General features: G+C 40.9%; 11 protein-coding genes and 1 long non-coding RNA gene across 20 annotated transcripts in view; 4 read left to right on the top strand and 8 right to left on the bottom strand.

Moving 5' to 3' along the window:
* LOC123473825 overlaps positions 1 to 8,248 on the bottom strand; it is a 26,333-nt gene extending 18,085 nt beyond the window's left edge. Inside the window, exon 1 of the long non-coding RNA XR_006648139.1 lies at positions 7,907 to 8,248. This is a non-coding gene — a long non-coding RNA (uncharacterized LOC123473825). The remainder of the gene's footprint in view (positions 1 to 7,906) is intronic.
* On the top strand, positions 1,038 to 13,878 carry LOC116925341 (fibrillin-1). The gene is made up of 31 exons (XM_045175247.1): positions 1,038 to 1,207; positions 1,329 to 1,525; positions 1,609 to 1,837; positions 2,503 to 2,675; positions 2,824 to 3,021; positions 3,835 to 3,957; positions 4,627 to 4,887; positions 5,013 to 5,774; positions 5,851 to 6,108; positions 6,193 to 6,456; positions 6,529 to 6,642; positions 6,723 to 6,833; positions 6,902 to 7,132; positions 7,208 to 7,318; positions 7,397 to 7,513; positions 8,353 to 8,463; positions 8,536 to 8,760; positions 9,001 to 9,106; positions 9,185 to 9,633; positions 9,707 to 9,907; positions 9,972 to 10,086; positions 10,175 to 10,311; positions 10,375 to 10,448; positions 10,531 to 10,596; positions 10,691 to 10,834; positions 10,940 to 11,008; positions 11,228 to 11,315; positions 11,522 to 11,800; positions 12,462 to 12,632; positions 12,830 to 13,052; positions 13,128 to 13,878. The coding sequence occupies exons 1-31, from the start codon at positions 1,053 to 1,055 to the stop codon at positions 13,210 to 13,212; spliced, it is 5,847 nt and encodes a 1,948-aa protein (XP_045031182.1). The 5' UTR covers positions 1,038 to 1,052; the 3' UTR covers positions 13,213 to 13,878.
* Positions 13,879 to 14,111: 233 nt separating this feature from the next.
* LOC116924251 (OCIA domain-containing protein 1) lies at positions 14,112 to 15,659 on the bottom strand. The gene is made up of 5 exons (XM_032930759.2): positions 15,533 to 15,659; positions 15,370 to 15,463; positions 15,184 to 15,301; positions 14,839 to 15,028; positions 14,112 to 14,659 (listed from the first exon to the last, which is right to left on the bottom strand). The coding sequence occupies exons 2-5, from the start codon at positions 15,430 to 15,432 to the stop codon at positions 14,248 to 14,250; spliced, it is 783 nt and encodes a 260-aa protein (XP_032786650.2). The 5' UTR covers positions 15,433 to 15,463; positions 15,533 to 15,659; the 3' UTR covers positions 14,112 to 14,247.
* A 19-nt stretch (positions 15,660 to 15,678) lies between these two features.
* Positions 15,679 to 19,801, top strand: LOC116924250 (protein SDA1 homolog). Its single transcript, XM_032930758.2, has 16 exons — positions 15,679 to 15,821; positions 15,908 to 16,012; positions 16,074 to 16,172; positions 16,236 to 16,418; positions 16,487 to 16,552; positions 16,617 to 16,709; positions 16,773 to 16,844; positions 16,910 to 17,011; positions 17,094 to 17,163; positions 17,233 to 17,394; positions 17,502 to 17,637; positions 17,709 to 17,883; positions 17,968 to 18,620; positions 19,086 to 19,170; positions 19,301 to 19,456; positions 19,530 to 19,801. The coding sequence occupies exons 1-16, from the start codon at positions 15,735 to 15,737 to the stop codon at positions 19,581 to 19,583; spliced, it is 2,298 nt and encodes a 765-aa protein (XP_032786649.2). The 5' UTR covers positions 15,679 to 15,734; the 3' UTR covers positions 19,584 to 19,801.
* An 18,277-nt stretch (positions 19,802 to 38,078) lies between these two features.
* Positions 38,079 to 96,913, top strand: LOC116924235 (ecdysone-induced protein 74EF). 7 transcript variants are annotated; one of them, XM_045175133.1, is made up of 14 exons: positions 38,756 to 39,236; positions 40,516 to 41,069; positions 57,222 to 57,304; positions 57,373 to 57,511; positions 57,675 to 57,863; positions 57,927 to 58,025; positions 58,090 to 58,549; positions 58,645 to 58,842; positions 85,404 to 85,940; positions 87,066 to 87,167; positions 87,463 to 87,696; positions 93,405 to 94,040; positions 94,158 to 94,353; positions 94,549 to 96,913. In XM_045175133.1, exons 4-14 carry the CDS (start codon positions 57,440 to 57,442, stop codon positions 94,655 to 94,657), a joined length of 2,832 nt encoding a protein of 943 aa, XP_045031068.1. In that variant the 5' UTR covers positions 38,756 to 39,236; positions 40,516 to 41,069; positions 57,222 to 57,304; positions 57,373 to 57,439; the 3' UTR covers positions 94,658 to 96,913. The 7 variants fall into 7 exon arrangements, with proteins under 7 accessions (XP_045031067.1, XP_045031066.1, XP_045031068.1 ...); XM_045175132.1 differs by lacking the exon at positions 38,756 to 39,236 and adding an exon at positions 38,079 to 38,237 and having other exon boundaries at positions 93,405 to 94,353; XM_045175131.1 differs by having other exon boundaries at positions 38,755 to 39,236; positions 93,405 to 94,353.
* Positions 48,954 to 57,091, bottom strand: LOC116924245 (U7 snRNA-associated Sm-like protein LSm11). Of its 2 annotated transcripts, XM_032930755.2 has the most exons (5): positions 56,844 to 57,091; positions 56,629 to 56,710; positions 54,834 to 54,955; positions 51,369 to 51,507; positions 48,954 to 49,313 (listed from the first exon to the last, which is right to left on the bottom strand). In XM_032930755.2, the coding sequence occupies exons 1-5, from the start codon at positions 57,012 to 57,014 to the stop codon at positions 49,081 to 49,083; spliced, it is 747 nt and encodes a 248-aa protein (XP_032786646.1). In that variant the 5' UTR covers positions 57,015 to 57,091; the 3' UTR covers positions 48,954 to 49,080. The 2 variants fall into 2 exon arrangements, with proteins under 2 accessions (XP_032786646.1, XP_045031078.1); XM_045175143.1 differs by lacking the exons at positions 56,629 to 56,710; positions 56,844 to 57,091 and adding an exon at positions 56,057 to 56,330.
* A 1,234-nt stretch (positions 96,914 to 98,147) lies between the features above and the next one.
* LOC116924238 (proton-coupled amino acid transporter 1) lies at positions 98,148 to 100,886 on the bottom strand. The gene is made up of 12 exons (XM_032930744.2): positions 100,516 to 100,886; positions 100,305 to 100,460; positions 100,106 to 100,242; positions 99,977 to 99,990; positions 99,780 to 99,901; positions 99,612 to 99,696; positions 99,306 to 99,544; positions 99,024 to 99,242; positions 98,922 to 98,946; positions 98,703 to 98,850; positions 98,549 to 98,622; positions 98,148 to 98,481 (listed from the first exon to the last, which is right to left on the bottom strand). Exons 1-12 carry the CDS (start codon positions 100,626 to 100,628, stop codon positions 98,320 to 98,322), a joined length of 1,494 nt encoding a protein of 497 aa, XP_032786635.1. The 5' UTR covers positions 100,629 to 100,886; the 3' UTR covers positions 98,148 to 98,319.
* LOC116924241 (proton-coupled amino acid transporter-like protein CG1139) lies at positions 100,648 to 103,677 on the bottom strand. Its single transcript, XM_032930749.2, has 12 exons — positions 103,244 to 103,677; positions 103,120 to 103,184; positions 102,970 to 103,041; positions 102,891 to 102,904; positions 102,675 to 102,799; positions 102,527 to 102,611; positions 102,073 to 102,469; positions 101,948 to 102,011; positions 101,808 to 101,864; positions 101,622 to 101,740; positions 101,475 to 101,548; positions 100,648 to 101,417 (listed from the first exon to the last, which is right to left on the bottom strand). Exons 1-12 carry the CDS (start codon positions 103,381 to 103,383, stop codon positions 101,259 to 101,261), a joined length of 1,371 nt encoding a protein of 456 aa, XP_032786640.2. The 5' UTR covers positions 103,384 to 103,677; the 3' UTR covers positions 100,648 to 101,258.
* Positions 103,678 to 103,806: 129 nt separating this feature from the next.
* Positions 103,807 to 106,153, bottom strand: LOC116924240 (proton-coupled amino acid transporter-like protein CG1139). The gene is made up of 11 exons (XM_032930748.2): positions 105,863 to 106,153; positions 105,650 to 105,786; positions 105,568 to 105,581; positions 105,381 to 105,502; positions 105,229 to 105,313; positions 104,775 to 105,168; positions 104,619 to 104,682; positions 104,496 to 104,552; positions 104,304 to 104,422; positions 104,172 to 104,245; positions 103,807 to 104,093 (listed from the first exon to the last, which is right to left on the bottom strand). The coding sequence occupies exons 1-11, from the start codon at positions 106,036 to 106,038 to the stop codon at positions 103,932 to 103,934; spliced, it is 1,404 nt and encodes a 467-aa protein (XP_032786639.2). The 5' UTR covers positions 106,039 to 106,153; the 3' UTR covers positions 103,807 to 103,931.
* Positions 106,154 to 106,255: 102 nt separating this feature from the next.
* Positions 106,256 to 108,611, bottom strand: LOC116924239 (proton-coupled amino acid transporter-like protein CG1139). 2 transcript variants are annotated; one of them, XM_045175138.1, is made up of 12 exons: positions 108,514 to 108,611; positions 108,276 to 108,456; positions 108,079 to 108,215; positions 108,000 to 108,013; positions 107,797 to 107,918; positions 107,641 to 107,725; positions 107,184 to 107,577; positions 107,046 to 107,109; positions 106,925 to 106,981; positions 106,740 to 106,858; positions 106,602 to 106,675; positions 106,256 to 106,537 (listed from the first exon to the last, which is right to left on the bottom strand). In XM_045175138.1, the coding sequence occupies exons 2-12, from the start codon at positions 108,452 to 108,454 to the stop codon at positions 106,370 to 106,372; spliced, it is 1,413 nt and encodes a 470-aa protein (XP_045031073.1). In that variant the 5' UTR covers positions 108,455 to 108,456; positions 108,514 to 108,611; the 3' UTR covers positions 106,256 to 106,369. The 2 variants fall into 2 exon arrangements, with proteins under 2 accessions (XP_045031073.1, XP_032786638.2); XM_032930747.2 differs by lacking the exon at positions 108,514 to 108,611 and having other exon boundaries at positions 108,276 to 108,507.
* A 465-nt stretch (positions 108,612 to 109,076) lies between these two features.
* On the top strand, positions 109,077 to 111,165 carry LOC116924244. The gene is made up of 4 exons (XM_045175142.1): positions 109,077 to 109,139; positions 109,874 to 109,916; positions 110,126 to 110,349; positions 110,413 to 111,165. The coding sequence occupies exons 3-4, from the start codon at positions 110,143 to 110,145 to the stop codon at positions 110,968 to 110,970; spliced, it is 765 nt and encodes a 254-aa protein (XP_045031077.1). The 5' UTR covers positions 109,077 to 109,139; positions 109,874 to 109,916; positions 110,126 to 110,142; the 3' UTR covers positions 110,971 to 111,165.
* On the bottom strand, positions 111,156 to 114,621 carry LOC116925340 (ATPase family protein 2 homolog). The gene is made up of 10 exons (XM_045175137.1): positions 113,795 to 114,621; positions 113,245 to 113,733; positions 113,009 to 113,192; positions 112,779 to 112,946; positions 112,450 to 112,703; positions 112,284 to 112,384; positions 111,992 to 112,201; positions 111,675 to 111,935; positions 111,450 to 111,614; positions 111,156 to 111,382 (listed from the first exon to the last, which is right to left on the bottom strand). The coding sequence occupies exons 1-10, from the start codon at positions 114,210 to 114,212 to the stop codon at positions 111,206 to 111,208; spliced, it is 2,427 nt and encodes an 808-aa protein (XP_045031072.1). The 5' UTR covers positions 114,213 to 114,621; the 3' UTR covers positions 111,156 to 111,205.
* Between the last annotated feature and the right edge of the window lie 1,271 nt (positions 114,622 to 115,892).

Below are 115,892 nucleotides of genomic sequence, written 5' to 3'. Positions count from 1 at the left end.
CTTTCTTTGCCTCTCATCACATCATCTGCCCTTTTTCTTTCTCCTCTTTTCTTACGTTGTCTGCGACTCGTCCAATTGAATGAAGGGACCCGCGTTGTGCGTAGAGACATGGCCGGCGTGAGCGGGACATTCGATTCATCATTGCACGAACACGAAGAGGCGACGCGGGCATCGAGCGAAAACGATACGTAACTCTTGTCTATTGTGTGGCATCGAGGGACACCCGTAGGGTTTTCGTTCTGCCCCAATGCCAAAGACTCTCGGGAAAAAAAAAAAACTTTTCGTCGTGGGAGGCAGCAAACATCCCTTTTCCATGCAAAACGGTTAATTAACACAAGTGAAAAGAAAAGAAAAAAAAAAAAAAAGTTTTCAACAGTTTGTTTGTCCATGAGATCCTTAATAGGAAAGAAGAAGAAGAAGTAGAAGAAAAAAAACTTGACTCATCACCTCTCGGCAGTTGAACACGTTTGTTTTTTAAGAGTTGATTAACGTCTTTTTTTTGTTGTTGTTGTTGTTGTGGTGCTAGCCGCATATTGTTCCTCCTGGCGATCAAAGAAGCTCATCTTCCTCAATTATTCCCATCAAAAAATGAAAGCCCCAAAAGGATGAAACTCAATCAGAATCTATTTGCACAACGGTACCAGCAGATGGGCAGACAAAATTTAAAAAAAGAGGCTTATTAATTCAAAAAATTTTTTTTTTAATCAAACCGAACAATAGCGAGATCTCACGGTCCATTTTTTCTTTCCAGATCGTTTCACGTGCCACAGTCCCGATAACGAAATTGAATGCGCTTTCCTTCCTTTCCCGTTATTAGATTTTGTTGTTGTTGTTGTTGTTGTCTAGGGTACAAACAGTCGCAACCAACTACGGCGGCCATTGAAGCATGAACGACTTGTGCGTACCATTTATTATTTATACGGCATATCCGTACGGAGTTCTCGAATAGAGTTGCCCACCGCTCAATGTAGCGTGAAAATTGATCGGCGCAAACCAGACCAGTAAACACAACAAAAGGAGAAAGAGACAGAGAGAGTTGACGCAGAAATAAAATGGTACTCAAATCGAATTGCTTTAACTTTTTCGTTTGTTTCCGTCTACCACGTAAAGATTCGTCGGAAGTGGCCGAGATGAGTGAAACGGTGGACGACGATCTAGACGGGATGGATGACGTCCAATTCAACGGAGCCAATCCGGCATTATCCATGTAAGATTTAACAGCGCAACTCCAAATAATTGTGACTGAATTATTAGTGGGAGATAAGAAACACATTGTGATGGATGACTGAATAACAATTGAGTGTCGCCTCCAAAAAAATACAAAACAGGATGGTGGCGGCAGACGAGGATCCCGTCAGTCGAGGCAAAAAGAAAAACGGAGGTGGCAATAAAGGCAACAAAAAGGACGACAAGAAAGAGGACAAGAAGAAAGCTGCCAAACAGTCGACTAAAGAGCCGAAAAAAGAGGACAAAAAGCCAAAGAATCCATCATCCAGCAATCCATCCGGAGAAAAGAAGAATAAAGGTTTGATTTTGTTTCGTTTGGCTTTCGTATTCTTCTAGTTTGTTTTTGTTTGTTTCAATTGAATTGTTTGGTTGTCGTTGCAGGGAAAAAAGGCAACGATAACAAACATTCGTCGGCTAAAGCAAGTACGCTGACAGAAGCGAGAAATGTCAACGAGGTGGAATCGACGGATGGAGCGGAAGAATCGAATCAAAACTCACCAGTGGATTTCGCCACACTCGATCAATCGTGCCTGGTCGATGCCGATAACAGCAACAGTCCAATCGTGCCCGCTCCAGCTATTCCTCACGGATCGGGAATCAAATACATACGGTGAGTCCAAATCCCCTCCCTAATCCCTTTTCCAAAATTGACGCGCAAACAAGTAAAATCAAATTTGCTACATTTTTAACATCTTTCCTTGGTGCTTTTGTTATTATTATTATTTTAAAATATGTATGTGAATCCCGATCCAATTTAGACAGTCAATTTCTATTTTTTTCTCTCAGAATTTTTCCTTTTCTTTTCTTTTTTTTTTAAATCTTTCAACGGCCAGAAACACTTGCTGGCCAGTGAGAACTCACAGAACGCCCAGGACAGTTTTCATCACATCCTTGATGGCTTGATTTCACGCTAACGTATTCTCCCTGAACTTGAGCATTTTCTCTTTTTCCCCACAGACCTTCTCTCTCTCTCTTTCTTTCTCTCGACAGGAAAAAAAAAAATAAATCCAAACAACAACACACGTGAAAGTCAATGAAATACTGTTGTCGTGACTGGACGACCGCACCCTCCAACTCTGATTTACAACCTCTGATGCTGTGATTTGATCTCTTTTATTTTATGGCACTAAGGGGATTGGTCCTTTCGTTTCTTTCGTTCGTTCGTTGTTGCATTTTCTCTCTCTCTCTCTCTCCGAGATAGGCCAACTTGTTACGGTATCTTGACATTAACAATAATGATTGTTTTATGTGTTTTTTTTTTTTCTCTCAAAATAGGAAACGAAACAAAGGGCCGGGTGGTGGAAATCGCTATGCTGCCGCCGTGTTCCAGTGCTCTGTCGGCTACCAGTTTGTCGTCCCGGACGCGGATCGCCTTTACTGCCGGCAAGGGCGTTGGGTGGGACCGAGCCCAATTTGCATCATCCCTAACACTGACCATCCCGATCAAGGTACAACTATCCCCTGTGTCCATCGTAACGAAACGAAAATAAAATAAGATAAAAAAATAAAAAAAATAAACTGATTTATGACGAGGAGACGTTTGGTAAAAGGAAAAAGTATCGCTAACGAGTTGCGTCGTATTCTTTGTAATCACAGACGCTAGTTCAGTGAGCAATAACGCGCTGACCGAAAGAGAGGAGGAGTCGTCCAATGCCGGCAGCTATGGCAATGAACGTTCAGAATGTGGAGACGATAAAGGAGGTTGCGAGCAGATCTGCGACGATACAAGCGGCACAGCCACTTGTTTATGCTACCGAGGATACGTCCTTGCCCAAGATGGAACCACCTGCACAGGTATGAAACATTTCCTTTCCTTCTTTTCTTATCAAAAAGGAGAAAAAGATTACAGTCACCCCCAATAGCTGTGGTGAATGCGTCCGTCGCGGTTTCACCGTAAAGAAAAGGAGAAGAAAATTCATCAACTCGTTCGGTTAGCTATGCTCAAAAAAGGGAAGAGCAAGCAACGAAAAGAAGAAGAGAACTTGTCGTGGCCGCATAACGGACGAGACGATAAAAATATCAACGACCTTGGGTCGGCACCCAAGCTTTTTATACAATCGTTTACATAATCAAAGGTTTTCCATGTCACTTTGATGTACACGCTTTTAATGGGCAAAGAGCGGAGATGGGGTTCTGCAAGAGACAATCTGTTGAACCCCCGACTGCGCGTTTCAATCGTCTACGCATCACGAAAGAAAGAGAGGCAAAAGAGGGGAAGACAAATCCTTATCTGATTGTATAATAAATTCGATTACAAAAAGAAACTGTTGCTTGCCAGCTCCTGCCGATTCGTTGCGTGGTCCACATGAAAAAGGGGGTAGCTCAAGTGAATTTTCCAATCCACTCGTGGAACGTGGAAAACACCCTCCTTGTAGTTGGGCCGTACATCATCAATCCAGCAGACAGTGTCTATACCACTCGAGATGGATTGAAGTTGACCCCAAAACTTATTGTTTTCTTCCGTTTTTTTCTTCAAATTCGATTTTTCTTTCCCGGGAAAATAAAAAATCGAAATTTAAAAAAAAATAAGAAAATTAAAATGAAAAATCTAATTTAAACTTGAATTTATATCTCTTTGTTTTTACAAAAAAATAAATAAATAAAAAGATGTGGATGAATGCACGATTGACAACGGTGGTTGCGAAGGAACTTGCGTCAACCGACAAGGATCCTATCAGTGCTTCTGCTCCTCGGGATTTCGTCTAGCTTCCAACGGCAAGAAATGCATAGGTACGTAGCCCACCGATGCCCCCATAGCTATGGATTATTGATTTCGTCTAAACGGATGGTAGACATGCACTTTATTTTTCCCCTTCGTTTCCTACCTTTATTGATACATCTGAAAATTCCCTCCCATCTATCTTTTACGAACAACAACACACACAAAAAAAAAAGTCTTAAAAAGGAGTTAAGCAAGAAGATAAAAAATGAATATAGGGGAGGATAGAAATAGTGCTATACAACAAAAACATGGTTGTATACACAATAAGCCTATCGCTCATATGCATCACACAAGAGGGAAACGGGGAAAGAAAAAAAAAACGCTACATGGAAATGTAGTAATGTACATAGAAGCTTTTTTTATACACTTGCCTATTTTGGACATGGTATAAAATTGGTTGGTCTCGACCTCTTTTTTCTTTTTTTCTTTTCAAAAATTTTTACGCCTGACCTTTGTGTCTTTTTCTTTCTTCTTCTTTTCAAGCAATTCAAATGTTAAACGCAAAAGTCTATCCCCAAAAATGGAGCATTATTCCCCCCCTTTATTTAAAAAAAGAAAAAAACCTGTCACTGTTCAATAGCGGGCGCTTTCTTTCTAGCGTCTGGCTTGTACGAAAAAGACAAAGAAAAAAAGAGGCGAAACAAATGAAATCATTGGGTTTTGTGAATTGCGATTAGATCACAACGAGTGTCTGCTGCGTAACGGTCACGGTCCGTGTCAAGGCACTTGCCGCAACACTCACGGCAGCTACGAGTGCAGCTGCGACGAACGTCCAGGCACCCAACTGGCGGCCGACGGACACACGTGCGAAGATCTGGACGAATGCAGTTTGGGAGATAATTTTGGCTGTTCGCACACCTGTCTCAACACGCTGGGCACCGCCTTTTGTACCTGTCCTGATGGCTACATGTTGGGCGACGATTGGAAAACATGCGAAGGTAACATGCACGAATAATTCTAGCAAAACAAGGGCGTGATTCGTCAAAATTTGAATGTACAACATAAACCAGTCCCTGGATTAAATCATTCAAACGCTATCAAAATTTAATCGGAATTCAAATAGACATGGACGAATGCGAGTTGGAGGACGTTGGACAGGCTTGCGCGGGCACGTGCATCAATACGATCGGATCGTTCCGGTGTTCGGAGGAGGACGGAGCTTCATCGCAAGAGGACGGAGAAAATGGCGAGAATGAAGACAATGAAGACAATGAAGACAATGAAGAAGAAGAAGCGGAAGCTATCCAGGAAGCCATTCCCTCAACTACCACTCCCAGTACGACAACGACAACAACGACAACAACTACTACCCCTACGCCAACCTCTACGACAGCCACTCCGACGACTACACCAGCCCCTACGACGACAATTGGTACGACAACTACCACATCAACGACAACGACAACGACCACTACCGAGACCCCTGTCATCGCCGACATCGTTCCGGTTGAAGAGGAAGACGAAGAGGAGGAAGACCCAGAGGAAGATGGGACTGAGGAAGAAGGAGAAGAGGGAGACGAAGAGGAACCGGAAGAACTGGAAGATAGAGCCAATAGAATCGATAATTCTCTAACTACTACAACAACCGTCGCCCCAGACATCAAAGAGGAAAAGAGTTTCGAACTGGATCAGACGTGCCCGGAAGGATTTCAACTAGCTGATCGGCTGGCCGAAGTTGAAGATGGATCGGCCTGTCTAGATGTCGATGAATGCGAGACGCAAGATAATTTCGGTTGCTCTCATCTGTGCATCAATACTCAAGGATCAGCTCATTGCGACTGCCCCAGCGGCTGGAACTTGAGCAATGACGGGAAAGCGTGTCTAGGTATGAACAACAACAGGAATGAGTGGCACTATTATCTCAAATGGCTTTTTCAAATTTAACAACTGGTTTCTTTTAGATTTAGACGAATGTTCAGACAACAATTTCGGGTGTTCGCATCGATGCATCAATACGGAAGGATCTGCCTACTGTGCCTGCCCTTCCGGCTACGCGTTGGATATTAGCAACAACAAGACGTGCAGCGACATTGACGAATGCTCTGATCAAGACCTGCCCAATTTCGGTTGTTCGCACCACTGCATCAATCTTCCAGGAAGCGCCGAATGCAAGTGCACGGCCGGATACAAACTTCGCGCTGATCAGAAAACTTGCAAAGGTAATTTCACTAATTTTTTTTAAATCAAATATTGCGATCAAGTACGAGCTGGCCATCATTGATTTTCCACCCTCTCTCGTCAAGATATCGATGAGTGCGCCAAAGAAAACGGAGGCTGCTCACACGAGTGCGTCAATCTCAAAGGTGGAATGAGGTGCGAATGTCCGGAAGGATATCGTCTAAGTGAAACGGACGCAAAGACGTGTCAAGACATTGACGAATGTGAATCGGTGGATCAAGAAGCTGGGCACTCGTGTCGTGCAACTGGCGGGACCTGCCGCAACACCCTCGGCTCTTACGAATGCATCTGCCCGGAAGGATTCCGCACCACTGGCACTGCTTGCGCAGGTAAGAATTGGATCTCAAGAGATAAAATTTTGGCAGACAAAAATTCGAAATGAAAATCAAAACAAAAATTAGATATTGACGAGTGTGCTGAATTGTCGCCTTGCTCGACGGCCTGTACCAATTTACAAGGATCGTACCGATGCGATTGCGACGATGGTTTTGAAAACATCAACGGAACATGCACAGGTTTTTTTTTTTATAAAACAAGAAAAAAAAAGCAGGAGATAAAATAAAAAAAGAGATGTAATAAAAATCTATTCTGATAGACATCGACGAATGTCCGAATGGAGTCTGCGATCAATTGTGTACCAATATCCCAGGATCTTACATCTGCGATTGTCACCCTGGATATCAATTGATTGGAGACATTTGTATAGGTCTGTGCCCCTACTTCCCGATTATGAAAAACAAAATTGAATTCTCTGAGATGATGTTGCATCGACAGATATCGACGAGTGCGCCACCACGAGCCCCTGTGACGGCATTTGCCGCAACACTGTCGGTTCCTTCGAATGCCTTTGCGCCGAAGGTTTCCAGATCAACAATAACGACCAGTGCGTCGATACCGATGAATGCCTCAACGAACCCTGCGAGGGCATTTGCATCAACACCCAAGGTTCTTACTCTTGCTCCTGTGAGCTTGGATATCAGCTCGGCGATAACGGAACGTGTTCAGGTAAAATCAGCTCAACAAAAATAAATGTCTTTAGAAGTACACGAAACGAAGCAAAATGAAAATGTAATTGTTTAGATATCGACGAATGCCTTAACAATCCGTGCCCAGTTGAATGCATTAACTCACCAGGTTCCTACACTTGCCTTTGCCCGTTTGGCTATGAGTTTGACGACAACGTTTGCAAAGGTTATCCCCTACTACTTTTTTTCAGATTGTTGTGCTTTTTCCCCCAGTCCTAAACTAGCGATTGTTTGCAACAAACAGACGTGGACGAGTGCCAAAAGCAGCCGTGTGGTAATTTAGCCAAATGCATCAACACAGAGGGATCATTTACGTGCCAGTGTGAACCTGGTTACATCCTGCGAGGCAACGACTGCGAAGGTAAAGTTAACTTCCACCATATGCACACTGAAGTGTAGAGATAACAAGAATAGAGCCACGCCATTGAGAACCGCCAGAAAAGCAAAACTTTTGCGAAGCAAAGCGCAAAAATAATAGGGTGAAGCTAAAAAAAAATAAAAAAGCAAGTCGATACAAACAAAAGAAAAGTTCAGAGGCCACTAGGAAACTTCAAGAAACAATCTTTACACTTGTATATTTCTATACCTTAACCTTTTTCCCGCCAATTCCTTTGTCTGAAACAAAGTATCCCCTTGATGCCTCATCTTTGCTCAGTTTCAGACGAAAAACAAAGATAACTTTAAAAAAAAGACAATTTTCACAATCCAACCAGCTGACCAAAAAATAATCAAATATATTTTCATGTTTTCCTACCTTATCAAGGCGCGAACTCGAATCTTGGTGTTCGTTGATGAAGAATAATGGCGGCTATCAGGGTACATCGGTCGATGCGACGTAGAAGGGGTGAAACACGTGCAAAGCGAGAAAAACTCGCCTTCCATTATTCAGGGTTCAGTCTAATCAGTTCAATTTCAGTAAAGAATGTTCATAAACTGGCACATGTTCAACACTAAAAAGTCGACAGTGATTGATTTGTGTAGCTGTCGGCAAAAATTCTTCGGAGCTCGAAATGTACGTGACGTCAGTCGCACGAGCCAGCGACAAATATATGCAAAAACGTGTTCGATATGATTCCTAGAATTGGCGCCTGACCTTGATGAGGGCAGCACTGCATTCCAACGTTGAATTTTGCCAATTATCAAAGTTATAAAAATTAATAATTAAAATTTTTACTTTTTTCTTTCGTATTTAAATTTTAGATGTGGACGAATGCAAAGAAAATCCCTGCAATGGCATATGCATTAATTTACCTGGATCATACAAATGCATTTGCGACCCCGGATACGAGCTTCGAAATGGTCGTTGTGAAGGTCAGACGACACAATGGAGCCTAATTGTAGTTGCCGCCATCTGATCTGGTTTTTTTTTGCAAATTATTTTAGATATTGACGAGTGTTTGAACTACAAGTGTGGAGGTCGATGCACAAACTTGCCAGGCACTTATCGCTGTGACTGTGAAAGTGGCTACAAACTTGAAGGGGAACGCTGTGTCGATATTGACGAGTGTCAGACTCTTAAACCCTGTAAGGGTAGCTGCGTAAATTTACCTGGAAGTTATCGCTGTGATTGCGAAGCTGGTTATCGAAGTGAAGGAAATGCATGCATTGGTAATTATAATTCTTGACATGAAAATTCTCTAGAACTGACAAAAAAGTGGGGGCCATTAGTGAAGGCCGATGTTATTTTAACCTGGGGGACATTTTCGTGTCGTGATACAATCACTCATGGTGAACATATTTGAAAGATAAACCATGTTGGTTTTGAACCAGGACAAGAAATGTCCTTGTTTCAATCATCAGTTAAACTAGATCTGTAAAAAGCATGTCTAATGATGTCGTTTTACATAGATATTGACGAATGTAGCCATCGTAACGGTGGCTGTTCTCACATTTGCGTCAACACGATTGGATCTTTCCGTTGCACGTGCAACTCGGGGTTCGATGTCAGCCACAAGTATGAATCGATCATATATTTTTCTCTTTAACACTTCACCGAACCCAATTTGAAATCCAATTTTCGTTCGTATTCCAGGAATCAGAGCAATTGCGTGGATGTCAATGAATGTCGTTCCAATAACGGTGGCTGCAGTCAAGATTGTATTAATACACGTGGAGCCTATCACTGTACTTGCAGCGACCAGTATTACTTGGAAACCGATGGACGAACGTGCACCGAACTACCGCCTAGATGCCCGAAAATGAAAGCGCCCGATCATGGCGAGATAGAGTGCATCCAGAATTTGAATCATACTCAACACAGGTCTCGGGAGCAAGAGGACGAAGCCCTGATCGCTGAGAACGGACGAGGCGATTTAGGTGCCAGTGGATGGTCAGCCAATCGTTCACCTAAATCTCGGTCCCTTTACAATTCCGGATCAACTTGCAATGTCCGGTGCAATAAAGGATACAAGCTGGTTGGAGATTCCACGGTTTCATGCGGTCGATCTGGACTTTGGCTAGGAGAACCTGCCACTTGCATACGTAAATTCACAAAAAATTTGGCAGTTTTTGTTTTATCTTATTTCCTTCATTCCAACTATAAATGACCAAACAGCTTTAGCATGCCCCAAACTGCTGGCGCCTGATAGTGGCGTTCTAATGCCACATACCTGCTCCACCGGAAAGACATTTGCTGGCCAACAATGTCAAGTAAGATGCCGTGCCGGATACAGACTCATTGGTGGAGGTATCTATCATTGCTTGCCATCTCAGCAATGGCGCAGCCCAGACGAACCAGCTCGCTGCGAACGCATCGGTATGAATGGGTTCTAGAAATAGTTCATGCTTATCTTGACGTTTATTATTTTGGTAAATTTTAGATAGTCCAGTTCCATTTATCCAGTGCCCTGGCAATATGGCAGTAAACCTGCCTGCACAACAGAAGCGAGCTTACGTCACTTTTTCGCAACCGAAATCAAACATGGACTGGTTCCGGTATGTATGCGTCAATCTGTCACGCATTTTTCTTTTCTTTGCTTCGCATAAAAATTTTGAATTCTATTTCTTTTATTTTACGATGAAGGTACGTGGATTCGGATCCTTTATGGGCAAAACAGCTGGGGGGGGAGTTGCCTGTCGGTTTGAATACCATCACTTTCCGTGTCCGATCACCCGTGTCTGATTTAACAGCCACGTGCAACTTCACCATCGAAATCTTTGGTATTTAATGATCCTTAAAAACCAAATCTGTTGGAGCTCGATTTCATTGCATTCTAAAAACAGATAAGGAAATACCACGTATGACTAACTGTCCAACGTCTTGGACCGTTTTCCTGGAACCGGGCCAATCTTCGCAGGTGAGTCCATAATCCGCATTTATCGTCTTAAATTTTACTGCAGGAATATTATACGGTTGTTGATTGTCATGTAAATTGCCAGATCGTGACATGGAACGAGCCTATTTTTACCGACAACATTGAAATCGTCCAGCTCAACAAATCCAGGGTTAGTTCAAAATTAACATTTTCTGGTTTTCTGATTCCTTTTGACGTTTTCGCGGACATCAATAACACATGCTATTGGCGGTAAAATAAAACAGGAACCTGGAGAGTTGTTCCAGGCTGGCTATCACGAAATCGCATACGTAGCACAGGATGGAGCGGGCAATCAGGCCAAGTGCCAGTTTACTATACACGTCACGAGTCAAACCGTTCACAGAGATACAAGTTCGCCCATCACTAAGGTACATAAGAGCAAGTTATGAATTCTTGATAAGCTCGATGCATCATCATTTTTTTTAAATTTTTCTTATCCACTTGCGCATCTCGTCGCCACTTGTCGCCCGCAGTTACCAAGAGGTCGAGTGCTGGTCCGATGCCCTGGCTCCAAGCCGGGCAAGTACGTCGAAATGTACACGGTAAGAGAGAGCTCATTTACATGCGATAGAGGCTACTTATCTCAAAACAACAGGCGGGCGCCTGCGTGCGAGCCAACAATGTCGATACGATGATGGGGAATAATAATCGGAATTTAAGAGCACGCGTCCTTCTACTTCTAAATTCCCATTACTCATTTCGTTTTTATACAGATAGTCTATACGATCTGATATTATATGTTTATGCATGTTTGTTTGCAGTACAAGGTCCCGGCTGGCTGCATCGTCATTAATAATCCGAGCGCTTACACACGAGCCACAGTCACGACATTGGCTCCACGTTATACAGGTATGAGAGGAAAAAACAAAACTAAAACGTCTTACTACTACTTCACCCACCCCTATTTAGAGAAACCTAGCAATCATGGAAACTTGCCCATGCCCTTCTTTTGTTTGTTTTTTTTGTTTTTTTTTGTTTTTTTGTTTTGTTTTTAACGTTGTGCTCATTAGAGATGCCGTGGTTTATTGTTATGGTATATTGCGTTTGTGTTGTAGTGTTTGATTGGAATTTCGGCGCTTCGAGCGACAGCGAGGGAGGCGACGGCCGGGATTCGGCCAATACTGGTCGGCATCCAGCATCTCACAACAAATTAGTGGATGGTGTCCCTCGGTTAAGAGACGCCGGGGCCCCTTCGTCTCCCGTCATTGTGCCCGGACCCGCCTTGATCCCATCAATGGGTAGCCAACCGGTGCGGCTTGGAAACGGTAACGGCCGTGCACGCAAATCGCGCATTAACGAGGCCGATCTCCAGCTGTTACCCAACGTTCCGTCAGGTTAGATTATAAAACTGTTGTTGCCACATCCCCCCTCCCCATACCCCTCCTCCGTAAAAACAAATCAAGCTTCGAATTATTGTCCATTTCATATCAGTCGTTTCTCTCATCTGATTTCTGAAACAAAACAAAAACATACAGAGCGTTTTATTCGCATCGACATCGAACCCTTCGAATCACCTTCCTACACTCTCGCGAATTACACTATACTCTTGCTATTACTCAGCGAACACTTCCCTTTACTTAGCAACTGCCATTCTAACTTTGTCTAAAGACTTGATATACAGTACTACTATGCTGATGACACAACTTGACGTTATTTTCCAAATTGGAGCCCATGATGCTAATAAACGGTCGGCGGAACCAAAGCTTTACTTTCTACTGATCGACTTGAAGCATTTGGGGTCGGTCCATTATTATTGGCTGATGGCTTTTCTTCCCCGGCTTGTATGGTGAACGGTTTGGGTGCTTCCATCTATATTTAGTGCATGACGCTTGTTTCAATTTCTCTTTCCGAGTATGTGTAGCAGTTCTTCCAAATTGTAGTTTTAGTTCATTTCAGTTTTGAGTCTGGAGGAGCATGACAAAATCATGGGTGAAATTCAGTCTACCCTGCATGTTGCGCAAGGTGTTTGTTGCTTACGTCTCATTTTGCAAGCAGGCCTCTGGCTGGCTTCTGACGTTGATGCCAGTGAAGCCGGGATGCGGCAGCTTCAACAGCTCAATCGTCCGTTGCCCTATTGGTGCTGCGGAATAAGAGGACCACAGCCAACTGGATCCCGGCAAACGCTATCGTCAGACACAGATAATAATATTCCTTGGTCTTGGGAAGGTGCGTCACTATAAAATAGCTATTTTGAAGTAGCATAACCTTACTTTCTACTCACCAAACTTCAACACGACGTGTCACTCACGATACACGAAGCTTTTCTCATTGGCAACGTTCCTTTCTGCACCTTGTTTTCTCTTCTCATATTTACCCTGATCGAATTCAACTGTTTTTTAAAAATCATCCAACGGCATCATTAGGTTCTAACGATCCCGTACACCAGCCGGGTAGAGGAAACAAAAACCGCAACCGTGACAAGAAACGAGGAGGAGTAGTAGATCTGCTACTTCCTTTTACGGCAAACGATGCTGTGCTGCAAAGCACAACCACTATACGATCCGGCAGGAAACGTCAACAGGGACCCAAGCATCAACCTAAACTTGTTCCAGGTCCCAGTTTCGTACCGGGGAAAGAACGCAACAGGTAGTAGATACAATCAAGGTAGTCCGCAATGAAAGAGTAACACAGCATATCTCACAACGGATTACTTACTTACAGGAAACAAAAAGAGAAGAAGGAAAAAAATGCTTCAGCTTCTGGTGCGACTCCAAACAATCGGAAAAACAAAACAACTACAAGCTAAAGCGTAGCTTCCAGGATGAAGAATCATCACCCTTCGATTTTCCCCCCTTTTTTTTTTTTACTCGGGCTGTCTTTTCGTAAAGGTTTTCTCCAAAAATGACACACTTGATACAACGGAATGGGGGACTGAACTCGGGTGTATAGTCTCCTGCGAGCCGAAAATCGGGAGAACAATTGACGATTAAATGTTGTATACTATTAAAACACTACTTATTTTCTGTTTTTTTTTTTTTATTATGAGAAAAGATAAGATTGGGAAAAGAATTATTGCAAGTGATTCTGTATAACATTAACTATTTTCAATTATCATTTTTAGCTTACGCTGTATAAAGTTTTGCTTAGTAATCCGTAACGTGCGCTATGTTACATCAGTTCTGTAAGGCCACGGAATTTACAGAACCCTCTACTCCAACGTCGTACTCGATCACTGCTGAAATTTTTCGACGACGAGTGAGCAAAATAAAACTGTTTATCTTATAAGAACAAGAAAGTATGAATACTCGATTGAACTATGGTGACAGGAATCACCAGGAGGATAATGAGATGAAATTTCGTGCTCGAGTGCCTTTTGAACTGTAAAATGCCAGAATCACTTCGTTCGATCATTTTGATTGTTCAATCTGTTTTGAACCAAGTGTTGGAATACATCGGACATGGTCTCACAAAATGATTGTTATTTCTGCTTCTAAATTTAAAGAACCAAACGATTTTGGTGTTTACTAAATCGTGTTGCTGTTGAAAGTAGCCTACAAATCCAAGAATGGAAATAAGGTGAGTATTACTTGCATGTTGCAAGATTTGTCTGAAATTTTAAATGCTTGGCATTTGCTACGTCCCTATTGTTAACTCGTGATAATGTCCTGAAACATTACCAAATATGGAAAAATCGAATGGTAAACATATGCTTGTAGACTCTATAATTTTAAGACTGAAATACCAAGAGGGTTCCGATTATGAGGAATACAAATTAAGCAAAAATATAGTGACGATTGAAGTGAAATTCTATACCCTACAGCTGATCCGATTTCAGTTCAGTTCACTCCTCCCAAACATCGCCATAAGAATTTTTCTTGTCTGAAGCGTGAGCTCGTGATGACACACCTGACGTGCCGTAACCCGGTGCGGTATGCGGTGCAACATTTGGATTTGTTTTGAATCCGTCCGTCTTCTTGTAAGCATCCAACCTCTTTTGTTCAAATTCTTCTCGATTTTGTCTACGAAGCTCATCGTATGACGAAGAGTGCTGGGTTGGAGAAGGCAGAGGCTGTTCCGACACAACAAAAGAGTCCATCGATGGTCGAAATGAATCATTGAGCCCAATAGCTGTCGGCGGAGCATCGTAAGATCGATCCTCACTTCTTAGCTCTTGTAGATAGTCTGAAGGATTTCCACTGTCTGCATCGGAAGACAGCGTGGATGGTCCAAGGTTTATAGGTTCAGAAGTAAACCTTAAAAAATAAAAAGGAACAAAGAAATGATAAATGGAGAATATCACTAAATTATAATATCACTACAGAACTATAAAATAGGAAATGATTCCAATATCAAGTAAATTCAACTACTTGGTCCAAAATCAATCAACATCTTTGGATACATCACATGATGATAGTAATAATATAACCCTTACACTTCTTGAAAACCTCCTTTGTTTCTTCCTCGTCTTTGACGTAGTGCCTCAGCCAGAGGACTATTTGGAAGGGTCATCAGCTTTTCAGCACATTTTGTTTGATAAGACAATTTCCCTGCAAAATATCCAAATGATGCACCTAACAGGATTTTAGGCCAAGGACCCCACTTGGTGCTACCCTTGAGGTATCCTGAAATCATATTAAAAGAATGCCAAATTCTCTAGCTTATTCCTAGTTAGTAATACATTATTAGTTTCCCAATTTAACTGTGCACATCATCAATTTTCAAAGATCTATGAATGTTTATGTAATCATGTGAATGAAACTAGCGGTTGATTACTCACCAGATTTGACTCCATAATAGGCAAGGGTCCCAAGTGCAGTGCCCATTGGCAAGCTCCTGAAGTAGAAACTCTCATAATTGCACTCTTTCAAAACTCTTAGTTCTTCTGGGCTAAATTTCTTTGGAAATCAAATTTACGGGTTAGAACACATTCAACAAAACGTGCATTTAGACAACTAATATTTACGTATAGTTCACGTCGGGTAAGTGGATCCTTTTCTACTGAGAGGGGCGTTTGTGACTCTGACATGCTGTATTTCGTCCCAGGGAACTTTAAAACACTGCATATGACAAAAAAAAATAGCTAAGAGATTAATATATATTGAAAAATTCAGTTAAATATTACATACATTTGACTCGACTACAGTTCAATGCAGACGAATGGACGATTAGCAGACGTCTTCCCGTTGGCATGGAAACGTGCTGTTTTCCACACGTGGTTCTCTACTGCAACAACGTAGGTTGCTGCAGCTCCACAATAAATTTGATTCAAGCTTTCAAAACTTGTAAAAATTATTTTTATTTCGTGTTGTGAATTTTTCATTCATTAAAATGGTGAGACACAATAATCAGCTTCCTACAAATCTACCACAGTTGCAAAATTTGCTGAAGCGAGATCCCGCATCTTACAAAGATGAGGTACAGTTGTCAACGACCATTTTATACTTTGGTCTGCCTTTTTCTTTACAAAACATGCACAAAATTACAACTGTTTGTATTCGCAGTTTATGCAACAGCATCGTCATTACAATTCAACAAGGATGGTCTTTGAAATGAAACCTGACCAGTACAATAAAGATCTTGATGACTTAGTAATGTTTCTGGCCCAGGTACCCAGCACTTCTTCCTGTTTGGTTCTTTAATTAGCACAATTTTTTTCTATCCATCTAGGTTTCACATTGTTTCCCTGAAGATTTGAAGGAATATCCACAGGAACTAATGGATATTTTACAGCGCCACCCAACAACTCTACATCCTGACATGAGAAAAGTAATAAATAAATTCCTACTAGACAAGCCAACCAGCTCATACACACCATTTTCTTTTTCCTAGACATTTTGCAGGGCTCTCATCTTGTTGCGTAACAAGAACCTGATTTCACCGACATCTTTATTGACCCTATTTTTTCAACTTCTTCGCTGCCCTGACAAAGAGCTAAGAGCCTTTCTAAAGAATCACATTATTACAGATATAAAAAATGTGAATTCAAAATCAAAGAACATAAAACTGAATAATGTAACTTACTTTTCTATAATAATTTTGATATTCTGGAACTAATGCTCATATTTGATATTTTGAAACAGGTCCTCCAGAATTTCATGTTTGCCATGCTGAAAGATTCAAACATCACTGCCGCAAAGATGTCTCTGGTATGTGACTTGTCAATTGAAATAGAAAGTTGACAGCTAGTTTTAACATACTTTTTTTTTTTAGGATGTAATGATTGACCTTTACAAGAAAAATATTTGGAATGACCAAAAGACTGTAAATGTAATAGCTACTGCATGTCTATCTAAAACTACAAAGGTAAGACTCGTTTGCATATTCAAAGTAAAAGCTTTCTTAATTGTATACTCCGATGATATCTAGGTTATGGTTACAGCTTTGCAATTTTTCATGGGTTCTGACGAAAAACAAGAGGATTCAGACAGTGAAGCCGAGGTAACCGATTTTATTTAAGTTCTCGTTGCCCGATCTTGAATGTTTCGCTCTTCTATTTAACACAGAATGAAAACGTCATCATCAGGGAAGTTGGTATGGCTGCTCGAGTAAATAAAAAATCTCGAAAACGCGAGAAACAAATGGAAAAAGTCAAAAAGACTTTAAAGGTAGGGGTTTACAGTTCGTGATTAGCATTGGTCGGCAAGACTAGATGGATAGTAAATTAATTGTATTTCCAACGTCTACCAGAAACGCAATAATTCAAAGAAGGCCCCGGTGTTTAATTTCTCTGCCATACACTTGATCCGGGATCCCCAAAGTAAATTCACCGTTTCTTGAATTAAAATCCCGTTCTAAGCCGGTAATGATTTCTTTGCTTTATTTCAAGGTTTTGCAGAGCAGTTGTTTAAACATGTCGAGGGAATGAACGAACGCTTTGAAGTCAAAGTCATGGCGTTAGATGTGATTTCTCGACTCATAGGCACCCACCAGTTATTCATCTTTAATTTCTACCCATACTTGAATCGTTTTCTACAGCCACACCAAAGAGGTGATGACTAACTTAATGCCGAACTGTCAGTGGTAGACTGTTGTGGGCAATAGAGTCTGTCTCGAATGGGGACATAAACATTTCTAATATCTTTTGGCGCTTGGCAGATGTGACCAAAATGTTGCTGTTTGCTGCACAGGCTTCTCACGAGCTCTTGCCACCTGATGTTTTAGAATCGGTAGTGAGTGCCATAGTCAGCAATTTCGTGACAGAACGGAATTCCGCTGAAGTAATGGCCGTGGGGTGAGGACTCTTTATTTCAGTACATGCATTTGCATCTTACTAATAATAGTAGTGTTTCAATTGTGACGCAGGCTAAACGCCATTAGAGAAATATGTGCCAGATGTCCACTAGTAATGAACGCCGAATTGCTACGCGAACTTATCGAATACCGTACCTCAAAACAAAAGAGTGTGATGATGGCATCGAGGTCTATACTACAGCTGTATCGCGTCATCAACCCGGAAATGTTGCCACGCAAAGAACGAGTATTTATGAGAGATTATTTTTCGTTTTGAAATGCGTCATGTTTCAGGCTCACTTGATTATTTATTTATTCTCTTCTTCACTAGGGTCGGCCCACAGAAGCTATGAGCGAGTTGACAATCAAAGCCTACGGAGCTGTGGATGCCAAAGATTATATTCCTGGAGCAGAGGCATTGAATCCGGATGATGAAAATGCCAACCCAGATGACGAAAAAGATGAATCAGCAGATGATGATGAAAGTGATGACGACGGTTGGGTCGATGTTTCTCACTCTGATGACGGTGAAGAGGTTGACACTGATTCTGAAGTTGAGGACAATGATGAAGACGACGAAGAAGTGGACAGTGGTGAAGAAGAAGGGAGTGATGAAGAAGACTCTGATGAAGAAGACTCTGATGACGAGGACGGCGATGAAGATTCAGATAGTGAAGAAGAATCAGAGGATGGTGATACGGTTGAAAAAAGAGTCAGACGTCCACTGACGAAACAAGAAAAGAAAAAACAAAAGAGAATCAATAAAGATTTGAAAAGAAGTCGGAAGAAAACTGTTGCTGCCGCCGAGGATCCCAGCGTCATTGAAGAAAGGAAAATAAAAGCGGCTGCAGTCAGTTTGAGTCGAATCCTTACGGACAAAGACTTTGCAAAGATCGATGCTGCCCAGGTAAAGAAGCAGTTGGATGCCTCTAAAGCCCGCCAAAAGAGAAAAATCGCTGATGACTTGGACGACACCATAAAGCGGTAATATGTCTTCCCTACACGTGCACGGCATTAGGCAACATTCTTAAGTCTTAGGGTCAAAGAGTCCATCTTTGCATGACTCACGTAGTCCGCTTCGTTTGCTGGCAAAAACAGTCGTTCTGGATTATCAGTCTGTGTGTGTGGTGTATTAAGCAAGATGGGATCACCCCATAACTCGTCTCAAATGTCTTGTATCCAAGCGCATCTTGATTGGACGCTGTAATCAAACGCGGAAGTCTCGTTCAGCCCATATGATATCACGTAGACAGTTGACTTTATTTTGTGTTCCAATCGGTGGCATGATTTTTTTTTATTTTTCTTTATCTCTTGGGCATAGAGATTTGTATCCTGTAACACTCATCTCTCCATGACATGATTTGAAATCCTACAAAATCAACGTGGACTTTGTCTCTTTAGCTTATAGACTCATCCTATTGTTTGTCTTGTTTTTTATTTTAATATTAGGGGTGAGTTAGTCCGACTGGACGACATTGAGAAAGTCTACAAGAAACGCCGCCACGATAAGGATTCTCGCCTCACAACAGTCTTGGTAAAGCACCTGTCCCACATAATTTCCATATATTTTCTTGTGTGTTGTAATGTTTGATTGCCTGTGTTTTTACCTGCCAACTGAGAGCTAGTTGTTAATGTCGATTACCAAAATGCTGTTATCGATATAGGAAGGGCGTGCTGACCGTGAAAAACCAACACGAAAGCCTAAACGTCAAAATCCTAACGCCAGCACTACAAATCGAGAAAAGAGCAAAAACAAGAACTTTATGATGTTGAAACAAAAAGCCAAGGGGAAACATAAGCGATCTTTCAAAGATAAGCAGGTAAATTGTCTTGACGACTGGCCAAAAAGAAACCACGTGGCAGTTTTGTACTTGTTTTCCTCTCTTTTTACAGATCGCCTTGCGCAATGCGCTGCTGAAACAGAAGAAGATGGGCTTGAGGAAATAAGCCGCGTAACGTCAAATAACCGGACGTCTAAGCAAATGTAACGAAAAAAAAAAATAAGTCTCGGATCGTCGTCTGGTGAATCCTATTGGATGACGGAAGGTGAACTCTTGCTTAGGTAAATTGATCGAATTTCTCGATCAACCGTAACAATCTGGAATGGTAAGAGCATTTTTTTTTTAAATCCGACAATTTGATCAATACAAACAATGCCGTTATCATTATCTTAAAGAAACAAAAGAAAAGGGCTGAATACGCAATCTTTTTTTAGAATCGGTCAGCTTAGTGATACAACTCGTATTGGCAAGCTGGCCCATTTTTAAGAGAAAATGCATACCAATGTCGACCAAAAAAAAAGAAGAAGTTGTAAATAATGCGTAGGAGAAAGAAGAGTAGCCGGTTTTCTGGTTGACCCTGCGGGTTGACTGATTTGACTACCTGAGTAGACCAACAGGTACAAGAGAAAAGGTAGGAAGAAAAGAGATCAATTTTGGTTAGCAGCAAGTTGTCGGCGAGGGGGTTTATTTATTGCTACCGACATAGTCTTTGCATGGCACTCTTTCGTGTTACCCATTCGGAATAATAGAAGAAGTGGGCGAAGCAGCACACGCTTAACGAGAATCCCCTCTCGTTTTTTCTTTTTTTTTTTCTACTTTTCTTTTTTAACGCCCATTTTTGTTTTCTCTCCCTATTTGAAAAAGGTGAAAGAATAAGCGGCTATAGTTGTTTTTCGAATTTATGAGCTTTTTTCTGTATGACGCAAGACTTGCGTTATTCAACGAAAAAGAACGATAATTGACGTGATGGGATTTTTGGTGTGTTTAGGGCAGTTGACTAATAATGGCTTGGCTATCGCTTCAATTCGTGTAATAAATTTGAAGCCGATTTTACTGTACGTTTGATTATCATTCGATAATAAGAAAAACGTCAGTCAGAAAAGCACTTTAATTTCTTGTTATTGTAACAAAACGCCATCTCATCCAACTCATTAAAAGTTTCCTTCATTTTTTGGTCTGCGTGTCTCAACAGCCTCTTTCTACTTGTAAATCGAGTTCAGGGAAGGAAAAAAAAAAATTTAATGTTTCTCACTTGCGTTAGCCCTCTCTTTTTAAGAATGTTTTCCGGGGGCTTTCATTGTGGTGGCTGGCCAAAGTCATTTCGGATTGTATCCGTAGTCGTCTGTGCAAAAAGAGGTTTTTCGGAAAGATAAGGAACAAAAAAAAAAAGCTTTTGCTCTTTTTCCTTTTGTCTCGTGGACAGACAAATTTGTGTTGCTACTCCTTCAGCTCGTTTGTACGTTTCCTTCACAAATAAAAGGTTCGGCAGCCCGTTGCAAAACCTTTAGTTGTAAAAGAGACAAAACAAGAAAGACGGAATAGGAAGAAAAGGAACACTAATACACCCCCCCCAAAAAAAAAAACAAGGTGAACGACCGTCATATTTTTCTCTGCAGAGTTGAGTGACAGGCGAGGCAAAGACGGTCTTTCCATGTCTGATGTCTATAACAAACACCCAACAAGCTTCGAAGTGAACTCAGCCAGCCGAAAAAGAAAAACTTATTTTTTTAAATTTTTCTTTTCGAGATAAATGAAGAATTTGAATAGGAATAGAAAAAAAGGGATATTACGATCATCATCTCGCCGTCTGGCTGACGGCATTCGAGTGATTGCCAAAAACTACACGTCCGTGCTGCTAGTTATACGAGATGAACGGTTGTGCGGGAGAGGGGGGGGGGTGGGCAGTTAGTTTTTTAAGCTACAAAAGAAATAAATGGTGTTGTTATTGCTTGTTATTATAGCCGGTTTTTATATTTTGGCAATACTAGTGTCGCTCAAGCGACACATTCTATACGACCGCTCACTCCTTAAAAATATGAGGAACGACACCATCAGCGTGACACGCTACAGTACGCATTGTCGTATCTCATCCCGGACGGGGGAAAAAAAAAGGGGGGCTGCTGGATGTAACAGTGACTAAGATATGGAACGACTGTAACGGAGTAGAGAAAAAAAAAACTAAATTGTGCACAGGTAAATCACCTAACAGACGGGACATTACGGACTTTTGGGGTATAGTTTAATGGACTCGTCCGTTCGCCTGTCTCTCTATATAGAACTTGATTGTTATATCTTTGTATATATGTTGCAGCTGCGGAGCGGAGAGCCTGTTCCATCGTTTCTCAATCGTGCGCTTCGACATTCCGTGCGATCATTGAAACGCAGGAATGTCACTCCCACGCCTCGATGGCGTTTTTCTTTTTGGCTTCTCGTCCATCTTCATTTTCTTCTTTTCTACACACTCGTTGTATAAATACGAACGTCGGAGGGAAAAAAACACCCCGAAAAGAACATATTTCGCTTTTCCCCCCCTCACTGCACCTTACCAGAAAAATATTCTCGAAAAGAATCTGGTGACTTGCGATGGAGGAATGAAATAAGGAATAGCACAGGCTCATTAGCATTTTTCTCTCGCACATATCCCGACAGCTACGTAGACGACGGAGGTAGGGTCTAGTTGTCTGGCTCCTGCTGCATACACTGTTGTCATACGCAGAATTTCGTTATTAGACAAACAGCATTTGATATAGATCGTATGACTTTGTTGGATGTTTTTGGTGGATGTCTGACACGGCCAATAACGGCGAAATTTGATGTTTCCGGTTCCGACATTCAAATGAGCCCTTCCTCGTTTGTTTTTTTTTTCTCCTGTGCTTTTATACGACTCACGGCTCGGAAAATCTTCAATGATGTAAGTTTTATTTCTTTTTCTTTTCTTATACAGTTTTGATGTCGAGGAGAGAGCCCCCCTCTCAACAGGACAAGAAAAGTAAGAGGGGGGTTACATTATTTACCTATTTGAACATAACTTTTGTAGCCGCTCTCTAAGAGCTTAAGGGCAAAAAAAAAAGGCCAATCTACTGACGGGCCAAAAAAGAAATGACTGTAAGAATCTAGGTAGAAAAGACACAAGAGGCAAATAGAAGAATAACACAAAAGTCATGTCACGGAAGAAAAGGCCGACATGGCCGTCTTCAGAGGCCTAGCAACGGCTCAAAATGTATTTTACTTTGAGGGGGGAGTTCTGTGGCTTTTTTTTGGAGGGCAATGAACTTGAACAACCTTTTCGGCATTAAAACGTGTAGACCCATCTTGATTTTACCTTCTCCCTTTTCGATGCAACGCCCGCAGTGCCAACACCTTCATCCCTTCGAAAAGTCTCTCTCTCTCCTCGTAGGCCTTTTAAAAAAGGAAAAGACGGTTTATTTAGGCTGAAAGCAAAAATGAAATGAAAAAGAGAGTTCCAAGTAGAAAGGCCTGAAAATGAGGGGTCCCTAAGAGAGAGAGAGGGGGGACTTAAATGTTCCAAAGTGTAGGCGAAAAAATAAAACAGAATGTATGAGGCTCTTAAGCTATTCAGGTCCATAAGTAATAGGTCTTTGGGCCTACACAAGTGCCACGTAGCAAAAACAGGGAGCTAATATAACAAAGAAGATTTTCTCTCTCTCTTTTTTTTAACTTTCATCTTCTATAATCACATAGAATGTGTCCGCCCAAACCATGTCGTCCAGTTTTCTTAGAAATACTTGTATCAACGATGAACCAACAGGAGCGGCAAATTCATCTTAAACACCAATGTAGCGTCTTTTTCAAGTCGGGGACATACGTCGGCCATCACTCTGAAGTTCCAAACTACTTTGCTTTTGTCTCTCTTTTTTTTTTTTTTTCGTTCTAGGAAAGTAACAGTTCCTTCGAAAGAAGTGTTGCTGCAACAGGATCCCTCAATCGCTTTTTCTTTTTTTTTTTCCCCTCTTCTATTTATCCACATAAATATCCATCGCGTAGCAGGAGCAAACAGCTGCACGTCTCCGGCGTGTGGGCCATCAGTTCTTGATGTCCCGCGACGAAACATTAAAAACCGCTGGGTGTGGCTTACAGGCAACAAGCGAAGAAAGAAAAAGAGTTGAAAGACTTTTGAAAGTTTTTTTTTTTTTTTTTTTACCAGACAGTTTGATTCGAATTGTCGTGTAAATAACAAAAGAAACACGTAAGTGTATAGCTCATTATTGCGTCATCAGATGCACGCAATAATGCAATATCAGACGGATCGTTCAGTCTCTTCATGACGTCATCAATTGCAATCGTGTGACGTAATCGACGAGGATATGCACATGCGATCACCGCTGTTTGGCAAATTTTAATCTAATCATATTTGAATTTGCTGTTTTTGTTGTTGTTGTAAGGTTGTCTCGATGTTCTACACGAATCGCCCTTGTCTTGTCAACTTGTTGATGAATTGATTCCAGCGGTTGCACCTTGATTATCGTTTTCGTCTAGTAATTTCAATTCCGTCCCATCTGTTTTTTGAAACGTGTCTCCGGGTCCCCGGGTAATTCTCTTGTTTCAAACCGCACAAGGACGCACCGTTCACATATAGAAAGGAATCAACCAAATGACTTGATTTTAACGCAGGATTAAAAAAAAAAAAAGGACCGTGAAACGTGTGCAAATAATTTCTAGCCAATTTTGGGCGGTTTGTTAAAAACGCAATGCCATGCACTGGGCTGTGGAAAAAAACAAAACACGCAGAAATCTGTTAGTTGAACATTCGTTTGATTCAGCCCCACAGGCTATAGGTGACCTACTTTGATGACTGTCGAAAAGGCGGGAGCTGCACGCAAAAAAAGAAAAAAACACGAGAAAAAACGAAGAGGAAAAAAAATAGTTGTTTGTTGCGCCCTTGACATTTTGACGATGGTCTGCATAGCAAATTAGTAGTTTTTCTCTGCTTCCCACATTCGTTATATTTGATACATCGGCAAGTCATCCATTCAAAAATCATCGAATTGACGGATTTTTTTTTTTCTTATAAAATTTCTCGGTTCGGTTGTTTACTCGTCTCCATTATTGTGTTGCATACTGAACAAAAACAGCTCATCATTAATGCAGTCTTTTTTTTTTTTTTTTTTCATTTGCGCAAGGCGCCCGGCCGATATTTTGTTGAATAATCAGAAACATGCACGAAACGCACAGCTGCCTGTAATATCGGAGCTTGTAGTCAATGACCCTCACCTACTTTTTTTTCACCGTTTCTCTCTCTCTCTCTCTCTTTTTTTAATACTTCACGGCCAATCATCTCAGGGTCAACATGACGATTGCGTCTGTCACTGATTTTTTTTTATGCGATCCGGTTTTGCCTAGCAAATATGAAATCTATGTAGTTGCGAGCGTCAAATTATTATAGTAGGTTAAACTTGAATGTAAATGGCACTTTGATTCTTTTGTTGTGGATGTCGGGTTTGACGTTGGCGAACAAAGGTCGATTTAGTCTGCCGTGTTGTTTGTCCCGCCGAGAGTGAATCAGTCCCAGAACTTAATTCCTTTTCTGCCCCTTTCATTTCTATCATATACGTACGTATGAATTTTTGTTTGTTTTTTGTCTCTTTCCTTATCAGATTCTTTTAAACGTCTGAATGCAACAAACAGAAGGGCAGACTGTTTTCGTCACGTTCGTAGAAACGTGAAATAATGCGCTATATTCATTCGATTGAAACCAATCGACTTGATCGCCATGCGGTTCAGCAGAAGTTAGACACCTGGTAGTTTCACGGCAGCAAGTCAGTCACTTTACACGCGGATCCATTCAAAATCTATCGCAAAACTTAAAATTGCTGACGTACCGCTATTCACAACAACAAAACAACCCTAAACAGAAGTTAGCAGCATATATTTATCCTCGGCCCCTTTGGAAAAAGGAGCAGAAGGGGTGGCAACAGGCCTAGCTCTTTGACAAGTTTAGGGGTGTATCGGGAGTGCATTTGGGCTGCAGAACAACTGCGTTATATACACGGGTGGAGACAAGCCAGCGTGAAACGTACAGGATATCACGTAACAAGTAGAATGGAGCGAAACTACACAATAAAACAGTTAAAGGAGAAAACAAAACAAACGACGCAGAGATGCTCTCAGAATTGGGAGTAGTAGGCAATGAAAGAAAAGTGTCCAGCAGCAGAGTGTGATTGGAAATGTTTTCCAGCCAAAAATTCCACGAAAGCTCGATGTATTATCTGTCGTCTCGTCCGTCTACACGGACGTCTGTTGTTCAACAAAACACAACAAAAGAACAACGGGGAGAAAAAGGCACCGATAAAAACAAACAAGAAGAGCATATATCCTACTATATATTCTAAAACCAGCACGCAGATGTGCTGTAATAATCGTTCTTTATATACTCCGAAACGTACGTAATTGCACACGTTTGTACAAATAGAGTAACAGGTGTGCGTGTAAGGTCAGTGCCGACAGAACAACACGGACGTGAGAACATTGCGGTTCAGACGCACACTCAAACAATCATTGCAAAATGCCTATATATGGTTCTCTATTCAATCGAGACTCGCGGCCGACCAGATTACGAGAGGTTAAAAAGTGAGGAACCATCGCGAGTTTTTTGTTTGTGTCATCAAAGTTAGGGGTTTTGTTTTTGTTTTACCATCATCGCACACCCGTATAGAGAAGGGAGAAAAAGCCGGGAGAAGGGGAGGACGATAACGACGACGATGTCACTGACACGACGGCCAGAATGTGACGGCCAAGAATCCGTGACACGCGGCCACGCAACCACAGAAAAACACGTTGGTGTGTGTGTGTGTGTGCGTGTGTGTGCGTGGGGGTGGAATATAGACGAAAGCAAAAATGAAACAACAAGAAGAGACTAGTGAGTGAAAAGACAGAAAAATCATCTGAATAAAAAGTCCGTTTTTTCTTCTTCTTGAAAACATTCCGGCTGCTGGGCTGTCTTATTTCCAGTTGCTTTTTCCTTTTTTTTTTGAGTGTGTGTGTGTGTGTTTTAAGTCAGTTGCGGGCATTCTAAGCGAGCCGATGTTTGCCTTGCAGTGAACGCTGAAAAATACGTCGCTGTTGCGCGCGATGAGAAGAAGAATGCGGCCAGAAAAGATGGACAGTTCCCTTCACAGCGGACACAGTTGACATCACATCTCACGACTCGTTAGCTTTACCCGACGCGCTGCTTCGACACGGCACATGATCCTGACATTTAAAAAAAACTTGAAGGATTTCTAACATAAACCGAAATCAATCAGTTTGCCGTTCTTTTTAATGGAAAATCGCGATATTCTTGTTGTTGCGGCGATTGTATTTTTACTTGAAGATGTAGGGCAAATTAAAAATTTGAATTCTAAAGAGAGGCAGAGTTTGAAAGTTATAACGATTGGCTGGCTCACGTGCCGTCATGTTCAGCACTGCAGGGGATCTGTCAATCCTACATTCTTTTTTTTTTTTCCTTTTCTAAACCATTCCTTCTTATTTTTAAACAACACTCTTTCCCTTTTTCTTTTCTTTTCTTGCTTTCAAGTTCAACCTACTCCGGTGTAGTGCTTCTCCCCCTCTTACTTTGTATCCCCTCCACTCTTCGAAAGGGGGCCCATTCCATGGCCAGTTTTCTTTTAGCCCCCTCTACGGTCCCACTATCTTATGTAATCATTCGTCATGAGACTTTTACGCAAAAGGCAATTTTGTTTTTTTAATTAAATAAGCAAAATCATGTAAATGATGCGTCTGGTCGAAATATGTTTTCCTTGAAAATTTGTGTTTCTCGTCGACTCATTTCAACCGTGTTTTGACTCGCACCGGTAGACGAGACCATATTGCGACTTTAAGAAACAGCTGCTTTTTTCTTTACGCTGGCCAAGCAGCAATTTTTTTTCCGAAAATATTTTTTAAAATTTTATATACATTTATTTTTGTACTATCTCATGCAGCAGCTCTTGATCGTTATAGAGAGAAACACGCTGATGTGTGTCGGGATGACAGATCATCGAACTCTCTTTTTCGCCTTGTGTTTCTTGTTGCTGGGACGTCCTAAAATGCGTACAATACGTATCATCGTATCATCGTTGTAGTACGTATATAAAAGCGAAAGGGAGAAAATGCAACATCTGTCCACATTTCCCATAAGCGGCAGCATGGAACAACAGCATTTTCGTTTTGAAAACAGTTATTATATACAATTTTTCCTGTTGTTTCTCTTTTCTTTTTCTATTTTCACCTGGTGCTGTACGTTTATGTAACTTAAGAAAATATGAAATGTCAAGGACAAAGGGCAATAATAATCTAAGAAAAAAAAAATCGTTCTTCATTTGTTGCATTTTCATAGGCCGCTACGGCAAATTTACGGAAAATTTGCAACGTTTTCCCACTTTTCATTAATTGTTTATTTAGACAGTTGACAGCAGTTGCTAGAAGATCCAGTATGGCGTAGCCGACGTGGTTCAATTTTTTACGCTGAATTGTCTTATGGTAAGTCACAATGTCATTTCAAATCGTCGTGCAAGTAGTTTACCTATTACCGAAAGGATTTAAATTCTGTATGGTGTGTGTAGTCTTGTCCTGCCACGTATATGGCTTACAGTACCTGCCATTGGCGCTATGTTCTTGTAAGTTCTATTCTTACGCCACAAGCTTGTTTTACATTTAGCTTTTGGGGAAAAATGTAACATGTTCAAATTTGAATAGCCTGTTTAACCTGTCAAGCGTAGAGAATTCCTGAATCTTATCGGGGTCACTTAAATTGAATGGCTGGTTTGTCTCTAAATGGATTCTGTTGTATTAGCGTTCAGCAACTGACCGGAAAAAATTGCGAAATCGCGTGGATAAAAAAAAAAGGTTTCAAACAATCGAGGAAATAGACCGCAATAGTTGAGGTTACACAGAGGTAGATTTAATCCACTATAGGATGGAGGCACAGCGAGGATTATCGTTAAGTTTTTTTGATTGGATTAGACTGACCAGTTGGCTCATTCATCAAGCCATACTCGTTTAGCTAATGAGTTTCTATGTATTGTCAACTGGACGTATGGAAAATTGCGTCAGCACGTGGACTTCAAACAAGACGAGGAACAGAAAACCGTCAAGTATCAACCCATTTCGTTGATTTATTGGATGAACTGGAGGAATTAGTAGTTGTGAGCAATTTTAACGGATATAATCAGAGTCATCGAGCATCAAATGACGTGCAAAAACAAGAGAAAAGGGAAAGGTTTTTTCAGTAAAAATGCCAATTTTGATTTGGTCGTTTAACTCGGTTGATTGGACAAGGAAACCTTAAAAGAATCGTTGCTCATTTCCTTATTTTGTTTGAAAATTATTAGCCCATTTGTGTTTTAGAAATTCACCGGCTGTCCCTTCAATCACGTGCTACGTCTCTTATTGATTTCCCAAATGAAGAATCCTTAAATGTTTTTCGCCAAGGAATTTATGCAATTGAATGATTTAAAATTAACGTCACTGATATAGTGTAAACTAAAAAAAAAAAAATTATTTTAAATAAATAATAGAGAATAAGTGGCTGTGAGAGTTTTCGGTTGATTCGTTCAACTAGGCAACGGGCAGTTTCGTTTTGCCATCCCGCGTGCATGATGCATCCGGATGAACGTTACGCGGCAATTTGTTTTATTCCGTAAATAAATAGAAAATGTGCAATTTTTTTTATTTTTGCAAACGGGGAATTGCATTTGCGTGTTGTCAACGTCAGTTAAAGTCAATGAAATAATTGGACGATTACCGTGCAAAGTTCAATTTCGTTTGTGAAAATCATCGGTTTTTCTTTCGTGAAATTGATGCAGATTAACTGGCCACTTGATCGAACCCCACCGTTTAGTACGAAATAAATTTTTTCGTTTTAAAAATGCAGTGAGGATAATGACGCTTGACGGAATTCCGAGGAAAAGAAAACTCTTTTTCGTATTATTCATTCCCGTTTGTGGGCAACGTTCACGGATGAAAGCGAAAGGAAGACTGCCATGCGCTAATGTGTAACTCTGATATTTAGAAAGGAGAAAAACGATTTGAAATAATTAAAGGTGCTCACAAGTTTTCCTCGAGAATCATCCGTTGGCGTTACACGTTTGCTACCATTATTATTACATTACTGTTATAACTATAGCGACTGTGCCTTTTTTTTCTATTATAAACACAACACGGTTTATCACTTACGATGTCGCTGTGAGAAATTTTGGTTCCATTTTCTCGTGGCTCAACATGTTGAGCTCGTCCTCCACCTAAAGACTTTTTTCTATTTTTTTCATTGCCTTTTCTCTCTCTCTCTCACAGAGTTCCTTCACCTTGACCCCCCACGCCTCCCCTTGCATAAATACCTTTCGCTTGCTTGCTCTCTACCATTTTTCTCTTTCGAGATTTATTGTAATATTCACTTTTGATTATTCTCATTTCCTTGTTTGACACTAGACGCTTCCGACATTTTTTTTTTTTTCCTTTTCTTCGTTGTCGAAACAATTACGAAAAAATTCAAGAGTTGTTAAATAGTTGGGCGTGGTTCCGGGTCATTTCAGGTCAAGTCAAACACGCCCTTTTTAATCCAGCCGACTCGGACGAGTGCCTCGCTTTGAAAAAAAAATGGAATCTCTTCTTGTTGGAAGGGAGAATTTTGCTGAAAAATTGACCTTTGCCATTAAAAATGGCTGCAAAGTCAAAAAGATTGTCATCGACAAGGAAAAAATCTTTTTGGCCGAGCGACTAACAGGGAGGCAGAAAAAGAAAGGTCAACGTTCTCTTGAAATATCTTCGTTTATGATCACGGTTCACTGTTCTCTTTGAGGGTTACAAATAAAGAAGCCGTTGCTGTCTATACCTTTTTCGTTTGCTGTATATATTTTATACAGCACGTGAACCTAGGTCATCCTTCCGAATTTCAGCCGTGTCATCGAGTCCGTCTGAATTTTGTTACTGACCTTGTTCTCCCTCTCTTTTACGTGCTTTTATTACTTAGCCGCTTTGTTATTGTTTTGCTTGTTTTTTTACAAGCAAAACATGGCGGTTCGATTACTAAACTTGGTCACATCAGTTCCCCCTAATCACCCGCTGTTTAATAACACAATGACTCGGGTGATTGCGGACGGGCAAAGAAAAAAAACAAACTAAACAAACCCGGTGTGTTTCCCCCACACACATCCATACGTGGTGTGTGTAAATAAATTAGAAGGCACGAGTTTTTAATTCCCGGTGCGCTGTGTGTGGCTGTCGAAATGTTTTAAACGACAACGATTTTATTAGCCGAGTTCAATCACCTGGATGCACGTCGGCCACACAACTGGTGTCTATTATAACCACACAGGTGCCCATAGGTGATTGTACGATGTGACGTCATTTTTCTTCAATGGCGCGTTTGGAAAGGGAAAAAAAAAATAAATAAATACTAGCGGGCTAAGTATTACGTGCTGTCTGATGAGCTTGCTGCTTGTATAGTTAGCGTGAAGGCGGCGTGTAGACAGCGTGACCACACGGAGGAGAGCGATGGAATCTTGCTGGCGTCGCGGTGGGAATGTAACAACAGACGTTGCCTTTTTTTTTTCTTTCTTTCTTTCTTTCTTGATTGTCTAATTTCTTCATTTTCACGACCGTGTGTTGTTATCCAGGTGCGGGGCGAAATCTTTTTCAGTGGCAAAAGAGAACTTGACGAAGACGATGAAAGTCCTGGTCGTTATTAATCGCCATAGATTTAGCGAGAGACAACACGAGAACAGATGACGCGGTTATTTTACGAATTTTTTTTCCGTTTTTCTTTCAGAACACGCCCTCTTTGAATCTCGCTCCGTTGAGAGTTGAATAAACTCTCGTCGTGCGTCTCTACATTTGTTCTGATTTTCAAACGAAATTTCAGCGGCGCGTATACAAACTTGGGTATATCCAATAAAAAGAGACCAATTTACCTTGTAAGAAAATGTATATCGATTTTCACGCAAGTGAGTGGTCCCATTAAACTGGAAATAGAATTTCATTTGTGCAGATCTTGCAGTCAATGTAATTGGAGACATCTCTGCACATGGCAATTAGAAATCCGTTATACATTAAGTGGCATCTCCGATAGGGCGTGTCACTGTGCTTCTATGTAGCACGGTTACAGGGTACGTTACGCATCCAACTTATTTATAATTCACTCTATCTTCGCCTGTTGATCTTTGACGTAGTTGCACACTTTCTACCTCTGTGGGCTTGACACTTGCAGCTCTGAAATAGTTAACTCATTTTTAACTTTGCCAAATTTAAAAGCCACTTTCAGACCGTTTTCAAGTGCATGTCTCCCCCCTTTTCTTACCTGAGATTCTTTTTAAAGGCTCGTTTTTACTGTCTGAGCCGGTCCTTCACCTCTGAAAAGAGAAGCTCGTCTATGCCATTCTAGAGGCTGTGTATGTGGTTGTCATGTGAGTATATTCCATTCTCCATAAGAAACAAAAAAATTGGCTAATTTAAAAGAAAACAGCCAATCTATTTGGAAAACTCCCCCTTTGCAAACAATCGAAATAGACGATGTAAATATAGTTTCTGCGGTTTTCTCGTGGTGTCGGTTTTGGTGGTTGGACGCCTCTTTTTTTCAACCCATTCATTCGTCCCATTTATCGGAGTCCAATCGTCGACGCTATGGAACTCTACAGTCAAATAAAAACGTAATACATGTCTACTTCGTATTTCGTTCTTAGTCGTTTAAAAAGTAGAAAGAAAACAAAATAACGGTGCCCAACGCGAGCAGGTTTTTTGTTTCTTATTGGACGTCGAGGAGGGACATACACGGAGATGGTCCAGGCAGATGGCCTCCAGCACGGCCAGTCAGTGTCCATAACCAGGAGCCAATCGTCTCTTATCTTTTTCCAGCTTAGAAAATGGGAAAGATGGAGTTTATATTTCGGGTAGATCTATCAGCCTCTCTTCTCTGCTGTATACACATCCAAAATATTTTGATTTTGTTGTCTTGGGTTTTCATGTAGACGACATTTTGTGTGTGTTGGATCGCAACAATTCAGATCGCAACAATTCAAATGACCAAGAAAAGGATTTGTTTGTTTTTTTTTCAAATCAGTTCTAGCCAAAACAAGATGTGAAGAGAACAGGTTGCGCCAAAAACGGACAAAATTTCATGCGTTTTCTTTTTTAGCAAAAGCTTTTTTGGCTCTTGTTTTTGCTCTCTGCCGGTTTTGTTTGTCTCCTTTTTCTCTCTCTCTCTCTCTCCATGTATCCGAGGTCCTTTTTAGTCCTTTACGAAAGAAAAAAAAAGGATGTTGCTCGATGTCGTCGTCTTTTTCTGGTTTGTTTTGTAGGTGAAGGTCTCCTCGAGGCAACAGCCGTGACCTTTGCTGCTACCCGACTGGGTGGTTTCTTTTTTTCCTATCTTTTTGGCTGGCAAACGGCCAGTAAAAACACAACTCGACGAGCAACGTTCGAGATGTTGATAAATGATGGCGAAGCATCACCCACCAGTGAAGAGTTGCATGGCAGAAAAAGATGAAATCCGACAGAGGAGGAAAAAAAAAACCAGTCCCGCCAGAACTGAACGACCTTTTCCCCCCAAATTCGATCGCTGTTACCAACTTGTAAATTGAATTTGCCTATTATTCGCATTAAATCTGCAAACATTTGGCCGTTGTAACGCAATTAGTTTTTTTGTTTTTGCCTTTACGAAAAGCATCACATCACCATTAAGAAAAAGATATTATCATATCAATGTCTTGTTATGTTGCATATGCAAACAGCAAATTAAATGCAGACAGGAAAGATGCCATCAGAATCGAATGAGACGGGCCCGTCTAAACAAAATAAAGAACAGCAAATGGGAAGAAAAGGGAAATAAAGAAGCGCACGTCTATATAAAATTATAGGAATTCAATTGTTTTTCGCCGCCATTCGATAAGTATACAGTGTGCCTCTAAAAAATATTGTTCTCCTCGTAGCCTTTACGTTATTATCGAGTTACACACACGCACAGGTGGGACACACCGTACACACAGCCGTCTGTAGAGTTGTTTTCGTTTTTCTTTTATTTTTCTTCCCCATTTTTGTGTTGACGAGCAGTTCGCGTGGCTCATCCCAATTCATTCCAATAATTTTTGTTTCGGCCCTGTCCAGCATTATACACCACCTGCGCTAATGGCGATAGCCTCTCGAGTTTCATTTGAAATGTCCATACATGGCAGGTAAAAACAAGTCTTGTGATCTTCATTTTTTTTTGTTGGTGAAAATATTGCAGTTTATTTCGTGAGCCTCTGGTCATATTATCAAACTGAAAATAGAAGCATAAAGTCTTAATTAGTTTGTGCGCTTAATCACGTTTGCTTCGCTGTTTGTCACGCGAAAATGGGCAGCCATTCAAAGACAATGCAATGTATACCATGTCTTTTTTTTCCCCATTGACTTTGTTGTTACTGCTGATAAGGTAAGCAAGGTGGGATCTAAGCTATGTTGCGTCGTCTCTTTGATAAGGACCCACACATAGTAAAAAATAAAAGCAACAAAAGGTCTAAAAGAATTATCGCAAGGACAAGACGGAATATTATGTGTTAGGTAAAGGACAGCTGAAATTTGGCACCAAACCAGAATCGAACCTTTTTTTTCCCCCTCCGTCTTTCCTGGTATTTTTCTTATTTCTGTTTATATATGTGTACGATAGCCGGTATTGCATTTTTTATATTAAACAAATATGGAGTCGATCCCTTTGCGTATTTACTTTGCATAATTGTTGTTGTTTTATTTCTCCTACTGGAAAGCAAAATGTTTGTATAGACTACTTGTGGTGGCAAAAAACTCTCCGGTCTTTCAACACATGACGTCCTTATTGGGAACAGATACGGACGACTGTCGTTTGTTTTTTTTCTCCTCAGAAATGGAACCCCCCTTAAAAAAAAAAAACAAAAAACATAAAAAATATCTCAACATATTCCAAGCAGAAAAAGATTTTCCTTTTCTTTTCCCAATCGATCGTAGATGATGCCGCCGCGGGTCGTTTCTCCCTCGATTTCTTTGTCGTTTAAATGTCTTTATTTTCATCAGCACTTGTTGCTTTATATACGATAAACATATTTACATTAGATTGAATGGCACCTATTCGAACAACTTGTCTAACAAGTGTAAAAAGAGTTTTCCACGAACTTGACGATTTGAAAGCTTTTTTCCCGTAGCTTGAAGGACATATTGAAACTTTGGCGGATTCAAGCGCATTTTTTTTTTATTTGTTCTCGATGGCAGTTAAAAAAATAAAAATGCTTGTGCCAAAAAAGAAAAAAAGAAGAGAAAATTTCAAGAGAAAAATAAAAATACAAAAATAAGTGATCGACGGGAGAGAATTTTTCATAGAAAAATACCAAGACGGACAGATCCAGCAGGATAGACCCATAGGCTCCTATAGAGCTGGATGTTATATACTATAAAAGAAACGGAGCTCATGGCTTCTTATTTTCTCATTTTTTTCTCTTGAAATTTATATTTTATGAGTGATAAATAAAAATAGCCCCATTATCAATTTGGCAAGCGTGCCAGAATCTAACATTTTAAAAATAAATATTTTTCCGCTCTGCCGCCTTGGCTGCCTCTCTTGCCTTTTTGATGACGGACTTGAAAAGCTTCTTTCGCCTGAGATCGCCGCTGGAACGATATCCAACTTTGGGGGGGAAGGGCAACCCACACGAGAATATGTCCGTCTCTCCATATTATCTCATATCTATTTGAGCCAATGTTTTTTTGATCAGATTACTCTCATCATCAGACATTCCTAGTACGTAATAATGAAATAAGCTCTACTCGTTTGTTAAATATTTGCCAAGCTTTGGGCGATACACGCGAGTGATGCGTAAATGTAATTTTTAAAACATCATATAGCGACAGGTTCCTTGTTTCTTCTAAGTTTTCCACTCGACCTGAACGAACGGCAGAGGAACGGACAGAAACAATGTATACTGGAGAAGAAAAAAATGGCCGTTCGCTTGACAAGCCAAGCGCGATGAAAAAAAAAATGGCCTAATGTAATCCAATAATGAATTTTTTGTTTTTGCATTACTGGTCAGTGCCGGTCAGCGCACACAAACAAAATCCATCTTCTCCTAATTCAACCAACCCAAAAGCACCATTTTATGTAAATGAGCGCTACCATGGAGAAAAGAAGATTAATTTATGTTTTTTTTTTTTACTCGGAATATTTAACGAACTCTTCCCGTTATTAATTTTGCGTGCCGTGACATTTCATTCTCTTTTGACTGATTCCATTTCGCCCAAAACCTACACCCAAACCTTTCACATTTTTTTTGTGTCAGCAATAAATTTGTTATCGTTTATAAAGTTAGAGTTGTCGTGTTAAATGTCACGTCCACTGTATGCAATACGCAAACCTTACAATATGCAAGACACTTGCGCGTTTTGAACGTTAGGTGACTATATCGCAATGGCCACACCTTCTGGTGTTCACCTGAACGCGAATGACTCATAGAACCAGCCACCTTCTACCTCCGAAAAGGCGGGGTCTATTATACTCCCCTCCGAAAATACAAACAAAAAACACACACATCAAATAATTTGAAGAGAATTCAAAAAGAAGAAAACAAAAAATGTACAAGAAAGACCTGTGACGACTGTAGACACGTGCCGCACGGAATCTCCTAACAAGCTTTAGAAATATTTTTGAAAAGCCCCAGATATAGGAACTGTGCAAGCAAAAAGGTATAGCGTATACCAGTCTTTGGGGAAGGCAGTGAAGAGAAGAGTTCTAGTGGCGATGACGAACAAGACAAACAGAGTGAAGTGCGTGAGTGAGAAACCTTACTATATACAGCAATATAGATTTAGGGAATTCTGTTTTTTTTAATGCGTGTGTCACCCAAAAGTAGCTTGCAACTGCAAACTCGTGTCTTGGCGTTCACATGACCGATGTAAAAAGGAAGTCAGTTGAGTGACATCATCGTTCACGCCTAAATTATTATTATTTTTTAGGTGGACGCGTCCAGCACACGTAGACCTAAAAAGTGCATTATCATTCTTGGAAACCCTGTGAAATAAAATCGAGACGTAAAACATGATCGAAAATCAATAAGAAAAATTATGTATTTTTTTTCAGGGGGGGAGTCTAATTGGCTAGAAAAAAAAAACCAAAGAGGTGGACGTAGGGGTTGGTCGAAAGAATCCAAAGAATATCATACGATGGTGAGTGTGTAGTAAACCAAACACAAGTTAATTCAATTATCGTGAGATATGCATCAAACAATGACTGCAAATACTTTGCACATAGTCACGTGATTGATTTATGTGTTTTGACGACATATTACACAAGGACTACCATTTTTTAAAACATTCTTTTTTTTTTACTCTTGTTCAAATTGGATTGGGGCATTTCACGATCGGGACTCGCAAAGGCCTCGTCTTCACGATTCCGTGCGTCTGTCCGTCGACACGAAAAATAAAAAAAAAATAAAAACAGAATAGAACATCAATAGCTGCATCAAACAGGTTTGATCCCCTGATGCTTCTAAACAACCAAATGATATGGGCTATCCAGAAAAAAATGGGTAAACTTGTTGAATAATTTTTTTTTTTCTAATCAATGTTTATTGCGTCACATGTCGTTTGACTAGACGTCAAACACGAATAGGTCTAGTAGCAGCAAAGGTAAATGACATTGATTGTCAAAGTAAGTTCCAATCCCATTATTAAGTGCCTTCTACAATGTTACACAAGATTGTCAACGACACGACAGGTACAGTTACTTTTAAATGTAAAATAAAAAGGAAAATAAAAAAGATCGACTTGTATTTAGCATCTTTTTTTTTGGGGGGGGGGGGGAAGAAATAAACTTTTTATGTTTTGAAATCGGTAGAAACGCCGTTTAATTGCATTTCCATGTTATAATACAGTTCTTTAATATAACACGAACGTCTATGCCTGATGGCCGAAGCTCTTACCGACTGGCAGTTAAAAAATTGAACAGTAGAAAAAAGCTGAGTGTGTTCGAAAAGAGAGAACTCATTCGTGTCGTTTTCTTTTTTCCACAAATACCTGTGATCTGTTCGTACCGTGTGTGTAGAGAAGAAAAGAAAGAAAAAAGTCGTCATTCGTTCAAGCCCGCCTGCCGAACGTGAACAACAAACCGTCACACACACACACACACACTCACAGAATCACACACACACACATACAAAACAATTCGGGTGAACGGCCGGTCCGGATGTTGACTTTTCGTTTGTGTACAGAAGAGAATCTAGAGAGAGAGAGAGAGAGACAAGGAGACCAGAGACGATGGCAGTTGGTATGTTATTATCAAATAAATAGAGAATAATACACAAATAAAAGTCAATTTGGTTTGGATTTGATCGAGAAAAACAAAAGGAGTTGGGTTACTTCTTTTTTTATGGCATTGGTGGTAGGCACGAAAACGAATAATTTTTGTTGCCAAAGTTATTAATTTTAAAAAATGAGAAAACGAGTGTCACAAATAATTATATTTTAATCAATCAAAATTTTTTATAAATCACCGAGACTGACGAGGGAAAAAAAATAAATAAATGAAAAAAAAATGTAATTTAGAATTGAAAATAAAAAAACAAAGAAAAAGGCAACAGTGCACTTAGCCGACAATGGAATTCAAGTTGTTTTTTGTTCGAAAATGGCGACAGTCGAACTCGTGTGTGCCACCGTAGGAAAAACATTGATCGAGCATGATCAATTACAATCCTTTTGTGTCTCCTTTTTACTTGGCACTTGTTTGACTTTATTCTTACGCATTTCCTAATTGGCAACTCTAATAGTTCAGTGATTTAACGCGTACTTGACCGAATCAACAGCAAGAAGGGCACCCCAGTTTCCATCGGGGCAGGTAACACTCTCGTCGTCATTTCCTTTTGAATCAATTTGCATAACACCGTGTCTGTCGTGTGTCAATGAATATCAATGAAAGCGGGAAGTTCGAACAAAAAAACGTTGTGGCCATGTCTATTTCGCTTTTGGGGGGGGACTTGAAACAACACATTTTTTTTTGAAGGCAAACGAGATCGGCCCTTGTGTGTGAGTTGTTCAAGGCTCACTTGCATGCGGCCCGGCCCTCAAAAAACCTAAAACCCAGCCACCACCACCAACAACAACCAAAAAGTCTAAAGGTTTTCCTTTTTATTTTTTTGGAGGTTCCTTTTTATTTGTATATATATTTTTTTTTTGGGTGGAAAACAAGAATTTCTGTGTGTGTGTGTGCTGAGCTTAAATATATTTTTTTGCCCGTTCCATGAGTGTGTGTGTGTGTGTCCCTCCCACAAATCCCCCCCCCCACACACACACTGTGATGGGAGGAGAGACGAGGGTGGAGGGGGAGGTCTTTCCCTTTAGAGTTTTGTATCGCCAGTCTAGCGCCGACCGCCGTCCGCATCGCACACGTTTTCGTTGCTGCTCCGTTTCCCCTCCCCCCGTTTTCTGTGTTTTGATTTTCATTCCGCCGGAATTGAAGTGCCGTTCACCTCTACATACACACACAACAAACAATTTGATTATTTCCTCGATTGAAGAGGTGTTGTCATCACCTCGACATTACTGCCCAGTTTTCAAGTGTCCTGTGTGATCGTGTCGTCTTTATTTTGCTCGTGTTTTTACTCTAATGACAAGTGACTGCGTGAATTTTCGTCTTTTCGTTCGGTGGCCACGTTCGGCGCGTCTCTAACCCGCGTGTCGTTTTCTTTTTTTTTCTTTTTTCTTTAATGTTTTGGACTCTAAGGATTATCTCGTTTTGATTTGCAACCCACGCAAAACTTTACAGTTCGCTTCGAATGAAAACTGGATTGAAATAACTAATGCGTTCGTTGCCGTTTGGCCAACTTCAATCAATCGCGTAAGGAAGAAGCTGTGGATATCTTTTCTGATCTGTGTTGGATTCGTTGAGCGTTGACGTAGTTAATGAAAATCGAGTTTTTTGATGAAATCAATGGATAGAAGGAGGGAAAGGACCGTGCGTGTCATAGACCTTGAAAAATGCACGATCGTCGGTCGTATTTTGAAAAAAAAAAGGGTTCCTGCAACACGCAAAAATGGCTGCATCAGGCAGCAGCTGTGCCTTCAAAATAAAATAAAAAATAAGTAGAAAAAAAAAAGAAAAAAAATTTACTCCACCGCAACCACCGCAACTCATTCGGGGTTTGGGGGGGGGTTTATTTCGGGCAACGACAACTCCGGTTTTTTGCTTTTTCAATGGCCCAAATCAATACATCTCTTTGGCGTGACACACACTTTGATGGCCGCGGTCAACTGGAAATTATTCACTGGCAACCGTATGCGGTTTTCCTGAAATATTTTTTTCTTTCTCACTTTTTTCAAACACCACCTCAGCCAAATCGATAGGTGTCTCTCAATTTGCCGGAAAATCTATCGTCGTTATATAACGCAGTACGAAAATAGAATAAATGTCCACACAAATGACAGGAAATTATCCATAAGTAATTAGGAGGCCACATGTGTACCTTCTCCCATTTGATCAAGTGGCCAATTGCGGTAGGTTAATGTTGTCGCAACTGTTGCTCTCATGCAACTTCATATGTCTCCCCCCCTTTTTTTTTAAATTAACCAACCACCTGTACAGCCAAACGAGGAGGATCCGTTCGCCCTCACTCACGTCTGCCAAAATCAGAATCTTCTCTCACGGTGCAATCGGGTTGACACTGTCCGTGACTGTGCAATTCCCATTGCGAGAGCTCTAGAATTAAAAAAAAGGAGATTTTTTTTTTTCTTCTGAAATGTTACGAAATTCGTATTTGCCATAGATTTTTTTAGGGCGATCCACTTTGACCTCACCTGTAAAAGGAAAAAAAAAAGAGCCTTTCGTCTTTTTTTCCACCTGACAAACACACGGTGGAAAGGTGAAGTGGGGGGGGGGGGATTTTTGCCTTCCCAATCAGATATTCTGTGTACGTTGTGTGCCAGTGCAAGTTGGATGGAAGGGGGGGCCCCTCAAGAATTTTCAGAGGACGTTGACCTTGACTTTCTCTACGTTTTCTTACCTGCGTCTGTCTGTGTTTGTCGAGACATTACCTGAGCCATTTTTTTTTAAACTTCCACATACAATTGTGCACATTTTCTAATTTTTTTATTTTGGTTCTTTTTACGTCGTTTTTTAGGTAAAAGAAAGAAAAGAAAAAAGTGGACACGCCTCACATGCAAAAATGGCGGGCTGTTTCTTCGTTTCCAACTGTTACCACTACAGCAGGATTGCTACTAAAACGATAGCCGTTTTATGTTGTTGCAACACTCTTCAGTGATTTGTCCCCGATTTTTATCTTCACCTGCGACCGGGTCGATCTTAAAATTATTCAAATTCTGGTGGATAATCGACATTTTGTCGAACAAAAGTGCGACCGAAAATCATCAACCGGTGCCATTTGTTTCTCTCGGGTGTGCGTCTGCAATGTGTGCGTGTGTTTTGTGTGTGTGTACTACGCCGTGTTTCTTTTAAAATAAGCCCTGTGTTTGGAATATTCGCAACTGCGACGTTTAATAACCAATCTTCACTTGTTTCTCTTGTTGCTCACCATCGAAAGAGATCGAAGAGAAAGAAGAAGGAATAACACGAAATCGCTTGCCGGAGGCAGCAATTAGAAGCTCGTCTTATCCAATTGACGTTTTCAATTTCGTTTCTACCCAGAAAAGAAAAAAAAAAATCAGTTCTCAAAAGGTGAGTGGCTTTCTGTTTCTACCAATTCGCCTAATCTTTGTGCGCCAATGGGAAATGCGATTTTTATTTTTGAAGGGAAAAATGTTCGATTTGTTATCTGGTCGCTTAGTTCTCGAGCGGCCGGTTTCTTGATTGCTGATTTTCAGCTGGATCCTGCTGTTCAGGATTCACGGGCGTGACCAGCCGCCCATTCTTTTTTTAATTTTTTTTGCATTATAAAAAAACAAAAAAAAAAAACAAAAAAGAAAAACTTGTTCTTATAGTTTCAACAAGATGAACTCTGATGAGCCATTTCTGTTCGAAACTATGACCAATCCCTTGACTTGACTACTCGCCCCGTCCTTGTCGGAATCTAAAACTGCATTTTCGCCCTTTTTTTTCTCTACGCACACACACACACACACGATAGGCTGACAAGAAAAACGGGACTCGGTTGGTGGTCTTAAAAGTAGATCAAACAAGAAGAGAGAGAGAAAAAAAAAAAAACATTTCATGCGTCAATTGAATTCGAGCAGAATGCAGCTGATCATTAGGAAAAAGCATCTGAGCAGACTATTTCTTATCAGTGTTTTCGTTTTTTCGTTATTTGGTTTGACGTCATCCCCTATCGGTTTCGACTCTACAATCAAAACTATCGAAATCTTTTTTCGTTCATTTACTTCCGCGTCCCCTTTCACGCTGATAATTCGAACCAACGGGTCGTCGACTTCTCTACCCAATCCATACCTCTGCCAATTCAAGGTCGACAGATATCAACCGCTTTTTGATAGCATAAACCGTTCGTTGATGACTTCTTTTTCCGCCTCAACGTTCTTGTTATCTGCGCCAAACTTGTTGATCAATCAATGAAAATGAGGAGACTTGTTGAATAATTCTACAAGCCGTGCAAATCGAATCTCTTTTGCTCGGTTCGGTTGGAAAGAGGAATAGAGCGGAGGCGAACTTGTATATGTTTTTTGTTTTTTTTAAATGCTCTTAAATAATGGCTATTGTTTTGTTTTTTGTTTGGCCCACCGTGCAAGCTCTCAGCATTGATGATGAATCGTAAAAAAAAAAAACAAAAAAACCAAGCCGTTCGGGGAGTTTTCGTGATGGTACTCTACGGCCCGCTTCCGCAAAGATGGATGAGCTACAACCCCGTCCCCCCACCCCACCTCCATTTTTTTATTTTATTTAACGTGTTTCTGCGCCGACATTATCCAGATCGAACGGGAAAGATATTAATGATGGAACGATCACTTGATGATCGTTTGTGTTGCTCACTAAGAAGAAGAAAAAAAAAAAGAGACAATCGACGCGATTCCAATGAAAATCCAATCGATCCTCGTGTTTCTTTTTGCGTGGTGCCTCTTTTTTTTTAATGGTTACATAAACTTTAATGTAAGCATGCGCTTGAATCGTTTTTGCCATGTTTATCGCCCGCTCATTAACTATTACAATGTGGGTAAGGAAAGGTTTTTTGTGCGATTATTCCGCACCCAGCAATTTCAGTCCAATTTGTTCTTAAATCCATGGCGTCATTTTATTTATTCCTTTTAAAAGTATTGTATTAAATCACGATCCAATCCAAATTGGGTGATGATTCAATACACCGGCAAACGGTAAAATCTCTTCCTTTTTTAGTTAAAACATTTTTCTCATTTCCCGAACGGGGCGCGGATGCTGACTGGACACGCCCTTCTGTGTACGCTGCATTTTTATTGATGGGGTATCTCCTTAAATAATGGGGGGAATTAAAGATCGCTTCATATGATGGTACAAAGGTGTCGTTTATGTAAATTTATTTGCGAAATTTGCGAAAATTTTAAACGAAAGATACAGAGGATATGAAACTACGTTTTTTAAATAAATCGTACGTGTCGGGGATATTCAAATGACGTACACATGGGAGCAGCAGGAGCGAAAGAATGAGGTCAAGGCAGCTTTTAAAAAAACACCCAGGCTCATATTATGTAGTACCAAGAACACATTTCGAGGACTCACGAAACCTCCCGACATCCAGCAGCCGTTTTGAAGGCAACAAACAGCGATGAGGGTCGAGATAAAAACATTTTTTTTTTCTTAAACGCGTCCCGAATGCGAACGAGAAAATCCTTGATGCAAAAATTTTCTATTCGTTTTTTTCCCCCTGTTTTTATCGCGTGGGTTTATAGACATGTAAATTTGGCACGAATTTGTTTCTCTTTGGTCGCCTTTTTTTTTTTCAAACTTTGCTCTGAAACACGAGGACCGAATTTTTTTAAATGAAAGGGGAACCTGCTTTTTCATCATACCGATTTCCAGCGACATCGTGGGTTCCTCTTTATCTCTTCTAATTTTTCACTTTTCGTTAATCTTTTGTTTGGTTTTTTTTTCTTGTGGGAAACGGTCGAATCTCAACGGTAGGAAGGAAACAAAAAAAGGCCGCCATTGTTTACAGCTGCCGCTTCAGTGATGATGAAATAAGAATGAAAAAAGGAGGAAAAAAAAACTGAACCGATTAAAAAAAGAAAGAAAAGAACATGGCAGTTAAGGCAGGAGCTGACTGAATGAGTGTGTATTATTAATACCGCCGAGTTCTTCATCAGTGTCACGACACTGGTCACGTTTCATTGCAATCGAGACCACAACTATCGTGGACGTTTTTCTTTCTTTCTTGTCTTGTGAGAAAGAAAACTTTTGTTCGATAGGAACAAAAAATGTGTTTTTTCTTTTTATTCCCCCCAACTTCGTGAATATGCCGTCGGGACTAGAAATGAAAATCATGATCGATATGCTTTGCATTTGCACGAGTCTACTAAATCGCCATGTTTTATGTATTCACTTTACACATTTTCAAAAGTTATCACTCGTGTTTTGTGAACAACATTTTCTTCCATGTGATTGGCTAGAAAAGGGCAATGTATCGCATTACATCATCGTCTGTCTATTTACAAAACTTTAAAACTCGGATCAAAAAAAAAAAAAAAAAAAGGCACAAACATTTCTTCATGAAAATAAAAGTCGTAGAAAAATGAAAAAGCAAAAACAGAAGGGAAGAAGAAGGACCTTCTCATGGGCAAGAGAGAGAATGAGACCTTCAGACATTAACCTTGTGCACACAACGTCGGCAAAACCAAAAAACCCGACCGTGCAGTAAAGTCGAACGTATAGAGAGAGACAAAAAAAAGAGGGAGGCCAAGGTCGGCTGTCGGGATTGCGTCGGTTGCGTGAATTTTTTTTTCAGGATTGTCGTCATGTTTTGTGTGGTCAGGGTCCACCATTGCCACTACCACCATTTTGCCACCATCATTTCATTTTACCACCCTCATGTTTGCCACCTAACTTTAGGTCTTTTTTTTCCCTCTTCTTCTTCTGCTTATTCAAATGAAATGAGGGAACAAGAAGAACAAACACGATCGATGAAAGATCATATATTTTTTTTTTCAAGTATTAATTCGTTTGCAGAGCGTGTGCTCACTGCAGGGAATGACGGCGTGCGGGCGCGTTGGCCTTGCGTTCAATTCGCGGCCAAAACGATAGTTACACAGCCAGTTTTATTTATTTATTTTTTTGTTCTCTTCTTCTATCCAAAAGCTGAGAAGAAAAAAATAAAAAAACAGCAGAAAAGTTACACCATCATCATCATCATCTTCTAAAAATATACCGTTAGTCGTCTTCTCCTCCGCGCGCGTGTGTGTGTACCACATTTTATTTGATGAACGCGATTCGTATAGAGAGAAGAAGAAGAAGTAAAAAAAAACAAAAATGCCGTAGAAATAATGCCGTTTAAATGCCTCTCTACGATATTTCACCAAATAACAAACATCGGGAAGGGCGCCTTCACTAGCGTGTGTACTATACTCACGTATTTTTTTTCTTTTTTTTTTTTCTCTCCCCCAACCGTCTGTATTGGCTACGATTACCGAACGGTGTTGATGGAGCGTTCATTTCCACGCCCAGTCCATATAACGACCCTAGGCAAAAATTGTTTCACAAACTTGTTGTATTCTTTTTTTTTTTTTTTGGTTGGGGGGAGTTTGCTTTGTTTAATGATTCCGGCGGTCATTAGATTTTCGTCGGATGACGTGAAAAACAAAAGGAATGGCAGCGAGTAAGACACGCGAAATGAATGGACCGGTTGAGACAGACGGGCGTAAAGAAGCCGAGACGAGCTTAAACGGAAAGAAAGAAGAGCGATCTTGAAATGCGTGACAGTTTTTTGCAGCTATTTCTGGACTACGCCAAAACGCTGGGGAGTGTTGGCTGGGTTTAATTTACTTCAAAAACATTAAAAAAAAAAAGATTTGGAAATTGTCGTGCTGGACTGCTGATCGCATTTAGAGGGGGCTGACACTGTCATGATAGTGCGCGGGTGACGTGGCAGACACAAGAGTAGACGACTTCTCTAGAAAATTTTTGTTTTGGGTTTTTAAAAGAAAGAACAAAATTAATCGAAATGTGTCTGAAGAAGTAGCAGCATCCTAATAGGTTCAGCGTGGTTTATGAGTCACTCGCACACGCCCGGCTTTTCACGAGTCGCCGCCCGATGGATGGGCAGGTGAATGGACGGACGATGACTGAGCCGCCCCTTTTACGAGAGATGTGGGACCCCTTAGCTTTTTTTTTTTATTATTCCCTTTTATTTTATATATTTTTTTTTGTGGGTGAGTGCCTGGGCTATAAGGAGCCCACCTAACGCCCGCAATCGTTATCGCATCCGACCGTTATTACGTAATGTATCGCTCGGCGAAATTCGCAATTTTTGTTTTTGTTTGGGGGGGGGATGTTTGTGTTCAGTTTAAGTGTTTCTAAAAAGGAGGAACGAACACGAGCAACAGCTGTGGGCGCTGATAATGATGGCGACTAAATGCTCTGTTGAATTGCAGACGAATCATTTAAATCAAGGCGTGAAGAAGTGACGGCCGGTCACGCTAATCAATAAAATAAAAACAGTTAATTTCAAAATGATTCCTTTTTTTTTTCTTTTTTTTTCGGGGGTTTAAGAATTCATGTGGAAAAAAGGAACATTTTCAGACAGCGTGAGTGGCGCGCAGTTGGAATGTTTGACGGGAAGCTTTGGTCATATTCCAAAGCCTCGAGTTATTTGTCTAAGGCCACGTCTGACAACGAGGTGACAACCAAACTTGAATTTGTTCATATGACGTAACGGTTTGAAAAGATTAAGAAGAAAAAAAAAACTGTATTTTATTTTAATTTTTAATGATGGTTTTCACGGGATCGATTACGAGCGGGATAATAATCGTGAGGAAAGACAACGTTTTTCAAGAGAGGCTGGGACCAAAAAGAAACAACAAGTGCCATTCATTGGTTTTTAGTTGGTGGGCGAGCGTAGGAGGACGGAAAATGGGCGACGAAAGAGTTCCCGTTATATTTATATCTATTTTCTCATGTTGTTGCTTCCCCCGCTGAAAACCGTTTCCTTTTCTTTTTGCATCACACACATATTAAGAAAATTTGACCGCAAAGAGGGAAAGAGAAAAGAGGCGCCCGCTGTTTTTGTTTGATCAACAACGTTTCGAAAAAAAAAAACTAGCAATAATAAAAGAGATGGGATATAGACAACTCGAGCAACATTTTAAAACAAATGTATGGACGCACGATATTGCGTTAGACGTTTGCCATTCGTTCGTTTTTTTTTTTTTAATTTTATTTGATTCTATACTACCATGCCCTCCCCGCTGTGTTTTGATTTTTGTTTTATAAAGCGCGTATTGGCATAAATGCAAAATTTTTTTCCCCCGCTATTTTATAGTCTTGACACGCCCTTGTTGAGCCAGAGAAGTCTGAAACGCCTGATGAGCTGAGGGGAAAAAAAAACATGTAAATATAATTTTTTTAGAAAAAGAAACAAACAAACAAAAAATGGGTCATCGTCACTCTGTTCGATGCTGCGGGCCAACAATTCGCGTTTGCGGGGACTTAACACTTGCCAAAAAAAGATCCAATGTCGTAAAGAAAACGAGGAAAAGACGGCATGCGGGAAGAGACACAAAAAATCAAGTAAAAAATAAAAAAATGGTCAGCAAAAGTTTGCCAACGCTAATAAGAAAGGCCGATGATGATGATCATCATCATCACGATAATCTGCCCATCCACGAAAGAGGCGAGCCGTTGCTGTTGGAACAGTCTGTTGCACAGCCGTGACGTCACTCCCCTCACGACAACGGTCGTGACAAAACATTTCCAATAGCCAATCCCTTTGATTTCTTTATCTATTGGCTGAGAAAATGCTGACATCGAGCGATCCAAACGCAGCGCCGTACAAAAAGAAAATTGGAGATGACTGCCTGTCGAGATAATCGATTTTTTGGTTGGGTCGTACAGTCCGCATCATTCAAGTACAGCAGCGTCCTTTCGTTTGAAAACCCTCTCGTTCGTTCGTTTTTAACACGTCCTATAAATACCGATGGGGAAGAGAACAAGAAAAAAAAACAAAAAACACAAGAAAAGGGGATGGTCTTTACAGAAATATATCGCAGGTCTCGGCTAATAATGTTTGCTATCTCTGGCATATCGGGACACGAAACCTTTACGATCTGGCCGTCTATATCCACGACGAGCCTACACTTGTGTTGTTTTGGCATTTTTTGTGTTGTTGTTCTGTGCTCTCGTTGTTGACGAAAGCGCGTCATCATCCTATCCAGCACCACACATTGTGTGTGTGCGTTTAAAAATGGGCAGTGTTTTATTTGGGCTTCTGTCCGATGTTGATGTTGGACGATTGCCAGTGCTTCAATTTTCTTCCCAAAAGACAACCAAAACCTCCGTCCCGACGGACACGCATGGTAGAAAAAAAGCTTCTGCGTTCAACAACAACAACGAGCGCGCTCATTACTCCGTGTGCTTTAGTCAGAAGATCCCAAAGAAAAAGAAAAAAAAAAAAAAGGGCATTCAAAACATTTTTTTTTTGTGGCGTGTTTTTTAAGGCAAAAAAGAAAACGGCAGCGTGGCGCCTGTTTATATTTTTTTGAATATTTTTTGGGTGGGATTTGAGGTGAAGGAAGAAAAGGATCGACAACTCCATCAATGTCGTCACATCACGCGCTACGGTATTCATCGTGTGTATAATGCAAACTCGAAATCTTGATCGGATTCATTTTTTCATGCCAAATGATTTCTTGGAAATCAACACAAAATTCGTGGTTTTTTAAAAAATCTGCTTAAAGAAAATAATATTATACTGGGGACTGGAGTAGTAGGGTCCCTTATTTGCAAGAGACAAACCTTTCGTCTAAAAACCTTCAATTGGCCAACAATTGCAGCAGACTCGTCTAACGGTAAACGAAACGAAAAAGGGGATCGACGTGAGATTCCTTCCGATGTTGAAAGCCATCAGGTTTTGGCCTATTTTTCGTTTTTTTCTTTTTTAATCGGGAGATGTTTCAACGCACTCGTTTTATTTCTTTTTCTTATCGATTTTTGCAAACGTTTGGCGGCTGTCCGCCAGTCTATGCGTATCGCCAAAATCAATTCTCGGCAACGAAAAACAAGAAAGAATCAAGACCAACCACAAGAAAAAAAACCAAAAAAAAAAAGGTTTTTCTATTACAATTGTTGTTGTGTTGCCGCCCAAAAGGACACGTCGACCGTGAATCGGTGAATGTGGTATAAAATCGAACCGTCAAATCAAAACAAAAAACGAAATCAAACGACAATCTATTTATTATATCTTAAAAAATATCCTACCCACCTTTTTTGTTTTATTTGGGAATAACAAAAAGAAATCTCAATTCGAAAATGGGCAAAGTGCATATATCGCCGTGCTTGTGTTTGATTGTCGTGAGTGTAGACCGAGCGGGTTTTTTTGTTCGATTTTTTATTTTAGATTTCAAAGCGCTCCGGAATAAAAGATTTTACGACGACATTTTCATTTGTAATTTAGAACATTTTGTTTGATTTCCATTTAAGGGAAAAAAAGAAAAATGTGATCCGTTTAATTCCGACATCATTTCTTTTTGCGTGAATTTACGGAAGAATGTTGTTTTTACATAAATCAAGATATTTGTAAAAAAAAAGAACAAAAAAAAAATCACACAGGTAAAACAGCAACTAGTGCGACCTGTTCTCCACGTATGAAAATCTGTTGAATGTGCCGCTGGCATAATTCTTGCTTACGATCGATGGGTTTGCACTGGATCGCTAATCCCGTCAAAGGATCAGGTTTTCTCCGATTAGGCAATGCGGCGCCGGATGGTCCTTGTGATCCGCTGGCGCTACACGTTGTCAACGAGCCAAGAGCTTCAGTGATGTGATCTACCGGACCTGTATACGAATAAAAAATAAAATAAAAAAAATTAAAATTTGGCAGACAAAAGCAAACAATTAAATGATAATTGAATAATTGAACGTATTTCAAGATCGGAAGAGAAAAATGCGACCTTCCCTTCATTTTTTGTTTGTTTTGTTTGTTTTTTTTTACTCTGAATATTTTTCCCTGCATGGTCTGGTCGAGGACTGGCACAAGAACTCAATTGAGTGTTTGACCATGGCCACCATTTGTGAAATTTGAAGGTTGCAAAAAGAAAGAGATGACGTTGTTACGAGTAGGTGTGCCAATGTCGCCCGATCCTCTCTACCTACGGTATACTGTAAACGCCGTCCTACAAGGACCCCACCCGCACTTTTTGATTTTTTGTTTTGTTTTTCTATTCCACCTCCTCTTTTTTTTTTTTTTTTTTTTGACTGGCTATCTGTTCCTATAGTCGCCCGCACGCTCCCGGCCGTGTGTCCATAAACGAAACAACAGAAACGAGTCAAGCGGGCGGGTTTTGTGAACGACGAAGGTTTCCGGCCAAGGTCACGCTGCAGCATTGCACTAAAAAAAAAAAATTCTTGAAATGACTAGATTTTAATTTTATACATAATAGAAAAAAAGAGCGACAAACAAGGACGCGCGAAAAATGGTTTAAAATTATTCTTTTTTCCCAAACCAATCAGATCTCCATTAACAAGGGCGGATCTGGTTCTTTAATTCATCATTACGATGCGCTTTTTTTTTTTATCTTCTTTATTTCGACGTCATCAAAAAGATGCCGAACGTTTATGGAGCAAACAAAGTGGAAGACATCAAGAAAAAAGAAAGATGGCAAACCCCGTTATTAGATAACAGCTAGAGGAGGAGTATCCTAACGCATTAATGTAAAAAGAAAAAGAAAAAAAAACTAGCAGCCCAGAGTCAGGTGTTTTTTGTTGTTTTGTTTTTGAATATCAAGCACTCAGACAACAACGGAAGAAAAAAGAAGGAATGCATATACAAATAGGAGACTCTTCACTGCCTCGAATTTGTAAGCAGGACTCGATTATAACAGGTCTGCCCACCAGCAGCTCTTAGGAGAACTCGCGCGTCGCAGGTGTAAGATCTATTTTGTAAAGCTAGACGAAAACTCTTGCGCAAAATGCAATCCAAAAAAAACAAAACATGACCATCGGCAACTGATCTTTGATTAGCACTTTACTCAAATTCTAAAAGTCACCTGCCTCGCTCTCCTCCATTTCTTTTCGCAAAAGTGTTACAGTTGGGCAACCTTGTCCTCGACGCCAACTGACAAAAACAAATTTGGAAAAGGTTAGCGTAATCCACCCTTGAAAAAGGAAAAAAAAAGGGCGGAGATTGGGTGGAACCTGCGGCGTGAAAGAAAGCGACCTTAAATAGAAAGAGAAAAATCTGCCAATCTCTCAACTGAATTGCGTACTTTTCCTCCTTAAATTGAAAGAACCAAGGAACGCGCGTGATTTTGTGCGTGTTGAAGGATCGGTTTGTGACATTGCACAGTTCCAAGTTGTTCGACGGCCGGTCTATAAGGACAAGTTTACCTTGAGACTAAGGTCAGGTTACCAAATCTCTGCTAGGATTTTGTTCGCTGACACGCGTTGTCTGGCGTAATGCAAAGCTTTTTGTAGAAAAATAATTGTTGGCTATTGTTGAGCTGAATAGAGAAAAAAAAAAAAAGGAAACAATCGACGCACGATTGTGCGTTTTTTTTTCCCCTCTCCTTTTCTTCGTTTGGCCGTCAAAGAAATGACACTCTGCGCCCAGGTGAGTATTGCGAAGGTAACACACAGAGAGAGAGGGAGGCTGCTCGATTGAAGGTCAATTGGCGAGCTCGTCTTTCGGTCAGCCAAGGGCGAGGTGAAATAAGAAAAAGAGAGATTACGTCGTTTGGGCAAGGTCTCTTCCATCGGGACGGCCACGTCAAAAAACGTGAACGTCTCGCCAGAGAAAAAAAAAAAAAAAATTGGGAACACTCATCGCTAAACATGTTTTTTTTTTTCTTTTTCTTTTTAAAAAGATTGAAAACAATGAACGGTATTATATACCTAAAATGGGAGTTTTCCTATGGCGCCGACGTGTAAATGTTTCGTCGACGTCGGTCATTGCCAAGTTCCACTGCTTATCGAAAGCGGCAATGTAGCCCGTGCAAAAACCGCGGATCCACGTCGCACCACGTATCCAAACCTGGCAGAAAAATTATGTTTATTAATATTTTTTTTGTCGAATTTATTATAAGGGGAAATTTTTTTTAAAATATATTTTTCTTGCGCGCTTCTAAACTACAAAACGTGCACAATTTGCGATGCATCACGCAGACGCCTTACAGACAATCCGGTACGATCCGCATAGAGGCGGTCTGATGGCTCTGATTTTTTCAGATGGCTATGCCAAAGGAAATACCCATAATAACACATGCATATTTTTTAAGAAAAACAAAACAAAACTGAACGAATTCAAGAAAAATTCAAGATAAAGTGGTCAGTTTCGACACACTTGCGTTTCACCATACTGCGCTTTCTTACGCGTGTTGGCCTGTATCAATTGCAAAAAAAAAAAATAATAATAATAATAATCTTATTTTACGATTATTTTTTCCCTTTTTGATTTTCTTGGGTCCCTGCCGACCGTCGTCTTACGAGTTGAGCGACCCAAGAATCTAACGGTACTCTTGCCTCTTTTTTTCTCTCTCTTTCTCTCTTTGGCTGTGGGCGCGTACGTCTATCCCTTCACGGTTCGGACTGTTGGGGAAATGAGCGACTAGACACACAACCACGTAGGTAGGGACGAATGGACAGAGAATGAAAGACGAAAGAAAAGAAAGGAAAAAAAGAAAATAAAAATAAATAATAATGTTTTGAAAATGTCGACATCAAGTGGGTGGGGGGGGAATCAGTCGGGATGTGTTATTTCATCTTCGTGTGTTCACTCAAAGAACAGGTGAATCTAAGCGGAAAGATGACGAGGGAAAGAAATCTTGTATTTTTTTATTTATTTTTTCTTTATTAAGAAAAAAAAAATGGAGAAGAATTTCATCTTCACTTTGTTCTTCGTGTGTTCGTCAAGGACGGACAGTTAACTGACAATTAACGAATCTATTGAACTTGAAGACATTGCTGCAAAAAACGTGTCTTTTCTTTGTCTTTCAGTTTGATTTGTAAAACAAACCAACTGCCCTTAAACAAAAATCACGTGACGCACGTGTTGTCATAAATATTTCTGCGTCGTTGTCTCGGTGGTCGCTAGTCACTTGTTGAGTTGCGCATATGTTGAAGCGTTTGGTCGGGTCGGCGTGCGTGACCTACTCTCTGCTAGTTGAACCGTGAAAAAGAAATGGGATAAAAAAAAAAAAAACCCACTTGGCTATTCAGAAAAAAAGAAAAGAAAAAGGGGAACCCAAAATGGAGAATGAAAAGACTTCTTTACAAGACAAGGAAGGGAAAGAAAAAAAAAGAACAGGTAACCCCCATCGAAACAAATCAAGATTGAAGAATAGCCGGAGAATAGCACTTGTGTTATAACAACGATCCCCCCCTCCTCCTTTTTTTTTTTTTTTCAAATCTTTATATTCTCTCCTGGAACACAAGACACACAAAAGATAGCTGAAGGATAGCCTTTTCTTTTTTTTTTTTTTTTTCATCTTCTCCCCTCTCTTTTCTTAACACAAAACTACTTACTATAACCCCCGATAGGCAAAGATTGCACAACTTAAAAGTATCCCCGGGACCCGTTATCTATTTTTGTATTTTTCTTTTTTTTTTTCCCTCCTCGTCTCTGCTCTCGGATATTTATTCTTGATTATTGTAGATGATTACGTATACGTATCATCTCCCTTTTTTTTTTCTTTTCTAAGGGAAAATTGAAAAGTGGTCGGGCCTCTTTGCCGTGATTTTGGGACTTGGAATTTTTCGCCCCTCTAGCGGCAGCATCTCCCTATTTCCCCTTAAAGAATAACGTGTCTGTACTACTATAGCAATTTTTTTTTTAATTTATAAGTAGACTACTACTAGTTCTACGTATTCCCTATTTCTTTTCAGCTTTAGAAATACGTAAGAATGTTCAATTGTTCACGAATTCTTGACAACTTTTCTTTTTTTTTCTCTTCTTCGTTCTCCTTTTCATAAGAAAATAAACAAGAGAAAGAACCGAAAGGGAACCGCACACAAAAAAATAACAAACGACATTCTATACCAAAAATCGCTTTGGCTTGTATTCACCCCCCACCACTAAACGAAAAGAAAAATCATATCGATAACCTAAGGCTTTTTCATGTGATGACTAAATGGCGTGGGACGGAATAGAAATCTGTTCAAGCGGATCAAAGAAAAGTTCAATCATCTTCGGTCAACCAAAAAAAAAAAAAAAAAATTTATATAATAATTCAACTTTCGTTCACTCATTTTCACACCGCTACGATTGATATAAGAACCAAGTAAAAAAGCCCATTCCCTACAACAATAATCATCCCCCTCCTTTGCGGCTATTATTATTTTTCTTCATTCTGACGATGGGTGGAATTTCGAGTTCAACGAACGATCCATAAAGAGAAGAAAAAAAAAATACGTCCGTTCATTTGTTATAACACGTTCGATACGGGAGAAGAAAACGAGAGGGGGAGCAAGGACATGTGATAACATACCACGGTACGAATTAATAACTTGAGCGCTTGTTGCTTCCCGAAGGCGTGGGGGCCAGGTAGTACGTACGTAACATATTGTATACTAGTCGTAGTATTACTACAACAACCCACTATGGAAAAAGAAAAGAAAAATGGAGGGGTTGTTGCCCTCTGCCTTTTTATTCTGTGCATTTCGCTCCTGGGACGGCGCCTTTACAAAGTACACATTTCTCTCTTTGACTTCCTTCCTTCGTTTCCTCAGACTTCTCCTTCACTTGTACGATACACCTATAGGTTGTTATTGTGTAACAACAGAAATTGAAAAGTTTTTTTCTTTTTTTTTTCGACGGCTCCAAAACGTCGCCGTCAGTTTTTTGTTTCCAAATTCGAAAGGAAAAAGGGACAGGAAATGCATTCCGCGTTCCCTTTGAAAAGTTGGAAACACCCCCGCGTTTTCTACGCGAGTCAAACAGTGTCTCTACATCTCTGTAGAGACTATAGACATTGAACTTTGGAGAGTTCATCAACGCAAACGCGTGTCCGTTGGAGTTGTTCAATGTTCAACTTGCTAGTCTAATAAGTTTGTCATTTTTGAGGGGGGAGCGCATAACTTTATTGGCGATCATTAACTACCTAAAGTTGCTGTATGCCTCTATTGCGATGCTTGTTTGAGAGAACTTGATTTTTTCAAGTTTTGATTTCTCGTTTCCTTTTTAGCGAGAGAACGAACGCACCCAATGGCTGAATCATTCGAAGACACGTCATATCTTTTTCGTTTTTTTTTCCCCCCTTCTCTCTCTCTTCTTAAATATTTACGTGTATACAAGATCATAATAATACGGAACGAAAGAAACCATGTGTCGACGTACCTGGTAAAAATGAAATGTAAGCGTACCTTGACTCGCGTTTTGTTGATCATGCAATTGCGTAGGACGCTCATCGGACCTCTGGTGACCTCGTCCATACGCGTGAGTAGATTACGTTGCGGACGGCTCCGTCCTCGGCCCATAACCGGTTCTAAAATTATATACAAACAATCAGTATTCGTCAATTCTGCCTTTGAAAATTAGAATTATTTAAAGTGCAGACTTAAAAATAGAAAAGGGTCAAGTTTTTAAGTTTTTCTTGTTGTCCATTTCCACTCTTCTTTGAAAATTGAGCGCCATTGATAACAGTTCTCTTCATACTTTTTTCTTTCTTTTTCGCTATGCAAATGAAGCGTTGCGTATCTGACTGTTTAACCCGGCGGGCATTGTTTTGCTATTGGTTATTTATTTCATTTCATTTTCCTCTTTGCTTTTTTGTTTTTTTCATTTTACAAGAAGCCCATCTTGGAATGATGTGGGTCAGTGAGGGCACGCGCAAACACACTCGCCATCACCGACGGGCGAGAATGGAATACCGCATAGCGAAAGACTATATAAAAAGAGCCAACATTTAACGAAAAAAAAAAAAAAAAGAAAAAGAAAAAGAAAAGGAACAGGTCCCTCCCCTTCCTCCGCTTACGCATACATGAATTGAGAAAAAGAAAGAAAGAAAAAAAAAAGATAGAAGAGACTGTTGCATCAGCGGACCGCGACAATGACCCTCCTCTTTCACGATAGGGAGGAAGAGTATAGGAGCGTGAGTAGTGCCAACTTGAATGCCCCTTTTTCCTCTTTGCTAAAGTAAAAAAAAAAAAAAAAGATAGCAAAATTTAAAGGGAAAAAAAGAGAGAGGGGCGGGCTCTATCGGACATTCCAAAACGGGTCATCGTTGTGGTTCGATGAAGCCCCATGTCTTTCGCCTCTTGATGCCTTAATGGTGTAACATTTCTGAGTAGGGTGTTGGTGTCTCTTTTTGCGCCGCTTTTTGACGACATTCGGATTTTTTTTTTTTTTTTTTAAGTGCCTGCCAGTGTGTGTGGGTGAGATTGGGAAAGAGGGATACTCGATATAGCCGTATAGCAGCAGGCGGGATCACGCAATCCATTCCGGGGTTTGACAGTAAAAAGAAGCCGAGGAAAAGATCAACAACCAAAAGCGAAGCGAGCGAACGAACGACCATCCACACTCAAATGTTCCTTCGAGCCATAACTGGCAGTAGAAGAAAAATAAACAAAACCTAATCCGAACCTACCGTTACCTCGCCGTGGCGACAACACGATTTTAGCGAATAGGAGATAAAAGAAACAAACACTACGCAGGAGAAAGAAAATATCATAAAAAATGAAAAGAAGGAAAAAGGTGGGTGGCGGAGTTTGGTTTTCCTCGGCACACATTTCGGCAGCCCTTTTTGTTTTGTTTTGGTTAGACGCACATACGTTCAGCGCGAGAGGGTCACATTCAAATTCAACTGTGCTAACCATTCAATCTGGCAATCGTAAGAGCCATGGCCTATTAAGCGCGTAACTAAGTGACCGTGACGCCGGAAAAATTGAAGCGGAGAAATGCCTTGCTCTGAATTTCAGTCATTAAAAAATAAATTTTATCGCGTGCTTTTTAGTTTTATTTTTGTCGCTGTCGTGAATTTGGATTAGTTGAACCGACTGAAAGCGTAAGACATCTAGCGGTTAGCTTAACAAACTGATGGAAAGGCCACCACTTGTTGAACACAGAAGGTAGTCATCACTTGAAAATAAACAATGCTCATGTGCAGTAGAATGACAGCATACATTTTATGTTTCTTTGAAACGAAAAGTGTATACTTACCCTGATGGGGTAGAAACCTTCGCTTTAATGGGTTGAGGGAGTTGAGGGTGTTGATGGTATCCCGAGTACTGGGACCTGCTCCCTGCATGGCAATATGGAGTAATGAAATGAAAAATCATAATGAATACAAAAAAACAATCTCAAATTGTAGAACATTAGCAACATAAACATTATATATTGGGTTGGTGAGGATTAGAAACGAGTAAAATTCTCACATCTCCTTGGGCCTGCCTCGCTCTTGCGCGATTTATCGTTGAGATAAATTGACCTAAGTTATTGTACATTGGCGCGTCAGGAATTGGAACAGTGACATTGGGACTAGTTAATGCTTCTAGAGCATTAAATTCAGTGGACGAAAAGTCTAATTCTTCTTTTTGTTTCTCCATTTTTACAAAAACAAAAATTGTCTTTTATTTCAAACTTTGACACACCATTCACTAGAGTCTCGTCTGCTAAACAACATAGTTGTTGCCAAATTGCTCAATAACATTTCAGTATTACGTTTTTGTCCGCGTTGTAAATTTGTGTTGTCTATTGTCTTGTTTATAAACCTAAAATAGATGCTAATTTCTTTTCTCATTTCAATATTGCAGGTATAAAAAAAGTACAGTGACAAAGTCCTTCCGCATGAACGCCATATATGGAACTCATTTTAGCTGCTGCCTTTTCATAAACGGTATTTCTTGTTGTACTTTAGTCATTTACTGAATCATTGTTTATTCTCTTTTTATTTCTACAATCCAGATTTGATTTCCAAAAGGATTTTGATATCCTTTAATAAACGTGCATTTATCCAGTCATCATCAAAATAATGCCTTTCATTGATGACGACTTGCTGTGGTGTCCCGATAATGACGGGAGAATGGTGGATCTCTCATGCTTGGTAATTTTACAGTTGCATTTCTGATTAATTTACTTTTTTTTATGCAAAGAAAAATGTTACGAAAAGTCAGCCAATAATTTTAATCGTGCCGCTAGATGGGCCTTTGTTTCATTGTTTCAATGATTCATATGTTAATTGTCTGCTTTCGCGCCCATTCATTCAGACTGCCGCTCAGAGTGTCCAACCGACTGCAGTTCCGCCACTCAGTCAAGGAGGAGAGTTCTCAGATCTGACCGAACTTTCGCATGCTGACCTCAATGGCCTCGTGTCCGAGATCGAAGGCGAGGATGAGATCTTCAAACAGTTTGGTAACTTCGAACTTGACAACATTTTCGCCGAATTTGACGAGAAAGTAAGTTTATTTTACGTTTGTCGAAACATTGTTGATAGTATAATGATGATTATTCCACGTAAGGTTGGAGATTGCACTACATTGCTCAACAACCACACAGAGGCTGATGATTTTCTCAGGAAAAGATTAGCCAAAAGAAACTATTTGGACGATCATAGAGAAGTAAAGAGTTATTGTCAATTCCAGTTTTTCTGTGAAGTAGCTGAATTATTCTTTTTGTTTGCAGAACTCACACTTCTGTAGCAATGGAGTTGTCAGTAGTAGCAATCAAGTCCAGTGCAGCAGTTCTGTCTCCAGCAATGACTGCCACAGCCTGCAGTTGGGAGGCAACGTGGAGGGCACCACCATTTCAGTCAGGGGTAGCATAACCCTGAGCAGTGGTCGCTACCTGCCTTCAATGAATGCCAACCATCCAGTGAATCTACCACTGTCTTACGGAGAACCTTCAACTCCACCATGTTCTTCTTCCACATACATCTCCCTCTCGAGTGCCACACCAACCCTTTCTAGCCTTCTCAACACACCTTCTCTTCACAACCAGTCGTTGAATTTGTTAAAGAGCGTCAATACCTCGTCCCCATCGACGCCCGTTTCTTCGCGGACAACCAGTAGTCATTGCCTCAATTCCCCACTGCCATCCCTAATTAAGAACAAGAACATCGTTGCCGCCAATCCACTCCTAGCAGGTATAAAAATCGACCTCATTATTCTTCTTTCATTCTCTGGCCGTTTGCTCTGTTTGAACGCACACCTTACCTTATTGTCTAATCGCAACTCGCAGAGAAACTTGCGGCGCCTGCTGCCCCGTTGCCTCCAACGTCTTGCACCGCATTGGCGCAGAGTCTAGGCATCGCACCGATCAAGGAAGAGCCCCCGTCATCACCGCGCTCTATGTCTCCCTTCTCGATGCTCACCTCTTCGTTGAACGTCGACTGCGACAACCTTCAGCCACCGCTGCCTTCACCCGACTCCAGCAAAGGTAAGACACTAACATTTCTCATCGTTAGATGGCGTTTGCGTCTCATTTTTTCCATACGGGGCATTCGCTGCTCACGTGAATTGCCTGAATTCGGTCGGGCTTTTTTTTGTTTTTCTTTCTTTAATTCGTTTTGCGCTGAGCTCCCTTTTCATCGAACGTGTCCAACTGGTTGACGTCAACGTTCTAATTGTTAAATACTGAGTATTCTCTGAAGTGAAAGAGGTAGAAAGACAAACAAAGAGATTGGTGGTACAAAGGAACAAGTGTGTGATGGCGTCCGCAACGTACGGTTCCGTCTTCTTCTTTTTCGCGATGCCATCGTTCTTCTCATTTCTCGTCTATCCGCATCCTTCCAATTATATCCTCGCTCTCTTTATCACCTCTCCCTCCGCCCCCGTTAAATCTCTCTGGCGTTGCTAGCGCTTTGATCACGCGCTCACGCACATACACAAGACGCAAGAGTTTGAGTTGCTCATTAAGAGCGAGGAGCGTGAAAATGGGCTGGATCTACTTTCGCTCGAATCTTCCATCAACGTGGCATACAAAACAATCGACATCAAAGGGCGAAAATAGAAGGAGTGTGTGTCTTGATGGAAAATGAGTAGTAGGCTAGTAGTGTCGGAAGACGATAGGGTGACATTGACGTCAAGGTTCTTGTTAGTCTAATATTTTGTTTTAACGCTCTACGCACAAGCTCGTACTGAGTGGAATGATCCTTTAATCTTTTTTTTTTTTTTCTTTTTCTCATCGTTTTTGAGAGAAATTTAGGCTCATTCGCCATCTCCGGTGTGGCCGTAACGTAATCTACCGCCCGGATGGGGTGGGGAATACCAAAGGGAATTCCATCAATCTTGGAGATTAATCTTGATGAACTCTTTTGCCTTTTGAATTCTTGTGGAGAGGTGATTGTGTGATCCCTCTTTTTCACTCACCGTCATCACACACACACACACACAGCAGTAGGGGCAATTTAAAGTCTTAAATGTGGGCAAGGGGAAGGGCTGGCATGAGACTAATTGCAGGAGGAGGGAAGGATCGTTTTGGCAGCCGAGCCAAACTAAACCCGAATGCTTTTCTTCAAGCCAATCACTTTGTTTCGGCAATCGTCGCGACGAACCCACAAGCCAAATCGCGTCGCATTTTATTTTAACGTATGAAAACGTGATTTATTTATTTATTTATTTATACATTTTTTTTTTGAATTGGCGCCATAAAAAATGGGGTGGCTTGAAATTGTCGACTCCAGCAAAGATTGCATGTGGTCTTTGTTCCTCATGACCTTTTGCTAGTTAGCTAAGGGCTAATCAAGCCAATTGAGAAGAAGAGCTCGTGGTTAAAAAGATCATCGTGTGTGTGTGACGTCTTTGCCCCCCCTCGACAAAGCGACGAAATAAAGGCCATCGTTTGATTGGTTGGAAGAAAACTTGCGTCATTCATCTCGTCTTGTCATTTTGTTCTTGCGGATTCTTTTCTTTTTTTTAAATGTCGTATCGCGTCGTTGACGTGCTTGTCGTGCAGCATCCGAGAGCTCGTTAGATGTCGCCGTGAGTCTTTTATAATAAATCGTCAACTTTTCCTTTTTTTTTTCTTTTCGTTTACCCGCTCGGTTTGATGAGCAAGATGACAGCCTGATAGAAAGGGACGGCAATCCTCTTCTCCTGCTATTTTTCACCCATAGAGAAAGAAGGAGAAGAGGAACGTTTGGGCAAGGCTCTCGGGTTTATTATAACCAAACAAGAGAGAGGAGAGTTTGTTTGGAATCATCTGTCATTCAGCAGCCATCATATTCTCAATCTCTCACAAGTTTCCTGTTCATCACGTATGCGCTCAAGTTTTTGACCGTTTTTACCTTGTTGTTGTCGTTGTTGTTGTTGTTAAGGCAGCAAAGAATAGCTTTGACGACGAAATGACACGCATGATTATGACAGTTTTTGCCGTGACAGAGACAGAGTCTCGCCAGTTTGAGTCGGAAGTTTTCCACACGATGGAGAGCGAGCGTTCCAACAAGAGTTTTCCCCCCACAATTGACAAGGTCCATCAACTTTTTGTCTCATTTTTTTCTTCTTTTCTTTATGCTTTATGCTCGACTTTGGCACGAGCCAATGTGCATGTTCGCTCTTCGCTGCTAAAGGGGATTGTTTGGAGCGACACGTGATCACCGTTGGAGTCGTTTCGCTTCTGCTCTCGATTTCTCCCTTCATCGTTCCGTTCCGTTACGCTGAACATGAGCCGGGGCAACGGCAAAAGCCGAGTACGCACAAACTCGAAAAGACACAACTCACGCAGACACACGGACAGACAGACGTCGACTTATTTCTATATTTTATTTTCGAGCGGCGGTTATTTCCGTGCATAATATACAAACATATAAATGCCAGCTACCGCGCAACAGGCAGGAAAAGAGAGGGCGCTCTTCTTTCTTTCCTTCTTCTTCTTCTTCTCTTTTTAAGGCACGCGGTTTACCTTTTTTGTTGTATTAGTAGTGGCCGTTGTAGAGGCCGTTCCGAAGGGCAAACAGCTTTCCGTGTCTCTTTGGATGATCGCCCATGTTTATTTCAGTCGTTAATATTTAAAAAAAAAAGAACAAGTAAAAGGCCAGGCACAAAACAAAATGGGACTAGAGATTTTTTTTAAAAAGCATTTAAACATCACAAAGGTGGGAAAGAATTTGAAAAGTATTTTTTCTAAAGATGCAACAACAAGGCGAGACATTGGCTTTGCACACATAGTCACGTCGACTTCAAAAAGATTTTTATTTGTATTATTTTTGTTTTAACCGGAGACAAAAATAACGACGAGATATTTCTATTCGTTGTTGTTGTTGTTTGTCGCTGCGCGTTTTGTCGTGCGTCGTATCAGTTACGACGACAACGACGTTAAATGTTTGTTACGCAACTAAGGCGGGCCAGACAGGTCTCTTCTTCCTTCTCCTCCCATCTTTGCCACTGAATTTTTCTTAGCCCAGTCACCCACATTTGATTCTTTTTCAATTCTTTTTTTTCACATAATGAGTGCCAGTCTATTGTTTTTCAGCATGTTTCGACTTCTCTCCTTTTTGTTTTTTTAATTTTCTCCCGTTCTTGTTGTTGTTGTTGCTGATGGTTCGGTAGAGAGAGGGGCTTTTTTATCCTCCAGAAAGTTAATGGAGCCTAACTTTTTTTTTCTGTTCTGAGCAATGCTCGGTGTCTTTTTCTTCTTCTTCTGTCGTTGGAATAAATAAATCGTCGGGCTGGATAGGAGAAAGAGGCAGTTGGTCCGTCGGTATCGTTGCGTGATTTATCGGTCAGCCGTGTTTGTGACGCGTAGCAGGAGCATAGGAAGACGAAGAAGCCGAACGTTGCGCCGAGCAACAAATCTGTCAACGAGGAAACCTGTGCGAGATTTTCCAAGGCAAACTGTTCAACAGCACACAAGTTACGAAGAGATATCAAAGCAAAGAAAACTCGATGAAAAATGTGTCCTCTAAGGATTGAATAAAACATCCACAATCTTTTTTTCTTTTTCAAAACAAAACAAAAGTCAACCAATAAATTTGAAAAGGCAAAATATAGCGGAGGAATGTTTCGAAGCCATACGTTGCGCGGAACAGGAGGAAACATTTTTTTTTTTTTTCTTTTTCCGGATAGTTTAGGAATTTATTTTATTTATTTATTTTTTTCTTGTATTAGCTTCCTGGTGGTGGCGTTTGGCATGGCAAGGAATGTTGCTACTCTTCTTCTTTTTTTTTTAAATATCCATTTGGGCGTTTCTTAGGGGCGATGGCTCCTTATCTGTCGTTTCGCGCATCGTCGACGAAAGAAAAGAAACAAAACAAAACAAAAAAAAATCGTGAGGGCTTTACATTACAGCCGGCCAGGCGTGTAGTGTCGTCGAAGACGATCGGGATAGGAAACCTATTGGGTAGTGATAAAACGGACCAAAAACGCCCGTCGCGTTCTGCCGACAGGGTTAGCCGGCTACTATAATACTTACCGCTTTACACGGTAAATGTATAGTATATCTAGTAGGTTGCGAAGACTACAACTATACTATACGCATTCCTGTTCTATTCTTTGTCTTTTGGAGTGTCGCGCTGACGCAAATAGGCCCGTCTGGTTGCATGCCTTTTGCACGCGGCCAGACTGTTCCTTTTTAAATCTTGATGTTTTTTTTTTTTAAGTCTGAAATGGTGGTGACACGTTTTGATTTGACTTCCTTCTTCTGATGCCCAATGGGCTAATGTCTTTAGTTGTTACAGTCGTGAATCAAAGAGGCCCGTCAACAAATCCATAAACGACCAATGCCTGGCCATGTGAAGAGGCTCTTCGGGGAAACAAAAAAAAAGAAAAAGAAATTTTGAATAATAAACGACGACGTTCTTAATCGCCCCCGCTTCCCAAAAAAAAAAATAAAATAAAATAAAAACCCTGGCACTTAAAATGTCGGTAAAAGATCCCCCCAAACGGCTGTGGCTGTTTTGTCCGTCTTTTTTTCTTTAAATAAAAATTAAAAAACAAAAGAATTTTGACATTATGGCGCCAGGGATTCCATAGAGAATATTAATTTGTCGGCAAAAGAAAAAACTCATTTAACAAAAGCGTTGCTGTAAAATAAATGTTAGCATTGGTGGTACGTGTGAAAGAACTGCTTCGTTTTTCATGTTGATGATGGGTATGACGAGGTGGCTAAAAGAAAGCGATTGGATATCGATCGTCGTAGTGAGAGAGAACCACTCGAGTCTGTCTGAATGTTTCTTTTTTTTTTCCTTCTTCTTCTTTTGAAAATGATTACTCTTCTTCTTTCTACCTCTGCGTGCGTTTGTTTTGCATTAACCGATGTGGCGAAATGAAACGAGGAAGAAGGGAAAGAAAAAAAACACACAAATAACTTTTCAGACAAAGATGGATGGGCGACTCCACTGGGCTTAACTTGCTGCGCAAACACAAAAAAATTCCATTTGAAAAAATAAAATAATAAATGAAATAAAACTCCCTTTTTTTTTAATATTTTTAAATTGGATTAAAACAGCGGGGACAAAGTGTGAAATAATAAAGGGGGCAATTGAAATTGATATTTGAAATGATGAGTCAAGAAAGAAAAAGAAAAAAAAAAGAAAATACTTCCGCATTCCTGCGTATTATGTCTGTTTATCGGGCAGAGAGTTTTACTTCTTTTTTGTTTCCTTCTTCGACGATTGGAATGTGGTGGTGAAATGTTTCCAGCGTCTCCCAGTACGGGCGTGTTTTCATCCGCACAAGTCCGCGATTGTTGCACCACCCTCCAAGTAAAAAAAAAAAAATCAAATAGATACGAGGGCTATTTATAACGTCGGCTAGTGTATATTTATACCGGCCACAAACGTGCGCAACATCTACTAGTTTTTCTTTCTTTTTTTTTGTTATACGTTTAAAGGGAAAGAAAAGAATACCGTAATAATTAAATGGGGGAAAGAAAAAAAAATCAGATGGAGGCCTTGGCGCGCAACTGGGCCATTTTTATTATTATTTTTTCGTTTTTTGCTTCAAATTTTTGTTTGGTTTTTGATACTCTTCAGTGCCAGTGGCCTCTTCTTCTTATGACCGTCCGCATTTAGCAACATGTACGCACGCGTGTGTGTGTGTGTGTATATGGGGAAGCTAGCAATGCATAGCCGCACCCATCCCGAAGACGGAAATCTAATTCGGGGCTAGGTTTTCTTTTTTTTTTTTTCTTCTTCTCTCTGTGTGTGTGTGTGTGTGTTTGTGCACGTATTCTGGTGTGAGTGAGTGTGATGGACGACGACGAATACGACGCCGTCATGGAGCTCCACCCCACTCTCCGACGACTATAAATAAAAAAATGTACATAACACCCGACATCTCCTTCTTCTTTCCTTAGCTTCGCGCTCGTAATAGGTTACGTTTAAATGTCCCGCTCTTTTTCTTTCTTTTTTTAAAATACTTCCTCCATTTTTTTTTTTCATTTTAAAATTCCCACTATGCAACACAAAACAGTTGAAGAAACTCATCCGCAGTATCGGAAACACAGAAAGAAAATTTAAAAAATTCAGACATTTTTCTATTATTCACTATCCTCCACCCCCCCAAGAGAGCGGACAAAAAGCTGGGCCGAAATTTATGTTTGTAAAAAAAAAAAATTCCTAAGAAATTTTTTATTTTTCGTAGGCCGATCGTTGATGAGGTTTTTTTCGAGAATCGTCGACCCTTGCGAATCAATTTCCGGCTCTGAAAGTGTAGTCAAACTCTTTTTGGGTTTTTTTTTTGTTTGAAGTGCTTGAAGGACACACATCAGTTGAGAGGACATAGATGTAGGAGGTTAACGAGTTCCTCGTAAATATCTACGTCGTCTTCGCTACCCACCTCACCGTTTTTCTTCTTCTCCCTGCTGGACATGTGGGACGCCTTTTTTTTTTTTTTCTTCTTTATTCTGACGCGTCAAAAATAGCAGCGCTGCATTCCATTGGGGGATGAGTCACATGTTACACAAGAAGGGCAACAAAGGAATTGCAAGAAGGGGGGGGGGGCAAACGAAGGAGGAAGGAATGATTATATAAAAGAGTGGCAAAGAACAAGTCAGACGTTACATTCAACTATCGTAGTCATACGCTTGGATCGAACGGCATTTCCGCTTTCATTCCCCCCACCTTCCCCCTTGTTTTTTTAATTTATTTCCTTTGGTTGCGACAGACTTCCAAGGATGATTGCCAATTATTATTGGATTTACTTGAATCTATTCCAATTTCAATGTTTGGTAATTCAACCAACAGAAATATTTGCGTGTTTGGACTTAATCTTTAACGTTGTTAACAGATGGTGTCATGATGATTTCTCGCCATGTTGTTATGGGGGGGAGAAAGAAGCGGAGATGGCGGCGGATTGGGTTAAAAAGGAAGACAAAGATTGGGTTGCCATTGATGTGTGTAGGTTTGTTAAGTTTATCCCCCTATTTTTTTTTTGCTGTACCAAGACAAAACACCAAGAGGCCGAGTTGATAATTGACACCTAGCGACGGCGACGACAAGGCACACACACACAAAAAAGAGGAGGTTTGACATCATCGCCGGCTCTTTTTTTTTTTTGTTGGCGTGTCACATTTTATCTTTTTCTTCCTCCTCCCTCTTCTTTTTTTTCTTCTTTTGCGGTAGCCTCTTGTTGTAGCGCATCCCAAGCAATGACTCAATCAACAGCGCACACGAGCGCATGTTGTAACTTCCCGCCGCTCCATCCACATAATAAGATAAAAAAGGATTGAAAAGAAGAGGGGGTTGTAACACACACCGAAAAAAATGTGCCAGTGTTTGGTGTCAATTTTTTTTTTTTTTTTTCATGAAAAAAAAAAAGGCTCACTGACGCCGTATGCGCATCTCATTTTGAAGTGGGGGGGAGGAACTTAATTTTTGCAATTTGGGAAAATGAGTGGCTGGGGGTCATCGGTCAAAGCGGACACGTGCCCCACCGGTTGCGGTTACGTTGTCATCTGGTTGTTTCTATCTCTCTTAAAAAGAGAAAATGAAAAGGGATCTTTACGTCATATGATCCAAAAACGTCAGACTTAAGTACCAGCGTCCAGCACGAATAGTAGACCGAAAGCTCTTTGTTTCTCCCCTTTTCTTTCCTACTTTACGTTACTTATATAGTCCACCGTGTCCTCGTGTCGGTTAACGGTCGTTTACTTGCTAAAGCGGACCGGTTGTGTTACGTCGGCTACTTTTTTGTGTGTGTGTGTGTGTGTGTGTGTGTTATTTTGCGTCACCAATTCTCTTTTCTCTCTCGGGTTCGTCGGCCCGTTCTCACAAAACGAAGGACACGCGTTTCCCCCCGTAAAAAAAAACAAACAAGAAGTTGGTGGTGGTGCACTCTGGTGGAACAGGATTTTATTTTATTTTTTGTACCTTTTTATTTAGAAGGTGGGGGGGGTACTTGGGAAATCATCCGCTCAAAGTCTTTTGTTTGTTTGTTTTGTTTTTTTTTTTCTCTTTGGTTTTGTGAAATTTTTGGGGGTGCACGTCCATCGGGGTAGTGGACGCGTCTAAGGTCCCCGGGCCCTTTCCCATGGCGACACGGAACTGCACTCAATCCGGAAACGATGGACATGGACAACAAAGTCACTTTAGGGTCGACCCTAAAGGATCTCTTCCTCCACTTCCTTTTGGACAGACAGACAGCGACACATTTCGCCCCATTTTCGCTTTGTGCGTCCGCCTTTTGTTGTGCAGTTTCTTTATTTTTGTTTGTGCCAGTACCGACGATGGCCGTCTATTCCCGTCGGATCGGCCGGTCACAACGCCCACGACGTTTGCTTTTCTTTTGACCGCAAAATAAAATCAAAAATAAGAACTGTCGCATTTGCCAGTCGCTTAGCACACTGTGTGTGTGTGTGTGTGTGTGCGCGCGCGTCCGTCGCTCGGAAGTCTACGACCGACTTGGTAGATACATTTCAATCTATTTCCAGACGATCCTTCTTCCTTCTTGCACGTCCTAGCGTCCTTTTTCATTTTCGTTAAGTGAAAAAAACAAAACAAACGACGCCAGCCGACGTCCATCTTCCCACTCTTTACATGCGTCAATGGCCACAGGGATCGATGGATAGCGTTCCCCTTTTTTCTTTTTAAAAATTGTCAATTCATTGGGTTAAAGTCACCTTTTGCGGTGCGACCGTGAGCTCTGGTTACGAACACAATCCACCTCATGTAACGGCGGGAAAATCGAATTTCAAAGAAGAAGGAAATGTCATTAAAAAGAGGAATGTCGTGGCTCCTAGGTCTCTCGTTGTCCTCCTCTTTTTAACGCGTTCTTTCCCCCCAAAAAAAAAAGAAACAGTTTTTTTTTCTTTATTTTAAACATACCGCCCTTTTTTTTGTGTGTGTTGATGTTGTTTCCTCCATACAAGTTGGCAGCTATAAAGCCAAATACGAAGAAGAGATGAAGAAGCTTTAGGAGATCGTTAATCAACATAAAATGTCTTCTTCTACTACTACTACTACTACTACTACTACTACTATTGCCAGTATACTGAACATGCATCACCTGTATAAGAACTCGCCCCCCCCCCCTAAAATATATACGTCTGGGAAAAATCCGAATTCCAGCACACGCTCCAAAAATAGAAGGGGGAAAAAAAAGAGAAATTCAAGAGCTTTAAAAAAACAAAACAAAACAAAAATGTCTTCACTGTTGATCCGCGTCGTAAATTACGCTGAAAACGTATCTCATTTCGTGAGAGTGTGTGTGAATCTTTTTGAAAAATGTAAACGATGACCAAGAAAAGAGACGGACACGATTGTTTATTCGCAGGACTTTGGACCGTCTCTTTCCTTGTATTTCCGTAGCGCCTCGAACCGTGTCGGCACCGCTGCCGTCCGCCTTTGTGGCCTCGTTATGATTACATACATCTCTCTCTCTCTCTTTCTCTCTACATTCTTCGTGTAAAATAGGAGAGATGTCAAGTAAGAACGTTGTGCCAAATTCTCTTTCTGGCCTCCTGTAAAAAAAAAAAAATGATATTTACGGTGGGAGGAGGCGAAACTGAGACCCCGCGGGCCGACAATGGCCGTCACGCAACAAACTCAATTTTCTTCTTGGTCTTCTTCTTCTTCTTCTTCTTGGGCTGGCTGTTGCACGCGCGACATACTTTCACTTTTTTTTTTTATATATGTATATATTTACGTCAGCCATACGTGTTGCCCGTTCGTTTTTTTTTTCACGACGAGGAAAATGGCGAAACGCTGCCACCCAGGGGCCCACCACCAACTACCCACCCGTCCTTACAAAATAGCGAAGAAAAAGAAGGGAAAAGGAACGTGATAAAGAGAACAACCTTCAACATTCGTTCCGTTTCTTTTTGTACTTGTTGTGAAAGGGAAATGAGCAGGTCTCTTTTTGTTTCCGGCTGACGAGAGAGAGAACATTGATTTTCATATTTTCATTTTTTTCTTTTTCTTCTTCTTCTTCTTCTTCTTTTTGTTGGTGAAATAAAAAAAAAATCCAGAACGAAAGGGACCCGTCAACATTTTTAAGGAAACAAAAATGGGAGACGAACGGCGCTGGGGTTAGGACATTCCTTCCTTAAATGAACGGCCTGTTAGTAGGACGACGTTTCGTCTGTCGTCAAAACCGAATTGCGGGTGGCCTTACTAACTTTGGCTGTGCAGTTTGCATCTATTCCAATCGTGGGATGCGCCAGCCATGAAACGGTTTAAGCAGTTTTCACGCTTGTCGCTTGCCCGTTCAACTCGCAAGAATGTGTTGAATTTTCTACCGCGGGAATTTGGATTTTCGTTTTTTTTCTTTTGAAATCTCCTCCCATTTTACGCTCTTCTTTGGTCAAAGTCAAAGGTCTCCTTACAAGCGGCTAGGGCCAACAAAGTTTGGCGTGATTGACGCGTCCTAGATTGGAGCTAGTTATGGAAAATAGCAGTTAGTTGGCTGTTGAGATGGGAGCGTTCAAAAGAAAAAAAAAGGGACGACAATGAATCTCGTTACTTGTTAGTGGCGTGTTGATTGAATCAATCTGAATAATAAGAAAGAAGAGGAACGAAAGAAGGAAGAAATCCGGGTGATGGGGGGAAGTTCTGGGTTTCGTGACGGGTGGTTGACGTGTCAGTCATCGTCAAATCGCTGATGCAGCCAAATGGAGAGGGGGGGGGGGGAAGGGGCAAAGAACATGGCGACACGAAAGGAACGCAAGACTTTCCTCTTTTATGAACGTCAGGCGATTATCTAATGCTGTTTTTTTTTTAAGTCAAATAATAATAAAGCGAACGAGATTGCGCCAATTAAATCGCCATATTGGCCAGTTGTGATCCCTTTTCTATTAACAATCTCGTCATTTCTTTTTTTTTTTTTTTTAATTTGCCAATTAACTCTCAACGTGTTGTTCTTATCGTTATTTATGGGTGAGAATTTTTTGTTTGTTTGTTTTTTTAAATATCAATGAAATTTGATCTGAGCAACCAGTTGCCAATGAGCTGGAACCTGGTAGCTGGAGGTGTTGACCAGAAATTGTATACAAGCGCGATAGAGGAAAAAAAAAAACAAAGACAAAACGTGTCTCTGCGAAACGAAACGAGAAAAAAAAAATGAAGGAAAAAGGAAAGAGGGGGATGGCGAAAGTAGGACGATAGACGGACGATAATAGGGAACGAAGAAAAGCGAAAGTGACTTGATGCATACAATACTACCATGCGCAACTCGCATCTGGTCGAATAGACACCGCCTCCGGCTCCGACTAGCGAACGGGAGTGGGTCACGCAGTTGGTTTTTGTTTTCATTTTTTTTTTCTTCTTTCTTTCTTTTCGCTTATTTTTATTATCAATTCCCCGTTTCTTCTTCTTCTTTGTATAACAAGGGGGGGGGGGTTAAAAGATATGAGAAAATTGTACAAAATAATCGGGACACGAAATAAAAACAAAAGAACAACACAAAAAAAAAAAAAAATGTTTGTTTTGGTTTTGAAATTGGCGCTTTTTCGAGGAAGGCAGTCGATGGCGAAATAGTCAAATTGCATTGTGTGTGCGCGCGTGTGTCCCGCCGTCGTCCTATTACAAATCGACCACAACAATAAGAAAGTGGACAAGTATGTCAAGGCTTTGACTCTCTCGAATGACCCTTTTTTTAATTTTTTTTTTTATTTTTTTCTTCTTATTTCTTTTGAAAATGTCGAATGTTTTATTTTCCGTTATCGTTTTCGCCTTCTCTATGTACTAACACACACGCTAGAAGCGTATAGAGATAGGGAGATGGCTGCTCTTTTTCTGTCTGTTCGCTTCCCTTTCTCTCCACTTTGCCATTCGTGACTCTCTCTCTCTTTTGTTAAATTCTTTTTTTTTTTTTTGATTTTTTTTTTTGGATTTTGAGGTGGGAAAAAAGTTTAATTTGCTAATCAACAGTCACGAATTTTCGGGAGGTAGTGGGCAAACCTTCACGGCTTTTTCCATTTAAAACAAAAACGAAATCTTTTTTAAAATAAACGTATTTGAATATTTTCTTTAGAAATAAAAAAAAAATAAATCAAATCAAATAAAAAAGGGAAACTGATAAATTCAGTTGTGATCGCTGTGACGGAAAGGGAACGGATGTTCGCCTACAGTTGCGTCGGAGATGTGTCGCCCCCCCCCCCTTTTTTTTCCCCATCTTCTCTATCTCTCTTTCTGCCCGTCACGGTCTGCCTTCTACTTCGACAAATTCAACACACACACACATAAAAAACAAAAATGTGCTGGGCTCAACTCTTGATGAACAGCATTAGCCTAGATTTGAATTGCTCCTCGTCCACACAAATCGCAATACTTTTGGTAGTAGTCTATCGGCTTACCCACTGTTCTACACACGCACTGCTTAGTTTCAATTTCTATTGGTTAAATTGAGTTCTTGGAAAAACTTCCGGTCTAATTCGCCTCCTTCCTTTTTATTTTGCTTTTTACATAACACGACACGTGGCATGTCAATAGAGTAAATGCTGTCCCCCCCCCCTTTCCTCTAGTGATTCACTAGAGAAAATTGTATCAATAGATGATGAACGCGATTTGCCTATATCTTGCAAACATACGTGTTCTCTCTCTTTCTCTCTCCTACCGTGTTATTTACGAATTGAATGTTACTGCCTGGATTCTATTCACTTCGTCATGTATGGTGTAGTGCATAGAATTGATTACGAAAGAAAAACAAAACAAAAAAACAAAAACGAGGCGGATTTTGTTTTGTTTTACAATACCAAGAAAAAAGAGTTTGGAGAATTGAGGTCGAGTTCTGTACGCCTTTGCCGTATCCGCACACACGAACGAAGGCAGGGCCCGTTTGTGTGTGTGTGTGTTGTTGTTTGTTGTATGCGGAATAATATTCATTCAGTTATTCACACTGCCGCCCAACTGCCTCTCCTTGGCGGTTGTGTCTACCCTGTTCCTGTTTACGACAAGAACGAATGGGCCAATGGCAAAACTAGCGCATCACGAAAATGATATGAAATGGATGCTACGCAAAAACAAAAAACAAACTAAATAAATGGGGAGGTGGGCAGAGTGGGTCGAGACCGGGAAAGTGGTCCACTTGAAAAACGCACCAAAACAATTTTTAGCATTTCAATATTTGGGGAACACACACAAAAATAAGAAATGATTAAAAAGTTGTCTGTTGATTTCATCTGTTGAATTCTTTCCCCCCCACTTTGTTCCATCCGACATCGTCCAGCGTCCGTTTCATTTTTCGTGTCCAACCACCTCCCTGTCTTGTTTTCTAAAAACGTATCAAACGCTAGACATCAATTCATTTCAGATAGGAAAAGAAAAAATTTAAAAAAAGAAATGAAATACGTGTCACACTTGGTATCATTTCTACTAGACGCCGAGTGATTTGAAATGGAACGTACGGAACTTTTGATGGCTTCAAATGATTTTGATTACCTCCGTGTTCCCGTTTATCTTGTGTGTCGGTGGTTGGTTGGGTTTTCCATTTTCCGAACAAGTCATTCCGGCCCCGTTTTCGCTTTCCTTCTTGATTCTTTTTATTTTTTATTTTTTAAATTTTAATATTATTTTGGCTCACGCCATTTTGCCCGACCCGAACGAGAAAGAAAGTGAATCCAAGGTCGTCGTTTTCGTTTTTCATCGTCGTCCAGCCAAAACTGATTGGGCCGGCGGCTGCTATTTGCTCCACTTTTGGTTTTTGTTTTTTGGTTTTTTTTGCGTAATTTTTGTGCCTTTGTTTTTGTTTTGCTGCTCGCCACCTATGGGGAAGGTTCTCTAGATTCAGCCGGTTTTCCCCGCAAGGATCGGCGTGAACAATTAGCATATCGTCTTTCAGAAATGTCTGATTTCCTCGTGTTACATCGTAAAAACAATGCAGGAAATGTGCCACTTGTCGATACAAATGAGTTTAAATCATTGACGTTTTGAACAGCTGTCGCTTCTTTTCTTTTCTTTTCTCGAAAAATGTGGAATGGCGATAAAGAAAAAAGGAAAAAGAAAAACGAGTGAAACGCCCCAATGAACTGGGGCTCCTGATAAAAACGAGGGTGGCAATGTATTTTCAACTAACGGGAAGGCCAGGACACACGTTCGCCAAGTACAGAATGGACGGCGTTCAATTGAAATCGAGGACAGTTGCACCGAGTGAACGGGGAAAAGAAAGATCTGGCGAAATACGAAGCAAACAGTGGACGTCACAGGAATTATCAAGACAAGGAACAGGAAGTCCACTAGGACTCCCAAGTCCAAACTGATAAAAACCAGGACGGGCCAAAAAATAAAATAAAAAAATCCAAATTTACAACTAAAATCATTTACTAAATATTGCGCGCATCCTTTTCTCTCTATTTGATTTTACGCCCCACGAGTTCAATCATTTTTGGAACAGTGGTTACATAAAAAAAAAAAAAGAATGGCAATTTCCTATACCCATCTAGGGTGATGATGTAATTATAGGTTTCGGCGAAAACGAAGGAGGAATTATTGTAATGTGATTGTTAATTCCAAAATGAGAAGGAAAGGGAACCGTAGTCACTTTCTCTCTGTCCTCTTCACTCTATGGTGGCACGTACATAATTCGTTATGTCGTTTTCTCTTTCTTTCTTTCTTTCTTTCTTTCTTTTTAAATATCTCTTTATGGCTCTCTCTATAACTAAAGACCTCCCCTATAAATTTTTTTTTTTTCGCTTCTTTTTTGAGACCCTAACTGAGAAGAAGAAAACAAACAAATGTAGAGAGCGTTTTCGACGATGTTGTTGGCACATACGCGGTTGCAATTTTGTCGAAAAGAGAAAGTTGTCGTTTCTGACGTAGTCGACGATGACCCGATGTCAGGAACAGGAAATTCTTCTCACGAGAGAATGGCGCCCGACAGTTGGGCGCATAAGGAAAGAAACGATCGTCATCGTATATTGCAACCGTACAGTTGGTTGCAAAGTTTTCAAAAAACAAACAAACAAACAAACAAAAACTAAATTGGACAAATGTTTGGATATTTTTGTTTGTCACATTTGTTGGTATACAATGAAGGAAGTGAGTGTCGGGATTTTTGTTTGTTTGATTACCTCTCGTCTCTGCGTAAAGGGCAAATCACGAATGTTGATAACATGACGCTCAAACGTTTCTTATTTTTCCAGCTCCTCTCGTTTTTATTCTCGTGCGTTTCCCTTTGTACCGTCTATTTACTACGCTGACGCAAAGAGGAGGACATCTTGTCGACTTGAAATTTATCGCAATCAGGAAGTAGATATCAGCTTTTCTTTTTTTTGTGTGTGTGTGTGTGTTGTAGGACATTCTATTTGCGCTGGCCAAGAAGCCACACACGTACACACACACACCATGTGTCGTCCATCTTTATCTCGATGTGTGCATCAAGTCGAGAGTGTTGCTTTTGTGGGATATGGGTCTCTAATAATCAACAACATTCGGGTGCACTTGCCCTCGCCTTCAACACACACACACCAGTTCACGCGTTCTGGCCGTATCGCCCCATGAATGCAATCACTGGTCGCTGTCGACTCATTTGAAACTGTTCAAAGTTCACTTGTTTAGTTAACGCGTTTGGCTTCGCGGAAATCTTTGACTTGTTTTATTAAATTTTATCATTTTTTTTTGTGAAATGAAGGCTCATCTTTGCGCGCTTTTAATGATGAATCGTTTGAGATTTGTGTCGACCTCGGCGAGAACGAAATCTTTGTGTTTCGTTTTCACTGGCACCTCCGGATGGAGGGCCACGACCACACCAATCCGCTCTCTCTTTTTTTCCTCTGTCTGATTTTCCGCAGCTTAAACCGCAAACGCACTCGCGTACTCTTTTTCTTTTTTGGATTTCTTCTTCTTTCCTCTGTTGGGTTGAGTTGTGTACGCCATGATGATGATGATGACCTACTTTGCCACTTTTCCGTCGTTTCATTGCAACTCCTACACGTAGAGACGCGCACGCAAAAATTGCATTTTTGTGTGCGCGCGCGTCTTGCGTCATTTCATCTTGTGAAATTGACCTGATGATGCGGGCGCTTCTCAATCATCGGAAAAGACGAGAGCAATTCAGATTTTTCGGATTTCTTTCCACTAGAAAATGCATTGGGTCGATTGATTTTTGATTCAATGTTTTTCCTTTCTAAGAATGTTGCCGCTTGTCTTCCTATACCTTTTGAATTTCATTTGTTTCCCATTACTCTTTACGAAAACACACACACACATACAAGAAAAAAGAAAAAGAAAAAAGGGGGCAACAAGAATTTCTCTTTTTTGCTTCCTCTCTCTTTTTTTCTCTCCCCCCTCTTATTTTGGCGTGAACGTGTAACCTTCTGATCACTCACGCACGGTGAAAACACGCACGGCGTTCACTTTAGCTGCACGTCGTTTCTTTGTCGTTGGATTCGGCCGTCAAAAACTAGGCCGAATCCATTGGCCAGGAACCACCGTTGCCCGGCGTACAACTAGAAACAAGTCAATGGCCCAGCTTCACTCCTTGAATCGTTTCGTAACCCATCCAACCCCCCCAACTCCGATAAGAATTCAATGATGGATGGGTCGTGTGCGGTCTCGTAGTTGGCCGAATGTTGAAACAACTTGTAGAGTGAAACAGAAAAGGCGAAAAATAAAAATAAGAATCATAACTTGAAACGCCGGTTGAGCGTGAAGGCCAACAAGTGAAAGGAGTGGAGGGGATCAACTTTGTCTGTTGGGATTTTCTTTTCTCTTTCACGAAAAATAATCAAAAAAATTCTCTCTCTGGTTTTTATTTTATTTTTTTGGCACACTCCATTTCCCTACGACTACCGCAGCTTCTCACTCTCTTTTGTTTGGTCGTTCTCACGACTCTACATTTTCACGAACGATTGGTTTATTTATGATTATTTTTTTTTGTTCGTACCTTCCGAGAGGTTATGCTGCACGGCTTATGGCCATTTTCTTATTTCGTTTTGTCTGGCGAATGACGAGAAAGTAAAGAGAGAAAAGGTTTTTTAAAATTATTATTTTGGACGAAGTCGGGGAATTCTACAAGCGGCAACTTGTGCGCCCATCGCCGGCCATCGTCGTCTCTTGTCGTCGTGTGCCGCCTTATATGGACAGGAGGGACGAAGGCGAGCCGATTGGAGAAGATGCTTTCCAAGATGTTGATGCGTTTATTTATTTTTTATTTTGTTTTTTGTTTCTAAAATCTTGTATTTTTACGCCTGGCCGAGGAGGGAAAGAATAGAAAAGAAGGCCATTTCAAGATGGGGTGGGAGGAAATGGAATCTTTGTGGATCAATTGAGGACGTTAAGACGGTCGGGAGGAAGTCGAGTCGGAAGAGCGTCATTGGATTCACGAGCCGACGTTCATCATCTCGTCGTCCTTTTTTTTTCCTAATGGCCGTTACAATCTTCTACCCATCACTCCATCCCTTTTGCATTCTGGCCTGTGCGTGTGCGCCTCGTTCAAATGCGACGCTCTGTTGAACGACCGTTGCGACGATCTGTCTGTCTTGTGTGCGTATGCTCCTCTTTTTTTGGTGAAGAGGGTCTAATAGTAGAAAGGGAAAAGAAGATTCTTCCACATCACGCGAAGAGAACGACACGGTTGGCCGGTGTGGCGTCGCTTTTTGTTGTTGTTGTTGTTGTTTCTTTTTATTTCTTTCTCCTCTGGATGACGTCAATCGCTACTTGCCTTAGCCTTGGCGTAGGCTAGACGGTGGTGTCCCAAACACACGAGCGTGAAAGATCAGAGAGAGAGAGAGAGAAAAGGAACGAAGCGTGTCTTTCAAGTTGCTGCCTTCTCTGAAATTTTCCCTTTTTTTGTGTGTGTGTGTGTGTCTGTCGTGAATTTATTTTCGTTTTTTTGTTTTGTTTTCTTCTCTTTTTCTCCGTGTGTCAATTTCAACGGCTTTGGGATTTCCTAGCAATAGGATTTCTTAAATTGGCTCTCTAACGAATCCGTGGCTATATGGCTCTTTTCTTGCCGAGTCTTGGAATATCTACTTTGTCTTTGTCGCTCACAAAAAACCAAACAAACAGGCCGACCAACGCAACAACAAAACAAAAGCGGCCAATAAAGTCCTGGCTGCAGTTGGCTTGACGAAGAGCGGCACCTTCGCACTATTGCTCCGGATATATCGATGGGCTTCCATCAAGTCTTCATTCTTTTGTTTTTTTCCCCCCTTTCTGGCTGACCTATAGGGAAAGAGAGAGGCAAGGCAGCAGAAGAGCTAATCCTTCGATCCCCCCCGTGTGTGCATTGCCATATGACGTCATAGTCGTCTGAAATTGCATCCGAAAATTGGGTCCCCGTGTTCGGGAAACGAAACAAAAAGTCCCGTTATTTTTATTTTTTATTTCTTTTGATATTGTCATCTGACAAGTCACGAATTCAAGTGAGAATTATTCAAAGAACTGGTCAGTATAATTTGCTGGACATTCGTTACATATCGAATCGAGAAAAAGAATAAAACTCGTAACGAAAGGAAAAGGAATTGAGGTCGACATCAAGAAAAAAAAAAAAACCCTCAGAAATCGTGAGTGATGTCGAGTCTGTTGTCGAGAAGGGAAATGGGAATAAAAAAGAGCCAAACTATTCAACAAACGCCAAAAAATAAAAATTGAAAAAAAAAAAAAGAATTGTAGGGAAGGAACTTGAAAGAGTGTGGAAGAAAGGGAAATTGGGCGGAGATAGTGGTCCAACTTGCACACACCAGCCACACACACACACACTCTCTCTTTTTCCCTGGCCCACCCCCCCTCACAACCCGTTATTTGAGGCGACTAGTGTGGCGCTGCGATCGCATTTGTTGCGGCCTCTCTTCGTACTAATATTGCATATACGCTTAGCTACAGGCGAGTCTGGTAGTATAGTCACTGGTGGGGTTGCGGCTTTGTCGAGACTCTACAGTGCAGTCGAGTACCGCCGCCTGCCAATGTGTCAGTAGGCCACTGGGCTCCGTACAGTACAGACGTGTGCCGTTGCCGCTGCTGCTGCTGCTCCTCCTCTCCCTTCCTTTTTCTATTTTTCATTTTCACGTCGGGACACAATTTTTTTTTTGTTTTTTTTTGTTTTTGTTTTAACTTTTTATTTTCCGCTGAAAAAAATAACCCCCCCTCACCCCACTACCGTTTGGTTGGGGGATTTTGTGTACGTGTGTATGTGTGTGTGTGTGGATTGTGCGACAAGTGCGGCCCTTTTTCTCCCTTTGATAATTCCATTTGGAATTTGAGCATTTTATTCAAATTTGCCGCTCGAAGCGAACTGAAAATCATTTTTGAATGGATGGACGGACGTGTGTGTGAAATCTCAGCTACTATCAAGGAAGGAAAGAAGAGAAAAAACAAAACAAAAGAGCGCTTACCTGCAGTCGTTGATTGTCGGGATTGTGGCGTGACGATGCGTTGATTGAGCGGGAAAAACAAAATTGCGGCAGCTCCTCATCAGTGTGATCCATCCTTGGCCATTTTCTTTCTGTCAGCGCTCTCTAATCACAAAAGTGTGAAAATCATAGAAGAGGCAATTTGTTTGTTGACTCGGTCTTTGTACTTTTAAACACCCCTCCCCCCCACCCCTTCACCTGAAAAAAAGCAAAAGAAAAAAAATGAGGAACACGAGTTTATTAGCGGCTCCAGCCGAGCCGGTCATTGAAAACGATTTGCCGCTGGACTTGAGTTGCAATTCTCGGCGTCGCAGTGAAGACGACGACGAAGAGGAAGAAGAATTGGGCGAATTTCATTCGGCCAATGCTGGCCGTCGCTCTGATGGGCTCGATGTCAAAGAGGCGGACGTTCATCATCATCGCGTCGGTGACAGATCGTCGGGTCTGGTCGTCAGCCTGGCCGGTCCGCCGTCTCCTCCGCGCTCGCCGACTTCCGATTTCCGCGCCCTGTCCGATTTGGGTTACGTGGCCTATCATCGTCAGCTGATGGCCATGGAGCGCCAGCGCCAGTGGCTGCTGGAACATCACCACCAGCAGCAGCAACAGCACGCGGCCGATGCGGCGGCGGCAGCGCAACAGGATGCCATGGCGGCCGACCAAGAAGAGGCGGACGGATGCAGCGCCAAGGATCGCGATCGTTCGCGACGTCATTATCGCATGCAGCATCGCTTTCATCGCCAGCAGAGGCGCAACAAGAACAACAAGAACAACGAGGACGAAGATGCGCCAGACGACAACAACAACGAAGACGACGAGCAACAACAAACGGCGTCCGATGGCCACTGTCAAGACGCTCACGATCTCTTAATGATGCGACGTCATCGACGTCGTTCTCTTGTCGGCTACGACGACGAGGACGACGATGACGACGAAGACGATGACGATTGCTGTCTAGGCTCGGACGTTGAGGAAGATTCCGATGATTCTCATCAGAATCCCATGGATTTGGGATTGGCTAATCCGAAAGCTTACAAAAAATCTCTGATGAAACGTTATCGTAAGTGTTTCATTTTTTTTCTCATCTTCTCTTTTCGCGCAGAAAAGAGCGGCAAACAAACTCGAAAATCATTTTTCTTTCTTTTTTTTCTTTTCTGGGTCACACACATTTCCTTCATCATATCCCTTTCCTTTTTTTCCTTAAGAGTCCCCACGTTTTTTTTTTTTTTGTAAGGGGGAGGTGGGGGGAAGGAGGTGGTGGTGGGTGCTGTTCTTTATGGCGTTCGTGTCCGTATCGTGTCGGACACACATTTCGCCATCGTTTTGGTCGTGACCCGCCTCTTGTCTGGGAAAGTGAAATCCTTCTCTCTTCCCCCCCTCTATTTTCTTTCTCGTTCGTTTCTACACGCACAATTCGTGTGCGTGTAAAAAAAAATAGGACACACGCAGAGTATGGGTTGTTGGTGGAATAGTTCAGAAGGAAGGAAGAGGGCGGACCTCTCTCTCTCTCTTTTTATGTTTTATTTTCTGCTTCTATTCGGGTTGTTCATTTTTCTAATTGAGAGAGTAGAAAAAGAAAAAAAAACGCGAAAAGGAAAGAGAGGGGAGACCCTGCCCTACTTTTTAATTTAATTTTTTATTTATTTATTTTTTTTATTTCGGTTGGCCAATCTCGTAGTCAATTGACTTGGTACAACTTCTTCCTTCCTCTCGCATGTGCGTATCCCCCATGTTTCGTTGTTGTTGTTGTTGTTGTCCTTTTGCGTTCAGCCCGTTGCGTGATTTCGAGCTGCAGCTTTCACTTTCAAAGATGGCGCGCGGGATTTTTTTTGTTTTTTTTTATTTTCAAATAAAAAAAAGAACAGTTACAGCCGTAGTCATAGTAAAGTGGTTGTAGTATGATGGCATCGAATCACACACACACACACTGTTGGCCTAGTTTTTATTTTTTTCCCCATCGTGAAGGAAGAAGAAGAAGACAATCATAAAAAAAAAGGGGGCCACTGATACGAGGGTCGCTTTGCTTTTTTTTCTATAAAAGGACAGACGTTCGCCGACACATGGAGATTTCCCTTTTTTGTGCCTCTGTATCCTCGTTTACGCTCTCTACTCTCTACTCTCTCTCTACATGGATGCATATGTATGGTTGTCGTTTTGCAAACACACACAGAGAGAGAGTGAGAGGTTGTGACCTACATTTATTTTATTTTATTTTTTTTTTTCTTTTGATTTGTTTCTTCTTATGGAGCGATAATGGGTTTTGACAAGTTATCCCGGCAGAGGCGGTACATTCGTTTAGGAAAAAATTCAATTTCTCTTATTTTCATTTTTGATTTGTATTTGATGTACGCACACGGCGACAAATTGTTGTGATGAAATAGAGAGACCAGAAATTGAGAAATGAAATCAAATGTAGAACGGAAGGATGAGGAAGAGGATAAAAAAAAGGGAAAACTATTGGGTGCCAAGTCACGGTTCCATGACGGTCGCCTTTTTTTTTCGCTGCCCCGCATGTCCTGAATTCCCTTTTTTTTTTCTTTTTCCTTCTTTCGTTTATATCGTATGAAAAACACACACAAAGTTATCGTGTTGTTTCCAACCAAACGTCGACTTGCGTGAAAAGGTTGAACGAACGTAGACGAGAGGCCGTGATCGTCCATGATGGATGGCACGAGGAAAAACTGCCAATTTATTATTTATTTTTGTTTGTTTTGTTTTGTTTTGTTTAAATTCATCCTTTACTTGTAAAGCAGGGATGACAGCATGGAAAACTTGTTTCCTGACAATGAGGATGCAACGAAAGCGACATCGTCAAAAAAAATTGTGTTTTCATGGCGATGTATTTAAATTTCTCTTGAGGCATTAACCGGAATTTAAATCATTGTTTCTCTCTCTCTTTATATTGTTTGCGGATAGGGGGAGGAGAGGGAAGGCTTCGTGAAGCAACTGTTGCCTCAAATGTGTTTCGTTGCAAAGGAAACATGGCGGGCAAGGCCAATGAATCGTTAAAGAATTTCACATCGATGGAATTTCCCTATTTTCTTCTTCTTATTATTATTACAAAAGGGATGGTGGTTTCCAAAGTGTACGCTTTTCGAATTGACAATGACGTCTGCGTGTGCAAGTGTCCCCTCTGAAAGGAGAAGGGAGAAGGGGAAAAAAAAAGGAAAAAGTACATCAAGGCAGGCCGATGTTCATGGAAGGCCATTGATCGAACCTTTTTGCTTGCGTCATTGGGAGGGAGACGGGCGTCTTGGTCGCGCGTCATCCGCAACTCCTCGTCCCACCCTCAAACCACCCTTCAACCTTTTCCTTTTTTTTTTTTTTTAATATTTATTTTTATATATACACACCTTAACCTGCATAGGCATTACTGGCCATCCAATCCAAATAGTTCCGTCACGTAGATATGTATCCCTTTTCTTTTAATTATTTCTTTCTTTTTGATTATCTCGTTCCTCTGTTGGAAGAGGCGGCAGTTGGGCATAGACGAAGATCCTCGTCTTTGATTTCAATTTACTTCCCGTCTTTCTTGCGTCTTCTTCTGGCTCTTTTTTATTTTAAATGTTGAGTCTCGATGTTTCCGCTTCTGTGTGTAACCTCCTCACTCCTGTCTCGGGGGTTTGCGCTAGACGTTTTTTTGTTGGGGGGAAGAGCATTTAGGAAAAGAAAAAAAAGGAGGAAGAAGTGAAACGCGAGATGATGAAGATCTCGACAAACTTTCATCATCGCGTCCTATTGATTTTGGGTGATTCACGGAAATAAAAGGCGGGAAGAAAAGGAAAAATATATATTTAAAAAATGGAAGAAAAACATAGTGACAGCCTTTTCTTGTTGTGTCTGAAACTTCCAGTTCAATGATTGCACACTCCCGTCCAATGGCAACACACGTGGGGAGTTTCAATCTCGTCGTGGAATTTTCCATTTTATTTTATTTTTCTATTTCATTTCTTTATTTTCTGAAAAGAAAGAAGAAGAATTGAAATAGAAGATACACAAAGGGCTCGATTTTCTCGCTTTGCTTCCGGCTCTTCCGCATCGTCTCCGTAAAGGTCTGTAATGCAGTAGCCGTGTGTAAAGAAGAGAAGAAAAGAAAAAGAGTCGGACGCGGGCAACGGGCAGCTTGTGTACGTCATTGACGACGCGCAACGGGACCCAACGTCCCTTTAATATCTCCGTTTTCATCTGAAGCTCAATCGATCGCTCTATTTTGACAACGTCCCCTCTTCCATTCGTCATTGCCCTTTTTTTTTTTGTTGTTTTGTTTTGGGTTTAGTCGCAAGTAACGAGTCGGAAATGGCCGGGGAAACAGGAAGACGTTCCAGGGCTGAGATTTAGCACAGTGCGAAAGTGTTGCGTCTTTTTTATCTAAAATTTATTTGATAATCCATGTGTCTTGTCGATGGCCTATAATTGATGCTCTTTAACCGGTACCGTCAAACGGGAAAAAAAAACGGATTTCGTAACAATCCACCATTTTAACGGAATTTTTAAAAAAAAGAAAGAAGAGAGTGAGAGAAGAAAACAAGTTGATTATCCCCTGCCTTTGACGTTGGCTTGACGTCTGGGAAGGGGAAAAAAAGGGCGAGAGCAACAGCCACGGTCTCTATAGCAACGGCTATTGCACGCCGAGTGTTCTTGTTCCTTGACGGACGGACGCGGGGAAGGAGGGAAGATTCGGTTCTGCGCAAATGGATCGCGTCATTGATGAGCTTTGTGTCATGACGTCAAACGGAGGGCCAGGATCGATGGCACGGATTGACTGAATCGAATGCCCTACACACACGCACGTACACATAAAAGGCAAAAATAAAATACGTTAAAAAAAAAAGAAAAAAAAGTGGGACTATGTAAGTTAAGGGGAGGGGGGTGGACGGGAAGAAAGGGAAAGTTGGTAGACAAGAAAGAAAAGAAATAAAAAAAAAACGAACGTGAATTGCTGTGTGTACTGGTGCGTGCACACAGGTGGGTTGCGAGCAGACCTGAATATCATTTAGGTCGGGGCTGTGCGGTTCTGGTTTTCAATTTTTCTAGCTGATAAATAAAAAATAAAAAATACATTCGCTAGGGAAACTTCCAAATGCCAAAATGAGGGAAGAAATAAATTTCAATGTTTTTATTCACGCGTTCTCTTTTTTTCGATAATAATGACTTCAGTAGCCTTGGTCGGACATCACAGGGCGGAGGTGCGAAACTTTGTTATTTTTTTTCGCAAAAAAAAATAATAATAATAATAAAAAATAGGTCGCGAAATAAGAAAAAGAGAAATGGGAAAGAAAAAAGTACAAGGTCGTCAAAGTAGTGGGCAGACACATTTCCATCGCAAATTGCATACGCTCACTCTCTCTCTTCTTTGTCTGGTTTGTTGTAAAAAAAAAAACTCACTTTCTCTTGTCCTGCTAACCTACTTGCCACCACCGCCCCTTTTGTGTGTGTGTGTGGCTTGAGCTACTTGCTCCTGAATTCATACTCGATATCGTCTACACACGATTTCCAGTAGCTTTCGTCCTTCCACCATCTTCTCCTCTTATAAATTACACCGTTACGATGTTGCCACTAGTGGGACGCAGGGGGTTCGTTATTGCCACCTCTGGATGTTGTATGACGCCATTTAATTTTTTTTTAAATTCTTTATTGGTAATTCTAGTGGCACAGAGTATGTGGTAATCCGACGTGTGGACTCGATTCGATCCAGCAAGCAACTCCTGTCTCTTATTCTAACCTCCTTTTTTGAGGATTCTGTTTGCTCTGGTTTTTACTTCGGGGCCGTGTCTAGTTTTGGGACGAGCAATATTGTTTTTCAGTTTGGGATCAATTGACCTGAAATAGTGGCGTATGGAGAGAGAGGTCCTTCATCTCTCCGACGAATTATTGATACGGGTACCTGCATACATTGAATAGGACAAATGTAATAAGCCTATGTCTGAATGCTGGGTATAGTGGAACGGACGGCAGACACATAAAGGTGTTCGAAAACGATACCGTTGACATTTCGAGGAGGCGTACATCGAATCGGGGTCGAATCTTCAATTGACGTCTAGTTTGATAATAGCAAAACAAAAGAAGAGAGATGACAAAACTTGAGGAAAATGCGGGACCCACGCGCTTCTTGCACCTAATCATTTTGAAATTGCTGTTACCATTCAGACAATCACGCGCTTTTTTTTTTTTCGCCAAAATCTTTGGATATGCACCGCTTGACTGGCTGGTACGCCGTGAATGTGCAATCAACGAGAATTCACGCAGACAAGCAGTTGAGAAATAAAATAAAAAAACGATTGAGGCCAAGGACTTTGTCGGCTCACGATTTCGCTTGGCCGTGCACATTTTTCTTTTTGTACTTGTGTTTGCCTTTCGGGAATGTCGAAGAGTGAAAGTGTGCCACAACCATCACGCAACAGACTGGAGACGTGATCATAAAAAAAAAAAAACCACAACTTTTTGTTTCGTATATTGGCTCATCATCCATGGTCATTTGCCATTCATTTTTCAATTGCGTCTTCTTCAACGGAGAGGGGGTTTCTCTTCTTCTATCCTCCAAACGTGTTTTTCTTTTCTTTTTTTGCGAGATGACTCAATGGAAAGAAGGAAAACGAGGCAAAGCAACGTGACGAAAAGTTCAACTCGTTCGGCGCGTTGCTCGTCCACGTTTTTAATCTTCAGTCTGGCCAATGGCTATTTGATTGGCCCAAATCCATTTTTGAAAAAAACTCGATGGCTTCTTTTGCTCCGTTAAGTTTTTTCTTTCTAAGGATGGGTCGATAACTGTATAGTTTGTACCCTGTGTGTGTGTGTGTGTGTGGGGTATTGAAGAAACGAGTGACGGGAAACCAAAAAGCTCAGCGTGAAGCCGAAGGACTGACACATGGACGGAAATAGAAATTAGAAATAGTTTCGTTTGACTTCGGATTTGGCCAAACACACACACACACACACACACACAAAATGAAGAACGTTCGTGTCCCATGTTTTTGTTTTTTTGCTCTTTTGGAATGAAAAGAAGAAAGAAGGAAAAAGGTTTACGATTGTGATTTACGAGGCCATTTAAAAAATATACTCACATGTCACATGTGGAAGTGCATGTGTGAGTTGCCCCCCCTCGACACGCACACTAGTTAATTATATCTATATAAACACACATCTCTCTTTTGCCAGATAGAGGGACTTAGAGCGCCAGTGACATTCTTCCGTGTATCGATAGCTTGGCATGCAAAGAATGGCCAACATGATTCATGAACGGCCATTTGATTTCTTTTTGTTTTGTTTTATTTTTTAAATAGTTGATACGGCAGTGGATGGCGGCCGCCACGGTGTCGCTGGGCCGGCGGGTCGGTTGGTGTTGCAAGCGAGCCGCAATAACGGCTACAGCACGGAGACGGGCACGCCAACCACGACGGCCGGTGGCAGCGTTCAATCGTCGGCCGTTGCTCGCCAACTTCATCAACTTCAGCAACAACCTCCCACATCGACGGCCACCACTTCTGCCGCCACGACGGAACCTCCCAGGACTTTGCTGCGTGGCATCCTCAGCCAACAACCGGGCGCTTCTGGTTTGGCCAGCAATAACAGTAACGCAACGGCTAACAACAACAACAGCAGTGCCAGTGCCAGTGCCAGTGCCGTTTTGGGTCTGGTCAATCTGCACAGCATCCTTCAGCCGGGTCATCCGGCTCTGCGTCCGGCTGGACCTGCCGACCACCAACAGCAACCGGCCGCCTACCAACAACACCACCACCACCACCTAAACCTTCACCAGCAACAACAACTTCTTCGCCATCCGTCGTTGGTGGCAGGACATCATCCGCACGTCAAACCCGGTAACATGTTGCAAATGATTATCATTTTCTCTTCCGTTTCCTTCCTTCCGTTTTGTTTTGTTTGTTTTTTTGTTTTTTTTTTTGCTTTTCTGGCTGATGAAATTTGGGAAATAGAAGAATGTAGTGGGGGGGGGGATGTGTGCTGGCACGAGCGAAAGAGAAAGAGAGAGAGAGAGAGAGAGATAAGAGTGATGGAAATGACAAACTGACTGTTGGCCCACCTACGAAGGGAAGGAAACCGTCGGTTAGACTCGACTAATTGGCCACCCCTGCAGCTGAGGAGGGTTGCGACGTGATGATATCAACTGACCCGTCCATCGCCTATTTTGGGGCTGCTCTTTGATGTTGCACACGTCGTAGGGGCAGGAAAAGGACGGGAGGTTGTTGTCGGTCACACATGAGGTCAACTCTTTGACAAACAAGGGGTCACCGCCCCTAGTCAGTTACTTTCTCAGTTTTTAGTTCCTCTCCAAAAAAACATTTTCTTCTTCATTTTTTTTTTTGTTTTTGTTTTAATTGATTTTCTCTTTCGCTCACACCACTTCTCCATGAAAAAAAAAATAAGGGACGAGTGGGAAGTCACTTTGCCCGTCCGAAATTAGACACAAACACACTCACATACGGACGTATACACACACACACACAGGGGCGGGCTATGTAAAAAAAAAATAAATAAAAAATAAAAGATTGTTTGTTCTGACAAATTCTCTCCCACTATAGCCCACCTACTATCCCCCCTCTCTCTCTCTTTTGGAAACTGTGCGGTATGAAAGAGAAACGGGCGAAAGGTGATTCATGGGCCAGCTGAGCAATGATGAGTTACTATGTCTGCATCCTTCCTTTTTTTTTTTTTTTTTATTTATTTATTTTTTTATTTTTTTTTGTTGACTCTGGGGAAATTGACAGGAAATAGCCGGCACAACTTGCCAAGTTCAATGTGTTTTGTTTTTTTTTTGTTTTTTTTACTTCCCCACATTTTTTGCCAGACCAATTTCATTTTGTTTAGACTTTTGGTTGGACAACAACATTAACTGACGTCCTTTCTTGCCTTTTTTTTTTTCTTTTTCCGAACGTGTGTCTTTTGTTGTTGCTCTACTTTGAAACCCGTGACACATTCACATGTAGGATCGTTACCGCCTTCACCAGCCGACAGCGGTGTCTCTGACGTGGATAGCAGCAGCGGCCACACCAGTAACGACGAGTTAAAATCACGACTGCAATCATCAGGTAAAAAAACAAAACAAAACGTCGACTTGTCCTCTAGTATTCAATTTCATAGCACATAATGAACAACAGTTAACACCGTAAGAAACAAAGGCAAAATGGTTCCCCTCTCAGTTGCAAACCTGTTGCGAATGGGCGTTGACATTATAGGCATTTCTTTTATTCATTTTCTTATGTCATTTTTTTTTCTTCTTTCTAAAACTATTTAACAAATGGAAATCATTTCTAAAAGAAGAAAACAAAATTTTTTTGTTTTTTGTTTTTTGTTTTTTGGGGGGTGGGGTTTTGTGTAACAAAGGTGGTGGTTATGGCAACGAAGATGACCTGGTTGATAGCCAAAGTCCATCGCCAATCACCTCTTCTTCCCTCTCTTCCTCCTCTTCCTCTTCTTCTTCTTCTTCTTCTTCCTCCTCCTCCTCTTCTTCTTCGAGTAACTGCAGTAATGGTGGTGGTCCTGGCCAGCGATTCATCCCGCAGCCGCTCTTCTCTTACGAACGCTTCTCTGTCCTTCATCAGCAACGTTCTCTTTACGGTAAATTTTTGTTTGTTGCAATTTTCATTTTTTTTTTTGTTTTTGTTTTCTTTTTTCTTTGATCTCCCAATGAAAAAATCTTTTACGTTTTAACACCTTCCCTTACCGAAAGAGAAAAACATCAGCTGATTCCTTACATTTTTATTGATGGGGGGGATTTTGCTTTTCTACAAGTTTCCTGTTTTTTTTTGTTTTTTTTTTTCTGCCTTCTTGTCGAGTAGAGAGAGGGGGGGGGGCTATATGTCGGATGAACTAACCACCCCGGAAAAAAAAAAATAGGGGAGGAAAAGTCCTTTATACTAAACCGTCAACCTGTTTGCCGGTTGAGGGGGTGTCTCTTTTTCCCACGTTCTTTCTCTTCTCGAGTCCTTTTAAGTTTGCCCCTTTTCGCTAGTTTACCCCCCTCCTGTTTGCCTGTCCATTTTTCTACGAGCTCCTTCATCAAGTGGTGTAAAAAAAAAAGAGGAAAGAAAGAAAGAAGTCTTGGGGGAGATGTAGCACAATAACAAATAGTCTGCCTTTCGTAACGAAAGGCAACATAAACGGCTCAGCGAGTTCCCTCTTCCAAGGTCGCTTCCTCCGCCGAATGTTTAGAGGAGTTAAGCGGCAGTAGCAAGTCGACTTGTTGTCCCAATGTTTTCCATACATGAGAACATCAGAAGAAGAACCCAAATGCTTTAGGGGGGAGGGGGAGGGGAGGACATCAATGTTGTCTTTTTTTCTTGTCTTGCTTCCTTTTCCTTTCTCTGTGTGTGTGTGTTTTTTTCTTTTTTAAATTCATCTTATTGACTTGTTCACACCATATTTCCAGCTGGTTAGGAAAGAAGGAGAGGGGGGAGGGATAGGCTTTTCGAGCGGCTTCAGGAAATGTTTAGGTCTGTTATTGGTTTTCGGTAAATTGTTAGAACGGGGGGGAAAGAGGGTGAAAAGAAAAGGAAAAAATTGTTTATTAAGAAAGAAGAAGAAGAAGAAGAAAAAAATGATCCAACAACAACGTGGTCGTTTTCTTCCGTTTCCCGTTACACCGAAGAGTGCCGGATGGGTAGACCCGGAGCAAACGGAAACAATACAAGATGGTTGCGCATCGTTTAACGGCAGCGTCGCGACGCATTTCCCTTTTTTTTTTTTTCTTGCTTGTTAAGATGCGACTTAAGTTCATTATCAGCTCTTTGTCTTCGATGAGATCGTTTTACCAAAGGAATAAAGAAACTGATGTTCTTTGCTCTTATCCCCCCACCCCGAGTTTGTCAGCACCCGATGACTTTCATTCATTCCCTTTCTTTTCTTTTTTTTCTTTTTTCGTTATCTCGTAAAAGAGAGAATAGAAATAGATTGAAGTGACTAAGTGATTGTGAAGCTTATCACTTGTTGTATTCCTCTCCGTCCCTGCCGGAATCTCCTTAGCAGCCAATCGGATAAAGCCATCGATTAGGCGATGGCAAGAGGGACAAAAAGGAGCATTAACTCGCATTCAAAGTGGATGTAAAATGGCAGCAAACAAACACACACACACACATAATGCGAATTTAAATAATAGGAAATATACTCGTATGTCTTCTGCTCGGTTAACTCTCACCGGATATCAAGTAATGAAGACTCGTCTCACTTTCTCTCGGCTCGTGCGTCTTCCTGTAATTTGCCTGCGTGAAAGTTTCAACAACACATCCGCCGACACCTGCACACACAATTTTTCCGACACAACCCACCCCCCCAAAAAGAAAAAGAGAAGAAGAAGAAGACGAAGATTAAGTTTCTTCTTTTAAAAGGAAAAATGAGAGAAGGCGAACCGATGGATGCGTTTGGCGTGCAATCAAAAATGATCCGCCCTTCTTTTTCTTTTTTTTTCTGCCCGTGTGCGTTGTCGAAATTGACGTTGGGATGAAGAAGGTTACGTTTCGGGTTAACTTTCTCTCTTGCCTCCCCCCCTTCCTTTCTCTCTTTACGTAGCACGAGCGTGTGCAAATCGGGAGAAAAAGTTCAGTCACGCTGCATTGGGTCGCATGTCTTCGTCCCGCAGGTCCGTTTTAAGAAAACCGCCAATCCTGTCTAGAAAAAAAATTAAAAAAAAAAAAGAAGAATTAGAGAAGAGGGGCTTATAAACTTTCAATCAGGGCGAGGGTTGGAGGTGGTGCTGGTTTGAAACGAGGAGCGCGAACAGACGGACAGAAAAGGAAGTAGAAGATCGATATTTGCAGGGCCCATAAATTGTTGCGGTGACGTCAGACGTGCATCAGAATTGCTCCCTCCTTCCACCTCAATTGCAGTTCACGGTGGGAGGCATTGACGTCAGACGAGGAGGATTCCTCCTCCTCCCCCGATCCCTCCATTTCCCGACTGGCGTCGATGTCGTGGCTAGTCGATGGTGTACCGAAAAGCGGAGAGACGATCGATGAATGACTCCGACATTTAAACTGCTCAAACGAAAATGGAATTTTTCATTTTACTTTATTTTATTTTATTTTTTTAAAGAACCAATCAACCCTCGAGCGATAGACAAGTAAAAAAAAAAAAAAGAAATTGATGTGATATCAAAAAATCATTTGGTATTAATCGCTTTCAAGTCTGATTACGAAAGGCACGAAAACTGTTCATTTTCTAGTGGATGGCGATGCGATTAGCCTACTGGTTTCAATTTCGCCCTTCCCTTGCTTTGGTTTGGTTTTTTCTCGCTTCTTTAATACGTTCATCCATTCGTCTTATCCTTTGTGCGTACCCCGTGTGTGTGTGCGCGCGCGCGCGCTGCCCGCGTGAGTGACCGTCTTCAAGGCCGTTGGTAGACGCACGTTGGGCTTCTCATCCGCGTTCTTCTTCCTTCTTGGATGGCGTTGAAAATAAAACACATTTCATAAATGAAAGACCCGCCCGAAGAAAAGGGAGGAATGCGGGAAGAAAACCGGACAAACGGAATTCGCGGTCGATTCACGTGAATTTCTTTCCCTTTTCTTAATGTTAGAATGAACGACAAACGTTGTTTTGTCTTTCCTTCGCATTTGTCGCAATCTACTCCCTTTCCTTTTTCTTCTTTTTTTTTTATTGTTTTCGAAATAAATAATAAGCAAAGTTACGCAATCGCCAGTAAAAGTCCGGGAAATAATTGAAAGATGCGCGCCAACGACCTGAGATTTTCTTCTTATCTTCGCTCCCCCCCCCAAAAAAAACTTGTTTCTTGATGTAATTATTTAAACTAAAAAGAGGCACGGGGACGCTAAATAAAAATGACGATCTCTGCATAGAAACGAGGAAAGAACAAGGTACAAGAGAAAAACTAAAAGGTAGACAGATGTATGTATGTCCTTGAGATGTTCATTCCGTTGGCGTGAAACATGCAAACTAGCCAGAAAGAGTAACGGACCAAGCTTCGACTCCCGCGGCTTTTCGCCTCGCCGGGCAATTGGTCTGCTTTTTTTTTTTTCTTTTCTCGAATGGATCTTTTAGACTTTCTTAATGGACCTTTTTTATTTTTTTTTTCTTTCTTTCATTCTTTCTTTTCTGCTTATGAGTTTTTTGTTTGAGGACCGGCGCAGCAATAACGACAGTGGCATTTCACCTCACGTGATATGCGCGCGCGCGCGTCTGGTGTTTAAAAGTCATTTGCGGGGCTGCCCGTTTGTCAAGTGTTAAAATAAGGTTGGAACCCAGATGGTTTTGCGCGTCTTTGCCGCCGCCACACGCAAACATTTTGTGACGACTACCTTATGAAAAGAAGGAAAAATCTTTTCTCGGTTAACTGTTGTGGTCTGCCAAACGGTGTGTCGATAAAAAGAGGAGGAAAAATCAACGAGAAAAAGAAAAAAAAAATATCTGTAAGCAGCAGCGGTTGTCATTGAGCATACAAAGCCAACCTCGTTATTGCCCCAAGAGAAAATGGTTATGTGCTAGAGGAAGAGATGACACCCCACCCAACTCTTTTTTTTTTTCTTTCTCCCGACCGTTCACTCCTCACGACGAACAAAACATGTCGTTAGGACTCTCTCTCGTTCTTCCCTATTTTTTTCTTCCCTTCTTCTGCTTGTTATTTATAAAATAGAACACATAAAGCTATAGGACGCTCTCCCCACCTCGGCCTTTTTTCAAATCGTAAAACACATGGAATCACCTCAAATGTGTCGTGCGTTTAAACGTGTTTGCGTCACTATGAAACGAATCATTTTTGACTTCTTTTATTTTATTTTATTATTTTTTCTTTTTACTTGTTGGGGTTTCCTTCTTATTATTACCTCCGGCAGTACACACCTATGCGGTGGCACTTTTGTATCTATATATATACACACAGACACACACACACACGAGTGGGACGACGAGAGATTCTTTGCTGTGTTCACGTTTTGGATGGTTGATTATCTTGAAGATTTTCAACAACAACCCAAAAAAAAAGAAGATGTGGGCGGGTTTGGCTTCCTGTCTCTGTCTACTCATCGAACCGGTAGAGAAAAGAGAAAAGAAAAAGTGGAAAAGGAAGCATATTTATTTATTTATTTATTTATTATTACGAAAGGGAAAAAAAAAAAAATGAGTCTAGGATTTTGAAGAAAGAAAGTGAAGAGACAACCCAGCGAAAAAAAAAAAAAGGAAGTGAGGCTTGTAGTTTCCCACTTTCTCGACAGCGGAAATGATTTTTTCTTCTTCTTCTTCGGTCTTCTTCCCCCCACCCCCTTACCTAACTTTCTGGGAACTCATTTCCTTCGCCGTCGTTTTTATTTTTATTTAATTTAATTTTTTTTTTTTGACTTTCTAATTTCTTTTTGGTTTTTCACATCTTTGGCGTTCGTCCTTAATGTTTGCTGGTTTTGCCTTGTTCGTCTGATTTCCTGGCTTTCTTCATCACTTCCTATTATCTGTTTTACCAATTAACCCCTTCCCCCGACTTGTCCTCCTCCTTTCTTCTTCCCGTTCACTTTTCTTTCTATTTTCCCCTTTTTGGTTTTTGCCATCGGATTGGCGAGCAGAGAAAGTTGCATTACCTATTTTTAAGATACTGTTGCATGCAGCGCGGTTCACTCGCTCAATCATTTATTTGTCTGTTTCTGTTGGCTTTGTGACTCGTGCAATGCGCTGGTCTTTCACTGAATCTCTTTGCATTGCTCAATGGTTCTGGGGGGGCTTATTTGGAAATGTATCCGACAACCACAACCTTGAACTGTCTCCGTATAAAAGAAACAGACGACTAGAGGCAATTTATCCATTGTTCCCCAACGATGAATTTTCACTTTTTATTTGTCACTTTTTATTTAGAAGAAAGGGGGGGAAAAAAATCACGTAACAGTTGAAATGAAGTGAAAAAAACCAGATCCCCTTTTTATCCAAACATGGACGTTTAATCAAAAATAAATGAACTAGACAAGTAAATAAAATGTGTATATATACATAAATAACAAAAATGCGTAGCGGGAAAGGGAACATCCAACTTCGGAATTTCAAATCAAAATGCGAGGGGAGATGTAAATGTGTGCGTTTGTGCAGGAAACTCATTTGCTTTTGTGTGTGCTGATTGGTCGTTTCGTCATAAAGGAAAAGGATAGACACCATTTTTTTGATGAGGTGCCGGAATTCGAAATCGCTGCCTGTTCTTTAATGGTAGTCGAAACGAGTTAACTGGTTGCATATGTCTCTACAAGTTGAAAACTTGGCAAACCCTTTCCGACTTTCTATCTAACGATGTGTTTATTTTCTATTTTGTTCTCTTTTTTTTTTCCCTTTTCGGCTCGCAGCTGTCAGCGACAGTTTCGACAATTTCCATCCGCCGTCGACGCCCTTGTCGGCTCATCCGCCCTCATCTTACGCCATCCATTCCCAGCAGCAGCTTCAACAGCAGCAGCAGCAACAGCAACAACAACAGCAACAACAGCAGTTGTATAGCAACAGCAATGGCTTGCTCCATTCACGCGCTGGAGGCGGATCCGCTTCTGCCGTGGGTCATCCGCCGCTGCATTTGCATGCGTCGATTCCGGGATCGCCGGGCAACGCTCACCACCACCATCATCTCCACCAACACCACCAGTTCCACCATCATCACAATCCGGCCGGCCCATCATCGGCCATGGTGGCTCTGCTGTCCGGCTCACCGTCCGCCAGCGGAGGCAACGTGCCCAGCGTCCCGACTTCGGTCATTCAAGCGCCTTCGACGGCCAGCCCCATCTCGAGCGGTGGCGGAAGTCCAAGCGGAGGGGAAGACAACTATTTCAACGAGCTCTACAACTTGGGTGTAGGAGGTGTAGGCAGTGTAGGAGGAGGCTATTCCGGCCAGTCGGGTCTCGAATCGCCTCACAGGCGGAAAAAGATGAAAAAACAACGTAATCCAGACGGCCCGGATGGATGCCCGTCCGGCAAGAGGAAAAACAGAGAAGGTAAACGAATTTTATTTTATTTTTCGAATAGGCCGATTAGTTTTTCAAACGTTGTAACACCTCTTTTTTTGTCTCTGTGTGTGTGTGTCTATTGTTTGGGGTTTGATTTGTGTGTAGCTGGATCAACGACGTACCTGTGGGAGTTTTTGTTGAAATTGCTTCAAGATAAGGACTGCTGTCCGCGCTACATCAAGTGGACCAATCGCGAGAAGGGCGTTTTCAAGCTGGTCGATTCCAAAGCGGTTTCCAGGTTATGGGGTCTCCATAAGAACAAACCCGACATGAACTACGAAACGATGGGTCGAGCATTGAGGTACGTTCTATCTTCTTTATTATTATGATTTTATTTGTATTTTTTCGAAAGCCGATACGCTTCATTTTTCCCTGTCAAGTTGATGCACAAAACTCAGTGGACAGATGTCGAAACAAGAAAATGTCAAATGTATACCACCTCCGATCAATAACAATGTGGTGTCTTTTTGTTTTGTTCTTTCTCTTGAATTGACAGGTATTACTACCAACGTGGCATTTTGGCTAAAGTGGACGGCCAACGGCTCGTCTACCAGTTCGTCGACGTACCCAAAGACATTGTCGAAATCGATTGTACGGGCGCCTAAGACACTTCTACAACAACCAGGAGAAGGAAAATAGAAAGAAGAAAAACAAATTCTTTCCCCCTCTCTCTCTCTTTTTTTGCTCATCTTCGTTCATCTCTACGTAAAGTGTGAAACGGATGGATGCCTCCGTGCGACCAGGTCGCTGAGAAGGAAAGGACAACAGCATTTTGACGGTGTGTTTGGAGGGTGTCTACCCTCCTCATTTTGCTCCTGGTTTCCCCCCTCCTCTTTAACCCCTTTTTGTCCAAGTGCCTTTTTGATCGGTTCGCTTCTTCTTCACGACAAAAAAGCAAACAAAACAACAACAAAAAGACAACAAATCTATCGCCCCTTCTTTTTTATGAAAAAAACAAAAAAAAACAAAAAAAACTTTTGAATTCGAGGAAATGATCCGATTTTCTTTCATCCCCATTTCTTCTTGTATCCCTTTGAATTGTTTTGCTTCAAAGGCCCGACCTTTTTTTTTGTTTGTTTGTTTGTTTCAGAGTTATTTTTGGGGGAGAAATTTGATTTTAGTTTTTTTTTCACTGTGTGTGTCGGAACCTCAACTGTGATGATTGTGCGCGCGTTAGTTGGAACGGTAAAACCCAAGAGCGATTTTTTAAAATTGAAATGCAGATAGGAAGGTTCGTTACAGTGAGACCCCACTAAGCCGAAAGAAAGGAGAGGGGCTCAATTCAGTATATAAGCGTATTATGTAATATTCAAAAAGGAAAAAAAAAATGTTTGTTTTGTTTAGTTATTTATAACGAGTTACAAAAAAAAAATATCGTAATCTGATCATCATCGTTGCATGTGTAATTTATACCAATCCCCTCCATCCCCTACAAAACACCTCGAGGATAGGAAAGATGACGACAGTTTGAGTTCGACTTATCATCGTTGAATGATGTGCGTATTTTATTATTCAGCGTGCAATGCAATATTGTAGTTTGAAATGATAAGATGACGAAGGGAAAGGACTAAGGGATGGCGAGGAGGAGAGAAAGAGAGAGTGCCTCGAATAGTTCAATGTTAATATAATTCTACATAGCGTTTTCTCACTTGTCCCTCCATTAAAACCATCAATTACGAAAAATAAAAGGTTAGAATTTTAAAAAAGAAAAAAAAAAAAAAATGAAGATGATGTAATATTGTTGATATCCCTGATTGTCGCATTTTCAAGTGCTAGAAGAGAAATGAAAAAAGAAAATCGAAAAAAAAAAAAAAGTTTATATAAAATGTTCAATTTGTTTTTGTAATGTACCTTCGACAAAACAGGTGATGGCCACCACAAAGGGAAACGCTAACGTGCTGTTATCTATATATACATATACATATTCGGGTTTCTAATGTTTGCGCTATATACTTAAGTTATTTCAGAACGAATGTCATTGCATGTCGTGGTGTGAAAAATGCCTTAATTTTGCCCGCCAGCCCCACCATTTCAATTTTGTTATTGTGACCCTGTAATCAACCACCAATCCCATTTTATCATCCAAGACGAATCCCAGTTTTCTATATCTTTTTTTCGCCTTTTTTTTTTAAATCGAGAAACCAAAACCGGGAGAAGGCTAGTTACACTCAATTAACCTACTCCAAAACCCAGAAATTTTAACAAAGAAAAATAAGAAAAAAAAACAAACAAAATCCCGCCCCGTACTTCAATTATCAAAAAATAGCGAAGAAAGAAATGGAGATCTCAATTCTGATCCCGTCTCTGCATCTCAGCATCACGTGACACGATGATGATTCGTGCCAAGAGTCCCTCTCCTCCACCCCACCCCCACCCCTCTCCCATCACACAAATGTTCTGCTCCGTTCAACGGTAAACTCTCCCAACCCACAAAACAGTTGTTATATGCCACTTTTCAGAAATTTTATTCCTCTTCAATTTTTGCCCCTTTCCCTATTGGTATCGATCTGAATCGGAAGACACACATTGGACGTGGATGCTCAGCAATGATGTCATTTGGGCTGGTTAGGTTTTCGGGTGGTTAGGGTTCGCGTTAAACGCGGCCCGTACACGTGTATATGTACGTCTTGACCTGCTTCGCTATTTTAAGGTGCGGCACGATCGATTCGAATTACGACACGTCAGCGATTTCATCTATTTTTAATGAGTGTGTGTGTGTGTGTGTGCGGCGATATGCAGTGCGTTATTGTAATTTCATTGAACCGCTTTGTATTTCTTTTGACCTGAAAAAAAAAAAAAGGAAAACTTGTGTGTTTGTGTGTGTGGCGGGTACATATGTAATAATACAATTGTCGTGTCTATACAATGTGTATCAAAGTGTTCATCTACGAAACTTTTTCATAATTCATCTTACAATAGAAAGGTGTGAACATGCAAGGAATAGTCACGCCGTTAAATAGTGATACACACCTGTTCCGAGAAATAAATGCCACTTTCTGTTGTCAGCCATGACACCTGAATCCACACACGTTCGCTGTGAACAATGGGCAAATCTACTTTTCCTGTGAGTGTATTTGCATATCATTTTGTTTCGTTTCGCAGGTGGCAACAACGAGCGAAGAGAATGCGGAACTCGAAATAAAACGTTCGATCGATGTTTTTATAAGAACATACGACAACGTTGGTTGTTTAGTCGTCTGTACCGTGAATTTGGGCGCGCAAACTGCCAGGCGTAAACTTTCGTTTTTCTCACTCTCACTGTGCACTCTGGGAAACGGCAGTAGAGGGTCGTCGTGTATCATCGCAGATGGGAATTCCTTTCCCTCCGGGTTTTAAAGCTTTTGAGGCCAACCGACCTACTTTGTTTTTCCTGCAACGTGTAAGTATCTATTTTTGCCAGAAATAAGGTTAATTGTGCCATAAATGTACGGCAGAGTCAACAGAAAATTGCTCATAAACCGTCATACCGTATACCAAACACGTGGTTCATGCCGAACTCATGTGTACCTAGCATAAATGTGTGATGTGTTTGATAAAATAACATGTGTAAAAGAGGCTCTGTATGCTGACCTTGGGTTTTGTGCAGTTTTTAATACCAGAGTGAAGCAAGCCAACTGCAGACAAAGACCAATGCATGGCTGAAGAGATTGTCAAGGAAAATGTCAGTTGTTTTTAGAAGCTGAACTTTCAGAAGTGCATATCCATTGTACTGTGTTGTTTCTCAGTTATCCTTCCAATATGCCCCACCCTCGAGAGAGGGTGTCTAAAAAGTGTTGTAATGTGATACAGTTAATCTGGTCAAACTTTGAATTGAGAAGATTATTTGTAATACCTTCTCTACTGCTTTTGCTTCATTACAGACAACTGGCACACGACACGCATTAGATGAGGTGCATTCGTGTGGCTGCACGGGTTCAAGCTTATTCCAAGAGGGACGTAAACGTCATCACCTAGATACACGTCAGCCTGTTCAACGCGAACGTCAAAATTTAAGGTAGGACAATGTTTTTCTTCACTCTCCATTAGCAGTGAAATAGATGGCAAAGCCATTATGTCTCACTCGCTACAAGAATAATGTTAGTTCGAAACTGAAAATACCACCGACGATATTTATTGATATGGATATACAAACCGCTTTCACTGATCAAATCGAGGCAGTTAAAAGGGCCGGACGCGTCTAAAAGTCATGCTAAGCACATTGAGGAAGGATACAACAAGGCAATTAGGACACCGAGAATGAGATAGAAAGGAGCGCCAGGAGTCTAAATTATGTGGAGAAAGCATCTACCAAAGACTCGACACTGGCATACGTCCCAGCTAAAAATCCGATAATACCGAAGACAATGATTAAAGCGTTTTTGGCCATTGTCCAACGTCCCACATTCGGCCAATAGGTGATTAGTTCCAGAACGGGGGGGAATACTAGAGCCTGTCGGGTGATAATCAATTCTTGTAATGTACTTGAAAGAGAAACTTGAATCAATTGAGTCTCTTACCAAAAACGAACTGCTAAATGCTCCCACCAACGAAATGAAGAGATCCAGTTTTGGAATGGCAGCCGCTAGGCATACTGTTTAAAAATATGATTCGAAATTAAAATTTTTGAATTGCGATTTGATTTTCTTTTCTAAAGAAAAACAAATTCCTTACAAGTTACTAAGACTAAAACGGTCCTGAATGTGTACTCGGCAATCAGTTGGTATGGACCATTTTGGAAATACGTAGATAGGCTTGGCCAAATGATTTCCATTGGGACGTAAAACTGTACTGCATAACTTCCGAGAATGGCCAACACCATCTGAGGAAGAAACATATTAGCAAATTTGTTTTCTCTCTTTGTTGTTCATCATGCTTTTTTGTTTTATTTACCATCAGTTTTACCAATTGTGCCAATCTAAAGAAAATATGGTGGAGAAAAGAAAAATTACTCAATATCGATTGGTGCATCGTATTTGTTTGCAATTGCCTTACAAGTCTTCTGATGGAAGATTGAGGGTAATGGATCCTTTGACGACTTCACCGTATTTGAGATAGCCGTAAAATCCAACTGCAAAATAGAGTACTGATACTGTAACCATTCCGGTATTCAAAACTCCTGTTAGTCCCTCGAATTGTTTTGGCGTCCTCATGTCTTTTTGTAATGGCAACACTAGCGATATTCCCTCAAACGCGAACACCGCTGTGCCAAAACTGTAGAACAATAATCAAAACTTAGAGACTTGCTTCATTTCGAAATAGCGTGCGTGCATCTACTATAGGGGGAGGGTTTTCCACGATCCAAATGCAGGCCGCGATGAGACGTTGGGTAAATCTTGAAGAATGTAGTAGAAGATGAGGACGAGGCTACTTGTTTGTAGAATGTTTGCAAGGAGGGAAACGGGCGAGAGGTATTTTAATTTACGAATCCAGCAGAGTGGGATCAAAAAAACCATCATAATAGCCATGTAAGATCGAATATCCAGTGCGGCACTTGGAAAATAGTGGGCAACAACCTTGAAGGGAAAAACGTCACTTAGACAGCGATTGAAGGCATGAGATAATAAATAGCCAAGTTTATACCTGTTCGAAATTGGTGGCTGCAAAAACAATGTACACACAGCAAAAGCCAAATTGTGTAATACACAGGAAAAGATTGATCAGCTTCCTATTTTTTAAACAATTAAGCAAAATGTCTACGTTTAAAAAGCTGGCATTCTTTTTCTTTGAAACTTAGCTAATTGTTTTTACCTGCCAAAATTACTGTATGGGACAAGCTTGGCTGGCCCTGTTTGACAAGCAGTTTCTACTACATCTGCATAGTCCATGAAGTGATCACCTTTCCTTCTTTTCATGACTGCTGCACATTTTACCTACATGAGTTGGGGAAAAAAATTATTGTTGCTCCAAATTAACACTGTTGGATAAATATTAATTTTTTTTTTTACCAAGATGTGCATGCCTATAAAACAAGAAAAGTGAAGAGTTTTTTGTGAATTGTTGGAAAATAGAGAAAATTCAGGCATGTTAATGTTATAAGTAAACAACAATTGTTTCATGGAACGGTGAAAACTTACAGTGGACACATATGACAGCCATGAGAGGTATCCCAATTGAACCAACCACCAAACCAGCATTTTTGAATGCATCTGGCATGGCAAAAATCCCTGTGCCTATATTTCCTTTTAGTAGATGAACCATCGTTTCACAATTTCTAATGAATGACACATTGGATTGAAAAACATTTTGTAGGACACAAAATAGGTGAATACTCACGAAATCGGTCTGTGTGCTTGAGGGGGTTCTAGAGGTAATAGTTTTTGTTCTGAAGTTTCATTGTGATATTTGGCTTCATCGCCAATGTTGCTTTGACATGTAGCTTCAAAATCCTCTACTTCACCAATGATCTCTTCTTCTCCTGTTTCTAGAACACTTTATTTAATGGTTAATAGGGCTCCATGAGACGGTTACTGCTGTGTAGTAATACTTAATGCTGAAGCAAACCAAAGGTTCTGTCACTGCTGTGCGTTCTGGAGACGATTGTTGGAGAAGCGGTTGTTTTTCTTGAGAATTGAGGCTTTCTTGTGACCCACGGTTCATTTTCGATTTGTTTGTTTTCTCTTTCTTTTCTTTTGATAAAATGTTTGATTGGAAAAACTGCAGCGAGTATTGAAATACTGAGTTTAACAGTACGCTTAAGCCGTAAAATTCTGGGGGTGTTTTTACAATTTACACAAAGATTTGGTGGACTTTATTGCTTGACCAACTAGAAATTCGACTATAAAAAATGAGTTGCATTTTGCACTGTTACTCATGAACGATGTAAAAGAGACGTTACTGGGTTCTGGTTACTTGACAGTTCGGCATTGTTTTGATGTGATAGGGCATCTGGCGACGTAGGACGTAAATATTAGTTACTGTTTAGTTCGGCAAATTTGTGGAGCGGCTTTCAAAGTTTCAACAGGATATCGATAGGCTGCTTCCTCAAAAAAATATATCTTTGTGTGGGGGCTTTTCTGGTGCGCCCCACTTGTACCCGAATAAAGATATAGCTACGAATGTAAATTTTGTTTGATGGTTACGGGTGGTTACAATCCACAAATTTGAAATCCCATTGAACGAAATTTCTTTTTTGAATGAAATTCTTTTTTGAAGTACCTGGTGCATTTTAAAACAAAATACTAAAACGTGGCTAGCCTTTTACTAAAGAATAACAGAGGGGAAATCCAATCATGTGGTAGGAGATAAAATTTTCTTGATGGAGGCGTATGTACCAGATGTAAAGCCAGTCAAACCGAAAATCACAATCAGGAAATTCTTGACAATAGCCATTTTGCTAACATCAGGCCAGCAAGTCACAATCTCCAATATCGGCGGAAAGATTAAGGCCTGTTGTCCAAGTCAAGAATTAGTAGATTATCCGATTGTTGTGCTAATCGTATTTACCAATAAAGAGCCAGTCATTGCACCAACAAGCGAAATGTACAGATCTATTTTTGGTATTGCAGCAGCCAGACTGACTGTAAATCGAAAATAAGAGATTAAGTTCAATCCTGAAATTGTTTTTTTTTTTGTTGTTGTTGCGCTACTTACGAGTAAGCAAAACCAATAAAGTTCTGAACATCAGTTCAGACACTAGCGGATGCTTGTTGAATGTTTCTATTTTCTTCTCGAGCACTGGCCATAATATTGGAATGGGAACGTAAAACTGCCTAATAATTTACCAAGGTTTTCCTATAGTTACACATTAAAAAGAAAATCTGGAATAAATATACATACATGGTATAACTTCCGAAAATGGCTAAAACCATAAAAACTTTCACCAGCCGAGCCAATCTGTAATAATTTAGGAGAACCTTGGTAATTAAATGCAGAGTGATTGCATGCTGTAAACGATAAAAAAAAACAAAAGGGCGTACATTTCATCTTGCGGGAGATTAAGCGTAATGGATCCCTGAATTTCAGCTCCATATTTGAGGTATCCTAAGGAGAAAGGAGTGTATGTACTGACACGATTCGGTAATTGATAATCAAGAAAGACAACCATAAAAGCCCATCGCTAATGCTAGGCAAGTCACGAGAATCATTGCTACGTTGAGGATTCCGTTCCAGCCCTCAAAATCCCGCGGATGACGCATGTCTTTTTGAATGGGCAAAATAAGACCGATGCCTTCGAACGAGAAAACGACCGTCCCGAAAAAAAGTGAAACTCCAATCCAGTTGTTGAAAGCTGGCGTTGAATCCATGGGGGGCAGACCATCTCGAGCGATGTAGTAAAAGACAATGACGATGCTAATTGATTGCAAGATATTAGCCAGCAATGAGACAGGCGCCAAGAGTTTCAAGTCACGTAACCAGTTGAGGAAAATGAGAGGAATCGTGACGAGGCACATAAATTGCCGAACGTCCCATTGTAGATGGGGTGCGTAGTAATCGACAACCTTTCAATCAGTTATTTTACCCTTTCGTGTCGTGGATTCTGCTTTTGATTTATTTACCTGCTTCAAATTTGTGCTGGCAAACACCACGTAAACACAGCAAAATCCCAACTGAGTAACGCAAATGAATAGACTCACCAGTACCCTGTGAAATCAAAACCTTGTTGAATTTCTATTGTGTTGCTCTTTGATGCCATGGTTTACCAACCTAGCTAACTTTGCATGTTTCACAAATTGCTGCGATCCAGTTTGAAAAGCGATTTCTGCCACGTCGGCGTATGAAACGGACACTTCGTGTCCTTTTCTCTTTTGCAGTATGGCAGCGGACGTCACCTGAAACAAACAATTTTGAATTTTCCAAACATGAAACTGTTTTTTTTTTACGTGTTTTATCAGCCATTCAAACGAGGCAACTAAATCGTACCAGAATATGCATGCCTGGTGAAATGGATTAAAAGGTTAACTAGGGATGCTGCTTAACTGAAAATTGAACCGTGTTTTACAATGGGTACATATGCAGGCCGTGATGATTGTTAGTACGCTTCCCGTCCACAATCCGGCATTTTGAAACGCACCTTTTCAATGCAAAATGATAAATTCGGTTCCACTTTCACGTGTTGTTATCTCGATAACATTGTCTGTAACGAAAATACCTGGCATAGCGAATAGGCCTGTACCAATATTTCCCTTCAGCAAGTGAAGCATCGTCTCAAAATTTCTTTTCAAACAATTTTGCATTAGCTATCAGCTGGACAATTTGGTGGTTTACATATTTACGAGATCGGTGTGAAGTTTTCATCTCTAACGGTAGTAACGGCTGTTGCGATTTGTCGTTTCGGATTGCAGGCTGATGGTTGACTCAGTAATGGGATCGTGCTGTCACTAGCAATAAACGTATCATGTTTTTTGAAAAACATTGAACAGAGCCGTTTCGTCTGTATGTCTGTCTCTTGACTGAAGGAAATGTCTTTGTTCCAGACGAGCTAACACTTTTTCTACTGATTGTTTTTTTTTGTTTGCTTTTGCCATTCAATTCTTTCCATTTCATAGAAATGCTGTTTAAACATTGTGCGCCTTTCGGGTTTTCAGGGATTCCCCATTTTTTGCATCTTGTTTTGAAATCGAAAACGTTCCAATGATGTCCCGTATCTGTTGAAATCTAGACCTTTCCTCCCCTTTTTTTTAAATGTTATCGATCATCATTTTTCTCATCCCCATAATGAATCAGCATGACTTGGAGATTACTTTTTCCAACGTCCCCTAGCGAGATTACGCAGAATTCCAAATACGTTTGCACCATGGGAAAGACATGAAAGCTAGAAAAAGAAGCAAAAGCCAAATTCCATTGTGCAATTTCAGTTTATTTTTGAAGTAGATTTGCGGAAAAATGTGCCTCCCTTAACTGGACGTATCTTTCAATTCTGAAAACTTAAATTTTGAAGCTGGTCTGGTCTGACAATTGTTCCTATCCAGTGAATTCTTGGACGATGGCTAAAATGGTGGAGTAGGTCCCCGTTACGAAGCCAACGATTCCGAACACAAGAATTACGATGTCCTTTGTGAGAATGGATTTGCTTATGTTTGGCGCGCAGGTGACGTATTCGAGAATAGGTGGAAGAATAAGTGCCTGCGAATGTTTTGTCATTAGCGACGCCGACCGTTGTCCAATCGAATATATTTTTATTTATTTTTTTGCATTCCTTACCAAAAAAGTGCCCGTAACGGCTCCCACAAGCGAAACGACCAAGTCAATTTTTGGAATAGCTGCTGCCAAAAGCACTGAAAGAAAGAATGATTTTAAAATTGCGGTAATAGGACGAGCTTTTTCTTAACTTACGAGTAACTAGGACCATAAATGTGCGAAATGCAAGCTCTGCGGCGAAATCATTCTTGGTGTAACGAGCAGCGTATTTTGACAACGTGGGCCACATAATTGGAATCGGAACGTAAAACTGCCTGTTAGAAATCAAATTCAAAATCTCATTTTTCCTTTAGAATTGTGTCCGTTAGAACTTGAAAATCAAATTACACGGCATAGTTTCCGCAGATAGCCACGACCAAAAGAATTTTTACAACTTGGGCCAACCTGTCACAGTTAAAAAAGCAAACGTGTCAATTAAAATGTTCTGCCTGTTGTTTAACCTGAACTCACACTTCGTCTTGTGGCAAATTCAGGGTAATGCTCCCTTCAATTTCTTCCCCGTATTGCAAGTAACCTACCCGGAACAGGTACAATACATCGTGAAACAGTAGAATTATTTGTATTCTTTTTTAATAATAATTTAAAAATATAAATATATAATAATACCAAAGAAACCCATGGCGATGTAAATGCAGGTCACGATAGTCATTCCAGTATTTAGAATTCCTGTCCATCCTTTGAAATCCCATGGACGTCGCATGTCCTTTTGCAAGGGCAAGACCAACGTAATCGTTTCTAGTGAGAAGATTGCTGTACCGAAAAACAAGGGCACTCCACCCCAGCTCCCGAACGCGGGCACAGAGTTGATGGGTGGCAAAGGATCGCGGAAAATGTAGTAAAAGACGACGACGATGCTTGACATTTGCAACACGTTGGCAACCAGCGAAACGGGCGCCAACAGTTTGAGGTTTCGAATCCAATTGAGAAATATCAGTGGAATGGTTAGAATGCACATGTATATGCGCACATTCCATCTGATATCTGTGTAGTATTCAATCACCTAATAGAAATTGATTCTTCATCTTGAATAGTAATTTAAAGGCGTGTGTGAACAACGTACCGCTTGCAAATTCGTGCTCGTAAATACCAGGTAAACAACGCAGGCGCCAAAATGCTTGAGGCAAATGAACACGTTAACCGTAATGCTACAAATGATGACATTGACAATTCATTTGGTTACGGGGGGAGGAAAAAATTTTAAGCAATCTGTACCCGAAAGCTCTCGCGTATTTTGCATATTGAGGTTGTCCCGTGCGACAAGCCATTTCTGCTGTCCCCGCATAAGAAATGGAAAAATTCGCGTCCCTCCTTTTCATGACAGCTGCGCACTTGACCTGCATCGTAATTTTATGATTTGTTTTATTATTGCGTCGGCTAAGTCAACATTAAAGTTATTTACCAGCATCTGCATACCTATATAAAAATAAAGGACAAATTAGAAAGCAGTTCATTGATTTTTGGAAAAAAAAATTGCGACTTGCAGTGAACACAAACTATGGCTATGATTGGAAACATTCCGAATCCAACCCAAAGTCCTGCGTTTAGGAAAGCTGATGGCAATGAAAAGATCCCTGTGCCAATGTTTCCCTTTAACAAGTGAGCCATCGTCTCAAAGTTTCTATCAAAACATATTATTTGCCATTAATGGAAAAACAATCAGTCATTGCAAATGTTAGTAATTTTTGTTTTGGTACGAAATAGTTTGGGGAATTTTCTTGTCGGTTGTTACAGCAATTTCAGCATCTTTCACATTGGCACTCTCCGATTTGATGCTATTGCGTTTGTCATCGATCTTGACCACATCTTGCAGGGGAATTTCTGTCACTCCTTCACTGTTGCTGCTGACGTCTCCCTCATTTTTGTCCCCCATCGCTGCAAACTAATATTTGGATGTAAATCTCCTGAATTTGTCTGACCAAATAGTTCAGTCTGTTAAGCTGCCTATCCTTGGGTCACAGACTACTATCGACTGACAGAGGTACACCATTTGGGCTTTGACGTCGTATTATCATTATGTACAGTGGATTAAATGATACAGCGTTATCACTTATCAATCAATGCCTGACAGACGATTGCACTGAAGGACATTTTTATGGAATTTCCATTTTTTAATTTATTATTATCATTGTTTGTTTGTTTTTTTCAATTAGCTAGTGCATCAAAACGTATTGGAAGCGTTTCAAGCTATTCATTATGCGTTACTAGTCCGAGCCGCTAAATTCTTGCACGATGGCTAAAATTGCAGCGTAGGTGCCAGTACCGAAGCCGATTACTCCGAAGACGAGAATTAAAACTTCTTTTGTGATCGTTATTTTGCTGACGTTAGGCGCTTGAGTGACATACTCGAGTAGTGGCGGGAAAATCAGAGCCTGCGAGAAATTCAAATTTTGTATAGATGTCAGTTTGTAAAGATCACTTTTTTAACGTTTTTACCAAGAAAGAGCTTCCGAATGCTCCGACAAGCGAAATGAACAAGTCAATTTTGGGAATGGCCGCGGCCAGAAGCACTGAAACATAAAATGATTTTTAAAAGTCGAAGTTTTGGAATGCATTCAGCGTTTTTTTTTTTACAAGTGACAAGCACCATAAATGTGCGAAAAGCCCGTTCAGCTGCCAGGTCATTGCTCGTGTATCGAGCTGCATATTTTGACAATGTAGGCCAAATGATTGGGATCGGAACATAGAATTGCCTGTTTGGAATTAAGTTAAAAACATTAATTCATTGCATGGTGGATCTTTGCTAATAAGAATAATACATCGCGTAATTTCCGCAAATGGCTATAACCAAAAGTATTTTCACCACTTGAGCCAAACTGTCAAATGATAGCCGAATGGTTAGTAACTCAATTGACTCGTTAAATTTAATTTAATACTCACACTTCATCCTGTGGCAAATTAAGCGTAATACTTCCCAAAATATCTTCTCCGTAAGCCAAGTAACCTAATCGAAATGCAAATGTTCCGTTAGCTGCACATTGATAATAAAATTTTAAAAAATAAAAAATCTAATCGTACCGTAAAAACCCATTGCGATGTAAATGCAAGTAACAATAACCATTCCGGTATTGAGAATTCCAGTCCATCCTTTAAAATCCCATGGACGACGCATGTCCTTTTGCAACGGTAACACCAATGCGATCCCTTCGAAAGTGAAAACGGTCGTACCAAAGAACAAGGGTAGGCCTCCCCAGCTGCCGAAAGCCGGAACAGAGTTAACTGGTGGCAGTGGATCTCGGAAGATGTAATAAAAGACGACGACGATGCTTGACATTTGCAAAACATTGGCAATTAAAGACACGGGTGCCAACAGTTTAAGGTTGCGAATCCAGTTGAGAAAAATGAGTGGAATTGTTAGAAAGCACATGTAAATCCGCACATCCCAGCCTAGTTCGGTATAGTACTCAACAACCTAATTCAGCGTTGCAATTGGATTAGTATATATGACATTGAAACGCGAAAATATCCGTTTTACCTGTTGCAAGTTGGTGCTCGTGAAGACCAAGTAAACGCAACAGAAACCAAACTGTGTGATGCAGATGAACACGTTGATTGTTATACTGCAACGAATTTTATTATGAAATCTGTTGATGCTTCATGTAAATTTGTTTTCCTAAATCTTTTAACTCACCTAAAAGCCCGACCGTATTTTGCAAATTGAGGTGGTCCTGTGCGACAAGCAGTTTCTGCAACGTCAGCGTAGGAAATAGAAAAATCGCCTTCCCTCTTTTTCATGATGGCTGCTGATTTTACCTTAAAATGTGATTGATAGTTGCATCGTTAGTGCAACTTAAAAAAGAAAGATGGATAGTTTTGGTTGTCCAATATACTTACCAGCATTTGCATACCTAAAATAGGGAAGGCAAGTGAGCAGGTGTAATCAAATGGTTTTTGTTTTAAAGCTGTGACTTACAGTGGGTGCAAATAATAGCCATAACAGGAAGCAAAACGGATCCAACCCAAAGTCCTGAATTGCGGAAAGCCGAAGGCATAGCGAAAATTCCAGTACCGATATTTCCCTTCAGTAAATGGGCCATTGTCTCGAAATTCCTACGACGTTGGCTCAGTGAAAAACAATTGCATTTAAATTCCGTAATTGATCTTTTTTACGATATTGGCTGGTATGTTTGCTTCCCGGATGTAACAGCTATTTCGGCATCTTTAGAGCTGACAGATGATTCGGTACTTCGACGTTTGGCGTCATTTTCATTTTTGGTTAGCGACAAATCTTCTAATGGAATGTCAGCCATCACTTCACCGTTACCGTCTTCTTTATGATTTTCCTCCATCCCTATAAGTTTTGCAACCTTAAATTAAATTAAATTAAATTAAATTACAAAGACAATACCTCTACCGGACCTTTAGTTACTTTTATCGGTCCGTGGAGGTTATTGTCGACTGAACGGTGAAGATCATCTCCGTGTTTGTCTCGGCTCGACGAGTCGGTCTTATCACAATAAGTCATATGTTCGACGTTAGTTTTTTAACTATTTGACTGGCACACATGTCAATCATTCAGTATGGACATCTTCTTATCCCGGCATGATTAGATGCTTTTTATTTTTTTGTCTGTTTATTTTACAGGATTATCGTTTTGTCTATCACCTATTCGTTTCGTGATCGTTTGAATATTAATGATTGATGGTAGCTTTTCGTTAACAGCCTGACGCAAACATATCCTTTATGAAGCGTGCAAACATCCATGGTCTTTGACGTATCATCAGATATGGGGGCATTTTTGTGGCCATTGTGGCTTATTTTTGGTGATCGTATTTACAGCGGCGAAAATATTGTCGACTTGAATACATTGATTCTGATAGGTTCTGACCAAATAACGTAGAAATTGTTTAAAGTCCGCAAGTTTCTCCTCTCCCCCTATTTGACTGCTTTGGGCGGCGCGCACCTGCCTTCATTTGTTTCTTTTCGAAAACTTCAGTCCAACACTGAGTAGTCACAACAACTGCTTTTTAATATCTACAGCCAGGGTGTGCCTAAAATGCGCGCAACGCACCTGCGCGCCTGAACCCCCTAAACTGCGCGCAATCCCAGCGCGCTTGGACCACTAAAATGCGCGCTTTCATTTGCGCGCATTTCGCCCAAATTTGCGCGCATTTCTCCCAATTTTGTGCGCATTTCGCCCAAATTTGCGTGGATTATAGCAAAAGTAATTTAAAATTTCTTTTAAAAAAACACAACTCGTTAGGGTAACGTGATGGTAGCCTACATGTATTCCACGTTTCATAAATGTTGCACACATACTGACATTCAAATTTTATTTTGCACAAATTCTGCAGAACCATTTAATATCTTCTGGGGTTTCAGGCCATAATTCACACTTGCGGTGGAACCATTCTTTACATCCGTCGCACTGGATGAGATCCCACGGTGGTTCTTTTCCTATAGCTTTTTTATCAGAAGCTGCACTTTTTTGTTTTCAACAGTTTTCACTGTTACTATGCTAAAAAACTAAGTGCCTCTAATACTAGCGCCCATAGAATAAACTTCGAGAACATTATAATTTTATAATTTAGTTTATTTACTTATACATCATTTTTATTACACAGTGAAATAGGGGGTACACGATTTCATATTTGGGCGAAATGCGCGCAAATGAAAGCGCGCATTTTAGTGGTCCAAGCGCGCTGGGATTGCGCGCAGTTTAGGGGGTTCAGGCGCGCAGGCGCGTTGCGCGCATTTTAGGCACACCCCTACAGCCACGCCTTACCTTTTCGTCACACAAAATCAGAATAGGTAGATTTCGTATGTTTTTTTAGTAATTCCCAATATAAGAAAATATAAATGTTATCTTTACAAAACATTTCTCTTCTGGAGAAAAATATTTTCTTTCAGTTATTGTAATCAAAGACCTACATCCAACGTACTTAAAACCTCAGTTTTTCTTCCACTGACCCGATTTTTTTGTTCGTTTGTTTTGTTTTCTTTTTACTCTACCACGTCAGAATCTCAGAGGTTGAAAATGCAGGCTCAGCATGGCAGGCAAGGGAGAACCAGAACACCAAGTTTGGGTGGCACAAGCTCAATCTACTCCTATGCCAGTACCACCAGGACTATGTCCAGGTCCATGAAATCTTTACGGGTAGCGTGGTACAAAAAGCCTATATTGCAAGATGCATTTTTTACTGATATTCAAACAGGAGCTATGATAACAGCAATTTTTTCAATGGTAGGTTTTGGTTTACCTCTTATGACATGGGTGTACTCTTAAAACAGATATTTCATCATTTAGGTGATCAGCCTGTTTACCATTGCTACAGCGGTGCTAGACATCTACTGCTTAGGAATGACCAAGCCTGGGGTTACCCACTATGGTTACTACATTATGAGTTTCCAATTTGTTTATGTTGGCAACGGCAATGTCCGTAACACTCTTATTGTGTTTGCTCTGTTTTCTGCCATAGCAGCAATAGCTCTGTTTGTAACCAGCTGCATTTTGCTGAAAGCTCTTCGAAAAGAGATCGAAAAGGATATGGTTCCTTGGCTTTTTGCCTCGGGTATATTTTTTGTATGGCGTACCATTGCCATTATTTTTGCATCAATCGTTAACGATATGATATTTGGTTATCATATTTCCATGTGTCTGTTTTGGGTTGCTTTTATTTTGCTCGGGGCCTTAGGCTGGGTCATCGTCTATTCCCTTTATTTAGAATTAAGCGATTTGACAAAGCTCGAGGATTTGGCTCATTTGCGAATGGGGACAATGAGCAGTCTCAATATGACCCAATCCATTGCAGGATCCAGACCAACGACACCACATAGCACAGTCTCAACTGCACAAGTGGTCTGAATTTTGGAGATCTCGGGTTTTTGTTTTTAACTTGTTCCAAACCATTTCATTCCGTCCATTATATTTGTAATAATAAGGAATCTCGTTTCCTTTGTATCGACTTTTTGGCCATCACCAAGTTGTATAGTTGATTAGCCGGTTTTCCTACTTATCAGGCAAAGATGACAAGGAAAAAATAAAAGGCATACATTTTTACATGTTTTTATTTTATTCTCCATTTTAATTGAATTCCAGGTTATATGGCATGCAAACCACTTTCCTTGACATAATTCTCGTAAAAATTCACGGTTTCCGATGTGATGCGTGGTGTTACAACGGATAAAGAAAATTCGAAATGACCCCTGCAGATCTGTGTTGCTTTGATATCTTGCTCCAATGCTCTTAAAGCGGCTTCATTGCAAACAGCAGCAACCTGTATAATCAGAAAAAATTCATATAGTTCAAAAATTTTTCATAGCGGTTTAAATATTCAGAAAAACCTCTGCTCCAGAGTATCCACATGTATTGGATACAAGCCAATCCACTGAAACTTCAGGGTGGATGGGCATACTGTTAAATTTTAGCTGGATAATTTCTTTACGCGTGGCATCGTCTGGTAGAGGAACGTAGACTATACGATCCAAACGGCCAGGTCGAAGTAAGGCCTTAAGAAAAATCGACCGTAGTTGTAATTTGCGACGTAAATAATGCTTTATATACCATACCTTGTCAATCATGTCCGGTCTATTAGTAGCGGCAACAACTGTAACGTCTTTTAATGCTTCAATTCCATCCATTTCAGTTAACAGCTGTGCTAAAACACGGTCACCGACGCCAGCAGATGTGGATCCTGAACCCCTGGCCGATCCCAGGGCATCCAATTCGTCGAGGAAAACAATCGCAGGAGCAACTTGGCGTGCTCGCCTAAACACTTCACGCACAGCCCTCTCGGATTCGCCCACCCACTTGCTGAAGAGCTCTGGGCCCTAGAGTTGCGTTAATCTTCGAGAACTTTATTGAAGGTAAAACAAAAATACTTTACCTTTACAGCGATAAAGTTCAACCCACTCTCCGTGGCTAAAGCTTTGGCAATCATAGTTTTAGAACAACCGGGTGGTCCGAACATTAGTAACCCGCGCGGAGGCTCTACTCCGAGTCGTTGAAAAGCTTCCGGATAGCGCAAAGGCCACTCGACAGCCTGTTTTAGTTTAAGTTTCAAATCCGCCTGGCCTCCAATGTCTGTCCAGCGAACCTTAACAAAGAGAAAAATGTTTATTTTTTCAAGTGTTTGTGTGCGGATAGAGCCGGATCACTTAATAGCCGTCAAATCTTACGTTAGGCACTTCAACAAGCACTTCTCTCATTGCACTCGGTTTGACTAAATGTAAAGCCTGCTCGGTGTCTTCAGCCAATAGAAAAACATCGATGGTAGAATCTTGAAAGTAAGTGGTAAAAACGTTGGTATTGAACTGAAAGAACTGCGGAATCAAATACGATTACCAGGAGACGTGCTGGATATGATGCGCTTGGCGGCAGCTAGTGAAGCTTCAGCACAAAGGAGCGATAAATCTGCCCCAACGAAACCATGTGTAATCGAAGCTAGATGGTCGATTTCTTTGGCATTTAAACGATGTGGAATTTTTCTGAGAAGAACATTAAGAATGTCTTTGCGCTCAGCAACGGTTGGGGCCCTGATTTCTAATTCGCGATCTAGTCGACCAGGTCTCCTCACGGCGGAATCTAGTACATCAGGTCTTTGTACGTACAAAGTTTTGTTGATTAAATGGTGCTGCGTTTTTTTTAGGCGAAGAAAAAATGAACGTTCGCACCTGCTCGATACTCCAATTATCGCCACGCGGGCTTGAGGTGGAATAGAATCGATCATCGACAACAGGGTGGCGACCACGCGGCGTTCCTGATCGCTATGAGATGATGAGCTCGAATCTCGTTTAGGGCAGAGTGAATCTATTTCGTCCAAATAAATGATGCAGCAATCTCTAAAGGAAATAATAGTATTTCATTTTTAGCGCGTGAATAGTCGAACATCATGTCGTATTACTTTTTGATGGCGTCTTCAAATTTTTCTCTTAATCGGGCTTCGGTTTCCCCATAATACTTGCTGAACAATTCCGGACCTTGAATTGTAACCATAGGGACTTTAAAGTGGCCGGCAACAGCTCGAACTAGGAGTGATTTGCCCGTTCCTGGAGGCCCGTACAAGAGCACTCCTCTTGGACCTATGCCTAAAAGTCTTTGGTTAACAATAGCCTAATTTATCTGGGATCAAACTATTACTTTTTGACGTGGTAGTTGCTTGAAAAACGCTGGTACACAATTTTTTGAGCTCTTCTACCACTTCGTGACCTCCACCAAAATCAGTCAGCTCTACGTACGAGGGCTCAGATGAAACCTCATTCGGTGCATCGAAACAGATTTGAGTATTCGAGAGAATCAACGAATAGACACGAGAATGGACGGTATCCATAGATAGTGAACTCATTCCAGCTGAAAGGTCGTCATCTGATTTTTCGCTGTCAAGTCGAATCACCTTCTCCACTGTAATCAGCCATTTTTTCCCCATGTGTTTAAGGACCAAGCGATTTCCCTTTCTAACCAGGTGATTGTCAAACTGATGAAGAAATACATTTTCTAGTAGACTTGTTTCAAATGGAGGGCTGTCTCGTAAAGCAATTTTCAGATGCACTCTTGCAGCTATGTATTTTTCTTCACCTGGAGAAAATATGTAAAGATTTTTTTGCTGGTCCATGGATAACAGCCTTAAAACTTGAGAAAAAATTGAAGCATTAGACATTGAAATTCAGTGGGGATTTTAATGATAAAATACTTTCAGGGTCAATGAAGACTGATGATGGTGGGATGTGGCAGCAGGGCCAGGCAACAAAAGTGGACGATTTAGATTCAAAAGTCTCAACTTCAACGTGAGATCCTATCACTATCCCACACAACTGCATTGCTGAGGGAGAAATCAGGACAACATGGGACTTTTGCAGCTTATGCACATGCTGTAGACACTCTTTGCAGGCTTTGTCTTCAAGAACGCCGCAAAGACGCTTATTGCACACGAATCCATGGTTGACGTCGGCGTCTGTGAAATCATGACTAGCAATAGCAGAGCAAACCACCTCATGTCTGAGAGAATCCCGTAGGACAAAAGTTGCAGTACATGACATACAGTTTTTCCATTCTACTTTCGTACCAAATCGCGAAGGAGTCTGAGGAGTTTTGGGAGTTTTTGGGGCCATTGTTTACGAATTTGGCCCCGCTAGAAAAATTTGAAGCACATGTGACAGCAATCTTCAGTCGTCTGCTAAGGGTAATTTCTAAACAGTAGTCTACATGGCGTCAAATGTTTGGCCTTTGCCGTTCGCTGTGTCTACCAACTACCAGTTCTCGATCGAACTTGCTAAATGTTTGCACAAAAAATCGATTGTGACGTATTTTAAACTCCACTTTGCTCGTAGATGGTCACAAACTAATGCCTCTGATCAGGTTACATTCAAACCACAAACCGGCTAAGCGAAAACGCTACACAACGTTGAACTCCGTAAAAAAAAAGAAAAAAGTCATAGAAGGAAAAAACGCATTAACTTTTGAAAATTGAAAAAAACTTTCACCAGCTTGGGTGCTAAACTGCTAATCGTGCTTTCCGATCACGTGTGATGCTTGCGACGATACTCGAGGCAAGCTTCTACATATGAGTTCTTTTTACTACACTCGGGTCTTTTCCGTTAGCTATTCCCTTATTCAGAACATGAGTAGATTCTCTTAGATCTAACAAAATGAGGCCACTGCAGACAAACACATTGCATGTTGAAATCCGTCTAAGCGTCTAAACTTGCTCAGCCGAAAGCCAAATAGAATATTTTAAAGATCCGGCGTCAAGAACGAGGCCTACTTTTTTCGTTGACTCTTTGTAAGAAGACGACAAAAAAAAACACGTTCAGAAGTTTAATTCGGGCGTTCGGCGGCTATACACCACCTGGGTACGATGTCGTATAATGGATAATGTCATCTTCAATACCCAAGGAGAAAAAAAAAATAGAGAGGCAGTAAAAGAGGCTATTTAATTCTTTTTTTGGCCACATTAATGTTAATGGTAGGCATGTTGTAAAAGCGCGAAAGAAAAAGAAACTATAGTAATTGAAGACTCCCATCACCTTTTTATGCTACCCATTACGAGCCATCTTTGTATTTTTTACTAACAGTATTCGGTTGCTAGACGATGTCTTTTTAACACACGCCTCTTTGTTGACCATCTGTTTCATCTAAAGAATGAAAAGTAGCCCGTATTCCAGTAAAGTTGCGTTGAATTTAGTTTTTTTGGTGGAATTCTCATGATGGTTGTCTGACCTGTTTTTTTAAATAAACAAGAAGGATTTTTAGATTCTATTAAAATACTACAAAGGTCGATGTGACGGTAAGAATAACAAGTGAGACCAACATGAGCGCGCAATTTCAGAAGAGCCATTTTTTTTTCCACTAAAATTTATGAAATTTTTCATTAGCTTGCGCTTTAACAAATGAGAATCGTCTACTTTTTTGCATTGAGTAGTACACGTGACGATTAGGTGAATTCGTGATGCGTCATCCGATAAAACTTTTCACTTGACAAGCTTCTGTTTTTCAAGCTGACGAAAAATGGGATTTCACATCGCCTTGCTTGATCCCAACTTAATTCTACTCTCAGTAAAAGTTTAATACTCTTATCAATCAGACAGTAAAAACGTTGTTCAAGCCACTCTACTCAGCTGATTAGCAATTTAGTCACACAACGCAAGAAACCTTTTTACCTGATCCACACGCTAAAGTTCATGTCGTGAACGAAATTCGAGTTGATCGTCGGAGCTCTTTCATTTCTCGTTCCATTACCACCATTATTTTTACTTAGAACTTGCTTTCTTTTAAATTGAACATGCTTGGTC

Source organism: Daphnia magna, linkage group LG6 (genome assembly GCF_020631705.1).
Source record: "Daphnia magna isolate NIES linkage group LG6, ASM2063170v1.1, whole genome shotgun sequence".
Classification (NCBI taxonomy): domain Eukaryota; kingdom Metazoa; phylum Arthropoda; class Branchiopoda; order Diplostraca; family Daphniidae; genus Daphnia; species Daphnia magna.
This window is presented reverse-complemented; position numbering and strand designations above follow the sequence as displayed.

Coding starts and splice junctions, on each gene's coding strand:
- LOC116925341 (XM_045175247.1), top strand. CDS start 1,053: ATGGTACTCAAATCGAATTGCTTTAACTTTTTCGTTTGTTTCCGTCTA. Junction 7,133..7,207: donor CGATAACGGAACGTGTTCAG/GTAAAATCAGCT, acceptor GTAATTGTTTAG/ATATCGACGAATGCCTTAAC. Junction 11,316..11,521: donor ATTGGCTCCACGTTATACAG/GTATGAGAGGAA, acceptor TTTGTGTTGTAG/TGTTTGATTGGAATTTCGGC.
- LOC116924251 (XM_032930759.2), bottom strand. CDS start 15,432: ATGTCAGAGTCACAAACGCCCCTCTCAGTAGAAAAGGATCCACTTACC. Junction 15,302..15,369: donor TTACCCGACGTGAACTATAC/GTAAATATTAGT, acceptor TGATTTCCAAAG/AAATTTAGCCCAGAAGAACT. Junction 14,660..14,838: donor AAAGGAGGTTTTCAAGAAGT/GTAAGGGTTATA, acceptor TTATTTTTTAAG/GTTTACTTCTGAACCTATAA.
- LOC116924250 (XM_032930758.2), top strand. CDS start 15,735: ATGGTGAGACACAATAATCAGCTTCCTACAAATCTACCACAGTTGCAA. Junction 17,884..17,967: donor TGTTGCCACGCAAAGAACGA/GTATTTATGAGA, acceptor CTTCTTCACTAG/GGTCGGCCCACAGAAGCTAT. Junction 19,457..19,529: donor GATCTTTCAAAGATAAGCAG/GTAAATTGTCTT, acceptor CTCTTTTTACAG/ATCGCCTTGCGCAATGCGCT.
- LOC116924245 (XM_032930755.2), bottom strand. CDS start 57,014: ATGGAGAAACAAAAAGAAGAATTAGACTTTTCGTCCACTGAATTTAAT. Junction 54,956..56,628: donor AAGGTTTCTACCCCATCAGG/GTAAGTATACAC, acceptor ATATAATTTTAG/AACCGGTTATGGGCCGAGGA. Junction 49,314..51,368: donor TAGGAAAACTCCCATTTTAG/GTATATAATACC, acceptor ATTCGTATACAG/GTCCGGTAGATCACATCACT.
- LOC116924235 (XM_045175132.1), top strand. CDS start 57,440: ATGCCTTTCATTGATGACGACTTGCTGTGGTGTCCCGATAATGACGGG. Junction 58,026..58,089: donor ATTTGGACGATCATAGAGAA/GTAAAGAGTTAT, acceptor TTTTGTTTGCAG/AACTCACACTTCTGTAGCAA. Junction 87,697..93,404: donor TCAGCAACGTTCTCTTTACG/GTAAATTTTTGT, acceptor TTCGGCTCGCAG/CTGTCAGCGACAGTTTCGAC.
- LOC116924238 (XM_032930744.2), bottom strand. CDS start 100,628: ATGAACCGTGGGTCACAAGAAAGCCTCAATTCTCAAGAAAAACAACCG. Junction 100,461..100,515: donor TTGGTTTGCTTCAGCATTAA/GTATTACTACAC, acceptor CATTAAATAAAG/TGTTCTAGAAACAGGAGAAG. Junction 98,947..99,023: donor AATCTTCCATCAGAAGACTT/GTAAGGCAATTG, acceptor TATTTTCTTTAG/ATTGGCACAATTGGTAAAAC.
- LOC116924241 (XM_032930749.2), bottom strand. CDS start 103,383: ATGTTTTTCAAAAAACATGATACGTTTATTGCTAGTGACAGCACGATC. Junction 103,042..103,119: donor AGGCCTATTCGCTATGCCAG/GTATTTTCGTTA, acceptor TGCATTGAAAAG/GTGCGTTTCAAAATGCCGGA. Junction 101,549..101,621: donor TTTATTGGTTTTGCTTACTC/GTAAGTAGCGCA, acceptor TTCGATTTACAG/TCAGTCTGGCTGCTGCAATA.
- LOC116924240 (XM_032930748.2), bottom strand. CDS start 106,038: ATGGGGGACAAAAATGAGGGAGACGTCAGCAGCAACAGTGAAGGAGTG. Junction 105,169..105,228: donor CGAGCACGAATTTGCAAGCG/GTACGTTGTTCA, acceptor AATTTCTATTAG/GTGATTGAATACTACACAGA. Junction 104,423..104,495: donor ATCTGCGGAAACTATGCCGT/GTAATTTGATTT, acceptor GATTTCTAACAG/GCAGTTTTACGTTCCGATTC.
- LOC116924239 (XM_045175138.1), bottom strand. CDS start 108,454: ATGGAGGAAAATCATAAAGAAGACGGTAACGGTGAAGTGATGGCTGAC. Junction 108,216..108,275: donor CAAACATACCAGCCAATATC/GTAAAAAAGATC, acceptor CCAACGTCGTAG/GAATTTCGAGACAATGGCCC. Junction 107,110..107,183: donor CATCGCAATGGGTTTTTACG/GTACGATTAGAT, acceptor CATTTCGATTAG/GTTACTTGGCTTACGGAGAA.
- LOC116924244 (XM_045175142.1), top strand. CDS start 110,143: ATGCAGGCTCAGCATGGCAGGCAAGGGAGAACCAGAACACCAAGTTTG. Junction 110,350..110,412: donor TAACAGCAATTTTTTCAATG/GTAGGTTTTGGT, acceptor TTCATCATTTAG/GTGATCAGCCTGTTTACCAT.
- LOC116925340 (XM_045175137.1), bottom strand. CDS start 114,212: ATGGCCCCAAAAACTCCCAAAACTCCTCAGACTCCTTCGCGATTTGGT. Junction 113,193..113,244: donor AGCAACTACCACGTCAAAAA/GTAATAGTTTGA, acceptor AAAGACTTTTAG/GCATAGGTCCAAGAGGAGTG. Junction 112,704..112,778: donor ATAATTGGAGTATCGAGCAG/GTGCGAACGTTC, acceptor GTACGTACAAAG/ACCTGATGTACTAGATTCCG.